General features: G+C 35.1%; 2 protein-coding genes and 2 non-coding genes across 16 annotated transcripts in view; 3 read left to right on the top strand and 1 right to left on the bottom strand.

Annotated features, from left to right (window-relative positions):
* The first annotated feature begins 5,307 nt into the window (after positions 1–5,307).
* On the top strand, positions 5,308–117,422 carry LOC134537773 (chromodomain-helicase-DNA-binding protein 7-like). Of its 10 annotated transcripts, none has more exons than XM_063378552.1 (38): positions 5,308–5,564; positions 23,339–25,811; positions 33,694–33,831; positions 34,582–35,057; positions 35,996–36,169; positions 38,037–38,354; positions 43,618–43,738; positions 43,898–44,059; positions 44,773–45,465; positions 46,658–46,882; positions 48,756–48,880; positions 49,227–49,415; positions 50,661–50,892; positions 51,917–52,159; positions 54,066–54,222; positions 55,284–55,500; positions 56,094–56,289; positions 62,664–62,877; positions 63,437–63,678; positions 64,665–64,806; positions 66,730–66,874; positions 68,250–68,337; positions 74,642–74,753; positions 74,934–75,132; positions 75,701–75,790; positions 83,302–83,508; positions 91,857–92,163; positions 95,072–95,161; positions 95,495–95,637; positions 95,724–95,866; positions 96,687–96,894; positions 98,808–100,026; positions 101,790–102,093; positions 105,901–106,033; positions 107,255–107,576; positions 107,668–108,150; positions 108,247–108,420; positions 113,309–117,422. In XM_063378552.1, the coding sequence occupies exons 2-38, from the start codon at positions 23,469–23,471 to the stop codon at positions 115,550–115,552; spliced, it is 13,218 nt and encodes a 4,405-aa protein (XP_063234622.1). In that variant the 5' UTR covers positions 5,308–5,564; positions 23,339–23,468; the 3' UTR covers positions 115,553–117,422. The 10 variants fall into 10 exon arrangements, with proteins under 10 accessions (XP_063234622.1, XP_063234623.1, XP_063234626.1 ...); XM_063378553.1 differs by lacking the exon at positions 5,308–5,564 and adding an exon at positions 5,604–5,941 and having other exon boundaries at positions 74,937–75,132; XM_063378554.1 differs by lacking the exon at positions 5,308–5,564 and adding an exon at positions 5,605–5,941 and having other exon boundaries at positions 43,901–44,059.
* LOC134537987 (small nucleolar RNA U6-53/MBII-28) lies at positions 71,037–71,117 on the top strand. The gene has a single exon (XR_010076078.1). It is a non-coding gene; the product is annotated as a small nucleolar RNA U6-53/MBII-28 (small nucleolar RNA).
* LOC134537984 (small nucleolar RNA U6-53/MBII-28) lies at positions 72,312–72,394 on the top strand. The gene has a single exon (XR_010076075.1). It is a non-coding gene; the product is annotated as a small nucleolar RNA U6-53/MBII-28 (small nucleolar RNA).
* Positions 117,423–124,833: 7,411 nt separating the features above from the next.
* LOC134537774 (uncharacterized) overlaps positions 124,834–126,438 on the bottom strand; it is a 118,082-nt gene continuing 116,477 nt past the window's right edge. For all 4 annotated transcript variants that reach the window (XM_063378561.1, XM_063378563.1, XM_063378564.1 and 1 more), the window contains one exon: positions 124,834–126,438. This exon is cut by the window's right edge and continues 2,251 nt beyond it. In XM_063378561.1, the coding sequence (XP_063234631.1) occupies positions 125,474–126,438 (965 nt within the window). In that variant the 3' untranslated portion in view covers positions 124,834–125,473.

Raw genomic sequence — 126,438 nt, 5'->3', positions numbered from 1 at the left:
ACTTGCATTTTGTTTATGACGCTTCACTTCAATTTATAGTCGCACATCTGCATAAATAAAAATGTAAATGTTTGTTTTAAATTTTTAATTTATGGAAGTTTTTCACAGATTTCTTTGAAATTTTGATGCAACGTAGCATTTAAATACCTGCGTGATTTATATACCTATGTCACACCTGTGGAGGTAAAAAGAAAATACTATACACACATACATAAATATAGAGATATGGATAGGGAGATAGATTGATATGTAGATAGAAAGAGATAATAAAAAAAAAGACGAGCAAGAACACTACTACAATTTCTTGTGTCTTTGTAATAAAATTATTATATCCAACATTGCTTCAAATTAGTTCAAATTAGTTTTTGTATTAAAATGCATGGTAAAACTGGTAGATGTCAATTATGTTCTGTAGTCGATAGACCTTATAAGTTAAGTCTACATTTCTCAAGTATTCTTGATTGTAAAGTGTAATTATACTATGTATTATTGACATGACCCATAACAAACATAATTGTATGTTTTATTGGCTGATAATAAAATGAAATAAAGTGATATTTTTTGTTAAACTAACATGAGTTCGAGTTTTTGTCACAAAGTTATTTAGTGTTAGATTAAAGACATCCACTATCCTAAACATAATAGAATTATAGTGCTATAGTAATAAGACCCCACTGGTATGTTCGATTGCATTGAGCAGTAAGGACATCATCAAATAATTATAAATTTTTTAGGAGATAATGTGTTAAAAATCTTTATTAATTTTATTAAATTTTAGAATTTATTTAATTTTAGTTTACCTGTACAGTGTTTGAATGTGAATAAAATGTAGTTGGATGTCTAAACAACAAAATAAACTTGTTTATGTTGATAACGCCCTTTATGCACGTGACCGTCTACGTGTCAATATGCTCACTCATGCAGGATCCGCTACTGAGAATTTGTTGACAATATGCACATACTGATGCAAAAGTCTGAAATGCCAGACTTTATCACTACCATGAAACTCTATGTTACGAATAATAATGAATATTGTAATGATTTCTGGAACATAACAATATTGAAATTTTTTGTAAGTAAATGACAATTTGTAATTTTGTTTTAAAAATTATAATGATTATTGCTTCAAATATTAATATACAAAAGTAATCATTACATGTGTTATTTTGTTAGGTGTAAGTAGATTGACTAATGGATGTATGTCTCTAGTGTGTAGCTTCTTAGTACACCTCCTGTAGTGACTACTCAATAGACAAGACTCATCTCTCAACATGGCTTGATTTCCATACATAGGTTCATAGCATTTATTTTTTTACAGTGACTTAAAAAAGTCACATAGTGAGCTTGTGATAGATTTTTGTAAAGATTCAGTAAACTCTCATTATCCGTTACTGATCTCTTCAGAGTGTGGTTGGGGCAGTTACTGAAACAGAATGGAAAGTGTTTAAAAGGGCAATGTTTTAAATGGGCGTTGTTTTTTTGTTCCTTGTGACCTCGAGGATGTGAGAATATCAAAAGCTGGTTTGAAACAAAATCACACATGGGGATGCCGTTTTTCAAGGTGGGCCATACTTAAAGTATTGGAGTGGTCCTATGAACCAATTATAGTTCCAAAAAAAATTCCAGACTGTCACAATATTTTTACAGTTTATCTGGCCCTCATTGATCGGATCTCCGGATAATCCAGATCAGATTTGTAGACATTATACTTGATGTTTTCGTAAAAATAATTAACTACATTAGCAAGTACGCCAAAAATTCACTGTTTGATTGTATTCAATGTACCGTTCCTTCCTAGTTGGTAGACTCATGATAATAAAATGCTTTTGTTGGGTTTAAGATAGTGGACCAGCTGACAAACATCACGGCATACTTGTAGCGTCAGCCCGACACCACTCCAGCTGAACTATTAATGATATAACGTTTGTGTGACCGTGCTTCGTTAAAACACCATATATGTTTGAAACAGAAGAAAGTGGATGAAATTCTGTGTTAAGTAATGATGTAAAAATTTTTTTAAAAATTTTTTTAATGTGTTGTAAAAAATATAGGGCTTGTTTACATGTATGTTTGTTACAAAACTTAGTTTTTTTTATCGTAATAAACTGTACGTCTGCTTATTTAAGGAATTGTTTTGTTTATTACCCATATTACCCGGATCATCCAGATTTTCGATTTTCTAGATTGCCCTTGGTCCCCGTTAGTCCGGATGGACGAGGTTAACTGTATAATTGCAAATCAGTACAGTTGTAGTCCTATGAGAGGGGCGACACACTTCACCATAGAACTTCTTCCCCCTCTCCCAAAATTTGAAGCTGGATTCAACATTGAATCAGTACCAACGGTACTGTGATGCAGCAGAAACTGAATAAAATATGTACGTAAAGAAAAACAGGTTTAATGTGTTAACGAATTCCCATTCTAGTTATATTGTCTAGATTTCAATGAGATGGTTTGACATCTATCAGGGCAGTGCTGCTACTTCCAGTGTACTGACACAATGCAAGCGCAAAGTGTGCTGCCAACTTTTTCTGTCAGATAGTAAGTACACGTGATGAGGAAATGTAGCATTGTGTTGAGAAACATATAGCAGCAATAAGTGCTGACACCATCTATAAAATTATTTGTAATAACTGCAAAGTCATATACTTTTTTTAAAGCAAGTTATTTAAGGGGACCCTTCTTGAATTAGTATGACTACATCACTAAAATGTCTGTGTAGCCCTTTTTGTTTCTTTGCAGAATGGTATAAGATTTTTCTGTTCGTGAATATTTGTGCCTTGTATCTACTAGGTCCTTTAAGCTGGACTCACAATGATTTGTTGTGTCCGTCTGTTTACCATTTGTCTGTCAATCACGTGACCTCAAGCCAATCAGAAGGCTCAGAAAATTCCGTCCGTCAGTCCGTCCGTCAATAGCTTCCCAAGCTTTAACTTTAACTTTGTATGGACGGATGGATGAAATTATAACCTCCAGAATGTTTGCAAGGCATTGCCAGCAAGCAATTATTACCTTAAAAAGTTTTGAAGATTATTTGTTTAGCTGCTTCCATTAAATGATGTTTTTAACTTACCTTTAAACACATTTAGAACACATTTACTGTGGCATAGTGTACTTAGTTACGTATGGTGAAACTGGAAATATAATGAATAAATATCAGAGCGGAAAAAAGGTTGATTATTTATAACTACTTAAATTTCATGGTTGTCAATCTAATCTACCTATACAGGATACATTTTCACCAGTATTTAAGCATTGTAGGCTTTTGGCAGCATCAAAATGGAAAAGTATTTTATGGACATGCAGACCAAAACTTAAATTGCTCAGCTTGTTGATGTAGGTACGAATGGATGGATGGTTAATGGACGGGTGGCGAACAGATACGACAGATAATTGAGAGTCCAGCTTAATAGACGAGCATAAACGTTATGGGTAATGCATTGAGATGTCAAAATACACGTATGGATAAGATACTGCGTTGTGAACTTGACATGCGAAACATCATGTAGATTACACAGGACAGTTGCGAGATGCGTAGTCAGATATGTTGCCTGTATGTGCTTTGTTGTAAAAAAACTACGAAAGAAGAATAAGTCTTCGTTGGTTATAGTTGCGTCCATTCTTATTGACCAGACTGTCTACTAAAGTTTTAAAATAAAAATTTATTGATCACAGGCCATATCCAAAGAATTATATTTCATAATATCACATATTAGTTTGCACGTTTCTTAATTCCACAAATAAATTTATTCTTCGTCAAACTAATGAGAAAATTTACGGAACTCATTCCACAAGCAAGAGTATGTGACCGACCTCGGACAACACACGGGGGGTAAACTGCTCGTTTTCTTTGCACCATCCAACCACACGAGGTGCGATCTGGCATGTTATGCGCTGTGTGTTGCCGCATTTTATGTACTCATCTTCTATTAAGAGCCTTACTTAATTTATTATAGCCAGAAAATTTATGCACTAACAATTTTTTTTAGTATTGCATGGTTATATTTGCCTGTTTTTCTCAGAACCTAAACACCCTAAAATTAAAGTGGTACAAGTGATAAAATATGCCTGCAATAGATGACGGGGTGATCGTCCCAGAGGCTGGTTTTGTATCCCCAGCCATCGCCACTCGGAGATAGCCATGGTGTGTCTAGGGCGGGCGCAAGCTATGAGATGATTCTTACGGCTGTGTACCACCATTGCCTTCCCCGGAGGGATATGCTACATTGAGTCCTGAACTTGGAAATAAAATTTTCCAATCTAACCTGATACCTTTGACTCACAAGCGAGAAGATCTAACAAATGGAGACAACAGAAAGATAATATATTACCTCAGACAAGAAGTTAAGTTATTCTTTCAAAATTTAACTGGCATTGTTTCAAAGCTTAACTATAGGGTGGCGGATTACTGAATAGAAGGTCCATTTTTTTCTGTTGTCCCTTGAATAGTAAAGTGGGTTGCAGGGCTGTTGGGAGAATATGAGGGGGGGGGGGGATTTCCAGGGCCCGAGTACCAAGCAGCCCTGGTTGAGTTTCGAAATATTTTTTTATCTTGTGTTTACCATGAAAGTAGGCCAAAAATTACAGTTCTATTGCTTACAATTTATGCAATTTTTCCATATCAGATTTAAAGTTATGGCAAAAATAACCTTTAGGCTTTACATTTTTTTTTAAAATTGTGGTATTTGAAAAATTATACGTTAAGTTATGGAGAGGGGGCCTGACGAAATAATATGCTCCCAAGTCTTTAGTTTCAACGGCCCTGGTGTGTTGTAGAATGAGCTTTTACAGTGTAGTAGCGATGGAATATATATGTGGGTAAATGGTAGTATCCCACCAGTAACATTAACCACATTTGCTAGTTGTGAAAAAAACATGGATCTGCCAGGGATCGAACCCATATTGTCTTGCCATTCACATAAGTTTGTAACACAAATCATTTAGATTACACAGTGTTGGAGATTTAACATGATTATCGTTAGTTTAATATTTAAATTACAATTCCTACTTGATTAGGTCAGATAAAGAGATACCCACATGAATACAGCTCATTAAGAATAATTAGTATTTATCACTTTGTTATTTATAAAGTCACATTATAGTATTCCTCTGACTCTATAGTAGTTATTCACAATAACATAAGTTACATAAATACACGTTTGCATAAAATATTTATTGTGCCCCCTTGAAGGCGGCGAAGTTTTATTATTCTCCATTCAGAAGCAATAACTTGTATTTCTATTTGTAACAAAATGTGTACGCGCACACGAACATTTTGAAAACGCGCGTAAATTTAGTTCATGCGTTACTCACTAGATGACAGTAGTATCGTGGAAAGTGATCTAGATGACCGGATGTAAGGAGTTAACATTTTGGTCAACTAGTGATTGATAGTGTAGAAGAAAGGTATTTTGCAGCGTTTTATTCAAATGTGGGATAACACAATGTAGTTTTTATACAAAATCACGATTGAACTAGTTTGAGTTGCAGCGTTATATTGGTGTTCATGCTTGTAATGTTTTCTATTGTGCACAGAAAAAATGCCTGCAACACCTTAAATATACGTAAGTAATGCAAGTTTTTAATGTTAAATGATGTTTCAAATATTATATATATCTGTAATGTTATTTATCTTATTATTTAATGTATTTCAATATTTTAAAATGCGTTTAGGTAAAGAAAATGCTATACAAGTACGTGCGTGAATGCTAGTGCGCCATTGGTTGCTTGGCATCCTCGTTTCTAATGATGGCATATAAGATACCATCCGATTGGTTGTATTTCCACGGCAAGCAAGGATAGACGGTATTATTCTAACCAATTAGATCACGGGTCTTGTAAGTAATTTCGACTATTTTACACGATACTTGGCGATATGTGGAATGAAGACTGTTTCGACAATTTTGGCGTTCTAAAGCAGTTTGAACGGTAGAACGAAGTGGTGAGCATGAAATTAGTGTGTCACAAACAAATTGCGCATGTATTTGTACGTATACTGTAGGCCCTCTTCACCTTTGGCCGGATTGAGGGTATTCGATAGCAAGTATTGAACGTAAGCTTAGCAAGGTATCCAAGCCGAAAGAGGACACTTCAAATGGCGTTCTCAAAGTTCATTGTTCGCCACTTGGTTTGTTGTTGCCGAGGATTCTCGAAGTGGCGCTGTCTTTAGTTATTGTTCAGTATAGTATTTCTTACGGAAGATTTTTGTAAACTACTCAGAAAAAGTGACAACAGGGTTAAGCATCCTTCTGTCATCCGGCCGTGCTTCGGCCGTCAGTGGAATTTACGTTTTGCAGCTATCATTCACACCTATTGAGAGATTGGCAGCGACATTTTAGTGTGTTAATTATCGAACGGTAGCGTAGGTTCACAGTGAAACCGTGCTCCATTTTGACGATGATTCGCCGTGTTTGCGAGTTCGATTTCGAACTATATGTATTTGTTTGCTACGCTCAGTCTTTATTTCTATAAATAAGTAAGTTACCTCTAACAACAATACATTTTAGTATATAAACAAATGCGAACAGTATAGTTTCTATTTTCTTAAAAGGCTACTTCCGGTGTAAATGTTGTAAATTAGTTAGCAGTAACTTGCTGTTTTGATTTGGAATGTACAAATAAGACATTTCTTGAGAAAACTCCTTGGTTTTATTACAAATGTTAAATTAAGGCTGGTATTTGCATGTGTATAAAGGTGATTTATGAAGCTAGCTGTGTACATACCTTGTTGAATTTTATTCAGTAACTAAAATAAGTGTAGTTAATTATTTAAAGTTCTTTGAGTATCTGTTACTTTTAACTGTCCAAGTGTTGGTTTTTTAATTTAATATTTATTGGTTAGTGCAAACTATTTCTGGAGAATGCTTACAATGTCACTGAAACCTTAACATTAATATTTCCATTTAATTATGTTGTGTACAGATTTTAATCTTGACAGTTTCAGCGACCAAATCACAAACAGGTCAAACTTATTGTCATAACTTTTGTTCTTTGTAGCATGAAAAGTTAAAATTCTTATACTTGGTTTTAATGTATCTGAATTCAGGAAATACCTAGGTAGGTACTGTCAAATAGTTTCATTGCACTGTATTATTACCCACCCTCACCTTGCAGACAATTTAAATGGAATTTTGTTGTTATTAGCATGTGTATCTACATGATGTTACTTACCTATAGCATTCTTTTTGTCAGATGTGGGCATCTACGGTGGGTAATGATATATGCCATATTATTTGATCTGAAAGAACAAATTTGCAGTTAAATCCAATTACTCTACCCCAAATACATAATCGTTAAAGATCTTTATATTTGTTTAAATTTTTACATTATAAAAAAATATACAAAGTACATAAAAATCAAATTACTGGAATTTTGTGAAATACCTACATACTGTAGGCATAATATTGCTTAATTTAATTGTCGCGAAATAATTTATTTAATATAATGCATTGTACATAAGATTTTTGTACTCCGTAGAAAATTTCTTTTTAGTTTGTGGTTTTGTACACATTGTTTTATTTAAAAGATGTATATTATAGTCAATACACTTGTCATAGGTTCTACATTGTGGCATTTTTTTACTGTATATCAGAAATAGTTAAAATTATTTACCATGGCAGATAAAAAACCTTCAGTGTAAATTTTTGATTTTATATCACCACACAAAGATGAGCAAACATTTACTGCCCCATAAGTATTAAAAATGTCTATAACAAAAAATAGCTGCCTATATTAATTGCATGACTTCCTACTACTACAAAATAAAATAAAAATTTGCCTAAGTTGGTTAATTACCTACAAGTGATTGAATTAAATTTAAATAAATATAATTATCAATTTTTTAAATGTATTTCATCATGGATAATATGAGAGACCTAGGGGTCAATTCCATGTCAAGTGATCCAAAGGTGGGTTGCTTGACCTTTTTATAATCAATGATTGTTTGGCTGTTGATCCCTACATGAATTCTGATGGCAGCCATTTTTGTTTTACAAAATATGCTGTTTTTTGTGTTTTTAAGGGTTTGCATTAATTTTACATCCTACTCGTAATAGGTGAACTCAATTTTGAAGAGAAAAAAAAAACAGTATTTAGGAATGTACAGCCTTTATTCTCTCTGGTACACATTTAAGGAAAATTGTATTCCAATACCAAAAAAATAACCTTAAAGTTCAACTTCAAAAATGACAAATTTTCATTTTTCGAAGGCATACTATTCCTAAAAGAAATCTATACTTGATATTACTTTTGTAGGGATGTAATGCACTATATTTACTAAAAATTTCATCCCTGAGATTTGCTTCTTTTGAGTTATGGGTTTTCAAAATCTGTAGATTTCAAAAACACCCAAAGTTTGACATCTTTTGTGGCAAAGTTTAAAAATCTGAAATATTTACAGATAAACCCTCTGTAGTGTATTACACTACTGTAAGGATTTAATGTTTGAGATTTATCTACAAGTAAAGAAAAAACCCATAATTTTTTTTTTTTTTTTTTTTTTTTGCAGAGAATGACAGGTATTATTCTTATTAATAATTTAAAATATGATCTCAAGTAATATGTTAACATCTTTTTTACATGAAGTATGTTGTGCAATTTTTAAACGTTTAGTGAACTTGAATAATGTGAATATAATTCATGGCCAGTTCAGGTTCCACAGTATATTGAGCTAGTTATTCACTATTTTACTATACAGGTTAACTATGGATACCATTGTTAAAACACTTTAAAACTTAAAGTACAAATATTGATATATTATTTTCAACCAGCACATCACTAAAGTATTGATATTTCTTCACTTAGTTTTAGGGAAATGTTGTGTGACCCAGAAGTTGCAAGTTCTAAGGCACTCAGTTCCCTTAAAAACATTGTTCATGGGGCACTCAAATCTGGCTTTCTCCTTTTTCTTAAAAGCTGTCCTTGGTACGGCAGGATGAAAAAATGTTAATCTTTATTTATATCACTGTCATTTCACCTATACCGGCCACTATTGACCATCATATACACATGCAATATAATCTCTTGTATGAAGTGTTATTGTGCAAATTTTATAGTGAATTTCATATTCCTTAGCTTGTGAAGGAATGAAGCGCTCTGACACATGAAAATTCCTTGTGCCAGTAATTGCCACAGAGTTTTTAAATCAATTAAGAAGTTACTTACCTGTTGTGATGTGGAATGATTACTTCATCATTTTTGTAAATGAAGGTGATTCCTTGTTCTTGACAAAATTCAATTATTTCAGCTGGTGTCAATATTTGATTAGTGTAGGGTTTGCTTTGGTAATATCTTGTTTTGTGGTCCGACCCACACCATCACAGGCGTTTATACCATGACACGGAGCAAAAAAAATGCCAATCAGCCTCCAAATTAAAATCTGCAGTATGGTGACATAAGTTAGTTAAATTTTTTCTGTTCTTTTTTTGGCCAGAAGCACCATCAGAAAAATAAATTAACTATTTAATATGGATGATTTCTTTTGATGTTATTTACCAGATGCTGTAGAAAGCAATGGACTGCAGCTGTATTGTTTTCCAAAAAATCACAAATGACACAAAAACATTGGCTTTTCATTTTGTACAATAAAAGTATAATTTTTAGAAAAACCAGGCAAAATAATAGTTTCTTTGGTAAGATTTTTTTTTCTTTCAGAAATCTTGTTTGAATCTTTGACACACAGTGATGTTTTCGTAATGCAATGAGATTCTTAGCAAACAGCTCAAAAAATGATTAAAGTTACTAGTTCTGTTCTTTCTGATGAGATCCGCGGTTTAAAAAGTAATATTTTACTATCTGGCAATATACCACTTTTGTCTGTTTGAAAAAAAAAAACATATCTGACTAAGCTTCTTTCCCTGGACATTAATCACAATCATTAATCATAAATTTGTAGTTATTAAGGTCGCATAATATAATTCCTATCAGATCTTTATAATCTACTTTTAAGTTTGCACCTTCTATCATTAATGGGTCATCCAGCCAAGATAAACATGGTCCACCCCACCATCTCAGATTTGGATGAAATTTGGTACATGGTATCTTCAGACAAATATTAGAACCCATATTTTTCATTTTTGGAATATTGGGTCTAGTTTAGAATTTAAAGCCCTTCAAATTTTCTTTCTGGTGGAAATTTTTTTATCTGCAGCCAAAGTTGAGTTTCACATCTTGCTTCAACAAATTTGTAATAACAGAATTAATGTAGAATCGTGAAATTCACCATATACTTGTTTAGAATTTTACGTAGATTTCAAATATCACTTCTAAAATGTAATTAAATACCCAGAAGTACGTATGTGCAATTTATATAAAGTAGAAAAAATGAATTACCAAAAAATGTAAAAATCAGTTCCATAATCCTATTATAACTTTTTTCTTGTAATTTTTATAATTCCGGGCTTGGTACCATTAGAAAGAGCACAAAATTTGCTACAACATAGTGAAATAAAATTCGTGAATATTTATTTACCTTCTCACCCTCACCCCACCTAAAGAAATGCTTTGGTGGATAGAATTGTTGTTAACTGTACATAGAGTAAATAAGTTTATATAAATAAAATTACAGAATTACAGTAGTCAAAGTTAGGCCTGCAAGCTGTGCTCATGAAAATTACATTTTTTTACAATACCGTTGTCACTTGATGTACATATCCGAAGTAGGCCTACTTAAGTTCTTTATCAATGTAATCTATGAAGAAGCTGATTCCATTTTGACCATTTTAATGTAATTTTTCTCTCACACATAGATGTCAGTTTATAATGCACCCTTCCAACCTCAGTTAAGTTCCAGAACATCAACAGTTTAGAAAATGTTTACTAATTGCATCTAGTATGAATCTTTCTGGCCATAATTATGATGTTCTGGCCAGTAAAATAATTTAGCTGGCCAGTAAGGATGCATGAACTTAATCATTGAATCTTCATCTTTTTTAAGCACTAAAACATATACTTAACACTTATAATCTGAATACACATACAAATTGTTTTTAATTTTGAGGCTCTCCTTTTTTTCAGTTAAAGAGTACTCTAACAAAAAAATTCTCATGAGAGTTAATTTGTGTAGCTGCTATTGTAGTTTTAGATAGTGGGATGAAATAGTGCAAGGACCTTGTTCCAGGCTCAGTTGTGAACTCTGAGAAACGTTTGTTACGCTTTTCTTCCACTGCATGAACATTATGTCTTTGATCAGCTGAAACTTAATTTTAGTAAAGAATTCATTGTAAAATTGAAATATCTTCTCAGTTGTCTCTAGATTCTGCCCTTTTAAAACATCCTCCAAGACCATCTCAAGCATGAAAGGTCCAAGAAGCATTTAAATCAAAATCTTCCAAATGATAGCAGAGGTTGACCAAACTTTTATTAAAATTCTTGTATTGTGCTGCACTACCATCTGTGATATACTCTACTTGATTGATTCTTCATGAATTAGTAAGCTCAATCTTCTTTGAACCTCATACAAAGATAACAATAATCATGGTTTAGGTAATTTGAGATAAAACACAAAGACATATTACATATTTTCCCATCCTTTCTAAAGTACAGAATTACTGATTGTAATGTGCAGCAGAATGCACCCAATATGACTGAATTTTGTCTTGGATAACAAAAGAATAGTTTTTTGCAAAGTCCATGAAAACTATTATTTCATTTGGCTGAAGGTTTTCTTTCATCTGTTTGACATAGTTAGACTGCTGTTTAGAGACAAATGAGTGTGGTATTAAATTTAAAGCTGCTAGTTTCTTCAAAAGCAGATCAATAATCTCACATAAAGTAAGGACCAACGTTTGTAAATGGTTGCGATCAGCCATTTACCCATTGTGAAAACTGAATTTCATCTTCATCAAAGCCAGTAAAATTGTTTCTTACGTATTCATGTACTTTTTAAGAATTTGGACATATTAACATGCAATAACTGTTTTCACTACCACATACCAGTAAATTGATAAGGTCCCTTAGCTTGGATTTTTTAAAATTCATAGCATTTAAATGAAGAATTGGATTCTGGTATATTGAGCAAACATAGAATGTGTACCTGGCTGACCAACTGTGACAAACCATTTCCTTCGGCCACAGCTAACAGAATTTAGAAAATCCTACTTTATCACAAGTAAATTTCTCTCTATTCTGTGTGTAGTTCCTTAATATTGCAGAGTATTAGGCACTTAGGTTCATAAGCATTTTTGTGTGCACAAACCTTATCTTTGGCATCGGGCATTAGTCTGTTGTTTTCATCTGCTTGATAAAAATTGCTAACTTTTTCAAAAATTTCAGCAGAAATTTTTTGACCTGCAAAGGCTTAGGATATGAAAGAATTTCCTTTTCTGTCACCAGCTGGCTTGAAATTCTATGTACTCAGGAACATTGAATGCTGTTGAAATTTTCTTTCGTGACCAGGAATTAGATGCAACTGATGAAATGTGCAACTTGTTCCTTATGGATGTTGCATATTTTAATTTTACTGTACACTAATTTTGAACGCTTTGAAAGTCCTTTTAGTTTTAAGGGAGATACATCAAGAGTACTCATGCTTAAATTCAAATCTTCCTTTTCAAATGGTGTAATGTCACTAAGGTCTTCCTTTGTAGGTGTAAGCCTGTGAGGGTCTGAGCCTTCCTCTTCATTAGAATTATTCTGTGAATTTTTAAACTGTTCTTGAAATAACTTAGTCCTACAGCTTTTGTCCAGGAACTTACAAAACACCAGCTTTCCTTTTTTGCTTCATTGGCCATTTAAAGAGATATAGGTCTTATGCCACTTTTTTTATAGACCTTTTTAGTTTCTTTGCTGGGTCACAACATTTTTAAAAGCTTCTCCTTAATAGGCCTATTTAATGGATGATGCATAGTGGTGTGAACATATGCTTGGATTTGAATGCTGTGTGAATCCATCAATCCTCCAAAGCAAAATTTATTTTTCTTTAAGTTCAGCAATATTGAGAATTATCTTCTTTTCTTTGTATGTATTTATATTACACACAGAATTAATAAAAAGACCTACACTACACTTTTCATTTAAACTGGTAGCCATTGTAGATTGTAAAAAAAAAACTTTAGGTTTTACCCACATCGGTCAGAAAATACAAAGCAAAGAACTTATCAAAATTAAATAAATAAAACCAGCTACATGTCAACACTCAAACATTAACAGTCATAGATTAAACAATCCCAGATAACTTGAAGTGCACACAAAAGTAGCAGCTCCTAAGACTCCCACACACTGGACAACCTGTGACTGACTAATATCTTCTATGAGATCACCGTACAGTAAACATTTAGATGATGCAATATGTTACATTATCTACATTTAAGCAAGAAGATGCATTATTTTGCAAACTAATTGAGTGACCATATTTGATTGAACCATAACTTTTCTTCAAACATTTTCTTCTTTTTTTTCCATTTATATTTTTATATATAGGCCTACAGTATTTTAAATGTGCATTTTCAACATGCCTAAATCATTATTTCAAATATTTTTGCAATAAAAATTTTACTACATATTTGCTTTTACATGTACAAATTATTTTGTAAACTTAAAACTGATTTATAATCATCTTAACCTCATCTTTCACAAAGAACTTGCTTTTATAAATGAATGAAGGTAAATATCCACCAATTTTATTTCATTTTGTAGCAAATTTTGTTCTCTTTCTTATGATGCAAAGCCCAAAATTGTGAAGATTAATAGAAATAAGTTGTTATAGGATTACTGAACTGATGTTTACAATTTTTGGTAATTCATTTTTTCCACTTCTAATATAAATTGCATGTACTTCTGGACATTTAATTACTTTTTACGAGTGACATTTGAAATTTAAGTAAAATTCTGAATAAATATGATGAATTTTATGATTCTACATTAATAACTGTTATTACAAATATAAACTGAAGCAAGATGTGTCACTCGACTTGGGTTGCGGAGTAAAAAAAATTCCACGAGTGAAACTTTGAAGGGCTTTAAATTCCAAACTAGACCCAATATTCCAAAAAATGAAAAATACTGATTCTTATATTTGTCTGAAGAAACGAGGTACCAAATTTCATCCAAATCTGAGATAGTGGATGATATTGCAAGGAATGCCCCTAACTTGATATTCTGGTGGTATAAACATAAACACAGACAATATGTTTCAGGTCCACCTGCTAAGAAAACACCATTTAGGCCTTAGTTCACAAAATTTTGTTCTTCTAATCTTCTGATTAGAATATTAGTTATGAATTCCAGAAACAACTCATTAAGATTGCATAGTAGCAGCCTTTCTTGGTTTCTGAATTCTGATAGGGCCTACTATGTTCTTTGACTATTGCACAGTTTTTTTTTTTTTTTTTAAGACATCAGTTGACTATACTCATCTTCATAAAATAACTTAACATTGTTAATTGTTTCAGATTAAATTATTTTACCTTTTTTCTTAGTAAGTTCGGGTAAGATACCTTATTCTTTTGTAATTTCTTTAGCTAATCGAACTAAATGTTTAGAAACATTAAACTCTTTACTTACTTTCTCTCTATTCAATGAAATAGGAAGAAGGCTGAGAATTTTCACTTTGGTTTCTTTGTCAGATACTTAACATTTTTCTTTTAATATCTGAATCAGATCTGCATATGCACCATTAAGAGAAAACGTTTCATCACTGGTGAATGAAATAGAAATATCTTGATCAAATGACAACTCGAAGATTTTGTTTAGTTGTATCCGAAACCATATCCAACTTTTTTCCTAAGCAGTAACTCTTTTTTCTGAGCTCAGTTTTCTTATTATTTTTTTTGGGTGTGGGGAAAGTTCTATCATAGTACATTTTGAGTCAGTTTTATCAAAAGCTTCTGAGGGTTCATGATATTCTGTATCATAGTGGTCCTCGGTGTTTAATTCTTGTTCCTGTGTAACAAAGATTTTGGTGCAGCAAATTGGACATGACTTGCCAGCCAGGAATAAGTGAAATATTGTCAATATTCCTTTCTTTTGATAAGTGGTCAACTGTTATTTCTCCAAGTCCTTTTGTTATACCATGAAAAAAATATAGCTGAATTCAAACAAAAATTTTTCTCGTGGTACTTGCAGTGTTACATACTTCATGACCATCTCTATTTAAAATTAAAAATTGATCGTTTTCAGAATCTCTGTTTATTATTGTAATTGCCTTCTGCTCTTTATACCACTCATCTTTCTTGAAAATTCCAATAGAACACTGTATTTCTATATTTCAAAATGACACAACTTCACACAACCACTCAGTCGAATGCATAAAGTAAACTGAACTATTGTAATCAGTATTGCTCTCTCGCTCTCTCTCTCTCTTTCCCTCTCTCTCTCTTTCCCTCTCTTTTCCCTCTCTCTCTCTCTCTCTCTCTCTCTCTCTCTCTCTCTCTCCCCCCCCCCCCCCCCCCTGTTTGTGTGTGTAGGTATGTGCATGCATGCATGCATGTAACCTTGCTTGAAGAGACTTTTTTTGGCAAGAGATCACAGGCCTAGTCAAGTTTCTACTTTAAAGTTTATTCAAGTCTGTCTTATCACATAAGTTTGTGAACAGGTCTGAACATCCAAACATTTTGTTGAATAAGAATATTAGGCCTATTGCATTTTCAGAGATTATCTTATAAATATAAACATGACATAATATAACTCAACAGAATAAAAATTAATGCACCAGATGGTGGGTTATTATTTGAAAAGATAAATACCATAAACATTAATTTGATAGTTTGCATTAATTTGAAATTTAATTTTAATTTTAAATATTAGTTGAGATCATATTTTGATTTATTTTTTGATAAAATAATTTATAGTCAAATTTAATGCTCAGTCATTCTCAGCAAAAAAATACATTTTTATGGGATTTTGAATGTTTTGCTAACTTCAATTGTAGATACATCTCAAACCTGAAAATTTCACAGCAGTATATTACACAACAGAGGATTTATCTGTAAAAATTTCCGATTTTTAAACTTGGTTCCATCAAAGATATAAGGTATCAAACTTTGGGTATTTTTGAAATCTTAAGATTTTGAAAACCCATAGCTCTTAAAAGAAGAAAAACTCATGGTTTAAATTTTTAGTAAATATGTACATTGCATTACATCCCTGCAAAAGTAATATGGAGAATAGATTTCTTTTAGGAATAGTATGCCCTTGAAAATTGAAAATTTGTAATTTTTGAAGTTGAACTTAAGTTTATTTCTTGGTATTTGGGATACAATTTTCCTTAAATGTGTACCAGATATAGTAAAAGGCTATCTTCCTGAATAAACTGGTTTTGGTTTCTTCAACCTCCAGTTTACCAATTACGAGTAATGAAAATTAACGTAAACCCTTACAAACCCAAAAATCAGCACATTTTGTAAAACAAAAATGGCTGCCATGAGAATTCAGAAAAACATAAAAATATTAAATTACTCCTTTTGGACTCACTAATCATTTAGGAATCAACAGATAAATAATTTGATTTAAAAATGGCCAAGCAACCATTTATTTTTATTCTGGATAACTCGAGATGGATTGGCCCTTAAAATAAAGGGTTTGGGTGTTTACTGTAGTAGAACTGATTAATTTGATATTTTTGTATTGATACATAAATAAACATCCAAAATTTTTTGATAAAGGATTAGCTCAATTTATAAATTAGAAGATTAGTGCTATTCCTATTACTCTTTATGTTCAAACTTGTTTACAAAAAAATCATTTTTTAATATAACTCATTTAAAAAAGGCATAATAAATATTTTTAATTCTCTAACAGTTCCGTATCACGTATCCAAATTTTTTTCCTTGATCCTGATGGCATGATCCTGTAAATATTGATCCTGTGGTATATTATGCTTGCATGATCCTGTAAATATTGATTCTGTGGTATATTATGCTTGCTGTTTTAATTTAGTACGTCAAAAGATCCTGCAAATAAAAACTTGTGTGCAAGTATGCTGCATTATTTCTACCTCTCCCCTGCCGTCTCATCTACCGGTCCCCCCACCACTTTCCTATTTCCCCCTCTTCCGGTTTCCTGCATATGTTTCTTAATTGTGTATTTCCTGCTTATAAGGTTTGCTTTCTAATTACAATAAATGCAAAAGTTTTACATTACCTAACTATCCTACTCTTATCCCAAGTGTGAAATTTAATGTTAAAAGGTTTATTTTATACTTTTCATGTTTTTTTTTGCAATCACTGTTGTACCATAGATGTAGATTGTTTAAATAGGATTGTATGGAAAACAAATGTAAGTGTGCCAGAACACTAGTGCAGCATGTTAGTGTTAGCTAACGCTGTGTATTCAACATTTCGAAGATTCATAACGTTCGCAGTTAGGTGTCTGTTGGCACCCTTGTCTTGAAGAAAAAAATGACAAATCCTTCCATTCCTTGCCGTTCTAATGTATTTTTAGACGTATGAATGTAGTCGCACAATATTTTAGATTGTTAACTATTTTGCAATGACGAGTAAAAAAACAGCGTTTTCTATTGCAGGTAAAGAGTTTAATTTATTTCATCGTAATCATGAATTGATTTACAGAAATGTTGCAGTATGTCTTTAAAAACAAATAAAATAGAAGCTGGAAGCACGATGATGAAGTTGAAAAATGGTTGGTTTGGTTAAGAAAATTTGAGCATCGGGTGTATCCATCAGTGTTTTTGAATTTAAATTTGTGTAGCTTGATGATTCAATTGGTAAAAAGTTCAAACATTGACAAGTGCTTAATTCATATTTCCTCCTGCTTATGTTTTTTTCCTTACGCCCTCTTGAAAAATACTATAACAGTGTTCAATTCATGTTACAAAAATACTGCTTCTTAGTGTTCCAAAATAATTTGTCCTGTGAAATATCCATATTTTCAGTGTTTGAAATGCTTGTTATTTTAATTTAATGCTTTAATAAGGCTTTTTCTTATTTAGTCATAAATCTTTCCACATGGAAATTTTTAAAATAAAAACCTATTCATACTTTGCACTGCACTGTTTTGTTATAACTTAAATACCAGTATATGTTTTCAGTTAAAAATTATTAGAGATTTGGATGCTGCCACAGGAGCTGCTATCTGTGGCAAATGCATTAATCATTTACTTGCAGTGTCATAGTGACTAGCGACTTCCATCCAACCACTAAAAATGCACTTGACGTTTTTTGACACTGTGGCACCTGTAGTCTCAAATTGGAAACTTAGGAAATGTATGTACTTTGGTTCACATGAGCGAAGATTGTGCGGTCCCATTATGTGTGGCACAACATTCAGAGGAATGAGCCCCCAGATAATTTTTGGGCCAAGATCATTGGGTCTTGGATCAAAGAGCTGAACGGTACAATTGCTGCATTGGAAAAAATTCCATTTAAGATGTATAATTCAAGCCCATGTCTCAGTAAACCATTTGCTTGTTGTAGTAGTCAGAGCTAGGCCAAAGATTAAAAAAAAAACATGATGTTAAACTACTTTATTTTGGAGATCATTCTGATGTGCCATTAGCATTTATTGAGTTATTATTTTTTTATGTCTGTCATGTAAGTTAATGTAGGTTATGGTATTTCAGAATTATACATGCTTTCATTCTGTAAAAATTTTTTAATGTATGAAATCATGAACAGAGTTAAAAAAATACTGATGTGTGTAGCTATCACAAGATTGATAATGTATGTGCTTTTATAATTTTTGTAAAGTTACCTAACAAATTTATTTAAGATTTACACTCAAAAGTACAATTCCTTTAGTTATATTCAGGGATACAAGAAGTCTCCATATGAAGATGCATATCGTGGTTTGACTGAGGGGGAAAGGTTGTTACGGTTATGTTGTAATTAAGACATAAGCGTATAGCTTTTCCCCTTTAGTTGAAAGCAGTTTTCAACATCTTGAAGACAGAAGTTGTGATTGTTCTTTCTATAGGCAATAAAACTAATTTTTACCTTTGTGCAGTGAAAAACCTTGTGACTACACCTGCAAAATACAATAGTAGCACTTTTAGCACCGCAAGTTTGCTTTCACAACATGTATCTGTTGCTTGTTCACATTGAATGTTTATATAAAGGCTGCTTATGAATACATTGTTAATAATATTACAAAAAATATTAACCTTTGCACAAATTAAAGTCCCTTGCAAAAAATATTCCAGAATTGTTTAAAATGACAGTAGTTAAAATTAATTTATATATGATTTGGTATGGAATTGCAGGCTTTCTTGTGTGTGTTTAATATATGGTAAGAATTTTTTTTTCCATAAAAATAATTATCAAATTTATTTGTTCCCCTTGAGAATATAATGTATGAAGGAATGATCTTGTATGATTTAGCACCCTCACAGGATGTACACAGACACAAATCTGCTAGCTACAGAACAGAATACTTGCAGAATTAGCAGCTGTTTACATCAAATACTAAAAAACTAAGTTTGGCTAACTATGCATCCAAGTGTTGAAACCTTGGTGTTTACTTGTGGTTATTGTGCTTGCGGAATGATCACCGTGATCTATTAAATATCAATGCCGTTAAAATTTTTCCTTCCCTGTTTTCGTATGTTGTGTGAATCTGTTATTTAGGAAAAGCCACCACTATCTTTTGCCTTGTCAAATTATTTCCACCTTATCAAACAATTTATTACCACATTTGCTTGGCAGTATCTTCGTTCTGATTGGCTACGTGTGGTACATGTGCAGCCCTGATTGTGTGCTACATCATGGTGTACATACAAAGCACGATTGTAGGGGGTACATTCCAATTTCTGTGTGTACCATTTCCGAACTTGATTAAACTGTAATTTCCACTAAGTTTTTGTTGACTGGATGCGTAGGTTTTTAATTTCAAACACAATGTATTAAATTAAAAACAAGAATGCATGTTTTCATGTGGGCAAAAGAAGCTGACATTGGGGATATTTTCAAAAATCAAAACAACATATTTTTTGAGACAAAACAACATCAAGAGCTAGGAAATGTGGCATGATCATTACTGGCAAATCTGCAAGTATTCATTTTCAGGTAACCTGAACTTGTTAAATTTTGAGGCATGAATTAAACGTAGGGCAGGGAATGCCAAAACAATAAATTTATATTATAAACTTAAATCCGTGATGTTACCCTGGAGATTAATTTGATAGTTACAGTATTTGTAATCTGAAGTAAAATGACATTTTTTGTAATACTTATGTGTTTAACTATTACCAAATTTGGTACAGTACTACTGATTTAAAACATTTACATCAAATTTAATTAGCTCTTGTCTATAATGGTTACCTAGTCTCTGTAATAATGAGTTTTATAACTTTTTTTTATTATCTCTTAACTTTGCTTTCTTGTTTCCCGTTAATTTAATTTTATTATTTTCACTCCTCCATTTTGCAGACTTTTTTTCTGTTCCTTTCAACGCTATCAGTGCTGTATGAGTGCATTAATATCATGCATTGAACATATTTGTTTTCAATGTGGTTTTTTTTTGTGGTAAATAATTCTAGTTTTGATAATTTAGTTTCATAGGGAGATTTCGACAGGTAAAATGTTTTAGGACAGCACATATAATCTTGGTTTCTTATCTTCCAGTGTTATTATTATTATATGTGCTGAAATCTGTTATTTTCTTCAGGGAAGATTGTGTAAAATATTAATTTATTAATTATATTTGTAGTCCTACACTTAAAGTTGAAAACAATATCTTTTAAAATTATATACAAACTTTTCATTTATTCTTTCTCATTCTATCTTTCTTTTTCCTCTCTCTTTTATTTTCTCTTTGTCCTCTTCTCTCTAGTTTTCCTCTCCCTTTCTCTTTTTTCTCCCCCTCCCACTCCTCTAATCTCGGAAAAACTACAATGCCAAGTGGCACCATGTAACCATAGCAATTCTTTTGGAGTAGTAAACCCCTTATTTTGGTTTTTGTCAAAGATTGAAAATTAAATTTGGGGAAGTGCAACACAATAGCTTCTAGAGGATGCTACTTTAGTCTAATTTCCCACCTCATGTTCAATGGAGTCAAAATTATCAGTGGCAGCTGTTACGACGTAATAGTGATCTCAAAAATTCTTGTGCTTCAACATTAAAGTTGGAAGAAGACCTGTAGTGGCCTCCATGGTGAAAAAGCTGCCCTTCATGTCCTCAAAAAAGAAAGATTTCTTTGTAGGTGCGGTGATGGCGCATTGGGCCACATGCTTCGTCTGCTTCACCTGACCTTACGCCAGATGGAAATCGTAACATTACAGCTCCCATATCAGCCATAAATAATGTTGGCTACAGTACAAACTGCAGATGAAAACCGGATCTATCTGCCCCAGGAGAATCAATGTTTGTGCTGATACCCAAGAGGATTGGAAATCTAACATACTTTGAGAATTATATATTGTACTGTATTTTCTGTAAACAAATTACAGTACAAACTTTTAATAGTGACATTCATAGGTTAATGTTGGTCTCCCTTCGAGAAAACAACGATAATGAAGCAAGTCTTGTAAGGCAGGTGCAAGTGTGACATGACACAATGTGCTTCGTTCTTTGTTAAATCTCAGACCTTCCTTCACCTTGCTAGTAGTTATGGCCTGGCTGTCAATGGTTTCTTTCTGGCTTATCTAACTTCTCTCCATTCTTAGCACATACACAAGGCAAGCAGAGTTGGTGTAGCTTGAGATGCACACCTCACCACTTATCACATAGTGCCCCGCTCAGCTCATCATTCACCTTTTTACACGAGAATTTTTATTAACTCTTTTATGGTATAGTTTTCCAAGACTATCTACTAAAATAAGATGTATACCTCAGTAAGTTGTTATTGATACAATTATTTTGTTTTTTTACAAATTAAATTTTTATGTTCTGTGTGCTGGCGGTTAGGTAAAATTTGGGCACTGTTAATTGTTAGTTCATATTTTGGCCACATATAGAGGTTGTTTATTTTGTTCTTATATTGATTTAATAATACCAAAAAAATTCTATTAGCATACCCATAAGAAGTTATTGAAGATCTCTGCTCATTAATTTTGCTAAAACTTGTGCATTTATAAGTAATTATACTTAGTTTTTGCAAGACATTCAATTTGTAGTTTTGTTCAGATTATTATTTTATTCAGATTAATTTTTGATTTATGAAATACAATAAAATATCTTTTTCCTGGGCTTTAAATGAACTTTGGTGGTAGGTCACTAAAATTCTACACAACTGTTCGTGCTGCTTTGACAATTAGAGAGGTTGTATATGCTGATATGAAGTATCAATTTGTTCGGGTAATGTCCATTATTTGAATCTTATTATTTTCATTATAACATCTTATTGTAACTAGTACAGCTAATTGAGTGTTTACTGTATATGTATTTGTATGCATTATTTTCAAATACATTCATTATGTATTTCATTAAAATTCTTAATGTATTTTAAATACTTTTGAAAATACATTATAGTGACAACCATGGCTGCAAATATGTGTTCTCTTTATATGCATTAAATTATATTTAAGCATGTCACACATTGCTGTGCTCTGTAATCATTAAATTAAGTTTAGGGTATTACAATAATTGCAACTTATGTTTCAAGTTTGCAACTAAATTCCATACTGATACTAACATACTGACATAATGAACTTAGCTCTATGGTGCTTGTATTGCTTTATGTTTCTTGATCTAACTAAAATTTGTGATGATTGCAATGTTGAAATTGTATTGCTATTATAGATGAAAACATATAATACAGAAGGTTTTTATAGCTAAGATAATTAATTGCACTTTATTCCAGAGGTTAATAACATTCTCATGGAAAGTAATTATCTAATGGGCTATCCTCTAAAACACTAATCTGAAATCTGTTCATGTGTTAGCATGTCTAGTTTGTATTCCAAGAATCATAAGTTCACTCACAACCCACTGCTGTAGGGGTGATGTTATAAAATAACAAAAAAGTGTTTCCATCCCTTTTCGGGCAAATGCTGGTGCAATTCCTTAGTACCTTCCTCATTCCTTGCCCTTTGAAGTGTGGGCCAATATTTGGCATTTAAGCTGTTTGAAAGCACTAATTAACTAATAACATAGGGGAAATAATAAAAAGTATACCACTTTATTTTTATATAACATATGAAAGAAGTATGGATCTGAAGCTTGATTGTACCACTTAATATTTTATGGATGATTAAAATGTATCATTACAAATTTGTCATTACAGTTGTGCATATATATATTATTGAAACTATAGTTACCTGGAATTTTATTATTTATTTCAAAAATAATTTGAAATACTAGTTTGTATTGCAAATATAGTTTTTATATTTTTTTATATTTGAAATTAAGTTTTTTTTACCTTGGTGGCATGTATAATGTGTACTAGTGAACCGCTGATTGAACACTTAAATATCAATATTAACTTTGCATGGTTGATAATTTTGTTTCAGGCCCTCATGTGGTTTCCTTCAGTGGAAAATGAGGTATGGCCATGGTGGCTAAGGCATGTGAACTCAAATTAAGGAAAACAACCTCCACATCCAATGATGTTACATTACAAGTAAAGTAGGAATAACCGTAATGGATAACTATGATATATTTGGAGAAGATGTAGGAGGTGGCATGTTGGATGGTTTAGCTGATCTGGGTGCTGACAATTTTGACCCTGCGCCCCCACCCGCGTCAGCAGCATCAAGAGATGGTCCTGGGGCGGGAAGTGCATACGTACAGTCGTACGGACATCAGATGTCCAGTATACAGCAAGAGTCGCCCCTTCAGAAGTTGGCTACCTTTGGGGGTGATTTTGCTTCTTCAAACCACATTGACTCGTCATCTCAGAATGTTTTTCATCAGAACCAGAGTGGATACGATGGTACCAGGCCGATGTGTCCCCCGAATGCCATCGGAGCGTATCAGAGTCACGTAAGGACAGTTACGCCTCAACATGAAATGAGGAGGCCGCCACATCCTCAGGCACCCACCACCAACCAGTATGGTTCGTATTGTCCACCCGATAACATGTATTCGATGGAACAACAGCAAGGGTTGGGTGATGCAGGCATCCAAGGCTGGAGCAATGCCCCTGGTTACCCAGGGGCCATCAGGCACTACAGTCAAGTGAGCCAGGCAGGATACCGGCAGCATCTCAACTACCCGGTCCAGCAAGACAGCCAGCAGAAAATTGCTCAGCAACAGTACTCTGCAAATCAACAGAGCCTCATGAATTCAATGATGCAGTCCATTCCAACACCAGGGTACCCGATGACCCAGCAGCAGCGCATGCAGTCTACGCTATCTCAGCAGCAGTGCTACCCACAAAGCTCTCAGAGCATGGTCTACCCAGGCACTAATGTACCTGCGTCCATCAGCCAGTCGTACAGTGGATATAATCCTCTGCACCATCAACAGTCCACGAGGATGCCCCACCTAATACAATACCCTCAAGGGCAACAGCTGGACATGAACACCCCTCAGTCCCAGCCGCCTCAGCAGCCACCTCAGCAACAACCACCACCTCAGCAGCAGCAACAGCAGCCGCAGCAGCAGCAGCAGCCCCCACCGACCTACAACCACATGCAGCCATCAGCTCAGATGTCTCATCACGGTGTTCCGAATTACAGCCAGCAACACCAGGTGCCTAGGCCTATCGGTATCGAAGTTTCAGGAGCGACTTCGGGTACTCAGTACGCTCCCGGGTCGCAGAAACAGCACGGGCAGCCTTTGGGAGGAGCGAGTCCTCAGTACAGGGCCCCTTTCCCGCAGCTGTCCCCTCAGATGTCGCCTAGGCCCCAGATGTCCCCTAGGCCTGCGCAGCAGCAACAGCAGATGTCGCCACGACCTGTCATGTCTCCTGCCAAGCCCAGCACTCTGTCCCCACACCCTCACTCGCAGTCCACATTGTCACCTCGCCCCGCTACGTCCCTCACCCCGAAATCATCCACGTCCTCACCTGCACCGCTTCCTGTTCCTTCCTTTCAGCAGCAGAGCACGTTGCAGCAACTGGAGCAGATGGTGATGCCGTCTTCGAGCGGCAATTCCACAGACTACCCTTCGTATCAGTCTCGTACCCCGATTGTTTCGCCCCAACAGTCCAATCCTTTGTCACCGGCAGTTGGTCCTCGCATGCCCGTCTCCCCCCAGCAATGGCCGCATCAGTCGTCGAGGTCCGTCACGGTTAACGGTGGAATGGGAATGCCGGATCCCCAGTCCGGCCAGGGCGTACCATCGTACGTTCCTCACACGGCCGAGTCCAGGATCATGGAACCGTTGAAGCCACCTGTATCGTCCATTGGCGTGACTCCAGACATCGCCATTCCTCCCCTCACCAACTCTACACCCGCACCTCCGACATCTGATGCGACCCCAGGTGCATCTCTACCTCAGCCAGACTATGGAGTGGGTGCACAGCTCGGAGATAATTACGTGAGTGGTGATAGGAACAGAAGTGTTACTAATAGCAACAGGGAAGATGGTAACATGAACTCACGTATTCCACCTTCGCTGAAGACTGGACCGCAGACCCCGCCGAGTTTGGACAATCCGCCTAATTCGTCCTCTGTGGAGGCCACCCCCAAGAGCTTGTCAGTCTTGAACAACACTTCTCCGCCGAACCCCAGCTCCGTGATAGTTCCCCAGCAGACATTGGGGCAGGCACAGCCGTCTTTCCCGGAGTACAACCCTGCGAGCGGAGGGCTGGGTTACCCCGGCAATGCCTTGGACAGCATGATGCAGTTCAACGCGGGTTTGGACAGCGTTGCGCCAGTGCCCGACCCGAGCGCGGAGGGCTTGCTGGTGTCGTCGTACGGACCGCCGGGGATGCCCTCTCTGTACTCGCCGATGAGCCACCCGCAGGAGATGGCTGCTCTCCAGCAGCAGTTGCAGGAGATATACTGCATGCCCCCGGCACCTGATCACCAAGAGAAGGTAGGGCTCATCTCACGCTTGGTTATATGTACGGATCTCTCTTGGATTTTATGTTTCGTCTCAACTTTTTCCACCAGATATAAAAAGGATTATGGACGTGGTAATAAATAACACTAGCATGACTTCACACCACTATTCTATATATAGTTACACTCATCAATGACTGACTCTAACGCCAGAGATATGTATACCTTGGAAACAGGCGTGTCATGAAGCACAAATGTTAGCTTAATCAATAGAGATGTGTGTAAAATAGAAAATGGTATTGAAACATTTTAAATACAGCTACATAAGTGGAGCATGTCTTAATTTTTTAAGTGTATTAATCATTGTACTATGGGTGTCGTAGGCGCCTTACGAATAACTTTGCTCATAAATACTAAAAAGGCTTATATCTCTATAAAGTTTAGTTCTAAATGAAAAACAGTGAAATATTTTTTTTCATTTTTTTGGAAATCTAAGTCACTAGGAATATTGTGATGTATTGAATTTTGTACTTATGCCCATTCAAAATTCTTGCTTTTATTTTTTAGGTATGCATATATTTTTTAAGTTTATAATTTTATTAAAAAACTGTTGTTATTTTTGTATACATTTGTATACATAGTTTGTATTTCCAAAAGTTTATTAGCAGATCTGCTTTCTTGTAGTTACATCCTTTTGAATTTTTAAATTCTTCTTTTGTGGTTACTTAATTTCTTCTTAAAATTATTGGTAAATAGCATAGATGCACTTAACCCATAAGTATAAATATAATTTTTTGACAAATACTTTTATATATATCAGAAATAATTTTCATTTGTGCAATATTAAAAGTTGAATTTTTAATAGTAATTTCGTGTATTAAATTAGTATATTATATTCATCACCTTAGGTGCTTTACAACCTTCTAGTTAGATAACATTTAATGAACATCTGGTGGTAATCTTTGAGATGAATCAAAAAAATGTTAGCATGATAAACTAGCAGTAAAATTACTTGGATAATTAAAATAATAACATTTGATATTGAATCACTTGTATTAAATTCTAATAGAATTATAGCTCTGATGAAATATTACATATTATGCATGTAATTTAAACTCCATACTTAGTCTGTATAGCTTTGGTTGGATCTAATCTGGAATATGGCACTCGTATTTAGGACATCAGTACAAATGGTGGTGACAAACTTATTAGTGTCAAATAAATTACAGTAAAGCCCTGGTAAGAAGTTTTTCAAGGTTCGAAGAAGTTAGACTTACGAGGGAAAACAAATAGTGTTTTTATAGGTCAAAAGCTAAATTTTTTAATTTCTCAAGGGGAGTTAATTATAAATCTAAACAAGAATATTAATATCTGTACACACAACTGCTAAAAAAATATCCTGAACTGTAATTTTTACTACATACCATTGGAATATGTGTTCCTTCTTTCATCAATCAGCAACATTTATTATTTTCATTAACTAAGACTAATGATATTTTATACAGAATCACAAATTTCTACAAGTATGGCAGTTTTCCTTTAATAAAATAATTGTAATAAGCCTTACTAATTCCTCATTTAAATTAAAAATAACTACATGACTTATGTTTTACTTTGTTATCTAAGTATAGTGTTGACAAGCGATCAACATTGATTTTTTTTTTGTGTTTTAAGTTTAATTTTTATTATTATGCTTAACTTTTAAGGTAAAATATCATAAAATGCAAAATTTATCAGTTGCCTAATCATATGATGTACACTTTTACCTTCCATGTTGATTGAATTCTAATAAATTAGGGAGATAATATCTAATTATATTTGTTTCGTGCTTTAGGTTCATGAATTTTCCATTTATTAAGTTTTGAATCTGGTATATGTTGTCATAATTTTTAAAGGTGAAAAATCAATTTTTTATTTCTTGATCTACATCTTATTTGGTGCCAACAGTGAACACATACAGAAAATTTGGGAAGTTAAAATTGGTCAGGAAATTTACTTGATCTTGGAAAAGTTATGGAAATTTACCAGTATTAATAATTTGAGTGGAAAATGTCATGCTTCAGTTTGCCATCACCCAGGCTGAAAATAGCATTTTTTATGTTTCAGTCTCGTACACACTTTAAAATGGTGTATTGCTTTTTGAATTAGGCCAGAGATGGGGATGGTGAAGGGTGGATTTTCTGTATTTATTTCAGAAAATTTGCAAATAGGTCAATTATAAAAAAAAAGAGATTGTACTAGAGAGATGTATGGACCCTGATGAAAACTTGAACGTAAGGTGGTAAATTGTTGGATACTTTTTTGTCAAGATTGAGCATCATGTGCCATTTTCTGATGGCTTGAGCTAGCAATTGGACGATCACACCTAAAGTCCATTACAGCCTATCAGCACACTTTAAATTGACATTTCATTCGGTAAACAAGTTACTGGCTGTAGTTAAGTTACATCTTAGTTTCAAACTGATTTGCTGATTGAAACTTACGTTGGCAGCAGAAGACAGGTAATTTCATATCAAAAAATGTTTTCATTCTAAGAAATGGATTGATTTGTGCCGGTAAAGAAATGCAAAATCTCACAATTTTTTGTAAAAGATATTTTGAAGAAAGACACCCATGAATTGAAATTGTACTTATAAGTTCTGTTACTTGCATCATTTAAGAATTCACTGAGGCTGAAATTACTTTTTATTTTGGATTAAGTTTTTAAACTGTGTGTTTTCAGGGTAATTTTTAGGCATTAAACAACCGGTACAGATTCTTAAAAGACTCTAGGGACTTGCATTACACCTTTACCTTTTTTCGATGCCAAATAATGTTACGATCACCGCTCAAATTTCACATTTCTATGGACGTTGAGAAGACTGCGTGCCAGTTCACAGCCTAGGAGGTGATATCGTGCTAGAAGCACCAGCAAGTGTTGAGCTTAACAACCAGCTTCACTCACACACATCACCCCTGACTAGATGGGCCCCTTAAGAAGCATTGTTCTCGAGAGTAACTGTTAGTTGCAAATAATGTGAATTAATTGCTACTTTTTAACATTTTTGGGGTATTTTAGTTTCTCGTAAATTTAATTATTTTGCAGTTTTTTTATTGCTGCAGTTTTTTGTAGCCCTGAGTTCAAAGCAAATAGAAAAAAGAAAATGGATTGCGCAATTCTCCATCAAGAAGATGTAATTAATTTAGCATACAGCACACATTAAACATTGGAACATATATTTGGAGTTACTTTATTTTAATTTCAGTAACAATTCTACAAACATATGTCTAAAGGAACATACACACTAAGAAAATCACAGCAAACGAACAATAAAAAAACAGCTTCTTTGGCCGAGATTTGCTTCGTGTGTGTGGGAGGCAAATCGGAGCCAATGAAGTGGTTGGCCTTGGGACACCTCTCCTAGTATAGACGCCATGCTGATCATTGGTTCATTTGTGATTTTTCTTGTTTGTTGGAATAGGTGTGTGTTGCAGACTTGCCAACCTTTACGATTTTTTCGTAAAATGTACGAAAATCACGTCCGTTTTACGATTGTACGAGGATGTCTGCATTTTTTACGAATTTTAAGTACGAGACGTTTATTAAAACCTGTATTTACCGTCTGCCTTAAATGTTTTTTTTGTATGGTTTGTTTGTGAAAGCTGTTGCCATGTGTTGTTGCTGTGGAAACGAGTGCGGTAATTGAGTTATATTATTGGTCGAAGGCCAGCGAACCACGTAATTTGTTGTTTTATTGTTTATCTTTTCTTATTGGCCGCCTGAGTTACATTGATGCGCTTACAACCAATCACGAACCCTTTCAAATAGCATTTTTAGTTTGGCAAGATGGTGTCGTGCATAAGCGTATGTTGTGATTCTTCAGTTAAAGTTGAGCCAATTTTAATTTTGTTTATTACAGGTTAGGAAACAAATTTAATGCATGTTTTTTTTTATTAAAAACGTGTTATGTGCACAATTAACGGAAGTGGAATCAAGTGGAGAAGAAAATGCCCTCGAAACGTGATACGCATTATTCTCAGGCATTTCGTGATACATACACGCGGGATTTTCCGTGTATTCTTAAATCAAGCAAGCGAACACAGTTCACATTTTGTTCAGTGTGTAGATGCGACATCAACATTGGGCACGGCGGAAGATATGACATCAATCTCCACTTGAACTGTTCAAAACATCTCGCAAATGTTAAAACTGTCGCAGTCAGTTCAAAGGTTAGTGATTAGTTCGCTTAAAATAACAGCACAGACAATGCTGTAATACGTGCAGAATGTATGTTTACTAACTTTTTGTTTGAACATAATATTCCTTTAAATGTTTCGGATCACGCCGGCCCGTTATTCAGAAAAATGTTTTCAAATTCTGAAGTAGCAAAAAAATTTGGTTGCACAAGAACAAAGTCGACGGTATCGTGAAAGAAATGGCAACAGATGCAACTATAAAATTGTTTGTAATTTACAAACTGTGGCATTTTCAGTCGCGACCGACGGCAGCAATGACTCTGAATCCAAATTATATCCACTACTAGTAGTAACATTTTGTGATGCAAGTTTGAAAATAATAGTGTCAAGGTTGCTTTCATTACCAGTACTCCAGGGAGATTCTACTGGAAGTTAACTGATATCAGTGTATAACAAAGGTACACTCTGTTGATTTGTAGGGTACCACAAGGAACGAAGTTTTTTCTTTGATGTGATACGAAGCAAAAATGTTTCCATAATGGCAAATAATGAGAATGATTGTTGGTCTACAATGTTAATGTATGTTAAAACTATTACATAATTTCGATTACTAGAAAAAAATGTGATATCATGAAAGTTTATTAATTTTTCAATTGCCGCGAGCAGTTTACGCGTGTTTTATTATTTTTTATGTATTTTACTAATTGAGGGTTTCAAAAGTTGGCAAGTCTGGTGTTGTACTGATGCATCCTTTCTTCACTTATAATTTCCGGCTGGTTAAATTGTAATTAAAATGCCACTTTATAATATATGTATAAATTAATAACAGCAAAAATGGTAGCAACTTCAACAAATTTTTAAGTCAACTGCTATTCCACATGGTGGCCCCAACCCCTTCATGAACTCAATTGCATTTTCTATCAATAAAGTGCAGTAACGCATTTCTATTTAATGTAATGGTGTGAATGAGGTTATAATTGTTGGAATTGACACATTTGGAAAGCAAGGCTTATAGTGAAACCTCTAAAGTCACAGGTAAAGATGTATGTATTTATTTGTGAATGGAAAGCTTTGATGTCAGCGAATACTTGATTACCATTGATGGGTAACTTGGACATCAAGAACTATTTTTTCTTCTAATACCTATATATTTCTGTAGTTATGTTAATGGCTTTTAATTTGGTTGACTGAAATACATTGCAATAACTAAATATTTTTAGATTTCTGTGGTTATTTTAAAGGCTCTAATTCAGAAGTTTTTCATATCCTAACTTCAAAAATAAATTATGATGTGTTTTTGAAAACACTTCTGTTTTGTTGTTTAGTTTTACTATATCATAAAACAAATTAAGAAATGTAGCTACATGTTTAATCAAAATATCCTAGCTACATTTAAAGGTGTAAGGTACTGTGCTTTCCCTGTCTTCCGCCTGGATCTTAATTAAATAACTGGCCTAATGTACCTAACTTGTATACTTTTTTTTATATTTTTTTATATTAATACTATGTTTGGTTAAATGATCACATATTTATTACCACGCAAACATATTCTAAGTACAGAGTTCCATCCAAAAAATTTTTTCTTATAAGTAATGGGGAAAAATCTAACACGTAATTTGTTGTCCAGAATTTGAAATTTCTTAATGTTTAAATGATATGAGGGGTCATAAACAAGATATTTAAAATCCTTTGCATGCAGGCCTACTGTTGGTTTTGTATAGCTTATGCTATATTTTTTTTATTTAATGTTGTATTATGTTTATGCTACACACTAATATATCTGATAACAATTAAAAGGAATCAAAACAATAATGGTCTCAGCTTCTCTAAGTTGTAGAAAACTAGTATCCTTTGAATTACAAGAAACAAAATTAATCTCACATTGAAATTTTATTTGTAAGTATGCAAGAGCATAAACAGTTTTAAATGGGCTCATAATTTATTAAAGTTCAATAAGGTTATGTTTTGCTGCTAATTGAAGTCACAGTCAAACTGTAATTACACATAAGCACAAATTGTCTGTATAAGTGGAGCGTAAAACAATGCAATGTTTATTTTTGTAAAAAACAATAGGATGGCTACAGGCAGGGAAAACCAGGAAGAAACAGGGAATTTCAGAATGTCAAGGAGAATCTGGAAATGTTTGGGGGTTTCTGCGAATTGCAGAAGAAAATGTTTTGTTAAGTGTGATTTTGTCATTATTCATTACAAATACATGCATGTTGCTTAAGTTATTGCTATTCATGTTTGGCCTTAACAACACAGAAAAATATTTGAGACAGAAAATTTCTCGATTTAGCATTTAAATGAATTTTTTTTCCTTTTGATTACAGTCAATAAACTAAACCAGATTAAGGGCATTTTTTTTTGTTTCGTGTGTAAATGTTTATGTAAAATGGCATATGTTTACAGTTTTTTGTAACATGGTTCTTTCTGTTAAAAACATGTGGTATATTTGTGTGTTCCATGTTCATTTCAGCAATTGTGAACAGTTTTATTTTTAAATTGTAAGTACATAGGTTATTTTGGGTGGGAGTTGTATGAAGTAGACTATGGCCAGCTGCTCCAAGGTTTATTGGTCAATTATACACAGGGCTTTGCTACCGTCTGCTGTTACGCTTTATGTTGTTGCGTTGCATTATTTCAAGCTAGCCAAGATAGCCAAATTTCTTTTGGGGCTGGTAAGGAGAACATGATTCATAATTTTTTGTGACGTGTGCGATTTATTCTAGTTGTATGCTGGCACAATGAAAGATATTCCCGAGGTATCTATGTTAATACCGCAGGTTAAAACCTACACAAATAAAAATATTTGTGAACACAATAAATATTTACTGCAGATCATATAAGTAGTATGTTTATAGCTTGGAATAATATTTGTTATTATTTCTGTTTTCAACTTTTGATTTATTAGTCTGAAAATGCAACAAATATTTACTTTTTTAAAATTTATTATTAGTACTAAATATGTTAGAACCATAACTTCTGGCAGCAGCTCAGTAGCAGCATTCACCACCTGCCTATTGCAGCAGGCTCTAGTAACATTTTTGCATGTAAATAGCTCAGTTGCAAATGCGTAGAGTATACGTCGAAGCTAAATTTGAACACAACACAGTGCATGAGCGTATATCCTGAAAAGGGGAACAGGGGAGAGGGGAAACTATATTTAAGGGAAAACTTTTGAAAATCATAATGTTTTCCTCTTATATCACTTTGAGTTCTGAAATAAAATAATGTATGGGAGTATTCTTATTCATATTAAAGATGTACTAAACTATCAACTACCATTGAATTGCATCAGTCATTATGCATATTTATCTTCCCATTTCACTATTTTTGCATAGTGTTCTATTTTTGCTATAAATGTAATTTTCATTAAATATTTAAGATTGTCATTTATTCAGTCAACATAAGTGAGCCAATTTTGGCTATTTAAAAAAAAAAGATAATACGATAGACATTTCTGTCCCTTTGTTATATTGAAGTTAATGTGTGAAAGAGGACAGAATTTAGTCAAGTAATTTTCTAACATATTTTAAATAAATATTTTATAGTCTATATTTTGCAATAAGGTGAACTTTATTTGTTAAATAGAGGTGAAAATGCCTCGTTTTAAAGTGTTGTCTAGGACTTGGTAAACAGTTTGTTAAAAAGAGGTTCTATGTAGGGGTTTTAACTGTACATGGTTTCTATAGAGTTGTTTGGTTATGGTTAATTTTGGGCTCTCGATAACTTTCAAGATTGCCCGGTTTCAAGAACGCTTGAGCATCCTGCAGCAGCACACTGCAACAGAGCAGTGTACGGGTGGACCACATTGCAGATTGCTGCAGGATCACGGCATGTATGGTCCCCCCATGTTGGGTGATCCTTTGGCACAGGTAGGCACCATTCATTTCCACAGCAGGCGTCTCTGCATGATGTGAGGATATTTACAACATTAACATTCCAAAATAAATTGAGGTCTGTAAAATTTTCTATCCTGTTAGATCATGAAAATAATGGGAAAAAAAGGAAATTAGAATATGGGTCATGAAAGTCATGAAAAATTCCAAAGTGAACAGCAATAATTTTGGTAGTTAGGAAACTTTAATTTTCCAGCAACTTTTTGCTAACTTGGAATTTGTTTTTAGTCTTTTCACATCATTTTATAGTTGCACATTAAATATAAATAGTATAAAATATACTACTTTAAAATCAGCTTATTCCTGAGAATATGTTATGTAAAATTTGGTTGTGTATAACACCCTGTGTTATATAAAAGTCATAAAATTCTAAAATTGGTTTACCGGGTATTTCTAGGCACCCGGATAGCTTGCATTTCACACATAGCTTCATTGTTTGGACAGCTGTAAACAAACATTGTGCGGGCTAAGAAACACTCAACTGAGCTATTAGCTTCTAATGGTTTTGATCAAATGTCAATGTTTCTTTTTTTTATTCTCCAAGTTTGGAAATTGATTTGAATCTATGCAATTAAAAATTGGGTTGATTCAAGTGCCATTTTTACAAGTTAAATTATTTTAGAATAAAAAAAAGCAATTTTTAAATTCTATAGGAACAGCTATTTTTTTCCCCACCATAAGGCTATGCAATTGTCACATTTGATGTGTATGGATTTTCTGTTTTAGGTGTCAAGTAGCACTGCTAAAGGAAGAAGTAAAGCTAGGAACACAAACAGAAAAAGCAGGAAAAAACAAGCGCAAGTGCCACCACCAATGTTGCCCCCACCACCGTTTGACGGTATGGGCTTGAACATCCCGAACATCCCGAGCATCCCGAACGTTGAGAGCATGGTTGGTGGTCTGCCCAATGACGTCGGCATGTGCAGCATCCCAAGCAGCATCAGCATTCCGAGTGTCGGTGTCGGCAGCGTGGCGCCAAGCGTCGGTGACGTGGGCCCGGTTAGCAGTGCCCCGCCCCTCGCTGTCGCGCCCGATGCTTGCCCTGTCACGAGTGCAGCGCCGGCCCCTGTCACGAACTTTGACAGTGTGGTTGGCACGGGGAACGAAAGTGAAATGGAAGCTGGGAATTTTGCGGAGCCTTCGGATGACGCTGGGACACCGTTGTCTGCGGACGCCAAACCCAAGAAACCTAAGACACCGAGGTAACTCGAGCAAAATGTATGTACAGGGTTGCTACGGTCAGGGAAAACCTGGAAAAGTCAGGGGAATTCCATTTACCCTGGAAAAGTCATGGGAAAGTCGGGGAAATAAAAAATAATTTTGGATTTATTAAACATACGTATGAAACAACACACTTACTTCCCACGCTGTTGAAATATAATTTTTTTCAATTTGTTTAGGTTTTCTCTTGTAATTTTTCTGTCACATCACAAACACTACAGTCAAGACAGCATTTAACAAACCACAATAGACCTTACAACGTAAATATTGTTTGAACAATTGTTTAGGAATTACCAATATAATGTAGCTAACTGAAACCAATTAAACATCGTTATATTTTTATAGTGTTTTTAATGTAGCTAACCAACTGTTAACACAATTTAAAAGTAGTATATCTAATGTTGACAACTTGACCTAAACAGTCATCCACACTTATTAAGTTCTTTTAATTGCAGCTAACCTAATCTAACCAACCATTTTCACAATTTTACTCTTGTTAAATGAACTTAACATAACCAGTCTTTAAAATGGTCAATTGCTGGTAAAGTACTTGTAGTATCACAGTGTCCTCGTAGATAACAATTGGAAAACATATCAGGAAGTTTAAGGTATAAAAAGCATTTTGGAATTTTTATTATAATTTTTACGGGAAAATGTTTCCTTTAGAATTACTGCAGCTTATTTTGGTATCTTAATTGTATACAATTCAGTTGGGTTAGATACATAATGTTTACATAATAATGTTTTTATCCTCAGTGAGTTTTGTACATGGATAATAAACAAATAGAGATATGTACATATTATCACATTGCTGTACCTTGAATAAAATTAAGTTAAATTTATGTTTACTCACTGAGTGTTTGATTGTCCCAACCCTAGTATTTATAAATGTTTTAAGTCTTGTTTTTTTTTTTGTAAGGAAACCTCGAGAACCGAAGAAGCCCAAGGAACCCAAACCACCCAAGGAACCTAAGCCTCCTAAAGAACCTAAACCACCCAAGGAACCAAAGGCACCTAAAGTGCCTAAAGAACCGAAGAAAAAGAAAGAAGCAAAATCACCAGGTGATCCTAAAACTCCTGCTAAACCAAGAAAGTGAGTAACTACTTGTAATTTAATTGAGGTGTTACAAAAAAAAAGATATGTCTACCCAAAAATGTGTTCACTTTCTGAGTACTACCTTGCTAGTAGGTACTTCTGCTACTATGTATTTTTCTTTTCAAAATAAAAATTGTCATATGGTTCCCTGAAATAATTGCCTATCTCATCTACATAGAACCTAGATGTGTCAGGAAATAGATTTTGGAAAAAAAAGAAGTACAAAACACATAATTAGGAAATTCAGACACTGTAAGTAAACATATTAATTTTAAATGGTTGTGAAAATTTTTAATAGAAGCAGGGTTTGTGGCAGAAAATTTTATGTATTTGTTTCAGTGTTTGTAAAATCATTATTAAAATTAATATTATTGCTAGTTTTTTGAAAAACTCTCTGAAGGCTAGGTCTCGCACATCATTTTGATTTTATCGGTGTTAAGTTATTACGTTTATTGAAGACTGTTTCCAAAATTTTCGCTCGATAGGTCCCTTCAACAGATATTCAAGAAGTGTGTTAATATGTGACTTTTTACACCCATGATATTACATCAAGTGAACATCTTTTGAAAATATTTGTGGCAGAACAAGAAATATCCCTTAAAAAAAGTAATGACCAAAAAAACCAAAATGGCGTGTGAGGCCGACCCTTTGTACGTGCCATGTTGAGCTATTGTATTGCCGTGCCATTGTTTTTTTATTTAGTAGAAATTTATTTTAATGTCCATCACATATGCATTGCATTTTGTGTTCTGTATCAAATTAAGTTGCCGTATGTATATATGTGTGTTTCATGTTTTCTGCTGTTTGAAAAATGTCTAGTAAGTATTCATGATTAAATTTTTGCTGGCCTGTATTGTCACTCACTGGAATTGAATTTTCTGAATTTCTATAGTAAGGTAACATGCAAAGTATCCTCTATATTCTCATTTTAAAAACATTTTGTGATCAAAATAGGTAATGACTGGGAGGAAACAAAGAATTTAACATGGCACGTGAGACCAAGACTGGCAAAGAAAGAAAAGGGTGTTAACATTTTAGAAAGTCAGGGAATTAGTTCACTTCATGGAAAAAGTCTTGGAAAACTTTCAATGATTATTATTTAAAGGGGAAGTGTCGAGAACACTTTTTTTTTCCAGATGGTGTTTCAGTGCATGGTCACTCATTAAAATGGTTTAAGCAAGGTTCTGTTCGACTGGTACCGCTATAGGAATGGTGGAGGCTGGTTTTCTTTATTTCATTCAGATAATTGCAAAAAACTAAATATTAAAAAAAAAATTAGTTGTCTGTAAAGTCGGTTTACGGACGATAGTTTAACGTGACAACGTCATAACAAAACATTGATGAAATGATTGCATACTTTTATGAATAAAATTGAATCATTTTTATTGAATTATGACTATTTTGTATGGATACAAAGAAAGAGTGAAATGAAATCGACAATTTAATTGATAAATTTACTTTTATTTGCACTCATTAATTCAAATATGCTTATTACTTTAACGAAAAGATTATTTTAACTATAACTTTTATACATGTTTGCTATTTAACTTCTTCCAATCTGTGTTATTCTGTTAAGGATAGGACTATGATAGGAAAAGTAGGAAACGAATGGCGAGTGTTTCAAAGTTTAATGTGCCTCGAAAAAGTCAAATCGACGGTTGTTCCAATCGAGTGGAAGAGAGATAGATGCGGCGCAAGCGTACAATGAGCGTAACGGGACGAAGTGCGTAACGGGACACTTTTTTGTGCGTGAAGGCGGCGTTCATCGATTTATTAGACGTGAGGTCAAAAACAAGGAAAATTGGTGACTGTAGTTGTGTGGAAGTGGGGGAAATGTGCGTTACTGTGATGGTTGTGCCTGCAGGAAGCCCTCCAAGAAGAAGAAGGAAGAGAGTGCGGGCGAGGCTGGCGGCGAGCAACAGCCGGATGCCGGCGCAGAGGACCTGGCGGTGGCTGTCGAGACGGACGGGGAGGGCGGGCCGGAGGGCGAGCCGGCCGACGCCGCCGCCCCCCAGGGGCAGGACGTTGGGGCGGAGGAGGTCCCGGCGGAGGACGGCGAGGAGCCCGGCAGCCCCAGCAAGAGCCCGTCGGAAGTCTCCGTCAAGGCGTCCCCCCCGCCCAAGAGGTCGTCCAAGAAGAAGTCCAAAGTCAGGTCTGCCTTTCCATCCAAGAAGTCCTCCAAGTAAGTCACAACTTTTAGTGTGGATTTTACCACAAATTTAATTATAAAGTCTACTGGTATGCAGGGGCGCAACAAGGGTATTTTGCCCCCCCCTCTTTGAAACCTTGAAGTGGGGGCAAACGGGGGCAAAGAAAGTGCTGTGTAATCAATTTTTAGATAATGAAACTGCTTAAATAGCACCATTTTTCACCTTGAAATACAAATTTTCCCAGGGCACTTCAATAGGGGGGATCGATGATTCTTTATAAAAAGGTATATTGCTCCCCTTTTGGAAATTTAGTTGTTGCGCCCCTGCTGGTATGTACAGTAAAACCCTTTTTAAGAAATTCCCTCCGTAAGAAAGTTTATAAAATTTAGCACCTGGCCTATAAAAGTAATATTCTTTGGTTAGATTTTATTTGAATATTTCATTGTTTTATGAATACGATGATATATTTTTTTATGTGATTTCAGTCCATTTTTATTTTACACAGAATTTTTGCTTTTCTTACTATGCATCAATTCACACAAAACATTGTACAGTAGAACCCTGTTATAATGTTTTTCAAGGGAGCACAAGAAAAAAACATTATAAGCAGGAAAACTTTATAAGCAGGAAATCTCAATTTAGCACTAAACAATGTTCGAGCTTTGTACCAATGGACTCACCAAGCTATGTAAACAACTTTAATGTTAAAACCAAAGATAGTATACTTGATACATGAATTTTCTGAAACAAACCAACAATTTTTCAACTTCGTCTTGTTCCCTGGTTAAATTTTGTTTGTCTTTAAAGATACACTGCCACATTTTTTGTAAAATTGTCTCACAATTCATGATAACAACATTAAGAGTGAGAACGTCTACTCCTTCGCCACCTGAAAATGTTTAATTTTGGGATTCCTACGTATCGATGAAAAAAAAAAAATATTTGTAAGCAATAGAAAACACTGAATGCCCTCGCTCAATGGTTGGCAACTTAAATATTGTAGGACTATGTACGTGCATCTGAATACCCACTGGAATGGCAAGGAAGAGAAGAGTTGACTAAGGGTGCCAATTGACACGTAACTATGAACATTGTATACCTTCAGTATATTGCATAAAATTGTATTTTAACAAACTTCATGTATTGTATGGCAGTGATTGTAAACATAAACATACATAAAGGAAACTTTTTATCGTAAGTGTTAGAATAATTTGGTTCTAAAACATTTTTTCCCCATTTATTGAATGTTACAAAGCAAACATTATAAGCAGGAAATCACACTATTTATGAGCGTTATATGCAGGAAATAAATACATTGTCCTTATGGGGGAAAAATTGGGACTAAAAATATGACATTATAAGCAGGAAAACATTATATGCAGGAACATTATAACAGGGTTCTACTATAAAGTTATACTAAATATTTTATTTATGAAGCTTAATTATTTTGTGTCAATACAAATATCAAAATCAATTTATTAATATAAACAAATAAAATTTATAAAAATTTAAATCAGTAAATTATTATTTTTTTCTTTTCAAGTAGAAATGAATACTTTTGCATTAATAAATAAAACTATTACAATTTTTGTTTCATACATGTACATATAAGTACACAAAAGTATGTTATGCCTATCTTACAAATTCAAGTGCAACTTACTTTTCACATAAAAAAAAACATTGTCTTAGTTTGTACTTCATTTTGCTCCATCACATTTGCTTGCATTTGCTTGGAAGTGATAATTTGTAGGGTTGTGCGAATGTTCGGTATACCGATACCGAAATCGAAATTTTGCTACTTTCATTTTCGATTTCGGTAAGAATTTCATCTGTCGAAGTTCGTTTTTAGCGAAATATTTCGAGCCAAACGAAAGTTCAATAGCTTACCGAAGTTCGTTTGTTCTAGTTGAAAAAGAAATCGTAATTTAATAAAAATGTACAGTAGAATACCGGTACAATAACGTACCTTATTATAAAGTATATTTACTTAACAAATTTTTTTTAAGTGCCCGCCAAAAATCGTATCTTCGCCATGCAAAACGGTTTCAGTTTAAAGTATCATATTTTCACTATAACGTATAAATTCTACTAGTAGCGTGGCATTACTACACCAAAATTTACTTAAACTGGTAAATAAATTTCCAGCTAAATGATTAATGTAGTATAACAAAGATACACAAATACCACCGCAACGTATTTTCTAACCTCTAAATTCTCAAAACAAAGTTAACAAACAGTTGCGCGCACAACCATAGATTATACCGTATGTAGTATGCGACGTGAGCAACACAACAACATTCGATACATCGAAAGACGGAAGTTTGAGAGAAGTATTAATTATTTAGACAAAAGTGTTACGCTACGCTAAAAATACTGTTTGATGTCTGTGCCGGGATTGTTTATTGTTATTGTTGAGTTTATTTACAGGTTACGTTATTTAGACACCGCATTATATTTGTGCTACAATATGAATGATCCTGGAGATAAAAAGAAACGAAAGCAATTCACGCTTAAGGAAAAAGTGGATATACTCAGAGAACTAGACAAGGGGAAAAAAGCAAGTCGCAGTTGCGAATACATATGGCATTGCGGCTCTCCTGTAGCTATTTTTTTATATATTTTTTTTCTCTTTGTAAAGATATGTATGCATGTTTCAGTACTAAGTACAAAAACTTGAGGTACCTGTAAGTACTTAGCACTGGGATTCTACTGTAATGTCTTTATATAATTTGCTTGTTATTACTAATAATGTAATAACATATGCAAATCATATAAAGACATTAATTAGAAAAAAGATTTCCATTAAGATTAATTTACGTGGTGATGAAAAAAACTCACGTTAATGAAAATACGGTAAAATCATAATTTGAACAAACATGGCAGATAAAGTAAACAAAATTCAACCGTGATTACAGTAGGCCTAGGTATCAAAACAAAATCATGCAATATTTGAAAAATTACCTGATTCATTTGCTTTCAAACAGTAGTGTAGGTACTATATTCGTAAAACATACATTCCAGAACTGTTAGTACACTATTTAGTATTTACCGTATACACATAAACAAAGAACGTACCTACTTTTATTCGCGCACAGCCAAACAAAAACATTGTCGTCTGCTTTATTTAAAATTTACATACTCTGACTGGCATATAAAATCCTCATAATATACAGCCAATTAGACAAAAAGGTCAACAAGTCACTTGGCAGCAACCATTTGTTATGTTTTGTTTTGACCATGTCCCTTGCCTGGTTTACAGCTTCCTGAGCAAGCCATGTGTGACAGTGGTGCAAGATGGTGGCCGTTCCGCAGTAGTCACGTGTTTTTTCATCAGTACCATGCACGTGATAAATATATTATCATAGACTGCGACATTACGACTGTAAAGGAAATAGTCTGCGCTGAAAGATCTGGATTGATTCTTGAAATTTACGACTGACATGGGGCTGTGTTGTGTGGTCTAGGGCGGATGTTGACTATATTAAATAGTAATATTTATATATACATCAAAAGTTACAAAAATGATTTATGTAATAGAATTTATTACTGAAGAGCAAATTTTGGGGCACTTTTTTTCTTTGTTAATTAAAAAATTTCGCTTAACTTTCGTTAAGAATATATTTATCTCATAGAAAAATTCATTTTCGTTTCACTTTCGCGAAACTTGATAAATTTTCTTTCACTTTCATTTCGTGTGGATAAAGTCACTTTCGCACATCCCTAATAATTTGTAACTGCATTTCTGGAATATCATTTTAAGAATAGCAATTCCAGGTGTTATTTCATTATACTACATGGCTAGAGGCACTGGAAAATCGTAAAAACGATATAGGCGCGAATAAAAGCGACAAAATGGTTTATCGACGAATAAACGCCACAATCCAGTTTTTAGAAGTATTAAAATTTCAAGTAATATTAAAATTTCTAGTAAATTTTAGGTTTACCTAATATTTTTTATTAAACCATTTCTTATTATTAATGGCCTAACCTCATACAATAAAGAACATTCTTTATTTTATGCATCTTCTAATGTGTTTTAAGATTACCTAATAAACGGTGACGATTGCGAGCCATGTAAACAATCAACACAATCTATGAATCTTGTAAATAACACGAAACACAATTTAAATATGCATAGGCTCGCGCTGAAACTTGGTTAACGGCAAACGTAACGTACGACCCAAACAAATGTAAACGGTTAAAGAGAGACGTTTATTTACGTGCATGAATATTTTCTCGAGAAAGAAAGTGAAAACATTGAAGCGGCCATGTTTGCAAACGTGTGCGTGCGTGCGTGCGTGCGTGCGTGTGTGATATTAACACAAGCAATCAAATTATTTACTGTTAAATGACAACTAAAATATAAAAATGCATTAATTTAAGTTTACAACACACACTGCTTATATTTGGCAACTACAAAAAAAAATTACGAAAATCTACTTCAGTCAAATTCGTTAGCACTTTAACGGGAAAAAAATATGGCAGCAATGTAGCTCTATGCTTTTGTCGCTCATTTGTTGAACGTACCTATTGTTTTGCTAAGTTCCTAACCTGAAAAACAAATGGTATTCTGTGAAACTAAAATATTGCGCTGCTATTCACAATAAAATTAAGGTTATTAAAGTCGGTTTTCTGTATCGCGATCACGTGCAATGCAGTTAGAACTATTTTTCTTCTTCTTCTTTTTTTTTTTTTTAAACCATTATAGGACGGACAAAATCTGTTACCGTGCATTCACGTGCAGAGCAATACAAGTTGCACCATTTCTCCATTTCTATGTTAGTGACACTAACATACTTATGTGCAAAGCATGTTAGTGACACTAACATACTTATGTGCAAAGCTTGCAACATCCGCATAAACTGGGAGAAGAATTAAAATTAATGCTATATGACAAAATATAAATGCTATGAACAGCCATTATAAACGCTATTTTCCAGTGCCTCTATACATGGCCCATTTTTGTAGAAAAATATGTTTTGGAAAATAATGTTGGAGAGTTGTTCATTTGACTTCCTTATGTCCTAAAAGGTAAAACTAGCAATCCTTTAAGCAATTTGTGTTAAATTTAATTTAAAATCTGGCTGGTATAGAGTTCATAACTAATGTGCTAAAATATTTCATTTTTGAATGGATGCTTGTCTTTAAAATTAATTTGGTGCTCAAATATGATATTGGGAATTTTTCTTTTTCTTTTCTGTATTCATTTCCTGTAGTGATTTTTGGTTTGAGGAAGTGTGAAATGTTAAGATAGTGTGTGGTTTTTGTTACAATTGTTGTTGACTATATTTTAAGGAGTTCATTTGGTTCGAGTAAAAAGAAGAAAAGACTGGGCGGTGGAGAGCTCTCTGAAGCTGAGGATATCACTGCGACTCCCCCTCCGTCACCTGATGATGATTTGGACTCCGCAAAAAATGTAATTGTCTCTCTTGAAATAACTATTTCAGTATAATACGGTAATTCATTTTATAAAAAATGCATAACATTAAAAATATGAATGTGCTACAGTGTGGAAGCACCTATTCTTTATATCTTCATGGATGTTTTCCTTTTTCTAATTATTCCTTTCTTCCAGAAGCGCCGGTCAGCAAGAAACACTCATAGAAAGAAGTACATTGATGACATAATGTTGAGTATATCGGATGAAGACAGCCCAAAGTCAACTCCCAAAAATGAATCTTCTAAGACATCTGAAGATTCCATTGATCCTGCTGTGAAGCCAAACTTTGTCTATATTGTAAGTTACCCATGTTTTCTATTTTAATAATACAAGAGTGCTACTAATTAACTGAATGTACTGTAATGCAGGGTTATAACGAAGCTTATATGAAACATTTCTCTTTTAAAATTCTGAAAGTGTGTGAAAATTCTGGGTTTGTTTTCGAAAGATAACTTGCCTTAAAGGCATGTATGTAAGTAAAATAGTTTTGTCTGTAGATTGCAGATCACTGGAGATATCCTGTTTTGTTCCAATGCATGTAGTAATTATGTATGATAGCCTAAAAAATTTTATTGGAAATTTCGGTCAATAAAATTTCCACATTGTAATTCATCAAAAGACATGTATAGGTAATTATATTTTTCTTTCCCCTAACCAATTTAGCATTAAATTTTTGATATAAGATTAGTATCTTTCATGCATATACTTTTCAATGAGGTTAAAAATATATTAAAATATGTACTGTGGAGGGATTTTACTGTTGTGTGTTACATTAGGTTATGTGTTATCAGCAATTTGTAAGTTTGTCATGCTAAAACTTGGTAATAAGAAATGAGTTACGTAAATTTAACTAAATTCATTGCTAAGTATAGTACAAAGTAATGCCGTGCTGGATGAAATTCTTGTGTGTATGTGTTTTTTTTTGCAAGCTGGCCATAAAGAGCTTGTTTTGAACTGCACGTATATATTATACGCTCTGTGTTTTACCATATTTCTTTTTTTCTTCTCAGAATACTACAGACGAGGATTCCATGGTGGTGCAGTACATACTGGCGGTTCGAAAGGGAAGGAGAGAACTCAAAGTAGGCAGCTTACCGCCGCAAGCAGAAAACGTGGCTAGTTTAGATAAACCTGTTGAGGATTTAGAGTTGGGGGAGACAAAGTCAGAAGAAGTCAGCAAGGAGGATGGCGATGTTGTAAACGACGAGCCAATGGAAATTCATGACAAACCTGAAGTGAATGGTGAAAACCAAGAAGATGCGGCAAAGGAGTTGGAGGGGGAGACTGAAATGGAAACAGAAATAGAACCAGAAATAGAACCTGAGATAGAAAGAGAAATGGAACCTGAGATGGAAACGGAAATGGAGACCGTGCCTCCCGTCACAAAGTACGACAGCGAATGCAGTGATGTTAGCAAAAGCGAGAATGCTTCAGACTCGAAGATTGTGGCTGTGCCTAGTAGTAGCAGTAGCCTTGTTGGTCCACCGTGTGTGTTCAAAGAAAAATCCAGGGACGCGACAACAATTAAACCAGACGTCCAGTATGTTGAAATTGAGGAGTACTTCGTGAAGTACAGGAATTTCTCTTACTTGCACTGTGAATGGAAGACTGAAGAAGAACTTTTCAAAGGAGATAAAAGGATATCGGCCAAATTGAAGCGCTTCAAACAAAAAATGGCACACCATGCAAATATTTTTGAAAATGTGAGTAACTAGTGTGTTTGTATTAATACTATTTGTGTGCTACTAATGGTATATTTTTTATATAATCTAATATAACATTGATTTTAATATGCATCCCTAGTTTGATCATTAGTTTTAAAGACACTGGGGCGATGCCCCCCCCCCCCCCCCCCCCCCCACACACGTACACATACATATCCACCCACCCCTAGAAGTAAAAAACTGGAGTGATAACAAAAAATTATCTTCTTAAACCACATTTGACCTTTGGAGTTGGTACATATAATTTTGTACATGTATAATTTTACAAATTTTAATGATACTAAACCATGTGCAATTTTATTTTTGGATCAGATAAAACCATAGTTTTCTAATGACTATAAGACTTCAGATATGCGCTAAAATAACTTGAAAGTGGCAACAAAAATTTCTGATTCCCATGAAACTAAAAAGTATTACATACCTCACCCTAAAACCTCTGGTTACCAACCAGCTCTCCCCAGGATTTGTCGCTGGGTCCGTCAGCGTCTGAATTTCTGAAATACACAGTAGCTTCTCTGTTTCTTGTAGCAAAATGTTGGATTACCATTTTGCTGAATAGCCTGTGCTTTTATATTTACTAACGTTTTGCCTGCAATTGTAGGAATTCATGTTGTGACTAGTAAATTCAATGAATTTTCGATGCATTTTATTTCCAGACCCACAGAAAGTTAAATAAAAAAAAGGGTACTTGTTGCAACAAAGTAAATTTGGTACTTGGAGCCATGGGCGTCGCAAGGATATATTTTAGGGGGGACTGCAATTGATTTAGTTGTTGAGGAATATCCATCCCCTGGAAAAAAAAGCTGGGGGTCCGGGGGTCCTCCCCCGGGAAAATTAGGGGGTTTGAAGGTGCAAAAAGGTGGTTTTTAGGCATTTTTCTTTCCTAAATATTCTAATCATAGTGGGTTGCAATATATAATTTATTTTTTATAAAAAATATTTTCAGATAACAAATTTGTAAAATCATAAGTGCTCACATTACCACGATTGGACTAAATGCACCATGCGCAACATATGGGTTATATCACAGAAATCATATTTTTAATATAACTACGAAACTAAATATATTATTGGAGGGGACGTGTCGTCCCCCCGTCCCCCTCGGTTGCGATGCCCATGCTCGGAGCAGTGTTATGGACTGCTGAGCGTGCCTGCGACGTGTGTTGCTCAGCTGGAGGATGAGCCGTACAATCCGGACTACGTGGAGGTGGATCGCGTGCTGGACGTGGCAGAGCACACGGATCCGAACACGGGCAAGACCATCAAGCACTACCTCGTCAAGTGGCGCTCCATGCAGTACGAGGACAGTACCTGGGAGCTGGAGGAAGACGTGGATCCCGTGAAGATCCAGCAGTTCGTAGTTTTCAGCGCGAAGATGCCGAAAGAAAAGTGGAAGGTAAAGATTTTGTCGGATTTTCAAACTGGTTTCGTTTTGTCATTTTATGAGTCAGATCAAGTATAAAAGTTTGTGTTAACATTTTTTTTTTTTTTCGTGGTATTTTGTCCTCCCTTTCATTGTAGTTAAATTTTGGTTTTGGCAGTAAACCTTTACCATATTAACCCACGTATGTGTTGCACATCGTATGTCTGTTTTTAGTTTTAAAAAAATGTAGAACTGCCCTTATGAGTTTAAAATAAAAACACAAACTGTCAGGTAGAATATGTGCGTAAATGCCTATGTTGGTTTTTCAATAAATATTACTGCATGAATAAGTATAATTTGTTTAGTTAAAATATCTCGGTAGTAGTGTGGAGCTACCTGAATAGCGCAGTTATTGTACGCCTGCGTGTCTGCCGCCCACCTGGTTGATACCGGCGTTATGCTGGCAAGGCGATAAGGGGAAAATCTAAAAATAAACCATCCACAGAAAAAGAGAACGAGAGAGAAATAGAGTGCATGCATGTGTGTGTGCATGAGGCCATGTGGCACTGATGATGGTTCTCACTCTTTCTCATTGTTGTATGCTGCTTGAACTTTTATTTTCCTCCAGCCCTGCACAAGTTTGCAGGTTTGTGCATGATAGTTTTTATAGAAGGAACTAACTGACAGAGTAGCTAGCCGCGTCTTCTCTCTCTCTATCTCTCTGTCTATCTCTCTCTCTCTTTTTCTCTCTCTCTTTCTCTCTCTCTATATCACTCTTTTTCTCTCTCTCTTTCTCTCTTTTTCTCTCTCTCTTTCTCTCTCTCTTTCTCTCTCTCTCATTCACTCTCTTTCTCTCTCTCTTTCTCTCTCTTTCTCTCTCTCTCTCTTTCTCTCTCTTTCTCTCTTTCTCCTTCTCTCTCTTTTTCTCTCTCTTTTTCTTTCTCTTTCTCTCTCTCTCTCTCTCTTTCTCTCTCTTTCTCTCTCTTTCTCTCTCTTTCTCTCTCTCTCTCTTTCTCTCTCTGTGTGGCAAGTAGGCAGGTAAAAAAAAAATATAATAAATGAAAGGGAACACGGGTATAAAAAATAGCATTCTTCTGTGCCATTTTGTTAGGTAGTGCATGAATTGGGTAGGGAGGGTTCGTAAGTATGTAGGGGGTGGAGATGACTCACCTCACACTCTCCCTTGATAAATAGACAGAGAAGGATTGAGTGCTGTATTTCTTACGCGCTAATAAGCTGAGACGCAAAACAGACTTCACTTGTATCTATGGAACTTTACCGAGGACAGATGCATGGTGTGACCCTTATGGTGTTAAATGTTAGTTTGTTATGCTTAAAATTATAGGTGGTATCCTTCTGCGGGTAAATACGGTATTATTTTGGGATTGTAATAAATTCATTGAGATGTTCATTTGCTTCGTTCTTAAAATTCCTGTTTTGTTTTTGGAAATAAACATATATAATTTTAGTCCCAAAAAAAACTTTTATTAGCCCGCAAGTGGTGATGCAAGGTTGATTTTAAATGTTTCCTGTTAACACAAATACTGAGTGCAGAGGCGCAAACTTCTTTCTGTGTAATTGTAAACAAAAATCAGCCTTAGTAATTTGTAGGGTCTCAAAATAAATTATAATGGTTTTAGTGCAATTTGGTTAATGGTTATTAAGAGTTTTGAATATTCTTGGGTAAAAACTTAAAAGTAAAATTCGCTGTCTATTGGTCAAGATTTTGGAATTTGCATTGGCAGATCTCAGGTTCATTTTGTCGAAGAAATTTATTTTGTTTTTAGGTTGTCTGGCATTAAAAATCTTCACATAATAATAATCTATGTGTTAGAATTATTTGTTATTATTAATGGCACAAAAAGGTAAAAAATTAGTACTAATTTGTGAGATATTTGTTTAACAGAAGAAGAAACCAGCACCGGAATCATGGGTTAAGCTTGAAGAATCTCCAGATTACAAAAACAGTAACACACTCAGGCCATATCAGCTGGAGGGTCTTAACTGGCTTCTGTTTTCATGGTATAATGGGTAAGTAACAAATTATTTCATGCAGAAAGATATATGCTTTTTGCCTTTGTAGTTGGCACAAATTTAAACAGACCTTTTTTTCAAAACACGTGTATCTTTCTGGCACTGGGCATAAGTTGACATTTTGCTGGTATTGGTAACTGATCATGTAGCACATGAAACTTACAATAAAATAGACGCAAATGTTTCCTTGTTCATAAAAAAAAATAACTTTTCTAGATATGGATGGCAGACTATTTAAATATTAAAATCTAAAGATGGCCACAGTGCAGGAAGACTAGGAATATTTAGTGAATTTTACCAGCTGGAAAATGTTATTTAATTTTTAATGTATTTTGTGTTTCAGCCGTAATTGCATCCTTGCAGATGAAATGGGTCTTGGAAAAACCATTCAATCAATAGCATTTATCAATGAGGTTTTTGAATATGGTATCAGAGGTCCTTTTCTGGTGATAGCACCACTATCAACTATCCCAAATTGGCAACGAGAGTTTGAGGCGTGGACGAATTTGAATGTGATTGTGTACCATGGATCGTAAGTATTATAATTTAAGTTACAAAGTTATTTGAGTTATATAAGTGTATGCTGGTTAGGATTACTCTAGTTATGCAGTTCAGTATTAAACTTATGCAAATATCAGTTTTTTAGTTCAAATCAAATACAAATACTAATTATTCTCTAATACAAATATTGAAATAGAATATTGTGTTTGATAGTGTAATCATAGCACAAGTTGAAGGTCACGCCCGGGCGGCAAGTCAACCAGCCGACTGACGCTATCTATCTCCAGTTATGCGGTGTTGTATTTGCCATAACAAAGTATTTGATGGTAGGCTTATAAAGATAAATGGTGTGACATATTTATTGTTAAGTGTTAATTCTACTCATTTATATTATGTGAAGAATATTTGCTTTCACATTTTGGAACTTGGTATTTATGGAGACCAGTGCTTCGGAAGACGTGATTTTGGATAACCCAAACATTTTTTAGGAACACAGTATGTAGTTGTGCTAAGTGAGCAATTGGTGTATTATTCTTTGAAAGTCAAGGAAATTTTTTTGAAGATGTGTGTGGACATCTTTATAAAAGTTTTTTTTTTTTAGAAACAAACATATTATCATGCCATTAAGTTAATAATTAAATTTTAGTGGTAAAATGTGTTGCAAGTGTTTCCCATAAGGGTGCTTTTTTCACTAACAAATTAGTTTAAACAACAACAGCAACAGGAAATCACTACCAGAGAAAAATTTATTGCTAAGACAGCATAAATTCTATTGATACCAAATTCTAAAATTGTCAAGTTGGGTTATTTGTTAAATACTCTATCGGAACTCAAAAATGGACTACTTGCAAAATGTTAAACCTTTAGCATGGAATTTTGGTGTTAGGCGGTGATTAGACATGCTTTTCTGTGTTATTTCGGTTTTATTGCAATTCATTGTATAATCTTGTCCCTAATTATCATAGTGGCTAGTTTATTCAATGGTAGTTCAAATACAGTCACAGCTTTACAGTGTAAGCCTCACATTAAAGTACTTAATATTTTCAGATGCCTACAAGTATATTTTACTTTAACACTTAGTTATGGTTCAGTATAAAGTCCTTACTTCATTAAGTACTAAATCTGTTCTTTTTTCACATATGTTGTAATAAGATATCATTGTACAATGCACACTTGGGTTGCTTTTCCAATATTTTTGCGCTCACTCTGAATTCTGGCAGTATTGTCTGTGTGTCCTTTGTACTTTTTGTTTGGAAAAATTTCTCATGTTGTGTAGGAGTGCAAGTAGAAACATGCTGCAAGAATATGAAATATATCATAGAAATGATAAAGGCCAACCAATGAAAGACATGCCCAAGTTCAATGTACTGATCACCACATTTGAAATTATCATCACAGACTGCATGGATTTGAAGGAATTTCATTGGCGCCTTTGTGTCATCGATGAAGCTCATCGTCTGAAGAACAGGAACTGCAAACTCCTGGAGGGACTGCGACTGCTCAACCTGGTTAGTCGTGATTATGTCCTTTCGTCTCTTGTGTTTCTGTTTTACTTTTACATCTGAAGATTTTAACCGCCGGTAGTAAACAGAAGCTACGGACAGAAAACTAATACCTTGATTTGTCACGAGAAAGACTGGAGGCTCTATTCCAGAATGAAACTCAAAAAATAATACAGAATATGGTAGAAACTAGACAAACTGATGTGGCCATAATTCTTTTTCCCCCCCTGTTAAGTGTCTTAGTAATTAAGTTTTTTTAAGGGTTATCACAAGAAAATAATGTATATATTTTTATAAAGGATTTGCCATTAGAATTTGTTATTATAAATATTTTCTACAGACAGTATTAAAATGATTTTCTGATAAGTCAATAGTAAAAGAAAAATCAGTATTTATCTTTGACGAAGCCCGTATGTTCAGCTAACGTTTATATTATGACATCCCACATGTTAGCAGTAGCTCTGGAGAGTAAAGCTACAAGTTTTCAGGGCTAGTTTACCTTCTGCCATGTAGGATGCGCTGGTGGAAAAGCGTGGCATACATGCATTTAATAGAAACAGTGTCGAGAATTACGTTAACAGGTGTTTCTACTCGTAGAAAATGTTTTTTTAATTCTTATTACAACTGAATTTTATCGCCTGTATTAAAAACATTATTTTGTAACTCAGAAATGTCAGCACCTACTTAAGAATGCTAGGCCCAAGCTGTATTATATAAAAATGTGGTACACACATTTTTTAAATTTTAATGTTAGGTTATTTAATCTCAAAATGTTAAACATTTATTTAAATATCAAATATATTTAGACATATATTTGTACTGTAAATTATTTTAACAGGAGCAATGTCCTGATAAAAATGGTAATCTGATTGGAAAACTAATTATTTTGATTATAATGCTCTCTTATGGAGAAAAAAAATGCAATTGATTATAGATGTTTTGTATAGCGAGGGCCGGGTGTACTGTAATTTTATTTTACTTTTCATATTGTCAACTCTGTCAACACCTGTTCATTTTAATTTTTTTTCAGGAACATCGTGTTCTTTTGTCAGGAACACCTCTGCAGAACAATGTAAATGAATTATTTTCTCTACTCAATTTCTTGGAACCTACCCAGTTTTCCAGTAGTGAAGCTTTCTTGCAAGAATTTGGTGCATTGAAGACTGAGACAGAAGTGCAAAAGCTTCAACTGATATTGAAACCAATGATGCTCAGGCGACTGAAAGAGGATGTCGAAAAGTCTATTGCTCCCAAGGAAGAAACAGTTGTCGAAGTAAGGTTTTTACATTTTTAGTTTTTGTTAATTTTTCTTAGTTTTGAGATTTCTAGGACACCACACCAGACAGTTCCAAGTGGTGGATTTTCAGGATAGAAGTGTTGTTTCTTGTTGTTTATGTAACTGTTATCAATTTTTGCCCATTTAAAATACATCTGAAACACAGACATTGCATTCAAAGAGTTTAAGTTTTAAACTAATGGTGGATTTGGGTTTGAATATTACCAGGTTAGTTTGTATGATAAGTAAAATTTGAATTAACTATCACCATCTCATCATACATATGTACAGTAATGTGATTTCACTGCGGGCTTGGGATAAAAATAAATACGTACAGTGAAATTCCGTTACAACGTACTTCAGAATAACGTATCTTTCAGTTCAAAGTATGATTTTAAATTCCCGCTCAAAACACCAATGTAAACAATGTAAAAATATTTCACTTGAACATTAAAAACGTATCCTACCTTTCAATACAACGACCATTATTTTCCAGTTATCAGGAAAATTTTACAAAATTGTTTTTTGCGCAGGAGTTCTTTAAATATAAATATCGCTTTCAAGAATCGTTAACAACTATAAAACGTAAACAATGTCCCAACGATTCATAGAATCATAGTACAGTATAACGTGCCATTCTTCCTCCTCCATGGATCACACACTTTAGTGCACGAGACGATCTAAACAATCGATTGCTGTCTCGCCCCTCTTCAAGACTTGTTTTTAGCTGCGCCAGCTTTTGGTTATTTGTAGAGCACGTTTTAAAAGTTTTAATTAACGCAGATACAAACGTTAAATAAAAATTATATTTTAACTTATATGCGTAATAGAAAATCCAATGTTAATTTATGCAGGTTAAGTTTTTAATTGTTTTGTGTCACAACATGGCCGACACGCTTTAATTGTGTTGCCATGAAGATAGGAATATCCCCTGGCACAGCCATGCTCGCAACGCGCGCTACTAGTGCGGCGCTATGGTTATCTATGGATGCGAGGTTTGTTTACGTTTGACGTGGCGCGAGGTAAACGATATTGTTGATTGAATGTTTTAATCAGGATGGATGGCCAAGAAGATAAAAAGAAACTCAAGCAGTTCACATTGAAGGAGAAATGCAGATGTGGCATGGTCATTTGGTTTGGTGCTTACAACACTGTCAACAATAATAAAAGATCGCTAAAAAATTATTAAAATGTATGCTGCTGGTCGCAAGAGACTTCGCCTAGGAGATAACAAGGGAATTCTGTCCCAATAAATGTACATATCTGCAAAATAGTTTAACCCATTTGTCATTTTGTGTTTGACAGATATAAATTTTGTACATGTAGGCCTAGAATTTAGGCTACTGTACTAAGTTAAATAATTTTTTTTTAAATCTTGTTGTTTTACAAATATTTGCTTCCAAGCTAATGTAACATTTGATCCCCTACTACTTTATTTTTAAAATGCAAAAATACTATGTTTTAAAGGTAAATATATAGACTTTCAGAATAAAGTACTTTCATTCCTAAGTATAAAAGTTGGGGCTTTATTGATGTACTTTATAATGAGATTCTACTGTATTTTAAAAGTAAATAATATGTATAATTTAATTTTACTAAATTAATAATATAAATTTCAATACTCATATGTAAGTATGTAAGTAGCAATGTCCATACATGTGTACTACTAAACCTCCATTACTTAAAAATAATTTGTCTTTGTGTCTCTTTAAGGCTCTAGCTTTCTGTGGGGCACTGTTCAATTTTAATGACGTATGTTTGTATGTTAGTTAATACACTCACTTTTTTTTAGACACTGATTGTTAATCAAGGTACTGTTCAATGTATTGCTGTACCACATTTTTTACTTATGTCCTTAAATAAGTGAAGTAAAATATTAAACTAAAATGACTTTTTTTTGTAGGTGGAGCTTACGAATATCCAAAAAAAGTATTACAGGGGCATCCTGGAAAAGAATTTTTCCTTTCTTTCGAAGGGAACCACTTCTGCGAATGTACCAAATCTCATGAACACCATGATGGAGCTTAGAAAGTGTTGTATTCATCCTTACTTGCTTAATGGTAAGAGTTCATCATTACTATATTTAGTTGTACATTCTTCAAAAATTATTTGCTGGTATGATACTTTTTTTAAAGCTTATTATGAGATTTGGAGCTAATAAAAATTAATGTTTATTATTATAGAATATATTCTTAGTGTGTTGGGATTGACGATAATGTGGCCTGTCCATTTCTACCTAGTAGCATTGATACAAAGTTGGGAGTAATGGTGTACTTCTTGATTCAGCTGGCATTCTCTTTTTTGCCTGGTATAGCATTGCATCTAGCTTTGTTTAGGTTGAAATTCTTCGCATTTCACAAAACGATAATGTAATCATCAGGGCGATAAGAGTAACCTTCTGAGCATTTAGTTTTCTGGACGAGATTGGCTTGTGCTGTGTCCAGAATGTGTACGGCTCAAGTGAGTGAGACCTTAGTGCTCAGGTACTTGGCATCATTGCAGTGCTCAAGTTTAATCGTTTTATTTGGGCCATTCCCACCAGTTCTTGAAGGTCCGTGACTCTTGGTGCCTTGTAGGTGCTGGGGAGGGGTCAAAGTATCAACATAATGTGTGTCCACCTGTGATTGGTTTATTGGAATCTAAGAAATAATAGACATGTTCATAATGGAAACAAATAGCTCTGCTTCCAGTGCGTTTTTATGCACAGATATTGATGTGGGTGGCAAATATGCCAGGGCCAGCACAAGCATAATGGATTCTTGTCTGTTTTACCTCCTTTCATTTGACACTAAATTTTCTCTTTCGGTAAAAGTTAGTGTCTTACAGTAGTCTGGAATTGTTGTCTCCTGATTGTTTCCAGTTACTGATTTGCGGGTTCAGCACCTGATCAAATCTCAGAAATAGGTTTTTGTAAGTTAAACTGTGTCATCAAACTGTTCCTGCTTAACTGAATTATTTTTTAGTGTCTTAAGTTAGGTTTATTTGGTTTGAGTATGATGGTATTTCAGTCCATTGCTCTCCTATAGTTTTATTTAATGTGCATGTTTATGAATGTTTTGTTCCGGCTGAGGTTTACGTAAATGCGTAGGTGTGTAATGTAGTTTGCATTGTGTACTCTCAGGTGCAGAAGAGCAAATACAGTATGATTACCGGCAGACCAAGCAGTTGTCCCCAGATGATCCAGACGGATACTACCAAGCTCTCATTCATTCTTCGGGAAAGATGGTCTTGATTGATAAACTGCTGCCGAAGCTCAAGGATGGGGGTCATAGAGTGTTGATTTTCAGTCAAATGGTTCGCTGTTTGGATATTCTGGAAGACTATTTGGTTTATAGGAAGTGAGTAAAAGCTTACCAAATTATTTTTTTGTAAATGTTAAGTATTGCTCTCTTCTCATGACGGTGATCAAGGTTTAATTCCCGGCAAAGTCGAGTCAAACCTGGATTTTTGGTAAACCTGCACCTGCATTGCAGTAAAAATGTATGGTGTACATAGTATTTTTCAGCTTATTGAACAGTTGTATTAAACTTCTCAACAGAATTTAACTTAAACGGGCTTACACCTTATTTTTTAGGGGCAAGTATTAAACAAATTTTTATATTGTACTAGCTGACTTATTGTTACAATTACTACTACTTTGTGAGTGTGGTTTTTGTATGAGTTTTTGCAAGACTTATTATGAGAGTAAAGTATTACGTTTTAATAGATCAGGTGCTAAATATTTGTAATTTATTATGCAGGAAATTTCCTTAAGTGGGTTTTTCTTAAGATTGTTTTACTGTACTTGTAGCAAGTCAGTATTTAGTCTATATTTTATGTTAATCTTTAGGAATTTTTTTATATTAAATCTTAGTTTTTTAGTCCAATATTAATTTTAACTCTACTTTTGGGCCTTCACTATCAATTTATTTTTTTTTTCCTTTGCAATCAGGTATCCTTTTGAAAGGATAGATGGTCGTATCAGAGGAAATCTACGGCAAGCTGCAATTGACAGGTTTAGCAAACCAGACTCTGATCGCTTTGTCTTTCTGCTGTGCACAAAAGCTGGAGGACTTGGAATAAACTTGACTGCAGCTGATACTGTCATCATATACGACAGTGACTGGAATCCTCAGAATGATCTTCAGGTAAGTTAAAACTGTTGAGAGGTTGGAATAAGTGTTCTGATTTTGATAGCTGTCACTGCATTTGTTTGTCAATAACCTAAACATAAAATAGTAATGAGCTGTTTAGAATATATGCAGTATGGAAATTATACATCATAGGTTCATAAAATTATATATTATATACATATTATATATTGTATAAACGAATAATAAGTCATTAAAATTACTTCAAGAATATTTCTGTACACATTTTGGAACTCAAGTAAATTAGCCTTGCTATTTATGGAGACCAATCCTTCAGAATATGCTGTTTCGGATATAACACGAACATTTTTAGGAATGCATTAGTCATGCTAAGTGAGGGATAGGCTTTTTTAATGAGATCTGCAATACAGCAGAGAAAATAGAAACAGAATTTGAGGATTGGATAGTTGCTGGTATAACAGTTCTTCCAAGCCTAGGATTTAAGACATCACGTTTAATATGAGATAGTAGGCAAATTTAGTTTGTATATAGTAGTTTGAATCTATTATAACATGGGACAATTATTACTGTGTTTTATTGCATAGTGTCTAGTGATGGGATTTTCGATACTTCGATACCTCGATACCTTCGATACTTGACGGTATCGCAAAGTATCGAGTATCGAAACTGTAATTGAATACATTTTTTCGATACCGGAATGCTTGGTTCATTTGTATTGAATTAAGTTTCGAGTCGCCATCGTACAAAATACAACTACAGTAGAACCTCAATGATACGTTCCCGTTTCATACATTTTCCCGTGTCATACGCCGATTAAAATTTGATCACGCCGAAAGTACTATATTTACAATGGTTTACTTTCCCGGAACATACACTTATGAAATCATTAATATCCTGTTTCATACGTTTTTTACGAAGCGGAAAAGTCCTAAAATTCACAAAATTTTTTGTTATATTCCTCCTGATAAACTACGTTTTAATGCTTTTATTTTGAAAAACGTTCATTGTTTACCTTTGCAAACGTAAGAAAACAACTTTATCGCACCATAGATATGGATAGTATCACGAAGACTGTGCACTTCGCTAGTAGCATCTATGGCCAGCACCAAGCAAGACTAGCAATGATTATGAAAATGGTGCACGTGCTTTACCAAGGCACGGATCTCATATTCTGTGCATTCATTAATCTTTGAACTGAATATACCCGTTTGTTATTGTTTTCTTACGATCGGATTGTTTTGTATTTTACGTTTCTCAAGTTAAAATTTATTGAAAATTGTTCTGTTGCATAAAGTTGTTTGTAAAATGAAACAAACAAGCAAAAATTTCTGATTTTCTTTTTACAATAGCCTAATTTTTTTATTTCTAATATAGGCTTGGTGACTTCCCCCCCCCCCCCCCCCCCCCCCACCAAGAAAGGACTTCATAATACATATTTTGTAAGGCCACTGTTAACTTACTCATGTCAGCTTTACTTGATTATGGACTGTATTTTACATTTCTGGTGGTTTTATTATATGTATATATTATATGTCATGAGATGCCCATTCTCTTCTGCTGATCTTCCACAAGATGAATGCATTTACGATTGCTAAGTCAATGAGGTAAAACATGATTCTGTGCCACCATTTTCGGGAACGTCGACCTATTGCATAACGTTCCCGCAGTTGATCGAAGTGATCAACGCCTCCCATGATCTCATTGTATGTAGCAATACCAGTTGGGCAGCTCACATGACAACTTGTCCCATCCTTGTTCTTCCTTGAGACTGTCGTGGTGCACATAGGGTTGTTTGAGGTTGTGAGAATGGTTACTGGTTTCCTGTCCATCCATTTGATGGCTGCAACACCTTCTTTGCACTGGAACTGAAACTCTCCTCTCTTCAGTGGCACTTTCTCTTTCAACATTGCAGGAAGTCCTTTTCGGTTTGTTCTTACAGTGCCAATGGCATAAATGTTATCCTTCCGAAGTGCTTTCATCAGATTTACAGTGGTGAAGAAGTTGTCAAATGCCACGACACATCCTTTTCCTTTTAGATCTCTCGTTAGGCTGAGTACTACCCTTTCACCAAGTGTATCAGCCATCCTTCCATTTGTAGACTTGCCAGTGTATATTTCAAATTTCAATACATACCCATTTCTAGAATCGGCTAGACACCACACCTTGTAGCCCCTCTTCACAGGTTTCATGGGCATGTATTGTTTGAGTGATGAGCGCCCCTTGAAAGGTATCATACTCTCATCAACAGCCAACACACTAGATGCAGTGTATGCCTCAGCAATAGTATTATTGAGGTTTGTGATAAGAGGCCTAACTTTGTGAAGTTTATCATTATTTGGATGATCCCTTGGAAGGATGGTCTGATTATCATTGATGTGAATTGTTTCAGTTATCTTCTTGAAACGTTTACATGTCATTACTTGCGATATCGTAGGTTGGCCGAGTGCAGGATCAGAACTCCAATACTGATCAACTTGTGGCAGTATTATCAAACCCATCAGAATGTTCATTCCAATCCACGCTTGGACTTCTTCTACATATGTTTTGTCCCAGTTGCTTGTTGTTTCACTAATATCACTGCCGCTCCTCCGTTTCATTTTCACTTGTGTTGCATACAAATTGGTTTGTTCAACAATGTCTTCTGTGATTTTCTTACTGAATATTTGCATGAAAAAGTCTTTCTCTGTACTTGTTCGAGTTAGTATAGGAGTGACTTCTCCATCAACATCCATATTGACAGCTAGCGAATCAAACTGACTAGCATCCTGAGACCAGTCCTCATCCATCTGCTCAACTTCAGTGTCACTGCTATCCCTATCATCATTTCTAGATTCCACATTTTCCCTACATGAATTACTGGGTGCCCTACTGGTGTTACATTGTGTAATAGATCTGCCAAGTCTATCACTCACTTGATCTACAATGTGCACACTACTTGGTTCTGTACTGGTGCCTGGCTGCAGATCAGACGTCCAAAAACTACTCTCCTGATTCTCGATCAAACAAAATTCTTCTTCTGCTCCTTCGTCCGGATCTCTGTCGGAATCATCAGTGTCACTTGGAAGTGCAAAATATAACTCAAGGGCTTCCTCGGTGGAAATTCTCTGATGTTTTCTGGGCATTTTTGCTGCAGGAAGACAAAAATGTGAAATTACTGTCTTTTGTAGTTCACTGAAATATTGCTGGACATTTTTTTCTGTAACCAAAACCTAGAGCGTGAGGTTAGGAAAACAAAATTATTCCAATTACATGATCAAATACACTCAAAGCATTACTTCACTTACCAGAACAAAATTACATTCATATTTAGTGCTTCTGAAATTCACTTGAATCCAACAATACTTTTATGATCACACAATGTCGTAAAAAGTGTCAATATGGACTCAATGAAACTTTCTGTTACTATTTTCTTCATTCATTGTCAATAATTGTAAAATTGGGGGCTAAAAGTTGCAAACTATTTTTCTTAGCGCAACTTCACTTTTTTGCTGGACATTTTTCTGCAAGTAAAAACAAAAATGTGAGGTTAGGAAAAAATTATTACTCCAATTACATGATAAAATAAACTCAAAGCATTATTTGACTTACTATAACATGTAACATTCATTTTTGGTGCTTCTGAATTTCACTCAAATCATAACTTACTTTTACGATCACACAATGTCAATAAAGTAGTAAAATTGTATTTAGTGCAGCTTTTGGCGCCTTCTCCTTCGTTCCCAGTGCCTGTCATTTGTTTTCAAGAGTTACCAACTGTTTATTTATAGTTTACTGAAGTAACCGACAGATGGCAGACTAAGTCTGAGGTGGTAAAATAATTTACCGCGGCCCTTAAACAAAACTAACTCTGTGGGAAGTATACTTCCCACTACCCGGGAAAGGGTTAATATGTTTTTCCGACATATCCTTTACCTCCCAGTTGATGCGAAGGTTGCACGGCTTGCACATCAAAATATTTGTATCGCTAATATAAAAATGATGGCCCTTATATTCCGATGCGCGCGAATGTACGGAAACGGACTTGGTCCGCCCCGTATTATCATAAACACGTAAAAACAATTACTGTATGGTAAAATGTGAGAACTTTATCAAAAATCCGCACAAACTACCCTTTGTTGACAAACAGCGTAAAAGCCAACGGTAAAAACAAAGCAAAGCTTTACTGCACCGCATAGATAATCTGAACGGTATGTGTACTGTAGCAAATGGCGCTACGGAAATACATCGAGAATCGTCAATCGATATATCGAACGACGTAGTACCGTTGCCTACGAGATTCAACGACACTACTCATACGCAGTAACTTTGATAATTTCATAGAGAGAATATACCGCGGCCAAATTTTATTTCTCTCGTATTGTTTTTAAAGTTGTTGACAATGCCGAAGAAAGTGTTGGCAGCAATTCTTTGGCAACATGGTGGCGTGGTTTGTTTCTAGAGTAAATATTAGGGTTTGATTACATGTACGTGAAAAATTAACATTTCAAATGTCAAATTTTCCATGAAAAATTATTATAAAATGTATTTTTTATGTTAGTTTTGCCCGGCAAAGTGTTTACGAGACGTTTTTAGTGTCAATTCGCAGGAATATGGGATTTTCGCATTTAATCGCAAGTAATTAACAAGTCGCATTAATTCGCGGCTATATCGTTTTTACGATTTTTCACCCCCTCTAATAATTATGAATTCATATCTTTCATTAAAATAATGCAATTATTTACACATTATGTGTTTAAGTTTAATCTGACATTTTGCTGGTATTCTATATTGAATTTATATAGTTTAAAACTAATTTATGTTATTTGTAATATTTGTTACTTAATGGGAAAACATTTTTCCCTGGAGTATCGAAGGTATCGAAAGTATGGAACTGAAAAAACAATACAGAATCGAGTATCGAAAGTGTGGTATCGTCCCACCTCTAATAGTGTCACACTTTAATTTTAGGGCATTAAAATTTGGAGTGAAAAATTCTCTCATAGAAATCACATTATGTTTTTGGTTCTGCACATTTTGAGTATGTTGAGATGTATAAGATAATTTTCAAAAAATAAAAACATTAAAAAAATTACGTACATAACATTGTTTTGTATATTTTTGAAAAATATAGGGAAAATTTAGTGAAGTGTATTTGCTTGTTTAAATATTTATAGAAATTTTGTCGATTGAGCTAGCAAGATCGTTTGAGCACCAATTAATAGCTATTGAATGGTGCCTATATAGTCTCACTAGTTTACTCGACAAAATTTATATTTGTATTCAAACGTGCAAATACACTTCATTATTTTTTGCATTTAATTTTTAAAATGTACAAAAATAATTCTCTCTGTAAACATTTTTTAATAATTTTTTTTTGTTTTGAAAATGATTTTACACATCTCACCATGCTCTGAAAAAAATTGATACTGAAATTTAACAAATGGTTATATATTTACAAAATATTTGATTGTTAAAAATGTATGTTTTTATAATTGGCATTTAAAAATTTAAACAATTGTACCTTGAAAACTAAATCTTGTATCCCAATGATTTTTGGGTAGAGAGAAGTCTCATGGTCTGGTACTGTTCACAAAATATTTATGAAATGATTATATAAGAAATTAAAAATATTGGTAATTTTATAGTAATAAGCCTGTGGTCTTAAACTTTTGTTAGGTGCTGTAAGATGTTGCTCATAAACTTATTCTCCCCTATAAAAGATGTAGTTTAGTTGAAATACATTATTCGTTAGGATGTTAGAGCTTATTTAATTAACAGAAGGATGTTAGAGCTTATTTAATTAACAGAAGGATGTTAGAGCTTATTTAATTAACAGAAGGATGTTAGAGCTTATTTAATTAACAGAAAAATATCATCACTGCTTTATAATGCATATAAAATTGTAGCAGCACTAGTTAGCATCATTCATGTTTGGTTACATTGTTGCCCGTATAGTGTGTGCACATGATCGAATATTGGTATCGATAGCTCGCCGATTGCTTGCAATGCGCACACTCTGTCTCGTGCTGAGTAAATTACATAGGATAGCCTGCACTTTTTTGTGGTTAGTGTGTACTACGACGATAGGTATGGTTATGGTACAAGTTTGTTCCGGCTCACAGTTTTTGATTTTCTATTATAAGTTAAACAAAATATTATCTTTTTGCTAACTTATTTCAATTGTTTGGGGCCTTTTTTTTTTTGTACTCTACTTTTTAATTAAATGTAGTTTCCATGACTATTATTTAATGAATAACTTTACCTCGACAAAAAGCTTTCCTTCTCTAATTTTCAAACTTGAATTTAGCATAAAATGTGCTACGATTATGCGATAAAACACGGTAGTTGTTAAATGTGAAGGTTCTTTACCTATGTTACTACCCCTTTGTTTTTTTTGTGGACAGTGTGTTATTGTTTGTGTGTGTGATCAGGCCCAAGCTCGTTGCCACCGTATTGGCCAGCAGAAGATGGTGAAGGTGTACAGGCTCCTGTGTCGCAACACGTACGAGCGCGAGATGTTCGACAAGGCGTCTCTGAAACTCGGTCTGGACAAGGCTCTGCTGCAGAGCATGAACACTGCCCAGGGGAAAGACACCAACAATAAGCAGTTGTCGAAGAAAGAAATTGAAGACCTGCTCAAGAAGGGTATGTGATAGTGCAAGCCTTGCATCTCTGCATTTATTATTACAAGTGGCTATTGCCAGCCAATACCTTCAAGTTAGTCTCCATCCTCTCTTGATTATTCCCTTCTTCTACCTTCTTCATAGTGTCATAGGTACCGTAACTTATTGTGTTTAAACCGGTTATTTCACCATAATGTGTTTAAATTTTTAAGATAGCTACATAATAATAATAATTTAAGAGTCGCAGCATTTGCATGGAGAGTCTTAGGGGGACTACAGAAATCTAAAATCAGGTTGTGTCCTCCATTACCATTGCACCACTTTGCTTTTTCCTCCAAGTCTCACCTTTTGAGTAAAATTAACCTGATGCTAGAGCATAGAGCAGTCCAGTTGAGAAGTTGAAGCCACTCTATAAATCTGCAAATCTGGGTCCAATTCTACTGTAAATTTGGTCACCTCTCTCCTTTTTATGTCATAATTAGTATAAACTATTTGTATTAAGTATGCAGATTTATGTAACAGATAAATATGTGAAGTAACTTAATTTTAGTATACAATTTAACTCATGAAATTGTTTGCAGGTGCATATGGAGCCATCATGGAAGAAGACAGTGCAGGGGATAAGTTTTGTGAAGAAGATATAGATCAAATATTGGAAAGACGTACCCAAGTCATTACTTTAGAATCTGAAAAGGGCTCCACTTTTTCAAAAGCCAGTTTTGCCTCATCAGGTATTCGTTCAGACATAGACATTGATGATCCAGACTTTTGGAAAAAGTGGGCCAAGAAGGCAGAGATAGAAGCTGTTGAAGATGGGGATAAGGTTAGTATGATGTTACTGTCGGTATTCTTGCAAGCTCTGGGTTTATAAATGTGATAGTTGTAGCAGCATTGGTTCCTAATATTTATCAGTTGAAGCTATTTTGATCTACTGATCAGAATGGTGGCACCTGCATTACAGTAACTTTGTATTTTGTATCGCTTCAGTAAACCACAGTTCTGTGTTAAGTTTTAAGCATCTGTGTAAGAATTTCAGTGATTTATTTTTGGGATGGAGTGGGAATTTTTAATTTAGTGATATTTATGGAGCAGTGCATTTGTCTTGTATTTGTAAATGTTCTTTCAAAAGAGGCCTGCAACACACCTTACTTTTTCATCTGTTTACACTGCAAGATGACAGCATAACCATTTAGTTTTATTGAAGCATTTCCAATGAAAATACTATATGGCCAGTTCTTTCTCTTGTGCAGTGACAGTCACTTACCATGTCCGAGTTTTCACTAGTGCCTCTTGCGCTTTGACCTCTAATACCTGTATTAAATAAAATAATATATTATTAGAGATGCTAATATCTTGTAAACATAACTTACACGTAACTAGTAGGGAAGATAAACAATCTTTGCACTTCTTTCCTGGTTATGGGTTCAAGTACTATTAAAAATTATAAAAAATAAATTCCTTGGAAAACTGTAAGCGTTATAACAGGACAATGGACATTTGAGCTGTGGTCAAAAAACTATTTATTGAATGAAATTTAAATAATACATATTTTTAATGTACTTCATAGAAACAGTACTATTAGCAAAAATCATGGAAATCTGAGGCATCAGTCAGATGCTTGGTTGATTTATTTGATATGTGTACACAAAATTGCAAATGGATTTAGTTTAAAAGGTAACAAAAAATTAAAACTGACCAAAGCTCTAATTGTTTTGCATAATATTTGTAAAATTATGCTTTTTTTTTTTAAAGTCTGTGTGAACGCACTTTATTAGGAATATGCTGTAATTTTTACACTTGTATGTTCAGAATGAACTTGTGATCTCAGAGCCACGAAGACGGACTCAAATTAAGCGCTACGGTCATGATGAGTCAGTTGTGGATATGTCTGAGCTAGACAGTTCATCTGATAGCGACGAAGATCCATCTATTGGTGTGGGCAGGGGCAGAGGTAAAGCTTATTAATTCTCTTAGTAAGTAACCTGTAAAGTATAGTTAAAGAAGTAAAAATTAGAGCTGTGCCGATACGGATCGGCAGAAGCAGATTTTGCCTATATTTAACTGAATCTGCATTTCTGCCGAGTCACGATACACTTGTAAATTTTCGGCCAATATTACTGAAAAATGAAAGTGTCTGCCATAATCTAAAAATCCACGAGAACTCTTTCACTTTTTACAACTGTACCCTACATACTTTAAACTCGCATAATAAAAACTTGATTTATTTAGAGCATGGCTGTCATTACAAACAACCAAAAATACAACTGCTTGAATTGCATAGATATGTTCGTAACATCATGACAGAGACATTTTTTAACTAACTTAAGTCGAGATTTTAAAATTTAATTTTGAAACATAATGCAACAATTAAGGCTTCAGATAACATAATTACTTTTGCTGTTTCCCATGCAACGTGACCACATGAAACTTGTTTCTGTTAAAGGTTTGGTACCATGAATTTTTGCTGCAGCACATGTTAATTTGGTATTAGAATTGCTGTTCTTTAATGGTAAACATGTACAGTCTTGCATTCTTGCATATTTTAAATTATCTTATAAACTTCATATTTCGTGAATTAATATATTTAATAGTTACCTATTATTGAATTAAATTATTTTATATAATTACATATTAAATAATTAAATTTTCCAGCCTCCATTTGTAAATTAATGTTTCATTACTCATTAGCAATTAGCAGGTCTGCAACAAATGAAAACATGAGTTTAAAAAAAGAAAAGTTATTTTCAATTTATAAACTGAAAAAGGTGATTGTTTTGTAACTAGACTAAACACAATTATGCAGTTGAAAATTTTATTGGTGAAAATAAATAAGTAATTTCTGTACAACATTTTTTTTTTCTTTTCAGCACATGCGGAATTTACATGGCATAAAAGACATTCCTTGAAAAATTAAGAATGCTTCCTAATAGAAATCTAGGAATTCTGTAATGAATGCTTTTAAATTAATTAACTTTTGCTTTCTAAAACTGAAATACATGTGCCTTTGTATTGCACTTTTCTAAGAATGAGACATTTTGGGTAATTTAGTACATTTTTAAAAATGTTTTAGCCAAAATGTGTTTCCCTTCGTATCTGTTCGGAATCTGTGAATCTGCAACAGTTGAACCAGCATATCAAAGTATCTGCATATCTGCAAAACTTTGTGAATCGGTACAGCTCAGTTGAACCAGCATATCAACGTATCGGCAGATCTGCAAAACTTTGTGAATCGGTACAGCTCTAGTTAAAAAAATTTTAAATTATACTTAAATTAAATGAACAGTATTGTTTCATATTAATTTTGAGTATCTTGTCATTATGTTCAACATAAGTTATTCTAATGGAAGCACAAGTTATTAAAATTTATTTTTGGCCCTTCAAATTATTATCAATTTTTATTGCTGTAAGAATAATTTTATGAGGCCCCACCACTGTAGGTACTTTGTATTTTACTACGGTTCTTTGACTAAAAGTAATCAGGACAACTAACTGAAATATGATTTAATTGGTGTTGATATAATATTAGTTTGTGGAAATGTCGTCATATTACATCTACAAATGTTCTTTTTATTTAGTAAAATGTCCATTTTAATATGAAAGCATTTTGTTACAGTATGAGTATAGTGGTTAAAGGTTTATATATACATATACATATATATAAATAGAGAGAGAGAGAGAGAGAGAAAGTGAAGTGTGGATGAGTAATTCAAAACTAATTTTTTTTTCTATAAATTTATACAAAATGTGCTATGTGTATGTGGGAACTCTTGAGTATTGCTTAAGCTAATTTCATCATCTTACATTTTTGCTTCAATGCATTGCAGCCCAAATATTTTCTTTGCTCTTATTTACATTTTGTTTTTTTTCTTGACAGGGCGAAGAAATAAAAACAAACTGGGGAGGAAGGCAAGATTGAAGTTTTGGAGTGAAGGTTATGTCCCCAAGGAAGGTGAAATTGTGTATGGAAGTTGGGCTAGAAGTGAGTGTTTTAAAGTTGAACGAGGACTTCTCACTTTTGGGTAAGTTACAGCTTTTAAAAGTTCTGTAAAATTTAGTGTTTGTGTGTTGTCAGTAGCAGAGGTTTATTTGGCTACTTTTTAAACTGTTGATTCATGGTAACACTTCTATTTTATGGCGGCAGCAGGTTGGTTTATAGGCACTGAAGGCATTGGCTTTGCTGATCAGCACCAGACTTGTCACAAGCGCTCAGCACGTCGATGTTATCACTGGTCGATATTACCGTTATATGCATTCTACCCTTTGTACTTACCCCGAAGCATTGAATTATCTGATGAAATAAAAAAAGTGTGTTTATTTCAAAAATGATTTAAAAATAAAATGTGAGCGAGTCTTTTAGTACTCGCCAGAGATATATGACATTTAACCTCGGTAATGAGCAAATTCGGGTGTTCTCATGTTGCAAATATACTTATAATATTAAACTCTGACAAAAAATGTAATGTAGAATTCTTCAAAATGATGTGCAAACTTATGTTTTTAACTATATTTCTGGGTGCGAATCATGCGTAGTTTTGGCACCTGCCGCTACATAAACTATCAAATCATTTGATTTTCAGAGCGAAAGGTTAAACTATGTAATGAAACTGCTGTGATAAAAGCGAATTAGACTTAAAAATACTAAACCCTGACTTTGGACGTGATTTTTGACAAAGAATCTGATTTAAATTCTGCTTATCTTGTTAAAATTCACTAAACAGTTAATATTATAAATTTTCCCTTTGTCTCTTTGAACTTTGATTCATGCTATCTGCACAGATGGTAGCACTGTGGTTACACATTTCCATTCCAAGTGACTTGGTTCCATTTACAAAATTACTCCTACCAAATGCAGTGTATCCAGAGTTGAGATAAAAAATTTCAGGAAAACAGTATGAATTAAAATGTAAAAAATTCGTTTTAAAATATAAAAATATTATTATTACATAAAATATAAATAGCTGAAGATTTTTTTTGTTGGACATTGAGCAGTTCTGCTCGGTACCCACAATATCACATCCTGCTTTTCATGCACTTAAGCCATGTATTCTAAACTGTTTGATATATAATGTTAAAGCATGTTGTTTTTAAAATTTTTGGAAAGAGCTGTAAAAGTATTCAATACTGACTGCAATTTTTTAATTGAAGTAAAAGTGATTATTGTCTATTATGTTTTTATCATTCACAAAGTGGCATTTGTATTTATGACTTGAAAAATATGTGTGAATTTACCAAGTGTTGCCAAAATTATTCTGGAGTAGAAATTTTCTAACCCAATATAATATTTTTTCTAAGTGTTTTTATGTTTCTATTTCTAATTTTTTTGTTTCATTGAATAATCTTTAAACTGGGCTACATTCACTATTTTACAGTCAAATTTATTTTTCCTGTTTGCAGTTGGGGGAGGTGGATAGAAATTTTGACGCACAGTCATTTTCGCCGAGGATGGCGAGAGAATGACGTTGAGGACTGTGCTCGTGTGATAGTAAGTAACCACTGGCACTTCATACTGACTAAGTGCTCATAGCTCTGTGTTCATTAAGGATTGGTTGCCTTGGTATTTGTGCACATTTCTCGCATAAGTAGTGGAATTTTCTTCCTCCAAATTGGAAAACCAGAAACCTCTTTTGATGCCATTTAGCTTTTGAAAAACACTTAAGTATTTTATATTCTACTCTTGAAGGCCGTCATGCAGAACATGCTAAAAGGCACATTACAGAATAAACCTTTTTGTTAAACAATATTTTGTTTTTAGTATACAAACTATTGTAATTAAGTATAATTTTAAGATTGAAGGTTTTTTTTTGAACGGTACTCTTATTGAAACTTTACTTAATGTTAAATTACTTCCATTCAGAAAAGGTTTTTAATGAATTTGCCAACATTTTGTCATTATAGGTATGTATTATGCCTACAAACGTTTAAATTGTAGCGAAGAAGTATAGAAGTTACAGAGATTTCACTCCCAGGTTAAACATAATTCCTTATTTTTTTCTCTGAAATCGGTCATTGATTGATTCTCACACTACCAACCTTAAAGCATAAAAAAAATTAGTTTTGTCCCGAACTGTTCCCCTTAGCAATCTTTGGGTTCAGGATCTAGTTTTTTTATAATACAGCAAAACCCCTTATTTGCACTTTTCATGGGGACAAAGTAAAAAAGTGTAAAAAGCGGGAAAGTGTAAATAAAGGGAAAAGTATAAAAAGGAGTACAGTTTACCTTATTTAGAATTTTTTTCCTTTTGTTTAATAGCACATACTACAATGCAGGTACAAACACACTAACAACAAATTTTACTTTAGTATTTAATCAATTATTAATTTACCACATTTGACAAAAATAAAAAAAGAATGAAAGCCAAAATGTTTTTCTGATTACTTCCTAAAAAATAAATTTGAAATTTTCTTCTGCTTGCTTTTTAGGCTGTTCAAGGAGATTATTTGCCTCTCCAAATTATAAATACAGTTGCAACCGGCAGGGTTTATAACAAATACGGGCTACATACACATTGCTCACAGTAAAAAAAATTTTAAGAAAAGGCCGCAAATTGATGAATATTTACCGTCAATAGCGCGCCAAACGCGGAGAAAGGTCATTGTACTCGGTCAGCTGCTGTAACGACGCGGCGGCGCATGCGCACTCTATGCTCCGCCCAGACTCATGACGCCATCAGCCGCCAACCAATAGATGCGAGCTTAGCGGAAAAAAATATAAGCTCCACCTCCCGTGTACCAATTTTATCCAGTTCTAATACCAGTTTATTGGTATACGCACCAGTTTTCTCGCTGCCGTGACATGTTCAAGTTTACGTTTATCATGATGTCTTGATACCAATAATTAATTATTTACGATCCCCAGAAATAAATGGTTAGTTTAAAAAATATGGCGTCAACTGTACAATACTTCCCAAATTATAAAAGACGTATAAAACAGTTACCAAGACACCGCTCATTTTATCTTGTGAAGTTTATGTCTCGTACCAGTATTTCGGCTAAGTTGTGACATAAATACAGTATCAGAACTTACAAGCAGCCATGTTTGTACATTCATGAGTTTACGTTTTTCCCTCGTGCATTTTAGATTGTCTCCTGCTATAATTACTCGTACTTTTACACGCCTAGGCTTAAATTATTACATGTTTAGAAATAAAAGCAACTTTTCATGTTATAAAATATGTATATTTTGCTATTTAAAATGTTCATTGCCTACTAGCTCCACGGTATTTTCTGGTTGTTTATGGTTGTTACGTGACGTAAATAGCGGGATTGATTCGATTTTTGAGACGTAATTCGCGGGAAAGTATTGTATTGGACTATATGGGAACCAAACGGGACCTGAAGAATATAGTGCAAATAACGGGAAAACGTAAATAACGGTAACGTAAATAAGGGGTTTCGCTGTACTTTGATACTTTTGATTAAATATTATCTAATTTATTTTTTAGTGTCTCAACATTCAATTACATAAAAATTAAGGCTTTATATAAGATTTTATTAAAAATGGAAGGAGGTGTTCGTTGGTGGTGTTAAACAATGTTAGTTTAACCTAGTTGTTTCACAATAAATAACCATCTTTGGCTCGTAAAATCGTGATATTAATGTACATTAACACCCATCTAATGCAAGACACACAAATTGGTTTTATTTTAACAATCAACTTAGGAATGTACCATTAACTAGTGCCTTCAAGGGTCAACTGATACATTCAAGGAACATGGTTGTACGAAATTAACATGTATGTTGGTATTTAAACAAAAATTTACAGAGTTTCCTGATTCCTTTAAATTTAGGTGCTACATGTTATTAAATAGCTATGCATCCTAGTTATTATTTTAAATATACACATTAGACAGGCATATGAAAAACACAAAGATTTTTTAATGAGTGCAATTTAAACAAAACAAGGACTCCAACCTGACAGTGTAACATTTGTCAAGTGGTTTTCACAACACTAAAATGTTGTACGAGCCAAAATTATATTTAGAAAGGAAAATCACAGATTGTTTACAAGTCAAATTATTAACAATTATTTATAATTCAGCTTTGAATGTGAACAACATTCTGATATTGGTATAGATGGAATCATTAGTGTACTATAAGTGCATCGTAGGCTCTATCTTGTGACAGCCCTCTGATTGTAGCTTGTGTAGAAAATTCTCACTGAAATAGTTTGTACATGTGTGTCATTTATGATGACTTGCCATGCTAATACTGAGGGAACTTGTAGTTTTCTGTGAGTTAAAACTTCTCATGATTCTGAAATGACCATGTACCTGTCTTAATTTCCCCTCCCCCCCCCCATTAAATTAGTGAATTATCTATATCGTAAATTAAAACTTAAATTAAGAGTGATAATTATTTAATATCAATTACAATTACATTGATCAACCGCTTCAACAATTTGTGGGAAGATACTTCAAACAAAACAAAATTTATTAAGTTCCTGTGGTTCGGTCAGCACTGTGGTAATTTGGAATCCCACTCAAATTTTCCATAGCTAACTTTTTAAATCCAATATAATTGCCCTTTTATTTATATCAGGTGGGCCTTTGTCATTTAAATTTTCCAACACCCTTATCTGTTTTGCCACCTTTAATATGTTCAGAAAGTTTTATTGTTCCTTAATTTTATGATTTATTCTTCAAATGGAGTACAGTTTTGACAGACAACCCATATTAGATGTTACAGTTTTAGAAGAATATTATAAAGCATCCAATTAATATAGTTTCTGGCTCAAGGTCAGCTAATTCAGTAATTAAAAATTGGTAAATAAATATACACCTTCATTTTGCACATGGAAGTAGTATCAACTTTTTTCATCCTTATGATTTGTATGAAAAATGTATATCATTTAATGAGGAAATTAGTGTTGCTTTCTTTCTGTTCACTGTCAGATTATAATCTAGGAGTAGGCAGCCGTGCCCTATCAGAAAGATGAGGGGAAGAATGATGATGCCTGTAACTTGTCTACCAGCAGTTCAACAAACATGTAACCAGAAGACTAGAGTTCAGTAGGGTCGATGAAACAACATTTAAAAAAAAAACATATAAGTCCAACACATGCAATGCTTTCTTGTGTAGCTGACATGACAGGAAAAAGGCACAAGTACCGTAATATAAATTAAACAATCTGTTTTAACTATTACATATGTATCACATACATTGCAGACAATATTTTTTTTCTTGTTAACAGTATTTCTACTTCATTTTGAGTATACAAACTAACGTACATAATTGACATATAATTGTCCATAATAAATTGTAGTAATTGGGAAAAAAAAACTTTATTCTTTTTGTAACTTTAATTAATGGCAAAGTGAAAATGTACGTATAATTCCATTCAGTAAATATTTTTAAGAATTGGCCATCATTTTAGCATTAAATTTATTATCCTTGTAAATGTGTAAGATATAACTTGTGTGGAAAATTTTCACTGAAATGTTTCGTACATGTACATGTCATTTATGATGACTAGCCATGCTAATACTGAGGGAACTTCTGGTTCTCACTGAGTTAAAAAATTTCTCATTATTCTGAAATGACTGTACAGTAAACTCTACTATCCAGGCCTGGATCATGCGATTATTGGTCTGTGCATAAATTTAGTTGAATTATTATTTATTTTTTGAAGCTGTCAAAAAAAAGGTATGACTGGCGCATGTCTTCACTTTGCCGTTGAATATTTTTAATCCCCCTGTCACTGTGTCAAAAAACTGTCGTCGCTCTTTGTGTCTCCTACGCCTTCAGATGTTACATTTGTCACACTGTAAACCGAGGGGGGTGTTCTGACTGCTTCTGTGGCTCTGTCGTGGGGATCTCAGTCTTATTGTTTCACGTGCCATGCCCAGCTGGTGCCTGAAGAGAGACATGTGGCTTGTTACTATCTACACTGGTATTCAGTAGACCTGTGCGAAGCTTCGTCTAAGTGAATTAATCAAAGCTCTTTTAAATATTCAATTTGACTTCACCAGGAAGTCATTTGAAGCTTTGGTTTTGATGAAAAGCTTTGCATCTGATGTGGAGTTCACTTTTGTTGCAAGGGTTTAAAACATGGAAGCCTTAGATTTGCTCATTAAAATATATAGTTTTTTTTTGTAGATGGTTTGCTTGAATAAAGGTGGTTTCTTAAGAAAATCAAAAAGTGGCACTCTTGTTTGCTTTTATGAATGCTCAATCAATATTAATATTATGCATGGTTATTTTATAATTTTTATTGAATGATGTACAGAGCCCATTTGACTGAATGACACACATATCCTGTTTTATTAAGGTGATTTCCTGTTTCAACTCCAACAGCAAATCTTTAGAACTAGGTTTTTTGATTTCAGGTCATCAGTTTTCAAATCTAATGATTTTACTAGATTCAATAATTCATCCAGTTTACTTGTGTCCATCTTGAGATCCTTTATACTCTCAGATTCCAGTGGGCCGGTTGTTTTCGAGACCAGAACATGTTTTGCAGGGGTCCTGAGGTAGCTCTATGTTGATTTCATTCTCAAATTCAAGGGGCTTACAGAATCCCTGGAATTCTGTTTGTTCGAGAAGTGACGTGTAAATGATAAAACAATCAGAACTGATGATTACCGGTAAGAACAAGATAAGTAAAGGTGGTCAGGACACCATAGGAGTTGCAAGGAGCACACACATACGTCCGTCATCAACAAAATCGAAGCAGCTACTTTTAACAATTTGAAGAACTGCAAGATTGGATGGATTTATTGTTTTCACCATGTGAGATTATTTAAGTTCTAGTTAATGTATAAAAACATGAGGTTTAGTGTGGTGTATATTTGCTTCTTACTGTTGGCATCATTGTGAGATAAAAAAATATTTTTTAACAATTCCGTCTTTTTAGTTTTCCTACTTTTTACATATTTTTTCCCATGGTCCCTTGAGATATCTAAAAACAAAGTTGTCTATCACAACTGGTTTTAATGATACAATTTTGCCCCAATAATATGGTTTAAATGTGCTATTTTGTTCCCAAGCTTTTAACCGCAACATTTCATGATAAAACTGCATTCATCAGTTTGTAAGTTGCTCATGTGTTTCCATCTTTGCTTTATGGGAACTTTCTTGTGTTAGGTCGGTTGAAAGTATGCCTCTAAGAATTGGTGTTCTGAAGTGCTAGTTTTATATTCCTCCAGTTCAGCGCAAGTTTATCTCTGGCTGCAATGTGCATGCTAGTTTTATAGGACAAGAAACTGACAAGAATAATTTGCCGCAGAAGGGTAGAAAAATTAGATTCATCAGATGAAAGGTCCAGGTTTAAAAAGGATACTATGCCTGAGCTTTCCCTTCAGATCTCCTTAGTGTTGTAGTGCATGAATAGGAGAGGTTGTAAAAGGGGAGAGAAGAGTGGACTAAGCCACTTTTCTCCCTCCCATAATAATAAAGTAGGACAGAGCAGACTGAGATGGTTCGCACAGCGACACAGAGCCATATTGTTTATGTTACAATGAGACTTGACTTATATTCATAGAACTCTACTGATGACAAACATTAAAAAATATGATATACTAATATTTGAGGGTGACCTTAACTTTGAAATTTTAAGATTTTTATGCCCAAAATATAAATGTCCTTAGTGGGGCGTCACTTGTGTGAGGTGAATAATCTTATCTTTTTTTAATTGGTGAAACAAATTATTTGATCTTTATAAAGGATTTCAATTAATTTTTTGTATGATCCAATTAACACAAGAATTTACTGTACCTACTTAAATTTTTTGAACTTACAATGTTACTAAATACGTGTGGCGTACTGATATTGTTGTTTTGTATTTTCAGTTGTTGTACTGCCTAAGGTATTACAGGGGTGATGATAAGATCAGAAGTTTCATCTGGGATTTGATTACACCTTCTGAAAATGGTGAATCTAAGATTGCAAGAAATCATATGGGTAAGTTAAGTGTGCAAAATAACGGTTTTACCTGAATTCTAGAAAAATAAAATTAATTTGTGTTCTTGGATAGTGAACTTTTTAAGGAACTTATCTGTGTAGTAATTTTGTCTGTTTATAAAATATAAAAAAAATTCTCTTCACGGTTAATCTAATATAATGTATTGTATTGATTGCTAGTAGGTTTGACGACACCCATACCAAGAGGAGGAAGAAGAAGCAAGAAACAGATGAAGCGAGAACTGAGAGAATCTCGAGCATTTGCTCAGTACCATAGCGAACATGTTGATCCTAGCGACTGGAGTAGACAAGAAAAATATGATGGTGACATCTTCTTGGAAAACAACTACAAGAAACATCTCAGCAGGCATGCCAACAAGTATGTTTCACAGTACCAGTGTACTTGTACATACTCTTTAAGATATAGCGAGACATTTTTGACAGTTGTTGCAAGGAGTATCAAGACTTTTAACAGCTGAACATTCTTATAAAAGAGTAATGATTATGATGGCTATAATTTTTGATGTATCACTAAAATGACTAGTTTTGTGGGTTTGAGCCCAAGACCCTGGTATGTCATGACTTAATGATCACAGTTTGGAGTTCACTATTATCTTGGAGGTAAAGCAGCCTTAAGGCTTTGTAAATAAACATGTCATGTTAAACTCAATTAGTTCAAATCGATACGTGATTAGCTAGTCTGGTGCCGCATATATTTTTTTTTTTTTTTTTAAATTTTGTGTATTTCAGCACATTAACTGTCTGAATGTTCCTTGCAGTACCTTTTAAAAGAAAAAAAATCTTCCCTTATTTTTAACAATGCGTATAAGTCTCGTTCTTTTTCTTACCCTTAGTGTTTTAAGTTGATGTAATGTTCTTAAGGTAAATGCAGTTTCATTTCCTTTGCTTTTTTTTGTTAGTATTTGATGTGGTTTTTTGTGTTTCAGAGTTCTGTTGAGAGTCAGAATGCTGTATTACATCAAACATGAGATAATGGGTGATCTGGTTCAGCACATAACCGATGGAGTACATGCGAGGTATGTGGACGTGGATATCTGTAGAATAATGTCTTGTAGTTTTGGCTACTGGTATCTCCTGACAGGTCAACGAGCAGTTCATCGATCCAAGCCTGCTTGTTGTGTACCGAGTGAAGTTTTTAAAATTTTATTGAATTTTACCTGTTTGCTTTTTTGAGGTTGTATTGTGTACAACTCAAGTTTAAATTTGATGAGAGATAAGGATTTCATGCTTTGTTTTTAGAGCTATTGTAATTAGTATTATCTTTAGTTTACTTTAAGAAAATTTTCTGTCTTTTTTGGGGGGTAAAAAAGTTCAGAAAAATTCTCAAATACATTTTTGTGGATACAGGCCACAAGGTTTCTTGGGCAATTTACAAAACAGTTGCAGTGCCATAGGTCTTATGTGCTGATGCTCCTGGTCAAAAACAAATTTTTAGTTACAAAAAGGTTGGTTTGCACTTCATATTTTGTTTTGCTATCAGAACAAACATGACCTTTTATGTCGTGGAAATGCCTCCTTGAGTAATATTCTGCAACACTTTTTCTTGCCTACATGACTGCCGGCTGGAATTCCTAGTGTACCATTTCACTAGCCTAACATGCAAGAAATCTAACAAAATTTTTTTTAAGAATGTTAGAATAGAGACATACTTGTTTGCATAAAGCATGCTACTAAATTTTACCTGCACATCCCTGTTAACTTAACCATCTGACTAAAAAAAACATGTAATAGCAATTTTTAGTGCCTTTACAAAATTAAATATGTAAGTACTAAAATTCAAAATATTACAAATGAAAATTTAAAGTTCATTCTTGGGCATTATGAACTTGATCTTTTATAACCAGCTGTTTTACCAAAGTTACAAAATATATTTTTATTTCTCACAAACAGAAAAAATCATCAGTTATAAGGGTGAGGTCTTGATATGTCACAGCATTAAAGCAGTTTTGTAATTTGGCGTAGCACAGGTGTGCATCACCTTAGTGTTTAGCTGTTAACAAGATTATGTTTTGTAATTTAATATTAATAAATTATACCTGCTATGTTCAGTTGGATACAACACACATTTAAAACCTAAACAACTCCACCTATAATAAAATTTCAAGATTTTTAAATTAAAATATTTTGTTGCATTTTTATTGTAGTTTTAATTTTTAGGCTGGGGGTAAAAAATAGTGGCAAAGATGCAAGATTTCAAACATATGAATGATAGTCGTGTCCATACCTTGGGACCTGAAAAAATCAGGATCACGGTCAACTCTAAAAATAACACAGATTGTGAGGTTTTGAATTTAATATGTGATTTTCTAATTTTTCCTGTGTTTTTCACGAATTTCTACACAAATAAAAGAATGTTACGTTTCCAACTGTGCTTGTGTTCTGTATCTCTTCTCCCCAACATTAAGAACTGTCACAGTACTGTCACATGCGAGGCTGAGGGCGGGAAAAGCTTAGATAATTTAAAAAAAAACTACACGCTTTGCATCTAAACTGTGTTACTTATACCAGTTTATACTGCTGTTTTTCTTTACTGCCTCTGAAATGTCACAGAGGGCTGGATGAGCTTAGTTGACAAACTATACCCTCTGCATCTAAACTGCTTGTGCCTTTTGACAGTTTTTATTATAATTATTTTCAGTCTTTGAGATATAGTCTGGGGTAACAGATGGTGGTTTAACACCTCTGAATTTTTGGGAAAAGGAAATGAGAGAGCGCAAATGGTGCTGTCCACATGATCGGTCTATTTTCCTCTCCTCTCTTTGTTACTGCTCTGCTGTGAATGCATCTCCCTCCCCCCTTATCATTTGCCTACAACTGCCACCCCCATCTATCCTCTCCCCCTTTTTTTAAAAAAAACCTCTACTACTGTCTGCTTTCTCAGCGATGTTTATGCTGCAGCGACCAAACTATTTTTTTTGTAACTGCTTGCTTGCAGTTTTAAAGTAAACTGTGTGTGTAAATACCACGATTGTCAATTTTTCAAGTCTTTAATCTTAATTTCTCGACAAAAAATTTGTTTAGTTTAAGACGAGCTAACGAGTTAAAAATCTGATGCCATTAAATGAAAGTGTAAATACTGCAACTGCAAAGTTGCATTTGAAAGAAAAAGTTATGTTGCATAGCACTTAAAAAGTGACAAACAGATGAACGCCAGGCAAAACTATTTTAGTGTTAATGATGTACAATGAAACGTGTGCACCAGTATTGAGCACTTACAATAAGTGTTTCAACTACGTGTGTACGGGATTCTGACTTTCGGGAAAAATTACGCGAAGGCATTACTTTTTTTCCCCTAAGGGAGGGGAAAATATTTTTCCCAGTATTTTCGAGAATAAAAAAAAATGTTCACATTCAAAAAATTCCAGCTTTATTGACATCAACAGCAGGCCATTCAACCTACAATCTAAGAACAGACAACTAATGTGATATTGTTGTATGATTTATGAGTGATAACAATTTTATTACCAGAACTATTTAAGAATGTCAATGTATTCAGTTATAAAAATTCCCAGAAAATATCATGATTATTGTCAAAATTTACAAATGAATGGGCCTGAAAAGCATCGTTGACTGAGACATTATTTTAATTGTTTGCTGCTTTTTCATCATTTCCAGTGTATATGGTATTTTGGAATTTTATATTTGTTATAAATTGTGTGTTTTCTTGAATGCATCAATTACAAAGTCTAAAATTATGTTTGATTCAAAAATCAAAAATGAAAACAAGGGAAAATCATCAGGGACAGCTGCAATTGGCCCGTGCTTTATTAAAAAAAAATTGTTTTACAGAGTTATAGATAATTCTGTTGATGAACAAATTACTAAAACTTAAAGATTATTTTTTAGTTCTATAACAATTTAAACTTTTTTTTAAGATTTTTAAAATATAATTTTATTTTAATTTTTTTAGTTCATATTGAATTGAATGTTTTATAAATTCCTTGAAATGCACTACAAAATCACTATTCAAGGACCAAAATTTTTTTAGGGTGATTGACGCGCGAGCGCGCGCACACACAACCTCTTTCTCCCCCCCCCCTCCCCCCCCCCTCCTCCTCCCCAAAGGAGCTCATATGGTGCCAGAAGGCCCCGGAAATAGGTCAAAATTAACATACTTTAATCTTCCCGACTTTAGAAAAATGGGGGCAAATGACCTCTTCCCTGGGTGAAGGGGAAAACTCCAAATCGATAGAGAATCAATTTTCAAAATTTTCAAAATTTGGGGTTTTGAAACCCCTCCCTGCCCACGCCCTTTTTCCACCGTTCCCCAGAGACTCTTTGATATACAAAAATCATGTTTATTGCCGATAACTCGTAAGGAGTGGATTTTTGCCCCTATTGCCCTCTCCCTTCCTCTTTAGGCCAGTCATGAAATTATCGTATTGTCATCGGAATCACAAATAATTGCAAAGTTTCAAATTGATACAACAATGATAATTAGGCAAGATTTGATTACGTAGTTAAATGTGAAGCTAATAAACGCTGGTTAAAAACATAAGTTGTTCCTAGCTTATCGAGCCCCCCCCCCCCCCCCCCCCCCCACCCCAAAAAAAATTATTCTGGAAAAGCAAAGAAAAAAATTAGTGAGTGGTCAAATCCCAAGTTTTTCTAATCTGAATATGAATTTGAATCTCGGAGAGTACGTTGATTATACCTCTCGTATCCAAATCTAGAGATCAATGGTCAAAAATAAAATAATATACCAGTACAATAAATAGAAAATTTTAACCATGGTTTTGAGATATTCTATTTTTAAATAGCTGTTTCACAGAAACAATACATATTGTACTTTTAATTATATTATGACATGGTAAAAATATAATATCTTGGGGAATGGTAACAGAATAGTTACAATGGAAAACAATCGACCTAGGAAACTTAAGAGGTTATCAGTTTTGAATTTTTAATTTATTGTATTTCTGTTTGTTTATTTTCCTTAGAATACTAAGGATTTGATGGTATTTAAGGTTTTGATTGGCCCATTCCTTAAAAAAATGTTGTAGTTAAAAACCTTACCTAACAGTTAAGTAAATAAAAGCAGTAACAGAGTTTCTTGTTTTGGTGTGTGTGTCTATATTATTTATATATATATATATATATATATATATATATATATATATATATATATATATAATGTGATACATTCCTCAATTTGAATAATTGTGTACATTTATTGAATGATACTTCTGACATAGTGCAACATTCATATAAATAAAAACAATATTGAAATCTTAATTCTTAAATACATGCCATCCATGCAAAAGTATGTTCTGTATTTACAAATTGTACACAAAAATAATGTGTGAACGTGAGCCAAGAGTTGAAGCGTAGGCCTGTATGAATATTAGTTTTTTGATGGGAAGCAAATATCACATTAAATGTAAAAAATAATCGCGAAGTTGAATCAAATTCCAAATATTGTTTGCAGCAAGGCTGTATTACACTTATTTTTTAAAATACTGGATTGAAGTAAAAAACAGTATTTGTAATGTTTGAACTAACAAGTGATTAACCATTTGGGTCCTATATTAATTGCTGTTCCAGACCTGCCAACTCTCACGATTTTGGTGTGAGGCTCACGATTTTAAGGTCCATCTCACGCCCTCACGCCAAAATAGTGTTTCCTCACGATTTTTTGAGGCCCCAAGATTTTGTTTGTAAAAGTTACAAAACAAGTTTTACGAAAGCTTACAGTAACGAGTTTCCATCAATACTCGAGTCACGTAAAGGAAGCAATTTTGCGTTTTGTAGCATGTGCCGTGCTGATTTTTCTATCTCGCATAGTGGAAGAGGAGACATTGTGAAACATGTCGCTACAAAAAAAACACAACTAACACGTGAAGTGTATTGCTTCCAATAAAAAGATTAATTTTGCTGTGAACAGTGATAATAGTGTTACACGAGCAGAATGTTATTTTACATCTTTTTTAGTTGCGGCCCTGCATGATCACTACACAACAGCGCTAAATTATGTTCATCTAAATTAAATCTGCAATCTATAATTTGTTGAAATAAATTTTGAAGCAGAGACCATGTAACATATGTACAGGTATGTCACTTAAATTTAAAGATTCTCATTTGTTGTTTTTTATTTCTAATTTGTATTTATGGGCCTGAAAATTTTTATCGAGGACCTCATGATTTTTTAAATTTGAATGTTGGCAGGTCTGCTGTTCAATAAAAATTATTAACTCAACCATGCATAATATTAATATTAAACATTCATTAAATCAAACCTGAATATCATTTAATATTAAGTAACCAACTTTGTTTGTGCAAAACATATACAACGTGGAAAAAAAACATCTTTTAATGAGCAAATCTTAGGCTTCTGTGATTTACAGTTTTACAACAAATGCCTAGCTTTACATCAGAAGCCATGCTTTGTATCACAACCGTAGCTTCAAATAAAACAAATAGAAAATTTTCTGGCAAAGTCAAATCCAATATTAGAAATATATTTTCCTATCGCAAAGTACTTTTTAGTTCTGATGGGGGTAGGAAAAGCTTTGCGAATACAAATTTGTATGTCAACCAGTTACAAAATTTGTTTATTTTTACTTATAATTTAATTACATTTGCTTATATTATGCATGCAAAGTGAAAGTGGTATATTTCATATTTGCTGCATGGGACAAAAATTATTTTGGTTACTAAGTCAAAAAAAAATATATATATATATATATATATATATATATATATATATATATATATATATATCATTAGCCTACAAAGATGTAATAAATTTCTGTGTGTGTTTCGAAATGACATTGAAGATTAACCTAAAAAGAGATGGGTAGCAGAAATTGTTACGTGAAGTGTGTGTTTCAATTTAGTTGGGTTTTGAAATAATTTGTCTAATCAGGAACCTACTTATAATAAATATTAAATGTGGTTTCATATCTAAATATATGTTATGAAAGTTAAGTTAAAGTACTATGATGTCTTTATATTATAGTAATTTTCTTGTGTGTGTGTTGCTATTAACTAAAGAATTTAGTGTCTTTAATTTTTTTTTCCCCCACAGTTATTACTTTTGATGAAATAGAATTTGAAAAAAAAAATTAATTTCCGTGAATAACAGTGCAGTTAAATTTTTAATTTATTATTGCATGGCATTGTCATGACAGACCCATTATGCATGTTTATTTAAAAGTGAAAAATTGTTTGCTTGGTGAACTAATGCCTTAGTTGTTTTGTGTTTGCTAATTTTAGACCCCTTCCAGTGATAAGTATGAAAAAATGCAAGTTCTGGTCATGCTTGTTATGTAAATTTTCCATTTTACGAGATAAAATAAATTTAGTTAATTAATTTTTTTTTTTTGTGTTCTCTGTAAGTTTAATGATATGAGACCAGAACTTGTGTTTATTTCCACATTGAGCACACATGGAGAAGCACTTTTGTGTTTTGCATGATGACATGGAGCTAAGTTTTGTTCAAGGCATTGCAGTTCGTTATGCTTCGCCGAGATTTTATGCTTGTCAGTGTTCCTAATTTTTATTTATTCTTTTGCTGTGAACATGTGCTCACCCTATCCCAAACGTATTGCCGCACACTTTTCGCTGTCCCGAAACATTGTATGATCCCGAGTTCATGCTCATGCCTACACTCACGTGGTATTCTTTTGGGAATTTTAATTTGTGACTTTCATCTTGTTCGCACGCACACACACACACACACACAATGTGATTTGTTGCTAATTTTACGTCCACCGTCACCTGTCCTTTTGTCAATGGTATTCAATCGGCAAGTGGTATAGTATCTTTAGAGTGCTGTTGTAAGCGATCTACAGTAAAACATATTTTAGTAAATTGACGGTCCTCTTTTCTGGGAGGATAACCTTAATACAAATCTCTTAGTATCTGTGGCAAGATAGCGATTTTTGCTTGTCTTTTAAGTAAATATGTATGTGTGGTATAACTACCTAAGTTATTCCCTATGTGGTATTACAGCTTGTCCATTTATAGTTACTTTAGAATAAATTGAAAATTAATAATACCATGGACCACATTGATGTTTGTGAAATCATTTTATTCATAAATAGAGGGTTTGGAATGTTCAAATAATAGCTTGGTTACTAAAATTAAGTCTTTCCATTGGCAGGCTAGACATTGTGAAACCAGCTCTTTTAGTGATAGTCTTTTGGTACCTGAGGAAGGAATTAGGATGTGTAGATAGATAAGACAGATGAATGGATCAGTCACAAGGAATGATCTTAATGTATCAAATTTAATTATGGGAAAGGGTTTCTTGGGTTGGTTAAGTTTCTGGAATTGGTGTATTACTTACATTATACAGAAATATTCATATTCAGAGTTAAATTGTTTTAGGATCAAATCTGATCTTTATCCTAAAATCACTATATTTTAATCAGGATGTTGGAATGCTATAGGATGACAGGATTTTGACGCGCAGAGCTGTAGGACAGGTGACTGTGGACATTCTCGACACCCTGTTGTCAGCGTTGTAGCACTTCTCTCTGACGGGCGCCCGTGGGTGTTCCCTCGCGGATGTTGATGTTCACAGTGCCTTGCCGATATACCCACCCTATTGCGATCAGCCCCCAGTTCCCTGGTGGGACACTGAGGCAGATAGGTGTCTCTTGGTGGGTACCTACAAACATGGCTATGAATGCTACCCTGCTATGAGAAACGATCCAGCACTCTGTTTCCTCGCACGCTGTGGCCCCGATGTTGGTTCCTCTATGCTGATGCTTGCCAATAACATGACAGTGTAAGTATAGCGTTATAGCGTGCATGGCCCATTTTTATCGTTTATCTTTACGGCTACTTTCCTAGTATGTACGTTGCACCACACTGTGTTTAGATTTGGACACTTCTTTTCTGTTTGCAAATTTTATTTTATTTTATTTTTGCTTCAACTTATTGAGTATTATTATGAGAGTTTATACATTTCCAGCTGATCTGACACATTGCTAAAATTCAAGTAAAAATGTTAAGACATGTATATAATAATAGCATTCCAATTCATTTTAGTATCCAAAAAAACTTTTAAAGTGAAACCTTGGCCTATCTGGTGCAAGAGATTTGGTGCGGGTGTGTCTTGTTTTATTTTTGACGTTACTGCAACCAAAGGACAAAGTGTTGTGCAGTGTTACGGTCTCTAGTGCATGTTGAACCTGCCATCTGCGATGAAAATAGTGTAGAAGTGAGGCTTTTCAATTTTTTTTTATAATGGTGTGGCATGGACTGGGAAAGGGTGTGGCACTTGTCTATAATTGTATGTCTTGAATTGGAAGTATCATTTTTTTCCAGCTACGAGTTTTGGTACCAGGCGGGATGCATTTGCGAATGAAACAGCTTGCATCTTGCTGCTAGGTGTTGGTTAGGGTTACACTGCCACTGATCATTGTTTGTACTTGTATTGTTCTTGTACTCATTGTGAGACAGTAATTTGCTAGATTCATGCTCGTTTTCTGAAATAACGCATCATTTTGTGAATAACAATTTGTATTACTTGTAAAGAGAAATGCACAGTAAATTGCAACATGATACGAGAGCTGGATAAAATTACAGCAATTTTGTTATTTTGGCATCTTATAAACACATTAGTCAATGAACTTAATCTTTGAAGTACATACAGAAACACACAAAGTGATGTTACATGGCCTGAAAGTTGTATGCAACTCTCTGCTTGTTATTTTATCTTCTGTGATAAACTTAGTTGCACACATGTTATTGTTTACATAATGGTCTACTGCAGTTCAAACTCTTTAAAAAAATTGAAAAGTAATCACGTTCTTTATTAAATTTTTTTTAAAGTTATGTTAAACACCTTGTTCTTTTTATCACTGTTTGGTTCTCTATAAACTTAGACCAAAAAATCGTAGAAAACATTAGGCCAGCAAACTGCAAATTATTTGGAATTTTTATTTATAATTAGTGTTTTTTCTGGATCCAAAATTTTACAAGACTGAAATAAACTTAATTTTTCACTTTTAGGCCACACCAGTATGTAATTTCAAAATTAATTTTGAAGTCTTTTGGCATTGTGAGTCAATCTTGTATCTAAGGTACATTAATACCTCGACTTAGCTATTCCGCCTTACGCGAATCCATGGTTACGTGTTTTTTAAATCTTCTCGTCCATTCGCTTGTCTTTTATTTTAATGTCTTGTGAGACTTGATTCTTCACTCCATCCACTACTGTTAGTTTGTTACAATGAAATTTTGCCTGAGAAGAAGAACCTTCGATCTGTCTGACAACTTTGTTAGATTTTATGAGCCTTCTACATCGATTATGTTTTTACAATTCATAATAATATAATTTGTTGTATTTATTTACATGCAAAATTGTACCTCGACTTACACAAATTTGACTTAACTGTTCTTCTTGTTTGTTCCTCCCTATTGCGTAAGTTCAAGGTATTACTTTTATCTTTTTATTTTAAATTATCTCGGCCATTAAAGCTTCTTTACAGAAAGAAGACACCGCTCCTTTTATCAAGGAAAGCACAAATGTACATGAACACTGCCGTTACGGTGAACAATGGCCTCATATAGAAATTAAATTTTCAGCATATATATATATATTTATATTAGATAGTGTCAAAAATTAAAAAATATGTTCACAGAGTAACCTCAACATTTCATACTTTCGTGTTAATTATGTATGTGTGAGACAGATTTCAGAGTTTTTAATCAAAGAAACATGGTAATAAAGTTTTTCTGCGAGCTATGAGTATTATTCTATGGAGAATTAAATAGCTTATTCAGAAAAAATTGCCTTGAAAGGGTTTAATTTGACTCAGTTTTCTTTGTGCTTAATTCTTGTGGTTTTAAAACATTTTGTTAGTAATCAAGATAAAACATAAAATGTGTCAATGCTGGTGGAATAGGCCTGTCAGAAACACAATACATAAAACATTTTCCAGTGTGGTCCTTTCAATGAGAGGGTAATTTCAAAATTGAAAGGTTTTTTTTTTTTTAAATAAAAAAATAAAAATTATTCTGGCAAATATCTGCACAAGCAGATTTTAAGAGCTTGAGTGATGTGAGTGTAGAAATCATACTTGCAACAAACCTTAATTTTTGAGTTAATTCTTTTAATGAAATTAAACAAAATTATAATTTTGATTTTATTAAGGCCTAATCAAATGTACTTGTTTTCATGTTTATGTTGACTCAACTCTGTCCTTTTCCTTAGTACATGTCAAAGTACAAATTGAAATATCTTTGGCGGCACAAAAGTACGCACAAGCTGTTTATCAAAGTTTTTCTCGGTCAAGTTTTGCTGTAAAACCAGACAGCGAAATGATTATGCAGAGTCCAAGACTTCTGCTTCCAAACTGTAACTTGGAGTTCTTGTCAACCAAAGCAGTACTAAAGTTACTTCAACCAAACTGCTGTACTAATAGGAGTAACTGAAACTTCTACACCTGGGTGGGAAGTATGAAGTTTAACAATGGATTTGGCTGTGCAGCATTCTGAATTGGATTATGCATAGCAAAATTATGTGATTCGCAAATCATTAATCAAAACTAGCTATGTCATATAACATCATTCTTTTATTTTATTTTTTTTTTAACTTGAACAACTTAAACAGTTAACTTTCATTGTTTATCTATCCCAGGGCCAGTTACACATGCACCACTGATGCAACTATTGAACCATAAATCATTTTATTGTAAACAGTACCGTGTAATATGGGAATTTTATGGTACGTGTGTATGTGTGTACGTATATATATATATGTGTGTGTGTGTGTGTGTATATATATATATATATATATATATATATATATATATGTGTGTGTGTGTGTATATATATATATAATTATACTTTTTATTCGTTTTGGTTTTTGCTAGAACAAAATAGATGCTACATTGCCAGAAATAGTGAGTAGAGCACCACTCAGATGAAATTAGCCACATGTGTAACTTAGTTAAATATTCACAAATCACTATTTTAACTCAAGAAACTACTAAAATACTTTAACACTGCATCTAATGAATGTAAAAAAAAAAAAAAAAAGTAAAATATGCCTGCAGTATTGGAACTACAAATATCTATGTCACCGAATTATGCTTACAATTTTTAAATATACCATTGAATGAATAAATTAAACGTCTAAATTATGCCTTATGTTATGCCCACAACCCTCCCTGAAAGCTGCAATTGATTCACTGCTCTTTTATATCATAAGTCACAAAATATATATAAATATATATATCTCTCTCTATCTGTACCTCTATCTTTATCCATCACTCTGACAAGAATCTAGGACTTGATAGTAGTTATGAATAGAAACAGTAGATACAGAGAGCAGTTTACCCCTCCCTCCTCCACCCTTTCCATCTCTTCCAACTGTGCCCTAGCAGAAAGGGAGAGTTATGTTTTAACTACAATAAATCTCAACTATTTGCATAGGAAAAGATAAAATATAAACTATAACCAACCTAATTTACACATTATGCATAGTTCAATTTAATAGTTTGGCAAATCTTGCGTTCACAGTGATAAATATTTAAAGTAAAATTCAATAATTAAAAGTGCTTTTTCGTGTATCACCGCTTGGCTACACCAATCCTGTAAGGCCATAGTATTTTTTACATTACCGTATTCATTTAACAATATCTTTCATGTGAATCATTTTTTTCATTTCTGTTCCGGTATCTAATGTCAAATATATTCCCGCTAGTTCAACCAACAGCATTATACTTATATTAACTTTTGATAGACAGTACAGTCAAACCTCTATCTATCGATCTCGCATGTATCGATTGTCCGTGTTTATCGTATACTTTCTACGGTCCCGGCAAAATTGCCATACAACTAAGGTTAAAAAAGTCTGCTTGTATTGATGTTCGAATTATCGTTTTGTCCGCATTGATCGTACAAAATATGTGGTCCCGTCACTATAAATTATAATAGAATGATCGTTTAACCATAAAGATTTTGCAGAAATAACCATTTCTTAGACAGAAACCGTCATAAAAACTAATGATTGTATACAGAAGTAGTCAAAATCACCTTAAATCTGCAGCCAAGTAATGGAGCACGTAAACATGAAGAAAAGACAAATGAACAACAACTTATGAAGAAATATGGATGATGTACCATAACTACAGTACAAACCCAATTGTTATATTATTATAATTACCATAACTGTTTCTGTGTTGTTATAAGTTTTTTTTTGTTTTCTGTATTTTGTATTTTAGTTTTTTTTTTTTTTTTTTCGTTTTTTTTTTTTCGTGCCCACCATAAAAGTGTTTTAGCTGTTGGTGGGCATGTCACAAATACAAATAAATAAATAAATAAATAAATAAATAAATAAAAAGAACTCAAGATTCTTTGTAGATCCCATAATACTACAGAAGCACGATAGCTACCACATTTGCACTATAGTTACCGTAACAACCGAGATGTATATTTACCGTGATGGTAATGTATTTATTTATGACATACTAAAATTAAAGAACATTGTTGGAAAAAAAAAGCATGTTAAATTTTTATATGTACGGTTGCCACATGTTGCGAAGAAATAATGCGATCTGAAAGAATGCAGTACTACTACGAAAAGTGAAAAGGGTACTCGTGGATTTTTAGGTTATGGCAGTCTCTCTCGTTTTTTCAGTAATATTGGCCGAAAATTAAACAAGCGTATCGGAAGTCGGCAGAAATGCCGATTCAACTAAATATTGGCAAAATCGGCTTCTTCAGTGCTGCTCTACATTTGATGACATGAGTAAACATTTTTCAGACTTCAGGATATTGAAAAAGACTTTAATTTCCATGTAGGTTTATTGTGCGTATGTTTTTTTTTGCAAGTGTAAATTGAATTAAGAAAAATGCTTCCATTTTTATTTTTTTTCAACTGATTAAACTTTAATGACAAGTAACTGATATATTTCTGACACTAATTTTGAGGGTTTTTTCAAAATCTAAGAGTGAAGTCCACATCTATTGAATGTCCGCATCTATTAAATTTTTTTGTTGGTCCCCTGAAAAACGATAGAGTTTTGACTGTATATACTATTGTGCACACAGTTAACTTGCTCAAAACTAAAGTGCGACCAACATAACTAACCTTCGTGACATTCTCATGACATAATACTACTAGTTTAGTCTGAAATACTTGAACATTGTGCATTATGCTCTCGAGTTCCCTGCCACTGGCTAGACTGAAGTTCATCACGGCCCGGTCTGGGGTCGGGCAACAACATTATGGCCCGGCGGCATATGTGCAGACGTTAAAACATTTGGTCCTTAACACCCAATAGCTGCAACTGAACTTGCCATAGCTGGTGTTTGTACAACAGCCTGTAGCGTAGTCAGACCTGCACGCGCATCTCTTTCCCCATTCGTATAGCCAACTGTATGCCACGGTACATTTGTTGTTCACCAAGTTGAAGCAGAGTTAATGCTTGATTATTTTTTTTTTTTTTACCTGTGGTGATTTCATGTTAACTGAAATTTACAGGCTTGCTATTCAAGAGTGGGGCAGTAAAATTACATCACACTAAATGAATTCGCGCAGTCTGAATACTGTGCTAAGTGAAGGATTGGTGTATTTTAAAAAGGAATTATTTTAATTAAAATACTCTGTTATGGAAAAAAAGTATGTGAGTAGCGTTGTTTTTGATTTGTGCTTTGTTTTACTGGAACAAATTAGGGTGTTACTTTGAGGGACAGGTGTTACAGTGTGTCTAGATAGTCGGGATAAAAAAGTTTGTTTTTTTTACATTGCTTTAACCCTATTTTTCGGTTATCCGTAGACCCCTTGTCGGTTATTACCCTGGATAATCGAGAGGATACTGTATAACTTTTAGTGTTTCATAATTTTACACTTAAGTTTAGGTACCAATTTTTATTTTTATATTGTTTGACTAATGAAAATACATTAACTACTGTATTCTGTTGGAGTGAACTTAGTAAAAGATTGGTTTATTTGAAAAGTATAAGGTTCATTATTGGTTATTCAGGTATTTTAGAAGGTTCACAAATAGCTATAGTTTGTGATTTAGGAATTGTTACATTATTAGGTTTTTGTGGTTGTCTTTTCTTCATTCATTTACCTCTGTGTAGAACATTTCCTGAAGGTGATGGATCTTAGGAATGTAATAGACTTAAGTTGGGTTTATGTAGGTTGTTTTATTTTTCATTCTGTGGAAAACTGTGACATGAAACCTCTGTGGGATGTGCTGCAAGATTTTTTGTGAATAGAGTTAACGGTCTTTAATCTGGCATATTCGAGACCATGGTCATGCCGGATTAGTGATTTTGCAGGTTTATTGAACATCAATATAGTTTTAACAGGGATACCTAATGTGTAAATGTGAAAAGTGACTCACTTGTGCGAAAACAAGAAACCCTGTTCTGAAATGAAAACCAGTAGTAACTCTGAGCAAAATAAAACTGCTGTTAGGGCAGTATTTAAAACTGGCGGCCAAGATCAACAGCCTGAATCCACCAGAAAAAAATCTGAATGCGGGTGGCTAGATTGGTGCTGAATTACAGAATGTGCTGAACCATTGAATGCCAGTTTCAAGACCTTTTACTTTAACCCAAAAAAAAATAATAGTTAAAAATTTTATGTATTTTGTATTAATTTCACATAACAATTACTAAATACTATACGTAAAAAAAAAACAATTTCCACATGTTCCTAAATATTTTAAATGTAGAGGTATGTATAAAAATATCAATGGGTAAAATGTTTTTGAAAATTTAGAGCTGGGCTGAATTCTGGTTTTTCCCTAAAAATGGGAACGTGACTTTATTGTAACGTCTGGCAGGAAACTAGATTCTTCTGTTTCTCTGTTTTATTCCGGTAGCGCAATGTCCATGTGTCAAACTTAAGAAACTAATTCCAAATAAAACACTGCTCACTAACTGATTCGATACTCATACAATCAAAAATGCTTCATTTTTAGCAGTTGAACTTCATACCATTAATGGTGACGTAACAAATATTCACATTTACAATCTTAAACAAGCACTTTATTCATCTTTTGAAACATACGCCATATAATCAAAGTTGTTTAGTTACTGTCGCAAAATGAATCTCATCCACAATCGAAAAGATTAAATTTGACGTAGTTAAATGTGTATGTTTTGTATCGAGTACTAGTATCGGGGGGGGGGGGGGGGGGGGGAATAAAATTGGGCTTTGACCATTGACTATATCAACAAAAACACTGGAACTCTTGTTCTATGGACAGAAAGTGAACACAGTATCCATGACATTATAGACAATGCGGTGCGACTTGTGCCTCGAAAGTGACATAACAAACATAAATGTAAACAAAAGTGCTATTATAGATTGTAAATTCAATGTAAATATGTTTGTATTATTGCTGAATGGGTACGTGGTCATTGTAAATAACTAAAACTATTTTATAATTTCAGTTAAAAATATAAAAAATATCTAATTTCGTCACTGTTCTACCAATTGGGCTTTTTTGTGATTATCATAAAATTAAATAAGGTTAGTCTGGTTTCGTGGTGTTTTGCAATCCGGGAAAATTACCTGCCTATATTACTGTAATATTGTTAATTTGTGTCTATACAAAAAGACATTTTTCCTTAGAAAAAAAGTTTAATTTTTTTTTTAAATTTGTATCATCTGGCAGAAAATGGTTTTATTCCACTCAAATTTTTCCTGAACCAAAATTCCTTGTCCTGCCCGGCTCTAGGGGGAAAATGTGCGGGGAAAAAAAGTAGTGATTTCAGCTATTTATGGATAGGATACAATCAGGGGTGCAACAACTAAATTTCCAGGGGGAGGGGGGGGGGGGCAATATACTTTTTATAAAGAATCATCGATCCCCCCTATTGAAGTGGGGGGTCCGGGGGTCCTCCCGGGAAAATTTGTATTTCAGGGTGGGAAATGGTGCTATTTAAGCAGTTTTATTATCTAAAAATTGATTACACGGCACTTTCTTTGCCCCCGTTTGCCCCCAATTCAAGGTTTCGGGGGGGGGGGGGGGGGGGGGCAAAATACCCTTGCACCCCCCCCCCCCCCCCCCCCTGTTGTTGCGCCCCTGGATACAATGATCCAATAAGGGGTTTGAGAAGCACCTGTGTGGAGACAGTGTTGACAGATGTTTCCCCCGACAGCAACGACGACGACATGAGCAAGATGACGGAGGACGACGAGACGCTGGGCGACACTGACTCGCCGGCCACGAAGGAGCCCGCCGGCGCGGAGCTGAGTGCCGACGTGCAGTCTGTCCCCACCCCGGAGCAGACGGAGTCGGCGTGCTCATCCGTGGAGCAGCACTCGGTGTTCCCCAAGGAGGACGACGACCCCAGCAGGGCCCCTTGGCCGTCCATGGTGGACCTGAACACCCGGCTGAGGCGCGTCATAGCCGGCTACCAGCGCAATTTCAAGAAGGAGGAGATGAAGCTTGCCCAGAAGGCAAAAGTATGTTTATCTCTGCATGTGACCTACGAGGGCTAGTAGCGAACACTTTAGCTTGCATGCTTTTTTTTTTTCTCTCTGGGTTCTTTGAGCTTCTTAAAGGTTATAGATGCCATTTTTGGTTCCAACAGTTAGGGCTGTGCGGATACTGAATTCTGTTGGTTTAATTATCACTTAAGGTTTTTTTTTTCCATTACTTTTTTTGGGGGGAGGGTGAGCAATTCTATCAGTTTTCGCCAGTGATGTGTAAATATCTAACCTTAGTAATGAGCAAATTTTTTGTGTTCTCGTGTTACTATGAGTTCTATAAATATAACTGACGACATATCTACAAAACTGGCGGTGTTTGTATTTCGTGAACGTTAAATTTATTCTCACAAAGACTTGATACTAACTAATTCACTTCAGAATGTGTTCTCGTTTGATTATGAAGTGGGGCATGGAGTTAGATATGTCCTTTTTTTTTTAAAAAAAAAAAAGAGTTAGTACAGGTAGTAAATTTTGGTGATGTGGGAGGAAGGGGATAATGTGTGGGGTGGTATATGCCATCTATGCTTATCCGAACAAGTTTTTTTTTAAAAATCACAGGCAAACGGGGTATCAACGATAGTGTTAATTATCTGGCACACGCCCAGTCATTTAACGTTGGCAGCATGTAAGGTAAAAATAACTATATTATAGATTCGTGACCACTTAATTAGTTTTCTAATTTTTCACTTTGTTACTACTTCAGGGCCATGACAGATTTATTCAATCGTGTGCCGAAAGGATACTGAAAGTTGATCTTTAATTAGGTTTTTGTTTTATTATTTTAATTCACAATCTTTTCTCTGGTATATTAAAATAAACTTTCTCTTTTAGAATCATAAAATTCAGCAACTCTTTATTTTATATTGTTATTATTACAATTATTATTTCTTAATTTTCATAAAGAAGAATGCACTTCATAAAGCTCAAACATTTTGCAGATCTTATTGTTGGAAAAGTTGCCTACTCATTGAGTATTTTCAATAAGAATTCCTAAAGTTGACATCCTTTTTTCCCCCCCATGACATTTAAAGTTTGGTTAAGTGAATTCACCACCATATAAACGTATGTGGTCTTATTTTTGTATTCAGCGTGTTTGTACATAAAATGTTAGTGCTTGTAGATATGTGGATAGGCAAAGCACTGGAAAAGACATTGTGTACTAAATGTGCATGCTTTGCAAGTGCTTTCCATGGTTGCCAGAATTTTGTTTGATGGAAGATGTGTGTTGTACACATCTCGATGCTTGTGAGAATATGTTAAAAACTTTGTTACCATATTACCAGCTATCTTCCCTATACTGCTTTTCACAAACATACCAAATTATTAATCCTCAGTTTTGAGAAGGTATTTTCTTGACTTGCAATCATGCAGCCAGACATCAGTACAGGAGATATTAGTTTTTCCTGGGGTTTCAGAAACTGTCTTTTTTTGGGAAAATATGTTCAAACCTGATAAAGCCAAACTGAGTTTTTCCTTGGTGTTCTATCTTAGTCATGTTTGAAAATCCTCAACATTATATTGTATATTTGCATTGTCACTGTGCTCTAATATCAATGTATAATTTAGAGCTTTTGCTTATTTTAACGTCATTTGTATAGTGAAGGTCAACACATAATCACCAGAGTTGCTCTGCAACACAGTAGCAATACAAATTAATAATTTATTTTAAATTTTCACTTATTAATTGTAAAGTCTAGTTTTACTAAAATTAACATCTGTGTAAACTGAAGAGTAAATAGAAGAAACAAAATGCAGATGAAACTATATACTTTTTACATTGTATGAATGTATCTATGTCCATGTAGGACTGGAATGTGTGTGCGACAAGTGCACAATCATGTATCAATTGCATGTAGTAAGCGAGGAACTATGGAATTGTGCCAGTGTACTCTTATGTCCTACCAGTCATCAATAATGTTTGAGCATTTCCCTGCCTTAATTTCACTTATAATAGTGCAAATTTAAACAAAGGGCACTCGTCCAAAACCTTTAACTTAACATTGCATCGCACTGTTGATGTGGTAGGTCTCTCATTAGCTGTATTCTTTATTCCACAGCTCTGCTGTAGTTTGTATTGTGTAGTGTACGTCATTACCATTAGTTTGTATAATGTAGTTTTTATTCATTACCATTCAGTGTGTGTGATTTGCATTTCTGTGCAGTGCGCTATGTGATCTTCCAGTGACTTAAGTGATACCGTAGTTTTCCGGTGTATATGACAACACTGCAACACGAGGTCTGCTCTTTATTAATGGAAAGTTTTAGCTAAATTTACTTTTTCTTAGATGTGATGCTTCTTGGTCGTCTTGGGGGGGGGGGGGGGGAGTTGGGGGTCATGAGAGTTCTCCAGTTAAGTTATGAAAGAATGGGGAGAGTCAGAAACTTGCACTTCGTCAACAAGCGGTTAAATAAAAAAGAGTTGGGATCAGTTTTAAAGCATACTGAAGTAAAGCACCAAACAACTGCCACACTGTATTTATGTATTTAGACTCCAAACAAGCTTTAGACCCTTCAAACTGGCTAAAAAAATTCTCGTCATGTATGCTGGAAAACATGGTCTGTGCTAATTTATGTTACTGACCATTAGATGTCGATGCTGTGCCTATAGTTTGTGGATTTTATTTTGTTACTGTTGTGCCGTTATGCGATCCAGTCTGTTTAATCTTTTACACGGTACTACTTAAAAATTGGTGGGTTGTTTTCTCCAAGTTTGCTGTTAAGTTTAGATGTTGTGTGTAAGCTGTGAGCACTGGCAGGATGTGGTTGGGAATGCAGTGGAATGTTGTGTTTGAAACCATGTTTTAATATAATGCCTTGAATGCCTTGTAGTGTTGTATGCTGCACAGTAGTTGTGACAGACTGTACCTGTGTATGTTCATAGCAAGGGGTAGAAGCTGAGCAGCATGCAGTTATCAGAGATGTTCTGAACACACAAGGATGGGATTTGCAACAGCTAGCCATGTATTTGTGGGTAATGTATTTTGTCTATGTTTTTTTTATAACTTTTGATTTGCTTTAAGCGAGTCATTGCACTGCAGCATCAGCTTATAGCTTCTTTCTCACGTTTGTTTCAGTTTGGTCATTATTCTTTTTCCTTCCTTTTAATGCACATTAGATTTTCGTTGTAGAAAATTGCACTTCATTTTTGTAGATGGTGGAAGCTCAACATTAGAACTTTTATTATTTTCGAGTTGTAGGTTTTCTCATATCACATCTCTGGTAATTGTGTGTGTGTTGACCTTCCACAAAGATTCCTTCCTCTTGTTTTTAGTGTTTCTTAATGGTTTGTATTTTTTGATTGTAGAAAATTGAAAGAAGAGAAAAGATAGAACAAATTGTAAGAGAACGTGAAAGACAAAGGCTAGAAGTAAATCAAAGAAAGTGGTCTCGTCGTGAGGAGGCAGACTTCTACAGAACAGTGTCCTCGTTTGGTGTGGAGTATGACAGGTATGAATGATTTGTGTTTATTTTTTAAATTAAGTGTTATTGAAGCTCAGAGAACCATTTGTTCACATTGTTTTTGTTTGTTTCAGAACAAAGGGAAGGTTTGATTGGACGAAGTTCCGTACAATTTCTCGTCTTGATAGAAAGTTTGACGACACCATGACTGAGTACTACAAAGCATTCTATGCAATGTGCAAGAAGACATGTGGCCTGAAGCTGACAATTGATGAAGGTTTGTAATCTGGCTACATAAAAATAAAATAAAAATTATTTTTTTATATTTGTAGCTATTGTCTGGCTGGTGGGCCAAGGTGCCCCAGTTTCGATTCCCACTGAGGAGAGGGTTTAGGATTGGGTGTTTCTGATGTCCCTTTCACCTTCATCCCACGGAAGGCAATAGCAAATCACCGTGGAATCATCCTGCCTTGGGCAATTATAGGGGCGTTACAGCTGTCATCACTGTGGCATTGCTTGTGCTTAAGACACCCAGTAATGGGTATACAACTCATCATCACTTAAACTATTCATTTTTCATTATGCTCAAACATTAAAGAAAGTTTTGACGAAAACAGCCGGCAATAAACAGGTTTTGGTAGTATGCATCACCAAGTGCTTTTTTTTCCTTCTTATATTTCTTAATCCTATAAAATAAGATTATAAATGAATAAATGTGCCTGTATTAATTAAAGTTTGAAAATAAATACCTGAAAAGAGTTGAAAAACCATTAGTGATATTTTCCACCTCAAACAGGTGTGACTAGTTACGACTAAAGGGCTTTAATTGAAGAAGTGATGTGTCGGTCCTGGTTCTTAGTCTTCAGTTCCACTGGTTCTTGTTAATTTAAACAGCTCAGAGAATTGTAAATATGTTCCCCAATACAAAATATTAATATTCCAACTTTCCCCAGTTACAATACAGTTGACTTCTATAAAAGACCAATGATGGGGGGTATGTATTGTAGGTGACCCACTAACACATCTTTCAAACTTAGAACCAACACATCACTAAGTACAATCAGTTTATAAAACCATTTCTTGATTATTGTTTTCAGAATGTATTGACCTGCCTGTAGAACCAATAAGTGAGGAAAAAGCTCGAAAGTGCTTGGAGCGAATAGAGCTTTTAAACAAAATAAGAGAGGAAATCCTCACACACCCCAATTTGGATGAAAGACTGCAGCTGTGTGTGACGTCGCCTGATGTACCTGATTGGTGGATTCCGGGCAAGCATGACAAGGATCTCCTTCTCGGAGTCGCAAAGTAAGCAGTCTTGTGTATGGTGGCATTTGATATTTACCTATTCTTTTAAACCAAATGTATTTGAAAACGTGTATTCGCTACATAGGAGCCAAGGTGTTCAGATCACTCACTTCACTCCAAAGCAATCTGGGTTTGATTCCCAGCAGGGATATTAGCATGTAATTATGTAAATAAAATTACATTATATATTGATTTCGGAAACTTGGTTTGTTAAACAACCATTTAAAGGATAAAATGTTTCAACACAATGGTTAATATTTTCCATCTGTTGTACATAAGTTTATTTTTGACCCTTGACATTTAGATTCTGAATCGAGGGTATATGAGAGCTACTATCTGGGATTAGGGTTCGAGAAAATTGGGATTCAACCCATCATTAATCATAACACAAAGTTTGGGTCTCAAATGTCCATTTAAAACATTTCAGGTCCAGTGTGTATTTTTTTTAAAATTGTTATTGCATGCATGCATATTTGTTGCAAAATTTACAACAGTGGATTTATTATTTGTCTCATCTTTTGAAGATGTCTTAAATCTTCAAAAAATTATTTTTAATGATTTCATTGTAATATTATTCTTGAGGTTTTGAAAGCCAGTCTAATTAATGGAAGGGGTGGGTGGAAACTCCTTTTCAACCTTGTCACAACTCAGATTGGCCCAGCTAAAAAACAATCTGACTTGCAGCATTCATAAACACTTCAGAAATATGTCCAAAACGAGGTTAATTAATGGCACAGTCCGGACCACAACCGCGAAGTTCGTTACTTAGCACATATTATTTAATTTTGGCTTGAGCCACTGCTAAATGCGACTTATTCAGGCGACATCAAGCAGAGAAAAAGGCAAAGTGATGCCACAGCCTACTGCAAGGGGATGAGGCAGGTGCATCACCTTCCCGACCAATCACAACACAACTTTTACAAAGCAACCAATCACGCCACATTTCACAACAGAAATCTTCAAGAAGTCCGTGCCTGCTTTAGTGTCTCTCTCTCTTTCTTTAATCAGATAATAAACAGTTTGGGAAATGCACAAGTTCAACTTTCCCTTCATAAGAATACATACGGAAATTGCCAGAAAGTCTCAATACTGGAAAAAGTCTGAAAAAGCCATGCCGCCATTGAGTCGCGTGCCTGTCTCATCCTTTTTTTATATATACTCAATGCCAAATGTTTTAGAATAATTATTAAAACTTCTGAATAACTTCAAACATAAAATACAAACATTAAAACCAAATTGAAAGTAAATAACATACTGAAAAAATGCATCTACACCTATAATAACATAGTAAGGAAAATTGGAACCATTAAAAATATATGTATGTAGTTAAATGGCTCTTCTATAAAAAAACAATTATAAGAACTAGTTCACTGTAACCTTGAAACTATATAATCAGCCAATGCCCCTGAATGAATAAAACATTATATTATATTAATTCCTGAAGAAAAAAAAATTTAAGCTGTGGAGAGGAGGGTCTTGTAACATTACAACTTGTTCTGGGGGCCTATTCTCGAGATTTTGCATTTTGTTCCATTACTAGTTCCTCCTCATTTTGATAACATCTGAGATGGCATTTTCAAGATCTGACCTGATATGACCATAGTCTTTATTATACTTAAATTTTGTCTCTCTCTCTATTTACATACTATCATTTATTTGTAAAATGTTTGGTATGTAATAGTCAAGACCCTATATAGTAATTAAGAATTTTCTTGTATACTATATAAATTGTACGTTAGTATAATGTAGAAATGCCCGGTCTCAGTCTAAAAATGGTACCCTGATCTGAAATTCTTTTACCTGTTAACCATTAAATATTTTAAAAAGTAGTTTTCATCTGTTGAATTTTTTATGCTAGAGGCAAAAGTGTTGTGGATAAGTGATAGTATTTGAGAAAAAAATTTTTGTTTCAGGCATGGTTTGGGAAGAACTGATTTCTTCATTTTGAACGATCCTGAACTTTCCTTTGTTGAAGTGTTGAGAAAACATCTTGCCTTAGATCAGCAAGGAATTTTCAAGAAAGAAAGCATCAAACAGGAAGAGGAAATAAAATTTGAAAGGCCAGAAGACATTTTGAAGTCCGGAAAGAATGAGATAATTGTTAAACTTGAGAAAGGCGAAGGAACATTAAAGATTGAGAAGATAGGGGTGAAAAAAGAGCCTATTGAGAATGAGAAATGTTCATTTGAAATAGAAGACATTAGCAAAGATGTTGCAGATGATATTTCTCTTGTTCCCTGTGTTAAAGAAGAACCTGCAAGGAGTCAGAAAGACCCTACAGATGGTGAAGCTTGTGCTGATTTTTCTCTGAAGAAAATACTGGAAAACTTGCCGGTCCATGCTGAAGATTCGGATGACACAAATCAACCAGTGGGTGAAGAGCAGAGTGAAGATGACATCCCTCTTGCTGCACACTCGGGCAGCAACTCTGCCAAGGAAAGTAAACCGGAAGAGTCTCTGAGTGAAAGCATGCAGAGCTCTGTGCAAGCCGAAGAAGAAGTTAAAGATAAGAACGGCACTATTTTCCAGGGGAGCTCTCCCGTGCCTCCCGAATGTAACCAGAGCCAGATGGAAACAGAATCTTTAGGGAATGTAGAAGCAAGTGAATGCACTGAGTCCACTGGTAATGTAGAGGTGAACGAAACGAAAGACTTTGGCCACAAGGGAAAAGGGAGGGAAGAAGAAGAAGAAGAAGGTGGGAGTGAAAAACTGCAGGTAGATACTTTAAACACGACCGAGACCAGTGCGAGTGAAAGAACCGAAGAAAAACATTTCAGTGATGACAGCAAAGATAACAATGTGTGCGAGGTGCAGCTTGCTGCCGATGCAAGCGTGTGTGGTGCAGAGAAGAGGAAAGTGAAATGTGAAAGTGATGTTTTCTCCGAGAAGGATAGTTGCAGTCTGGATTCTGCCCCATCCATTAGAAGTAAAGTTGGGGTGTGCAGCTCGCAAGCAGCTGAATTGAAAGCCAAGTTCCCAGATCTGGAAGTTATTCAACCTTTGTCACGACTCGCAGAAATAGACACTTTTGTGGTTGGAGCTAAGTCTGCGTGTGAGCCAATGGATTATTCAGAGCCCACTGTTGCACAGCTATTGGCTCAAAGCTACCAGAATCCCATCAAGTGGCCAAAGGTAATGGACTTTTTTGTATATCTGTATCAGTAATCTAATGAAAACATACTATAGTGCTTAATATGTATGATGCACGCTTATTGGTTGTTTCCAGTGTGGTCATCAACTATATAGTTTTTTTTTTTTTTTTTTTACATTTTCTATCCTAACTAAAAAAAAAGCATTTATAAGTCTTTCAGCCCATTTTTACCCCATTTTTCAAGATAAATGATACAATGGTAAACATAGGACTTGTATATCAAGAAGCATGGCCCAGCCTTTCTTATTTAAGTTTTCATAATTTCCTAACATTTTTCCTGGCAAGTACTAGGGTGGTACCTATGAAGCCATGATCATTTCCTTCCCCAGTTTTTCTGAATTGTTTGTGTGTGTCCTTTAACATTGCTGCTGATAAAACAAAGCAAAGTAATTTATATAATTTTCCATTTATATCAAACCTGGATAAAATGGTCAAATCACTGCTCAAATAGGACTTTTATTTTTCCATATTCTGTTTGTAGAGATTAACTTTTTATAACAACACATGAGCCATTAGTACATACTTAAGTAAGAAAGTACATTGAGCTTGACACATTTTGTTAAAAAAAAATGCTGAGAAATTTTTGATTTCTGATAAATATACAAAAATTTACTTGAGTATTGGCATGGGCAGAAATTTTATTAGCATAACAGAATGTGCTAGCATTGAGAAAGTTGATACATAAGTGCAGGATGAGATGACATGCCAAGTTCCTGCAAATCTGTCCACAGATCAATCATAAAAGTTCAAAAGGGTTTTATTGCTAGTGTTTCCTCTTAATGATTGTGTTTAGCTGATAACCAAATTTAGAAGAACATTGCTTGGTTGAATGGAACAGAACCTTTGTAAAGTTCATTCCGGCCAATGTGAACAGTCATGCAATAAGGTATTAAAACTGTACGTTCTATTACATTGTGGAACAAGTGTTACATAAGGCTAGGTCTCATGCTGTCCGTGATTTCATTTTCTTTGTCATTTATATTAATTAAATTTTTGTGAATTCGTTTTGATAACTGTGGCATTTGTTGTTGGGTCACAAATTTTCTCACTGTATATTTACCAAACTTTATTTTTGTGCTGTAAATGGTCACGCAAGTGATGATAATTATGAAAAAAAAAAATTGGAATTAGCGGTATCATATGATATCTAGTAACTATCAGTTGAGAAGATTTGAGACTAAACATAATCGGTTGAATACAAAAATGACTAGTAAACAAAACAACTACATAACATGAGTGTGAGACCGAGCCTCAAGTTGAACTTGGGGCAGCGCAGCTGTCGACACGAATGACTGTCGCAAGTGGATTCCAGAGTATTTCAGGCTGTCGGGTGACAAACACGTGGGTCAAGGTGGCCGGGCGCTCGAGCTCTTAAACCTTAAAGTACGGGGGCGCTAAGGGGTTTTCACTGACTCGGGACTCCCCTTAATGCGCATGTGCAGTCCTAGCCTCTGCAACTGCAAGCAGCGACACTGATTCATGCTGCAGTGTTATAAAATAAAGGCTCTCTGCACTTTTCCCATATCATTTACAATACTGCGTGTAGAATTCTTCATACCTAAATGTGTTGGAGATAACAACCATTTTAGCTTTTATTACAGTCCTAAAAGATACACATTATAGATGAAACCATGGAACAAAAACTTGTATAGACAAGTGCAATGTTTATTAAATGCTATTCGTAATCTTGAGCAGTTTGCAAAGGGCTCTTCAAAAGCCGTGACGACCGTGTTGCTGGGTGTAGGACTACGCCATCCAGACCCGCCTGCAGAACATCATCCACGCAGTGGAGCACGGCGAGTGGCCGGCCGTGTGCCTGCCGAGCGCGGCGAGCAACAGCGCCAGCGTGGCGATGGGGGCGGGGCCCGAGTCTGACCTGGGCTGCAACGACAACCCGGACGCCACCCCGAAGAGGGACACGTCCACCCCCCGGTCCGTGTCGGAGGGCTCGGAAGTGATCACCATCACCACCGACCACGGCACGCCCAAGATGCCTCCTGCCAAGAAGAGGAAGAGGCACATTGCTATTGACGTGGAGACTGAGAGAGGTACATACCCCAGTCTCTGTTCTACAAACATGCGGCCGTTTATTTATCTACTGTCCATCCAACCATATAAATGTTTTTATACAATGGTATGCAGTGGCGTAGCCAGGATTTGTGTATGGGGGGTGTTAAGAAGCATGCCCCCTCCCCTCCCCCCCCCCCTCGTATTAAAGCTGGGGATCAGGGGGTTCTTTCCCACGAAAATTTGGATTTTAAGGTGTAAAATAGTGCTATTTTAGCAGGTTTAGGTACTTAAATTTAAATATTGTAAAGGTAAAAATTGTATTTTAATATGATATTTGTTTGAGTGATGAATAAGAAATTAATTAAATATTTGTTGCTAGGGGGGGGGGGGTTGAACCCCAAACCCCCCTCCCCCTGGCTACGCCCCTGATGGTATGGGATTCATAAAAATATATGTTAAATATACAATAAGTAGACATGAAAGTATAAAAAAAAAAGTTATACAGTACAAACACAGACTATCAAGGTAAAGTAAATACAAGTACACACAGATGATTGTAAAACAGTAAGAAAGTATCAAATACATGCTTTGCAGTCAAATATATATATATCTAAATACAGTAAAACCTTTTTGTTGCGACCCCATTAATTCGACCACCTCTCTATTACAACCCGATTTCGAGGAACCGTGAAAAAATTGCCGAAAATCCGAAGAAAATCGGACAGAAAATAAGTTTCTTGTGGTGAGTAGCGTGTTACTGCGTGCTTCCTGTCGACCGCTGTCAGCGCTTAACAACCCCCATTCCACGTCCCTTTGCCGGCAGGGTGCAGATAAAGGTTTTTGTGGCAACATGTTTACGTTAAGCTTTTTGCGAGTGTCTAGTGTGGTACGCAGTTAAGGCAAAGCTACCTGCTGGATTTCTCTTGATTTTGATTACTATCGGTTGACAATACACAGCGACCGACTGGATGCACGCCCGCCTCGACTTCTTTTATCTGCCGCAGCGATATTTATTTTGACAGCTCAAGCAATTATGTTTTCCTGTGGGTTGATAGAAAAAGGTCGCTTCACCCAGCATAAAAAAAAAAAGGCTACGCCACTTATTCCCTGCGCAGGAAACACACTGGCTGCCGTATGTCTCCCCCGCATTTATCTTTCTTCTAACATTCCACGTCTCGCCTCTCGCGCGAGCAATATAACGAGGGCCACGATTATATGGTGAATCGCGAAATTTTCCGTGAATTTATATGGAAAATGCGAAAAAAGCGATTTTTAAGAAAAACCGCTAAATAACACCGAAATTACGCAATACAAGTCTCTCATATTTTAATGTGAAAAGCTTGATAGTCAAGACTTGCCCGGGTCCTGGTTGATAAGCTGGAAAAATTTCCTGCCTTGCATTTCTACATGCTTCCTCTAATCAGCTTTAGGGCGCCGTCTGGTCAGCGTGTGTGTTAGTGAAGCGGGATGATAAGAGCGACGCTCAATGGTAGTTCTAGCGCGGTAAAACCTCTAAGTGCAAGGCTCTGAACTGGCGCGCAGTCATCTCGTTCCCGTCGGATAACTGTGGAATTTGAGCGGTGACCGTAACATTATATGGCGGAAAAATAAAGATAAAGGTGTAATGCATTTCCCTATGATACTTTCAAGAAATCTGTAACGGGTTTTTTTACACCTAAAACTTTGAAAACATGCCTTTTAGCCATTTTATCTCAATAGAACCAGTTGGGCATTAACAAATTCTTAAATGCTTTTCGTAAACAGACTCCAGTCGGATATATAGTATAGTTTGGAAATCGCGTAGGTTTTTCGTGGCTGTGCGCGGCACACGACTGTAGTTGCCATGCGTCACGCGCCGAGAATGTTGTCCGGCAGGAAGGGCGGGTATAGTTCATTTGCGGCAAAAATGAATACTTTACGGCCCTGCTAAATTTTTTCATTAAAGAAATTTTGAAGTTTCAGTGATTTTTCTGCAGAAATAATGTTGTGTAACTAACAAACAAATTGTATCAAAACAATTAACGGTGAATGGCTGTTGCGGGGGCCCTTAAAAATTTTTCATTTTACCAGAAATGGACTATACAAACCTTGCTTTCGTTGCACGCAGTTTGGTGAAGGGGAGGAAGGATGTTGACAGTATCACATGCCAAAGGACGTTGAGGAAGAGGGGGAGAGAGAGACGATAGTTTGTATGCCTGGGAGGGATCAACCTTGAAGTCTGGACAAGGGAAGGAGAGGTAAGCCGTATGACGTCATGCATCCGCCACCTGTGCTGCCGCCAGCCTGTCTAGACGGATTCCCGCGCTCCCACTTACGTTGCACAAGCTACTGCTGCCGTATTTTTAAGCAGAATGTCCGATTTTTTCTGTTGTTATTCTTACATGAACATTATTGGAAGTATTAAAGCCGACACAAAAATACGCCGTGTGTTAAAATTAACAGATTTTAATGATCTTTAATTTCGTTTTTTTTTTTTAATTTTTTTTTTCTTCTGATTTTCACATTTTGGTCAAACTGTCCAATTTTTTGACGGTTGCCGAGAATGTATTCGTAAAATCACTGCTTCGTTAAATCCAGGGTTCGTGACATCGGGGTTCTAGTGTATTTAACTACGGAAAGCAGAAAACGTACATGTAAACTAACCAGTAAAAATAAACTGTCTTTTGACATATTTTCTTTAGAGGTGGCATGTAGGGCGACGGGCTTGTCATGAAGGTTGAAGTGGGTTTAAAGCAAAGCCGTCTAGCATTGTGAGTGACAGCATTCTGCCATTGTACGGCTGGTTTCTTAGCGAGTAGCGGTTTGGGAAGGGGGGGGGGGGGGTGAAATCAACTGAAAATTTCGGAAAACATCTATTACGACCCCCCTCTATTACGACCGTATTCCTGGGAACCGTGAGGGGTCGTTTCAGAGAGGTTTGACTGTATACATATATAATGGTAAAAAAGTTAAATCTCCTTGTTTAGGTTTTTGTTTCCAGTGGCAGCTTGTATTATATCTTGAACATTACGGACATAGCAAAACTGCAACTTGTCGCAGGGGGTATTGATAATTTGGTTTCACTTCAAGATCTCTAGTGTACTTGATATTTCTGTGACTAGTCAGGGGATTGTTTCGGCAGTGGTGAAAATTACAAATAGCATGAGAATAATTAACTGTTCAAAATTTATTTTTGCAAAAGGTTAATAAGGTTAGGCTTCCAACTACACCCACATCATGACCCTAGTCATAGTTTTCCTCATCCTCGTTAGGGGCCATGGTGGTCATGTATTCAGATAACCCACTTTCTCCAAAACAATTAGTGTTCCGGTGGGAAATGTACATGCATAGATGTAAGCCTGTCAGTTTCCTTCCGGTTATTTCCTCCACCCATTCAGTACTTTAGTGCTGTATTCACCATGTCTAGGATGTCAGTGAGACGTTAGGTCCTACTGCATTTGTTAAATCTTCATCTCCGTAATTCTTTTCCTCCGCCCCTCCTTTCCCCTACAGCTGAACCTTCTGAAGGATCTGTGAAAGATTGATCTCTTCTACTCCTGATCTGTTTTTGGTATTCAAACACTGCAAAATGCTTTTTAATTGCCAATTGTATCCAGAAATAAAAAATAACTTGTTTTTATTATAAAAACAGTGTAAATATAAAGGGTTCTTTCATCTGTATACCAGAATGTTAATTTATTTAACATATTTTATTCTTTTCCTCCCCAAGTAATATCAATGTTGGTTTTAGTTTGAGAGCCTCCCAAATATATGTAAATTTGTTCATGCAAAGATTGTTTTCGAAATTTTTAACCTTATTTTTTGGTTAGTTTTACTTCTAAGTTGGTTGTAACCATTGTTCCCAGCCAAACTTCATGCTCTGCTAAATAACAGCAATACTAGTAGTAGTGCAACGACCACTCAGCAGCCCATACCGTTGATGAAACCATCACCTTTACACTGGGAAACCAATGAAGAGTCTTTATCTGAGGAATCAAGGTAAATTGTTCTTTTCCACGCTGTTTTGATCTGTATATTATACCACTGTTTGCTCTGTTAATTTATAAGCAGAAAATATGAAATTATGAAATTTTGTTCTTTAAGCTACGAGGGTATGGCTAAACATGACATGACACGAGTGTTTATTCTGTGTTGATCACTGCTTGCCCATTCCTGCTGTATCTTGCTATCATGTCTGGTCTGATCCATAAATGTTAGTATTATGTACTTGAGAATAAAATCTGGCCCTTATATTTTGATAGCATTCCGCTGAAAAATTGCTTATGTCAATCTTAATGTCCCCAAATACTATTTTCATTCTGCTACAAAATATTCTCTTTATTTTTTATTTATACTTGACTAAGTGATTGCACCAAACACCAACATTTAAATTTTAGAGAAAGTAGTAGGCACATTTTAAGGAATTAAGAATAAGCTAATCTCGATTGGCCATCTAAACCATTCAGTGATTGTAATTTTTAGATTAAAGTTATTTTAAATGTTCATTCATATTTTTTGTATTTTATTTCATTATGTACAGTACATGTTTAAACTCAGTGGAAGACAGATGTAGTGATTAAACACATTAAAATATGAAACTCATTTACAACCATTTAAGTTGGTAATTAATTAGTTCACTCTTTTTGTAAGAAATTAATTAGCATTTAATTTAGTGACGTTTCATAATAAATTTTGAGATTTATTAATAGTATAGATTTTTTTGTTGAGTAAAGCTAAATATAGAACAATTTTATAACGAATAGTTTCTTTGAGAATTGAAGTATATTATACTACAAACTTGAGTAAATCTACTACTAATTATATTTGTTTTGCAGTTGGTAAATTAAAAGTAAACTTACATTTGGTCACTTTGGTCACACTAAAAGTGAAACTGGTTCATTAACATAATTAGGATCTTGTTTGAATCTTTGAATCTCATGTTTCTGTCTCTCAACATTCCTCTAGTGACGACGAGCTTATTCACGTGAATTAAGTCCCCTTTTATCACCTGAGGACATGGCTGTCCTCTCTTCAACTTCAATCTGTTAATAAAAAAAATTAGTGTGTTGTGTGTTTTTGAATAACATTTTGTTTCCTCTTTCCATTCCTTGTGCTGCTTATGGCTCTGTTTATTGATATGTAAATATATTACATCATGTGGTTAAAACAGTGGCTAATGCATTTCAGATGTAGTGTAATGTAAGACTATCGTGTTCACAGGCGTTCGACTCCGGTAGCTCCTGTTACTCCGCAACCACCTCCAGCACATCAGCAATGTCCACGAGTCTTAAATATGCCATTTGATAAGTACCATCTCCCTTCGAAACCCATGGGTCCAACAGTGATTCCAGGAACATCTAGCATTTTAACCCCGATAGATCTCTCCTCAGGACTACCCAAGATGACCACACCAGACATTCCTAAAACAAGCAAAGAGTTCATGGATGAAGTGCAGGACTTCTCGATGCCATCAAAGAATAAGCAGAAGAGCAGCAGCAAGCTTGATGATATGCTGGGGAAATTGATGAAGAAAAACAACTGCGTATGTATTAATACTTAGTACGTTGTTCTTTTTTGGGTTGTTTGCGAACGTTTTGTGTGGCGTGTTACTGATGAACTGCCTTTTTTCGCAGCCCGCGGAGGAACCCGTCGTGGGCAAGGAAAAGAAACGCCGGAAGCTGGACGAAATAGTGCTGGGGCTGTCGGCTGCCAAGGAACAGAAGTCGGACCCCAAGAAGAGCGCCCCCAACCTGACGTCCATCGGCCCGAGCGTGACGGTGACGCCCACGTCGTTGAGCTCGGTGCTGGGGTCGTCTGGCGCCGCCACCGTGCCGTCCTCCAAGCCGTTCACCATCACGGTGACCTCGGTGCCGTCGCCCGCCCTGCCCGGCTCGTCGCGAGGCGGCCTGGGGGTGCTGCCCCCCCTCCCCGCGCCCAAGGAGAGCTTCTCCTCGCTGCTGGCTCACGCCGAGCAGCAGAACCTCCTCCTGAAGAAGCAGCAGCAGCTCCCACAGCTGGCGCAATCTCAGAGGAAAACCTACGAATCTATGATCGCCGATCTGAGCAAAGTAGCGGACATCTCTTCCAAAATAAACTCCTACTCCCACGAAGCTAAGGTAATTTGTTTTTCCCCCGTGTTCCGGCCTCGTGAGAATCCCAAGTGTCCTGTGACTTGTAGGTGCGTGTTATCGACACTTGTGATCACGTTACAGGTGAACAAGTGGCTTGCTGAGCAGACGTCTCTCATGCCGGAGCAGCCGCTGGCTTCGGACTACCTTTCAGCCCCGAGGCGCAGGAGACCTCGTGTTGATCCTTCGTTGTTGGATTGGAAAAAGTTGACGGGAGAAGAAAATGTGTCTGTAATTAATCGAATGACTGGGAAGAAGGTATGTAATTTAAAAGATTACCTTTCTGGAACATTAATGTAATGTAAAAGGTTTTTGAATGGATGAAATAGAAGGTAAACAGAGGTTAAAATAAACTCTGGTACTATCCATTCCATGTAATGCCAGTGTTGGGTTGTTTTTTTCTTATTGTGTGGTTTTCGTGAAATTAATCCGGTTTGTATTTTCTAATTTTGAGATGAGCCAATCTTTGCTTTTAAATATTTAAGATTTAAGTTGTTATAACTTAGATCAACAACCTCACTGATTTATTCCTACATCATACAAATATCATTAATGAACCAGTAGCTAAAAATAAATTTACACTCTGTGTTTGTGTGTGTGTGTGTGTTTATCCTATACATGAGCAGGTGACAAAACGGTCCAACTTTTGTGTGTCCGACTTTTTATTTTTTACTCTATTTGCTGGTGTACCACAACCTTCAGACCTTGCTTCCATGCTACTACCTGCACTTAATATATGTATACAAGTTTTCATTTGAAATATTCTTGTATTTGGGAAAATGTAGCGGCACACCTGCAGAGGCTACGCCGCACAGCGGTTGGGAAAGCATGGTCTAGAAAATAGTCCATGAATGCCATTCTGAACCATTTAAGGTTGTATGGGAAATATTATACTGGGGGTCAAATTACTTAATTTTTACCCAGGGTGTCGGCAGATTGCAGGCCTTACATTGACAAATTTTTATTAAGGAACAAATATCTAGCATTTCAACCCTGTGAAGTTTGTTGTAAACAGTAGAGTGCAAATTTGAATTTCCTATGCATTATGCGATACTCCAGTGGTCGAGATGACGTGCAATTGCAGCATCGTGGCGTTAATGCTCTCCGGGAAGCAGGCATCTAACACGAAGGTTTACAGTTAACAATACGCACTAGCAACCAGATGATTGGTGTGAATTACCTTCATGGAAGTCGCTGATTAGATGTGAAAACATCTTCCTGTTACATTTATTTTGGGAAAGCACCCTTGGTATACACTGCACACTCCTTATGCTGCAATTCCTTTCACCTTTTTCACCGTGTGCATATTAGTCATCGCTGCGAGTGTAAAGTCTGTTATTGCATCACTGTGCTCACTAAACTGTGCTAATTGTCAGGTAAAACTTTCCAATAACAAACCCATCAGGTGAGTTAAAAAAATTTCTGTATTGTGAAATGCCACTGTTGGTGAGATTTCACGTCATACCTTAAACAGCATATTATCCAGACATTGGAAAATTGTGCATTGTGTAGGTATGGCTTGCCACTGCCAACCTTTGTGTGTATGTGTTAACAGTTAACACCCCCTCAGCTCTCAAATTAGCTTATTTTAAAACTATGTTTTGCATCACATATGCCACACTGTTGTTTAAATCTGCTTGTTATTTATCTCAATTAGGTATCTGCTGGTTCTTAGAATATCCTTTAAAGGGAAGTTAATTCCGAAGTTAATTCATATATGTCTTTTTTTTTTATTGTAAGAAAGCTTTAAAATAATTATAGTCCAAGGAAAATTAACTGCAGTGAAATCTCAAGAATGTGGCTGCATAAAAATATTTTAAGCTTATACTCGACAGATTTTAGCAAATAATAATCCAATTGTGGACTATATTCTGTAAATCTTGTCACAAAAATGTATCTGATAAGTATTTTTTTCTTGAATTTTTAACTATTCATGTCATCCAAATTTTGCAGATATAAAAATGATGGGTGTTCATGTAATTCTGTGATAATCACCTAGTGTCTGAAATCAAGTGCATGTTATATGGGCAAAATTTTCTATACTGCATACTCATACACAAGCATAATATTTTATTACGCAATACGAAGGATGTTTCATAACATAAAAAACATGATTACAGTTCATTGTTCTGGTTTTCCATAAGTTACAAAGGTGACATGAAATTTGTAGCAAATACAGATAAAAGTTGGATGTTTTTGATTAAACACACAACACAATTTCATAAAGTTGAATACAAAGTCCAGACAAAATACATATTTGTTCTTTGTTTTGTGTTATAACATACTACAGTACCAAGATTCAGAGATATTGAAATATAGACATTTATCCATTCACATTCGTTATTCTTAACCACTAGTCTGACTGAATTGGTTTACTTATGAAATTTGAAAGTTTCAGATTATCTCACAATATTTTTTGTGGCATGTGACAGCTGGCTATAAAAAAATAATCCAAGACTAACTACACAGGTTTTAGTACAGAATACTATATTTCAATATTATGTTGTGCCCTAACTACTACATACCAACAATAATAAACCTTAAATATGACTAACTAGTCTACATGATATTTTCAATATTACTACATTTCTCTCAACATGGAAGTAACAGTTGAAATAAAATTTTAATTTTATAAACCAAAATTAAAGACCTTTAACCACATTGACATGGTTAACAGGAATCCAAAAATTTAAAAAACAATATAAAAGCAAAAATAATTTTTGCTAATTTAGAAAGTAATTACACCCGCACCTCAAAGTAACACTGTTTTGCACTTTGTTTAAATAATGCCAATAAATTACAAATTGGTTTGTATTAGCTTAGTCATTGATACAAAGTATTGCTTTTTTAAAAGAATTTTTATATCTGTGCAAGCATTAAGCACAATACAACAAATTAATAATGTGATGAATAAACCAATATTTTGCTCTTTCCTTGTTATTCTCCTCCTACATTGAGTATTTACTTTAGCCAATTTAATATAGTTTAGTGGTTTATATTACACACAAATATTTCTGACGCCGGAGTATTCAGCCAATGTTTACATTATGCCATCCCAAATGTGGCGAGAAAGCCTAGTAGGATGTGCTAATGGCAAATCATTGCAGACACACAGTTAGTAATCAATTAGTTAACAAATCTTAATAATCTTAATTTTCTATTAATAGGAAACTTGTAGTTTATTCTTCTTTAAATCTTATTAGAACTGAAACAAATATCCTATATTAATATTATTTTCTAATGAAATATTGATAGCACCTACTTATGAATTTTATGCCCAAACCGTGTTATGTAAACAGTGCAGTCTGGATTTTTTACTCTATAATTTAATTTTAGGGTTTTTAACCCCAAAATGTTATTTAAATGTATTTATACTATTAATACTATAAATTGCTTTCAACAGAAGTATCATCTGGACTAAAATGATGTCAGCAAGCACATTACCTGATTGTCAAACAAATTATTTTGATTATCATGTACTCTTATTGGGGGGGGGGGGGGGGGGGGAACACAGTTTTAATTAGTGTTTTTTTTTAATACCTGTGTAAAATTATAATAGGTTTGCCACTCACCTAGCAGTATCAAATTCAATTTTTTTTACAAGGATTTTTTTTAAAGATGTCTCATTGAATGTTAAGACCTCACAAAACTTCATAAAATTTTAAATAGAAATAAATTACATTATATTGTATATTTATAGTTAGGTTATAATAAAATCTCTCTCCTGAAAATAATTTTTTTAGTTTTCACATGATGCCTTGTGCATGAAAACATTAATTAACAGTATAATTTTTACAAAAGTCAAACATAATTACAGGATTTTTTGTTGATCACAGGTTTATAGCAAAGCATAACATTGCTTAAATTAAACCAAAGTTAATGGTTATCACACTTCCTCTGGCAAGAAACCCTGTGGTCATTTGTTCAGATATCTTGAAATATTTATGTATAGTATTTTTAAGCCATTTCTCACAAAGCCTTCTCCAAAAGGCAGGTATTTGAATTTTGTAATATCTTCTAAAAGAGTGGAGTGTGGTTCTAGAGTGTATGTCTACTGCTGACAAAGGTGCTATGTATAAGTTTGGTACATATTTGAGCAATAATAGAATAGGAGACAAGTAATCCTGTTACCAATAAATTAACAGTATGTATAGTAAGTTGTTTGTTTGATTGCAGCAGGCATGTTCTCATTCAATGCAGAGGGCTAGGTATTAAACAAGTGATTTAAAGGGACATAATGGAAAAAATTGGCATTGAACCCCTCAATTCTCAATACATGTAACACATAATTGCAAAAAACAAACAATCAAGGAATTGACTTGACAGATACAGTTTATAGTTTTTGCAAGTTGCTAATATGGTAGGGCTGTTGTTGTTGTTGTTGTTGTTGTTGTTGTTGTTGTTGTTGTTGTTGTTGTTGTTGTTGTTGTTGTTGTTATTATTATTCCTCACCAAATGCATATTGTTGCTACTCCATCTAAATGTGAACAAGACATGAAGTCTCACTTTATTTATTTATTTATTCAATCATTTAATCCTTCAAGAGACAGATGATAAGCTAGAGCATAAAAATGTGCTCCTACTTAATACTTTCCTTCAGACTAAACACAATACGTATTTGAAGCATTTGGCAACATTTTGTGTAATGTTCGTTAAGTATTACAATTAAATGCCCATGCTCATAGATCCATGTTTCATACATTATTGTGCTATCTCATAGACATTTAGTTATTTCATTGTGTTTTAAACAATACAGTCTAACTTCATTAACACAAACCTTAAGGGACCATGATTTTGGCACTTTGTAATAACAAGGTTTGTATTAGCTAAACTACCGCAGAATTAGTTTCATCACAAATTTAATACAATTTCTAAAGAATATGCGACCAAAATTTATAAAAGGTTTTCTCTGTTTACTACATGCATAACACTCCTAAAAAAGGTAGTGAATGCTATAAGAAAACTTGCAGATGTTTTAATACAGTTCTTTTTTTCTTTCTGTATTCGTAGCAGGCATTAACAACATTAGAATGAACCAGAGCTTCAGAAATTGCATTCAAGGATGTGGCAGTAGTACTGTTTTATTTGAAACTCCACATTGTTATATTTGCTTTACCCATTATTTTTTTTATTTTTATTTTTTCAGATTACTGGAACGAAAGCACCCCAATTAAAAAGGCTTGCACAATGGCTTCTTGAAAATCCAATGTTTGATGTTGATCCGAAGTGGGCGGACTTGGTGAAAGAGAGGGGCAATTTGCCTCACGACTTGCAGAAGAGACTTCCACCAGGGGAACGGAAGAAGGGTCCCGGGCGTCCGCCTCTGATGGCGAGTCCACCCGGACAGCAACCGTCTGTCAGCCAAGCCAATCTAGCCACCTCGATGGCGTCAACATTGCCTTTCCCTTCGTTGGCATCTGCTGGCTTGAGCGGTCTATCTGCAGCAGGATTGAATCCAACTAGTCTTTTGTCGGGACTCTCGTTGGGAGGTTTCGATCCAAAAAATAACCCGCTTCTATTGCCGTTCGGTGGAATGCCCAACATGAGTGCTCTGGGAAGCATGAGTGGGTTAGGTAACTTGGGTAACATGAGTCTCACAAATTCTTTATTCGCCAATCTTGCCGGTCTCGGCATTCCTTCCTTGACCGGAATGGACACGGGGGATGTCGGCTCCACTGCAGCCAACAGTTCAAGCAAGGGAAAATCTCGTAAATCTTCAGAGTCCGATAGAGGACACGGCAGTAGCAAACCGCCTCCGGTGTCATCCGCTTTACCGTTTTTCTTTCCGAACCCTAGTCTCTTGTACACTCCTCTCGGTTTGGGTAGTCTGAATCCGTTCTCCATGCAGCCCGGGGCCATGTCCTCTGCGTACGACAGTCTGGCCCAGCAGTGCGGGCTGCTGAACGGCAGCCTGGGAGCGAGCGGCGCGCCCACGCCCGGTTCCCAGTCGGCCCCGTCGAGGGCGGGCGGCCACAAGCAGGGCGGCTCCCGGGCCTCGACGGTGACTTCGTCGAGCTCGGCCAACCACAGGCACCAGCGAGCAGCGACGCGGGAGGCCCTGGACAGGCAGCAGCAGCAGCAGCTGCAGCACCTGCTGCTGCCCCACGACACCCACCTGCTGGACAGCCTGAGCCGCGCCACTTCGCTCGAGGCTGCCATGCGCAACGAGAAGAGGGTCCGCGAGGCTGCCGAGGTGGCTCGCGGCGAGAAGCGCGCCAGGGACTTGGAGAGGAAGGAGGCCGCCGAGAACCTCAATCGTAACTCCATCGTGGATTTCACCTGTAGGCTAGACGAGAGACCTGCAAAAAAAGTTAGGAGTGAAATGGACCGCAAAGACATGGTCGAAAGTCTGAGTCGTGGCTTCATTCCCGAAATTCCTTCACGAAACGAGGACTGGCTTGCAAAAAGTGTTCGTGAGGCAGAAATGAAGGAAGCACTGGAAAGTCTTTGTAGGACTTCTGCCGAAATACTTGCACGTACGTCGGAGGAGAAGCTCGTGAAGCACTCCAGAGATGCAGCGATGAAGGAGGCCTTGGAAGGTCTTGCAAGAAATGCCGTGGAGGTGTCTCGAAGTGAAGAGAGAGCTTGTAAACAGTTGAAGGGACCCGAGCAAGAAGTAATGGAGGAGAGATGTAACAGAGTTGAGGATACAAGTTCGGTAATTGCATCTCCAACTCTAGTTCCGACACCAACTCCGGCCCTTATCTCTGTCCCTACGCCTGCCCATGCCCCTGCTCCTGCCCCTGCCCCTGCCCCTGCCCCTGCCCCTGCCCCTACCCCTTCCCCTTCCCCTTCCCCTATCCCCGTTCCCACTCCAGCCCTAACCCCCACCCCCGCCCCCGCTCCAGCCCCTGCCCCGTCCCCGGCCACTGAAACTGCGGTGGACGTAGAGACGCTCTTGCAGTCTTCGACGGTGGCTAAATGCGGGAACGCGCCTCCCGACGACTCTGTACCCGGAGCCTCCGCTGTAGAAACTCTGGCGGTGGAAACGACACATAGTGACGAGCAGAATCTCTCAGTGGCGTGTGACAAGCCCACCAAGGAAGGGGAAGACGCCGGGGAGGCGGGAGGTTCCCGGCCGACGCGATCGAGCAGCGGGGGCCGGCGGTCGCGGGCGAGCAAGCGGCCGAAGCCAGCTCCGGCCCCCAAGCCGGAGGAGGCGTGTGACCCCCCGGTGGAGCGCAAAGTGCTGCGCAGCAGTGCGGGCCGAGCTGCGGCAGCTGCAGCTGCGCGTGCGGCTGCAGCTGCCCGGGAGGCGGCCGTGCAGAAGGAACTACAACTCAGTGATGACACCAAAGATAATTCAAATAACACTCTGGTCCATTCAGAACCAGCTGAGGAAATGAATTTTGACAAGGATATAGACACTAGTGAGAAAAGTGAAGCGTAGCATTAAAATAGCGTTATCTCTCTATTGTGTAAAGTTGCATCATTTTGTATTATTTGTGGTTATTGTTTGTTTTTGTATTAATTGACTGCATTCTGTGATAGCCTTTTCCAACCAGTTTTACCTTACGCTGAGCATTCGATGTTCCCTTGATCAAAAGTTAAATCGTCTCACTTTTTCCTTCTGGTTTTATAGGATGTTTTTAAGTATTATCATGTGTTGATAATTTTTTATCGCATACTACATTTTGTACCGTATTATATTCTGTCCTCTTTTATTTTTAACTTATTAGTGTGCCCTTCATTTAACTGCCACGTACTGCTTTTGTGGTACATCTTTTGAATTTATCGTATTTTTAAAATGGTATATGAATTATTTTATTGTATTTAATTGAAAGGAAACAATAATGTTGTTAGATAATTATGTAGATGTTTGGTGATAATGTTATGACCAACACTTACACAGTATTGATAAAAGTATATGTATAAAGCAGGTTCCTGTGGTGCTGAAGCAAAACTTGTTACATAAATGCAAAATGTTTTTCGATTGAAGTATTGATTTAGTGTGAAAATGTCTGCACCGATCTTTCATAATTGTTGAGCAACATTTTTGCTTTCTTGTAAGGCCATTTTATATATAGTGTTATCGAGGAGAAATAATACTGAATCAAATATATTGCTATGTAAATAAATTATCTATCAGCAGGTTGTACGGAAGTCAATGTAAAAGGGTATACACAAATGGCTGATGTTTTATTTAACTATAATATATATTATATGTAGTGAAATGAAATACATAATGCTGTTACGTAGTGTTAGTGTGTAATTTATAAATAAGACTTTTCCTTAAAACCAAGTGGTAATTTCTTATCATGTGCACTATTTATTTTTTAAATTTTAATGAAACTGCATTTAGTATGCTGTGTGTCTGGGAGGGAAAAAATAACAAATACAGTGAAGACTTATATTCATCACACTTGGTGAATCAGACATGGTGACAAATCCTGTATCTCTCTCTCCCACTTGGTTCGAGGGTAATAAATAATGAACAATGTTTTATACACAGTGATGGGAGGCAAAGCTTCAGTTGTCAGTTGTAAATTGATGTCAAAACCTTTACCGCCACAGGTGAGTAAATGTTAATATAAAAAAAGTAATAAATACTCTCACAGTATTATGTCAGTCATCATGGTTCTTTTAGTTTATCCTGTTAATGTGGAAGACTTCTCGAATATCAATTACCGTTTGTTGTTCCTTCAGATCACATTTAAAGGAAATGGAAGAGAAATCAAACACTGGTACAAATTAGATCATTTTAAGCCATACTTATGGCTTTAAAAATTTTATTAGATAAAAGAATTAAAGTTATATTTAAAATACATAGTAGAATTTTTTTGCAAATACATTAACTTCTTTATTTCGGTTTGGTCCTTCTCCGTGTAATGAATTCTAAAAGTGTTTGAACGCAGTAACTTGTAATCTGCAGTAATCTTTATCATATCTAATTATTGTTAATTTCAGAAAAGTATATTTTATTGTTGCTGTGTTACTTGGAATGGGCTTGTTAAACAGTTAGAGATGTGTGTGCGAGTGAGTGGTCCTGTGTTCTCGCAATGTTGCATTACATGTCGTACGTGATTTACGTAATTACGTAGTAGTGTACGCTGCACGAGTTGCTAGCAGTCGTGTTTTCTTGCCAAAAAGGGAAACCAGAGAAGTTCACGGTGCCTTAGCCTCGCTTCCCATCAGTTGGCACCTATGCTTTCTCTTTCAACTATTTATTCCCAATACATTACTGTTCATTCTCAGTAAGGAACTGTAAGAGCATGTGAAATGTGACTTTTGGAATATTAAATAGTTCTGTGTGGACGTAACTTTTCTCTTTATTGGCCATTTTTCCAAACAACAGAACCACTTCAAATAATGCATTTCTTTGAAATTTGAAAGGGCTTGGGGGAAAAATTAGGCTTTTCCATTTGTAAAACAGTCATAACAGACAAACTTAAAATTGTGTATAAAAAAATAAATTTAAGACTTTCCTTGCATTAACTCCATTGCATTTCATTCTCTCTTGGTTTGATATATTTTAAGACACTGTGCAAATATGTCTCCAATATTTATCAATAAATGTGGTTTAATGCATCTAATTACAATTGGATAGCTTTGAAAACAGGTATCCCTAATAAAACTTGATTAGTTTGTTATGAATTAACAGAAAAATTCTAAAAATCGGAAGACTTGTGTTAATAGGTGAAAACAAAAGGTACCTAAAAATTAATTAAGCTATGCACAATTGTTCTCAAAGGCTTAATGCAGGGTATCTACAGGTCTCTGAAATAATTGAACTTAAGATCTCTTAACGAAAAAGTCCTGAAATAAACAGTAATGGTGATGTAAGTCACAAAACTTACATTTTTAGCAGACATTTGCTAACTTGCATTTTGTTTTTTGATGCTTCGCTTCAGTTTATTGTCACACACAAATAAAAATATTTGTTCATTTGAGTAATGTATAAACTGAAAAGTTATAAGCTTTATACAACATATAAATTGGAACAATTCCTGTGAATAAAGAGATCAATTTCATATTATGTTTAATTTTGCTTATGTATAAAATAAACTCTGTAATATAAAAAGTTGTATAAAAATTATTGAAAGGTCCTGAAAGTTTTGAAATTGGTTCACCGGTTATTTGTAAATCACACATATTATATGCTACAATATTTAAAAAAAACTAAAAAAAGTTACAGAAATAGATTAATCTTTAGAAAGAGTTTGGAGGTGTATGTGACTGAGCTTCTAAAAGTTGTTCATAATTTGCTAGAAACTGGGACGAGCTGATTGGCAGTAATGAAGGTAAATGGTGGTCAGTCAATCTGTTTATAATGCTGCTTTTGTGTATAAAATACATGTTCACTGATGTAGGAAGATGCAAACATTGCAATTATCTTCTGAGAGTGAGATTTCAGGTTTGGGAAACTTGATTTTGACAGGGCCTTGTAGAACTCAATTTTAGAAACTTTGAGAAATGGTTGCTTCAATTCAGTGTTACATTGCAACTCAATAGGTTCAAGCTGCACAATCCACATTAAATGGCATGCTAAAAAATGTCCAGGTTGATAACTTTGAAGTCTTGGAATATTCGTTCAAATCTTTCACAGACTTTTCACGCTTTTCTCATAGCTCTTAAGTTTGTCTTCCTTATTTGCAATAGTTATTAGTCTTGGAAAATGAGTAAAGTCTTTCAACAAGTTGTTTGGAAAATAGATTCAATTGGAATGTGAAAACCCTGAAATCACCACAAATAACATGGATTAATTGATTTCTTCCTTGGAGTTGAGGTTCAATTTATTGATGTGACTGAGAAGATCTGTAAAAAAAAATGCAAAGTCTGAAAGCCATACAATATATTTCAAATGTTCATATTCGTCCATTCATTTTTCTTCCATGAAAGATATTATTTCGTCTTTTAGGTCCCAAATTTTTTCGAAAACCAGTCCTGCACTGAGCCACCTTATTTTAGCTTAGTAAAGTACCTACATCATAATATTAAGATTGCAATGAGTCAGGAAACTTCCAAAATTGTCTATGATCGAGTACTTGTGAACGAATGCTATTAAGCACATGTTTCATGTCTAGAGCAGATTTACAGAAAGTGTCTTGATGTATGACAATGAAGAAACCCAACTTCGTTCCCAGGAAATGATTCATTAAATGTGCTTACTAAACCAGATTTTGTCCGTTATATTCAGTGCTCCATCAGTGGTAATGTTACAAATTTTGGTCAAAGGTACTTTCAAAGATGTGATAGTTTCTTGAAATTCTTGAAAAATGTTTGATCCTTTTGTCGTTCCCTCTCATGAATGCATGCAAGCTAATTCTTCACTAACACACAAATTGTCAGAAATTCGTATTATAAATATCAACAATTGAGCTTTTTCAGTTATATCCGTACTTTCATCAAATGCAAAAAAAAATTTTTAACTCTTATCTTTGACTCTAGTTGTGAGACAAACTTACTGTCTCAAAATCCTGTGTTTAGTCAGGACACAAAAAGTCACATACTTGAAGCATACAAGTTAAAAATTCACCAACAGAAAATGCTTTTGTTACTTTTAGCAATATTGCTTGCTACAACGTAACTGGCATGTGTAGCTAGCTTTTGAGAACAGCTTTGTTTTTTAAAAATATTTTGCTGACATAACAGTTTTTTATGTAAGCTGCTGCTTTTTGCTTCCATTCTTCTGTCGTAGTTTCATAAGTGGTATTGTTATGTTTTGTCATAAAGTATCGTGAGAGGTTGAATTCCTTGAATTCGGCTACAGCTTCATTGCAAATGGGGCGCACGGGTTTACCCTTAATAGGCGTGAAAAAAGTATTTCCAAGTCCACTCATCTTTAAAAACACGACATTCTGAATCATCTTTATGTTTTTTACTTGCCATTGTAACAATCAAAAATGTCTAAAAACACTACCAACAAAGCAAAACTATAGAAACACAAGCCAGACACACAGCCGCAGAGGTGACTTGACACTGTCTATGTGAATGTTTGAACTACGTTGACTTTGAGAACAGATGAAACGAAAATTGTAGCGCCCGATTCATTCCGAACTTAGGTGAGCAACACCGTGCGCTCTACATGCCAGGCACTGTGAAGACACCAGTGTGAACACTGCCACTCGCATCGTATTCCACATCGCCATGCTACCGATCTACAGACGTCTATTACAGCACTACGCCTACACGAGGTTGCGTGCAAACTCAGTTAATATTAGACACGATTATACCGTACTTAATGAGAAGAAAACTGTTATTTTGTTCTAGCTACGCAGAAAAAACCTTTTTACCTATGTGTAATTGCAGGGGTTTACAAAACCGTCACAGGCTGGATTGAGAAGCCCTGGCCCATGAATGCTCTTAACTAAACCATTTTGCTACTTTCAGCTAATCTTGCAACAAAAATTTAAGTTGGCTGTACTTTCAGGATTTGAGCTTGGATAATAATGAAGTCACTATACAGGTGTCTCATCTTTTCAACAAAAGAAGAGATGATGTATTCGGATTTGCGACTTTAAGATAACTGTTGTGGGAGTTGTGCACCCTTCAAAATCAAATTTCCAAACACTTTTTTTTTGTGAACATACCAGAAACCCATGATGGAAGAAGAGAGGTTATGTCTCACGCAGGTTCTCCCTCCACCTGTTGCCTGGCCTGGCAGCCAGTAACATGGGAGTGAACTAGGTGCTGCTTGTTTGTGAGCCCGCTGTGATGGCAGATTATGCCAAACACAGTCGAAACAACTAAAGTAATAAAACTTAACAGCAGTAACATCATTTTTGTCATCTGAATTATCTTTCTTTACGGTTGACCCAGAGGGATCATTTTTCTTCAGTGTAGATTCTTTAACTTCGGTCCATGATTCACCCACCCAGTAATGTCGTCTTTGGGGTTAGTTTTCAATAGGCTTTCAATAACGGTTAGATCAAGTCTACGAGGAACAAATATGTACATAACAGATAATCTGAGTTTGGTTAGTTGAGACTGCTGCATGTATTTACAATGTTTATTTTAAAAAAACTACATTGTTGTCAATTAGTTTATTACTAAAAATGAATTATGTTTATATGCCAGGGTGGCCACCTGACCATGAAAATCGGGAAACCTTGAAATAGCTGGGAATTTTTTTTTTGTTGCCTGGAAAACCGTAACTTGTTAATTATTGAAAGCCATCGGGAATTGTCTAGCAAGTTGAAAAGAGCTTAGTTGAAAAACTGTTCATCGTGCCTAAAAACTGAGTAACTTATGCAATTTTTGAGCGCTGTGTGCCTTTTCTTTTTGGCACTGTTTACAACAGCTTAGTTGAAAAACTACACACTGTGTCTATGAACTGTCACTTAAATACCATTTTTGAGTGAAAAACAGTGGTGTGAGATATGTGATACGTTAAGATAACACTATGGGTTGCCAGTGTTTTGATTAGCCTTTAAGGGGACAAAGTGTGTACTCAATTTCTTTTCTTTCTTGTTTTTTTTTTTGTACATCTGAAGATTTTCAGCATCGGTAATAATAAATGAGATCCGGCCGTAAACAATTACTATGATTTGTCACATCAAAGACTGGAATATACTCCAGAATAAAACCAACAAATTATTTGGGACTTGGAAGAAAACTAGACTAGTGTATGATGCCATAAGACAAGGGTATGACAGTGATAAATGCAGGAGTTCAAGCAGTTAGAAACATACATCTCTTGCTGCAAGGCAAGCTGAATTGCCCATGCTTATGTGAATAGCATGGAGGAAAAGTCAAATAATTAACCAATTGCAATAAAATGTAGCAATAGAGAAGAATTGCCGTGCTAGATAGGTGATTTGGAGACAAAGTTACTGAGTGAAGCTAAGAAAGAGGCAGAATTAATATATATGAGCACACAAAATATGGTTAAATGTAGTAGTTTTGCGAACTTGTAATTTACTAGCAAAACATTTTCTTAAACAATATATGTTGTGTGTACATAAGTCATAAGTATATAATTGGAGATTCCTTTGAAGTGAGTGACTGAAATATTTGGATGCTTTAAAACTAACTTTTTAAAATCATTGTGCAAAAAATTGAGCTTGTCAGCTGTAAAAGTAGCTGTGTCCCATAATATACTTAACAATTTTAACTCTTCAATTTATTAATGGTTTTACAAAAGAAAATAAGTAGCTTGTTCTACATCTATGTAGTCTTGGAATATCTTATATGAGTATGCATAGTAGTGTTCTTAAGCGATTAAAACAAGCAAGAAATTCTTATGGTGGTTTTGAATGTAATACACGCATGACATTAATTAATAAATTTGCTTGTTAATTTTATTAAATTTTCCAACGGGACTTGTTATTTGAACGCAAAACCTGGAATTTTTAAATTCAGAGCCTCTAAAACCTTGAAATAACCAGGAATTTAGAATTCCATTTAGAGTGGCCACCCTGATACGTATACCAAGTTGTATTTCCCCTCGCTCACGGTGACTCAACGCGGAACTCCCGTTACATTCGTAGCACTCACCGTCGCGAGAGACTGTCGCCCCAAGAGGCCAGCTACCCTGCTTGAGTAGTCTGTGGCACCCTTCTAGAACTGACACGGGCAGCTGTAACGAGTAGCGTCATCCCGTGCTGACCCGATGCCCGAAGCATCGAGAATAGCGACGCTCGTCCACACGGTGGCCTGTGGAATTCCCAAGGTTGCTCAGCGATAGATAATGGCTCCGAGGCAGGACGATGCGCAGTGAGCAGAGGGGGGGAGGGGGGTAGCGATGACCCTTGTAGTCTGACTAGGCGCGCGTGGTTAGCCTTATGTCAGTGGAGGCCTTGTGGCAGTGCAGGGCCGTGAGCCCGCTCCGAGATTGACACGTCGCGGTACTGTCTGCGTTCGTAACAATACATATAATATAAATATTTCAACAAACGTAGTTGTATATTTCTTCTGCTTTAAATTTGTATAACGTTATGAGAGTCTGGTACAAGAGATCTTACCGTTCCAAGCTGCTTAGTGGGTACTTTCCTGAAACGGTGCTGAAGTGGTTAGGCTGGAACGATTTACACCCTTAGGAAGCGAAGGTGTTTAGTACATGAAAAGTTATCCCAAATTTGAAATTTTGTGCAGTGGCAGAGTCAACGTTCCTTGGTAAAATATTAAGAGTTTACTGCCGCAAACCTTGTGCATCACATTAAAAACGTGCAGTCAAGTACTAAATGATAATTTCTTGCAACGATACACAAAAATGCTTCTCTGAAATGCAAATTATGTAGTAGACTTTCAGTATGGATACTAGAATTAATCCAGAAACATTGCCCTATGTGATAAAAAGTACAGAGTTTTAATATCTTATCATCTAATGGACAATTTAAATCATGAAAGTCAAAATTTTTATTCAATTTTAGGGTAACATAAACACATATTACAGACCACAACAAAGTAAGCTGTTGAAATTAATTTACACCCATGACATCTGTAAAAGCAAATAAGCTTATTCAAAAACGTATTCATTACATCATATTAACTAAATCTTTAAATACTGTTGCCAAATGAACACCAAAATTCTTTAATGACCAACTGCAACCGATTGAGTCTGAATGGCTTGCTGACCCATAACTCTATTGTAAAAGCCCCTTCTAGCACACTCTCTTCCCTAACCATACAGTTGGGAGCACTTTAAAGGTCCCCATTGCTAGGCTGTTTGAGAAGAAGCCGTTGTACCCTTTCACAGCATGAAAACAATGGTATGATGTGCATCCGATGCCGAACTGTGACTACAACAGAAAAATTTTATTTTTGCAGTTTCTAAATAGCAGATAAAAATACTATACAGTATTTTGTTAACTTCTCATAAGAATTGTTAATATTTTTGACAGTTTTGCATTTACTGTACACAAACCACCACTCCTGGTTACTGTACTTAAGCTGCTTCTACTATAGAAAAGTATATTTTTATTTCTCCCTTCATAATGCAAAAAAATAGGGTACGGCTGCATGAGGGTACTTACTGATGTAAATTGGTATTAAAACTTTGTACGCTTCATACAAACTACACTCGTTATTCTTTAATCTAAAATAGGTAGTGTTCCTGCTCAGTGGCAGAGTAGACAGGGAATCTTGTGCACATAAATTGATTAAAAAATTTACCAAATAAACAACTACTACTAATCAGATAATCACATAAGTTCTTGAAATAATTGCATGAACATCTACCCAGGTATTACGTTTGAATCTTTTGCAGTCAAGGTCCTACTAAATTTAAGTTTACCTTCTTAGGAGCCACAGCCTGCTTCTAACTTTCACAGAGCCTGCAATTTGCGACAAAGACATAATTGTTGTCAGTTCCTTTGTTTTTTGAGTGTTCTGCGTGGTTGTTCTTGCTGGCTGAACATAAGGGGACGAGGAAGCTTAAGGAAAATTTGTGCATGCTGCTTGGAGACAAAGACTGATCTTCACCATTTGTTACGAAACTGTTGTTCGAGAGGTTTTTAATGTGTGTGTGTAATGTTTCCTGGTGGTGTTATCCTCATTTTCAACCCTTTCCAAATCTGATTCTCATCTCTACAAGGGGACGTGGGCAGCGATACTGGAGTGCGCACCTTTATCCCACTGTTCAGCCCTAGTTCATCCATCTGGCAACACATTGCGGTAGCTATCTGCCAACAATCCTGTGGCCGGAAAGCTAAGGATTTTTTTGTGGAAAAAAAATGGTGGTGTGGGGGGGGGGGGGGGTGGAGTAGTAGTATCTGGGTGAATAAATGCAACTTTATACAGTATGCAAGTAATACAGTAATTTACTTCTAGTTTTTTTTTTCCTTCTGTACAGTGTATGTTCTCAGAGATAATGCAACCTGTAGGATAATAAAAGATTTTCACTCAGTGCAGTGTTACACACAGACATTACTGTAACAAAATTTTGATCAATGAATCTTTGAACAATGAGCTTACAACAGGTGCATAGCAAATTTTACTCTGTGCATAGCAAATTTTTACATTACCTGAAAATGGTTAAGTTAACTGTTTGTAACAGTCAAATGTTGCACAAGTAACCAAGTGTAAATGCAAGCATGCATTATCATACAGTTCATGGTAACAAAAAAATGTGAAAATCTATCTTATTATGTTTGACAAGTCAATATATTCCTAAAAAATGTAATCCAACAATATTAATTACAAAACAGGTTGGATAAGTCCTTAAAAAAAATATTTGTGTGAAACCACTTTAACTGTGCTAATAATACTTGAACTTTTTTTCAGATGAAATCTTTTTCATGTCAAACAATAACAGGAATTTTAATTAAATAGTGTTTTACATATATATACACATTATATAATTACACAATATTCTTAAAAAATGTAAATGCAGTCAGTGAAGTTAGTACACAGTTTATCTAAGAATAAGTTTTTACAATTTATCTTCCTCACTTTCACTGTCTTCAGAAAGATTGGGGTTCAGAATGTTGATGTCTACATGATCAGTTTTCTTAATGTCAGAGCTACTCGATGATTCAGACTTACTTCCATTGCTGTTTGAGGATGAGGTCAAGCTTGAAGAAGATGAGGAGGATGAAGATGAAGAGGAGGAAGAGGATGATGAAGAAGTGGAGGATGTGGAAGATGAAGAAGATGAGGATGATGACGATGATGAGGAAGAATTTTCGTTCTCAATGTCATTGACTTGTACTTCTACAGGTGCTGCAACGATACCATGAACTATATTCATTGCTTTAACAGCTACACTACTTTCGTCAGCCAATATAAAATTACTTTGTGACAGTGTGGCTGCTTCTGCTCCATTCTCTTCTTTATCTGTGTTACTCTGGTGAAACTCACCACCAAAATTACACACTTTTTTATCTCCTAATTTAGGAACTTTACCAGTCTTTTTGTTAGACAGTATTGCTTCACATTTTCTTCTCTTCTGGGGGTTTTCACGATTCCCCGACGTTTCATTTCCCCCCATGCCTTTCATAGGTGAAGGCAGCGTTTGCGTTTCTCTGCTGTGTGGTTGGCAGCCAACATTTTTCTCCCTGCTTTGTGACTTAGCCTCATCGTGTACACATTCCTTCGACTTCCCGTCCGCGGGTTCAATTTCTTCTTCCGGCACAAGACCCCACGTTTTGAAATCCAGATATATTTTCTCACTGTCGGACTCTTCTTTCCCACAAAGAACGTCCGGAGGCAGGCGTGGGCAAAATCTTTCACCTTCGCTGGCAGCTGACCCACAATCTCGAAATATCAACTTTTTATCCGAAAGTTTACCATTTTCAACTTCAGGTGTTTCATGCGTGACTGGAACCTCACAACCCCACAGTTCTATACAGTCACACTTCATGTACGCTTCTGCTCGCGATTTTTTTGGAGAGAGAA

This window comes from Bacillus rossius, chromosome 12, assembly GCF_032445375.1.
Source record: "Bacillus rossius redtenbacheri isolate Brsri chromosome 12, Brsri_v3, whole genome shotgun sequence".
Lineage (NCBI taxonomy): Eukaryota > Metazoa > Arthropoda > Insecta > Phasmatodea > Bacillidae > Bacillus > Bacillus rossius.
This window is presented reverse-complemented; position numbering and strand designations above follow the sequence as displayed.

What these genes read in the sequence shown, in the direction of transcription:
- LOC134537773 (XM_063378552.1), top strand. Translation starts at nt 23,469, where the DNA reads ATGGATAACTATGATATATTTGGAGAAGATGTAGGAGGTGGCATGTTG. An exon ending in TGGGTGATCCTTTGGCACAG is followed by an intron (nt 33,832 to 34,581) that starts GTAGGCACCATT and finishes TTTCTGTTTTAG; the next exon opens with GTGTCAAGTAGCACTGCTAA. An exon ending in AAGAAACCTAAGACACCGAG is followed by an intron (nt 35,058 to 35,995) that starts GTAACTCGAGCA and finishes TTTTTTTGTAAG; the next exon opens with GAAACCTCGAGAACCGAAGA.